The 134,688-nt window shown below is 38.8% G+C and overlaps 3 protein-coding genes across 9 annotated transcripts; 1 reads left to right on the top strand and 2 right to left on the bottom strand.

The window, feature by feature from the left end:
* The first annotated feature begins 15,751 nt into the window (after positions 1 to 15,751).
* Positions 15,752 to 64,634, top strand: ankrd53 (ankyrin repeat domain 53). 5 transcript variants are annotated; one of them, XM_051699666.1, is made up of 7 exons: positions 15,772 to 15,842; positions 37,151 to 37,208; positions 37,707 to 37,829; positions 59,897 to 60,099; positions 61,738 to 61,902; positions 62,117 to 62,237; positions 63,779 to 64,634. In XM_051699666.1, the coding sequence occupies exons 4-7, from the start codon at positions 59,945 to 59,947 to the stop codon at positions 64,340 to 64,342; spliced, it is 1,005 nt and encodes a 334-aa protein (XP_051555626.1). In that variant the 5' UTR covers positions 15,772 to 15,842; positions 37,151 to 37,208; positions 37,707 to 37,829; positions 59,897 to 59,944; the 3' UTR covers positions 64,343 to 64,634. The 5 variants fall into 5 exon arrangements, with proteins under 5 accessions (XP_051555645.1, XP_051555626.1, XP_051555636.1 ...); XM_051699676.1 differs by lacking the exon at positions 37,151 to 37,208 and having other exon boundaries at positions 15,831 to 15,842; XM_051699657.1 differs by lacking the exons at positions 15,772 to 15,842; positions 37,151 to 37,208 and adding an exon at positions 57,401 to 57,544 and having other exon boundaries at positions 37,804 to 37,829.
* Positions 64,635 to 70,231: 5,597 nt separating this feature from the next.
* On the bottom strand, positions 70,232 to 79,922 carry LOC127442214 (protein TEX261). Its single transcript, XM_051700080.1, has 6 exons — positions 79,745 to 79,922; positions 77,272 to 77,351; positions 75,393 to 75,546; positions 75,219 to 75,286; positions 74,853 to 74,955; positions 70,232 to 72,188 (listed from the first exon to the last, which is right to left on the bottom strand). Exons 1-6 carry the CDS (start codon positions 79,812 to 79,814, stop codon positions 72,073 to 72,075), a joined length of 591 nt encoding a protein of 196 aa, XP_051556040.1. The 5' UTR covers positions 79,815 to 79,922; the 3' UTR covers positions 70,232 to 72,072.
* Positions 79,923 to 91,865: 11,943 nt separating this feature from the next.
* shtn2 (shootin 2) lies at positions 91,866 to 111,644 on the bottom strand. 3 transcript variants are annotated; one of them, XM_051699317.1, is made up of 17 exons: positions 111,523 to 111,644; positions 111,126 to 111,258; positions 109,051 to 109,111; positions 108,676 to 108,770; positions 108,208 to 108,388; positions 107,995 to 108,092; positions 105,921 to 106,002; positions 105,735 to 105,829; positions 100,997 to 101,143; positions 100,519 to 100,672; positions 96,045 to 96,213; positions 95,856 to 95,914; positions 95,587 to 95,687; positions 94,221 to 94,250; positions 93,948 to 94,001; positions 92,759 to 92,912; positions 91,866 to 92,250 (listed from the first exon to the last, which is right to left on the bottom strand). In XM_051699317.1, the coding sequence occupies exons 2-17, from the start codon at positions 111,225 to 111,227 to the stop codon at positions 92,102 to 92,104; spliced, it is 1,731 nt and encodes a 576-aa protein (XP_051555277.1). In that variant the 5' UTR covers positions 111,228 to 111,258; positions 111,523 to 111,644; the 3' UTR covers positions 91,866 to 92,101. The 3 variants fall into 3 exon arrangements, with proteins under 3 accessions (XP_051555277.1, XP_051555286.1, XP_051555293.1); XM_051699326.1 differs by having other exon boundaries at positions 111,126 to 111,181; XM_051699333.1 differs by having other exon boundaries at positions 111,126 to 111,173; positions 111,524 to 111,634.
* Positions 111,645 to 134,688: the final 23,044 nt, after the last annotated feature.

Below are 134,688 nucleotides of genomic sequence, written 5' to 3'. Positions count from 1 at the left end.
CAGCATTTGGGCAAATACTGAAGAAAGTGCTGCTCGAATGAAAAGTTTAGAGAAAGACCTGACAACAAAAGAAGAGGAAATTGCCCAATTACGAAAAAGATACTTAGAGAAAGATAGAGAAATTGGCACACTGCAGCAAATGATTAACAAAAAACAGAAAGACATTGAAATGTTGGAATGCAGGATTCAGTCAAATATTGAAAAAGGTGCAGCTCAACTGATACATTTAAAGGAAGAATTCAATTTAAAAGAAGAGGAAATAGCCAAATTAAAACAAAAAGATCTGGACAAAGACAGAGAAATGGACAAACTGAGGGAGAATATTATTGTCAAAGAGATGGACGAAGAAAAGTTGAAAGACAGCATTCAGTCAAATACTGAAGACAGCGCTGCTCAACTGAAACATGTACAAGAAGAATTGAAAACAAAAGAAGAGGAAATAACCAAAATAAAAGAAAGAGATCTGGAGAAGGACAAAGAAATGTAAACACTAAGACAAAACATTAATGAAAACAATAGAGGCTTAGAAAAGTTAAGAGGAAGTATTCAGAGAATTACAGAAGAAAGTGCAGCACAACTGAAACATTTAGAGGAAGAGTTTGGAGTAAAGATGGAGAACTATAAAAGAAAGAATCAGATGATGAAACAGGAGATGGAAAGAATAAAGAATCAGCATGAGGAAAGAATCAAACACGTAGAAAAAGAAAACAGACTGGAAACAGAAGTGAAAGAGAACACCATAAATCAGTTACAGCATCAACTTGCAGACAATGAAAGCAGCATGGAAGAGCTAATACAGCAACACAAGAAAGGCATGAATGTAGAACTGGTGAAAAAAAATTGAAGAGCTGAAGTTTAAGTGTGAAGGTTATGAGAAAGTTCTGCAAGCTCACAGAGAAGCAGAGGAAAGAAGAGAGGCTGAAATTAAAGAGACGCTTGGCCGCTATGAGATGCAGGAAAAAATGAAAACGCTCTGACTCTAAAGCAAATTAAAAGGCTAGAACAAGAGATAGATCACCTTAAACAGGTGCAGGAGGAATTAAAAGAGAAGCAGAAAGAGAAGGAGAGGGAGACAAGAGATAAAGTTGCATTATGAGGAGAGACTGATCGAAAGAAAAGAACTGGAGATTCAAGAATCAGAGAGAGAACAGGAACTTCACAGAAGAGAGAGGGAGGTAGAAAACAGAGAATACAATTTAGCAGAAAGCGCTAGAACAAAAATTCAATTTGGTAACAAGAGAGGGTGAAATTAATAAATTAGAGCGAGGGATTAGGGACAAGCAAAGAAATCTGGAAATTGAGTGTGAAAACAACAAACGTTTGGCAGCAGATTTGAAGAGAATGAGAGAAGATATTGAGAAATGGCAGCAAGAACTTATGAATAGGGAGGAAAAGATAAAAGGAGCAACAGATGAAAAGCAAAAGGAAATGAGATATTGGACTGAAAACCAGGATAAAAACTGGGAAAACCTTAGACAACAGCTGGAGAGGAGAGAAGAGGAACTGCAGAAACCTGGAGAACGACATTCTTTGGAAGTGCTCAGAGAGAATCTGGAAAAGAGAGAAAACGAAGATGAGAACAGATATTGGAAGTAAAGATCCAAGAGCTATCAAACAGCTCACAGGAACTTGACAACAGCAAAAAGGATGTACAGAAATGGCAAGCTGAATTGAGTAATAAAGAACATGATCTTCTGCATAGAAAAGATGGATTGCAGAAAAAGGAGCAAGAACTTGTCCAGAGAGAGAAGGGCCTTGAACTCAAAGACAAAGTGCTGACAGAGCTAAATCAAGATATGGAAAAACGAGATCAAGAATTCATCAAGCTCGAAAGCATTAAAGAAGTGTTAGGAAAACAGGAGCATGAACTAGTAAAAAGTGAAGAGGCACTTTCTCAGAGAGAGCAGAAGCTGACGAGTGAAGAAATCTACTTGGAGAAAAGACAGCAAGTCATGCAAAATAGGGAAGAACAGTTGCAACGGGAGAAACAACAGAATGAAAACAGGTTACGCACCCTCAAGGAACAACAGGATGTTTTGAAAGACAGAGAACTTGCTTTAGATACCAGAGAAATAGTTGCGCCACCTAGAAACAGAGTTCATAATCCGAGATAATAACATGACAAATAAAGTGAAATTTCTGCAGATCCGAGAACTAGATCTAAAGAAAAATGAAACTGATTTTGAGAACAAAACACAAATGCTAGAAATCCTAAAAATAACGAGGTTAAAAAAAATAAATAAATAAATAAAAAAAAAAGAGCTCAAGGAATGTAAAAACCAACTGGAGGGCAGAACACAGGACTTAAATAACGAACAAGACAATCTGAAAAAAGCGACAAGAGCTTGAAAAATGGGAGAAATATCTGTATAACATCGAGCTCAAACTGATGAACAAAGAGCCTTTCTCCGGGTATCAACGATGGACAAGCAGTGCTGAATTTTATGGGAAACCAGCAGAAACAGAACACATCCATACAATGTACCAGGAAGTGAATGGTAGCATTTGTGGAAAAAAACCTAAAGGAATTGGAAAAGGGGAGGATGAACAGCAAGTGGAGTTGATTTCTTCCTCTGCAGATAACATATTTGTAAAGTCTTGCAATGGTAAAGGGACACTGGAGGCCAAGTATAAACAGGGAGATGCTGCAATCTGTGCAGAAAAAGAGCTGAGGGAAGCTTCTGATGTGGAAAGTGAGGAAGACTTCTTTGAATCTTCAAGCATTGGCTTTCAAACAACCCTAGGCATGGTCTGCTCAGACTCTGAGTTGAGACTGATGCTTCTGGCAGATACCTGGTCTTCACATTACTTAGCTAGACACACTTTACTGGGGCCTGATGCAGATGGAAGCAACCCTTGGAGGGGAGAGATATCTGACAGGCACCTTACTATCGTGGAGCCTCGTGGTTTGAAATGGGGATCGGCAACTGTTAGTAAAGACACGTTTAAAAAACATATCCCTCGTAGTGTGTCCCTATGCCAGCCAGGACCACATGCCTTCATCTTGTTAATACCTGCTTATGTATCTTTCACTGGGAAGTACAGGCGGGCAGTGGAACGTAACATGTCTTATGCTAGGAGAGGGGGCATGGAAGCATACTATTGTCCTGCTCACTTGGGGGGGGGATGCTTGGAGAAAGTGGCCAGCAACATGTCAAGAGAAACGGGGACCTGGAATGGCTGGTTAAAAGTGTGGGAAGAGATGTCATGTGCTTGACCACAGACATCAGGAATATCACATGACAATGTTGCGGGAGAGGAAATGGTGGAAGTAAACAATGGACATTACTACAAAATGGATTAATAAAGAGTTTAAAGAAGTTAAATGGAGACTTTCTGACTGTGAATATTTAAATATGGTTTGCCATTGTGGCTTTAAACCTTATGAATATGATTCCCTTGTCATGAAAATAAACTATTTTAAAGGGTATTCTCATGGCTGTAAACAATTTTCTTGTGCAGATTTTTTTTCTGAAATAGTTTAGTGTTCCCTCACAATAGTGTTACGTTGCCCTGCAATAGATTTACCATGGATTTACTAAAGTAACTATATTTTAACCATGATATCCACAGTGAAACCATAGAAATAATACATGAAAATAAACTATGGTAATTTTTTTTTTTATTTTTTTTTTTATTTTATTTTTTTTGTGGTTATGGATTTACTAGATAAACCTTAGTTTAACTATGGTTTATGTAGTAAAACCATGATTTTACTACAGTAACCATATTTTAACCATTGTATTTGTAGTAAAACAATATTAACTACAAGATTAACCATGGTTAATCTACAGTAAAACCATGGTTACTATATGGATACAGTAAACAATATTACTATAGCCGGCTAGGGCTTCGGGTCAACTGGGAAAAGAGCAAGCTCTCCCCGGTTCAGAGCATCTCTTTTCTTGGCATGGAGTTAGACTCAGTCTCGATGATAGCACGCCTCACGAGTGAGTGCACACAGTCGATGCTGAACTGCCTGAAGTCGTTCAAGGAGAGAACAGCGGTCCCACTGAAACACTTTCAGAGGCTCCTGGGGCATATGGCATCCTCGGCGCCGGTCACACCACTAGGGTTGATGCATATGAGACTGCTTCAGCACTGGCTTCAGACTCGAGTCCCAAGATGGGCATGGTGTCACGGCACACATCGCACCTGCAAGTGCTGCCCCAGGAGGAGGCAGACCCAGCTCTGTTGTTGCTGTGTCCAGTGCGTACTTTGCGCATCTACTTGGATCGCACGCAGAGCTTTAGGCGCTCTGAGCAGCTCTTTGTCTGCTTTGGTGGACAGCGGAAAGGGAATGCTGTCTCCAAACAGAGGCTTGACCACTGGATCGTGGATGCCATCGCTATGGCATACCAGGGCCAGGCCATGCCCGCCCCTTCGGGAATACGAGCACACTCCACAAGGAGTCTGGCATCCTCATGGGCACTGGCCTGTGGCACCTCTCTAGCAGACATCTGCAGGGCAGCGGGCTGGGTGACACCCAACACCTTCGTGAGATTTTACAATCTCCTGGTTGAGCCAGTTTCGTCCCGTGTTCTGTCAGGTATGAACAGGTAAGTTCGGGAATACGGACAGCTGGCTGGGTGTATCGCTTGCGTATAGTGCCTTTCCCCTCCAAAGAGGTGAAGATGTGTGCTTCTTTTCCAATGAGGATTTCACAGGCTGAACCAGTATGTGTGCTAATATGCCCTTACTGAGGTAGGTGCTCCACAGGTGCTGGTTACTCCGGTAACCCCCTGTGATGTATTTTCCACAGTATGGTCTCCCTGTTGGCAGACCTGCATCTCCCTTTGACAGAGCCCTCTCTGTCCCAGTCGCCGTGTTTGTAGAGCTCCTCCCCTTTCAGGCAGGACCTACCACTGCGCCTCTTCCATGTGTGGCTCTGAGCCCACATGACTTGCTTGCCCCATGTTACCTCCCCTCCGGGCAGGATGTGGTCTCTGCCACATCTCTGAAAGATTAGGATAGGAAAAGAACACCTTCCCCGGCGCATATATTGAGCATTTAAATGGCCCCGGCCGAATAACTGAATACTCTGTGGAGAGAAAGCGGCCTGCTTCCATACTAGATATGTCTCTTCCAGGGGTTTTCAAACTTTTTAATGCCAAGGACTCCCAAATACTGTATGATGATCCCTTTGCAAGCGACACTTTTCCTAAATTATAAAGGCAGCTTTATATTTTCATGTATGAAGAACCATTTCTACTGATTCATTAGGTCTATTTATTTGTTTTAAACCACAGGGTCACATATGTCTTCTTGTGAAATCTACTGTATATGATTTATAAGAACATATCATATCTCTATTGTCATTATAGTATTCTTTTGTCTCTGATAAACCGTGAAAAATGCAAGAAAGATACATTCAAATAGCAAAAAATAATGTGCTACTTAGATAACAATACTTTTGGTAAATGTGCCTTAGAAATCAGTGTTGAAAAGTAATGCACTACATGTAATCTGGATGATGTAATCAGACTGCAAAAATCAAGTACTTGTATTTAGATTATATAAAAAAATTTAAGGTGTGTAATCAGATATTTCATTTTTTAGGGATTACATGATTACATATCAATCCCATTACCTATCAGTCTTGCCTTTAACAGAACAGCTGAGGGGTGGTGGTTGAGGAGGGACTCAGGCAGGGGTGCGAGGCCTTATCGCCACTAGTACATGAGAATCAGTAGTTAGGGAGACAAAAGAATGAGAAATTCCAACTGAAGGTGAAGGAGTTAAACGAGAAGCTTCAACGGCAGGAAGGAGAACTAAAGAAAATGAAGGAGAGAGGGGTGAGGAGCATTAGGTGGTTTTTTTGAAAGACGAAAAAAGACAAAGTACAATCCCCTGGGAAGACCAAAAGGGAAGAGGCGCCATACAAGGACGAAGATGATAGGAAAAGCATGATGGGCGAATTGGAGGAGTGGATGGCATGGTTGACAGAAAACAGGGAGAGGGAGATACAAGAGTTGACCATTGAAATAAGCAAAGTCATTGCGGCTTTCAATCAGGGACTTAGAGAATAAGAGCAACTAGTAAAGCAATTAGAGGAAAGAGACAGAGAGGGGTAAGAAATTAAAGAAAAAGTGGATGAACTTCAAATAAAACTGCTGGAAGTGGAACGTATGGGTGTTTTAAAAGAGCAAGAATGAAAGGAGCGAGGGGAAGAATTGCAACGAGTGCACCAGGATGAGACAAATAAATTAAGAAACAAACTGGTGGATGCAGAAAATGAGAAAGATATGATAAAAAGAAAAGCTGAAGAAATGCAGAAAGAGGTGGATGCATCGCAACACAAGTATGAAGAACTGGCCGAACAGAAAAGAAAGACACAGAGAGCAAACTGAAAGATAAGGACAATAAAATAGAAAACATTCTAATAGAAATTCAGCAGGCTGAGAGCAGGGAAAGAGAACAATGTGAGAGATGGAAGGAAAGAGATGAAGAGAGAGAAAGAGATGGACAAACTGAGAGACATGATAGAGATGATGACAAAAGAGATGGAACAGCTACGGATATCATACCAAGAGCAAGCGAAAATAACAGAAGTGGAGAAAGAATTGCATGGAGTTGTTGTGGAGAAATACAACACACTCATAGATAAACTCATAGGGAAAGATAAAGAAATAGCTGCCATGAGGCAGGAGCACGAGCAAACAAAAACAGAGAAAGAAAAGGAGCTGCATCGAAATGTTGAAACACAAGAGAAACTACAGGAAAAGGAAGAAGAAATAGCCAAGTTAAGACAAAGAGACTTGGAGAAAGAAAGAGAAATGGACTCATTGAGAAAAAACACCGAAAATTTGAAAGGTAGTATTGAGGCAAATATTGAAGAAAGTGCAGCTTACTTGCAACATTCAGAGGAAGAATCGAAAAGAAGAGGAAATAGCCAAATTAAAACAAAGAGACCAGGAGAAAGAGAGAGAAATAGACACCCTGCAGCAAAACATTAGTGAAAAACAGAAAGACATAGAAACGTTGAAAGAGAGCATTCAGGCAATTATTGAGGAAAGTGCATCTCAAATGAAACAGTTACAGGATGAATTCAAGGTAAAAGAAGATGAAATAGGCAAATTAAGCCAAACAGATCTGGTGAAAGAGAAATAAATGAACACATTGAGCAAAATATTAGTGAAAAACAGACAGAAATAAAAATGTTCAGAGACAGCATTTGGGCAAATACTGAAGAAAGTGCTGCTCGAATGAAAAGTTTAGAGAAAGACCTGACAACAAAAGAAGAGGAAATTGCCCAATTACGAAAAAGATACTTAGAGAAAGATAGAGAAATTGGCACACTGCAGCAAATTATTAACAAAAAACAGAAAGACATTGAAATGTTGGAATGCAGGATTCAGTCAAATATTGAAAAAGGTGCAGCTCAACTGATACATTTAAAGGAAGAATTCAATTTAAAAGAAGAGGAAATAGCCAAATTAAAACAAAAAGATCTGGACAAAGACAGAGAAATGGACAAACTGAGGGAGAATATTATTGTCAAAGAGATGGATGAAGAAAAGTTGAAAGACAGCATTCAGTCAAATACTGAAGACAGCGCTGCTCAACTGAAACATGTACAAGAAGAATTGAAAACAAAAGAAGAGGAAATAACCAAAATAAAAGAAAGAGATCTGGAGAAGGACAAAGAAATGTAAACACTAAGACAAAACATTAATGAAAACAATAGAGGCTTAGAAAAGTTAAGAGGAAGTATTCAGAGAATTACAGAAGAAAGTGCAGCACAACTGAAACATTTAGAGGAAGAGTTTGGAGTAAAGATGGAGAACTATAAAAGAAAGAATCAGATGATGAAACAGGAGATGGAAAGAATAAAGAATCAGCATGAGGAAAGAATCAAACACGTAGAAAAAGAAAACAGACTGGAAACAGAAGTGAAAGAGAACACCATAAATCAGTTACAGCATCAACTTGCAGACAATGAAAGCAGCATGGAAGAGCTAATACAGCAACACAAGAAAGGCATGAATGTAGAACTGGTGAAAAAAAATTGAAGAGCTGAAGTTTAAGTGTGAAGGTTATGAGAAAGTTCTGCAAGCTCACAGAGAAGCAGAGGAAAGAAGAGAGGCTGAAATTAAAGAGACGCTTGGCCGCTATGAGATGCAGGAAAAAATGAAAACGCTCTGACTCTAAAGCAAATTAAAAGGCTAGAACAAGAGATAGATCACCTTAAACAGGTGCAGGAGGAATTAAAAGAGAAGCAGAAAGAGAAGGAGAGGGAGACAAAAGAGATAAAGTTGCATTATGAGGAGAGACTGATCGAAAGAAAAGAACTGGAGATTCAAGAATCAGAGAGAGAACAGGAACTTCACAGAAGAGAGAGGGAGGTAGAAAACAGAGAATACAATTTAGCAGAAAGAGCTAGAACAAAAATTCAATTTGGTAACAAGAGAGGGTGAAATTAATAAATTAGAGCGAGGGATTAGGGACAAGCAAAGAAATCTGGAAATTGAGTGTGAAAACAACAAACGTTTGGCAGCAGATTTGAAGAGAATGAGAGAAGATATTGAGAAATGGCAGCAAGAACTTATGAATAGGGAGGAAAAGATAAAAGGAGCAACAGATGAAAAGCAAAAGGAAATGAGATATTGGACTGAAAACCAGGATAAAAACTGGGAAAACCTTAGACAACAGCTGGAGAGGAGAGAAGAGGAACTGCAGAAACCTGGAGAACGACATTCTTTGGAAGTGCTCAGAGAGAATCTGGAAAAGAGAGAAAATGAAGATGAGAACAGATATTGGAAGTAAAGATCCAAGAGCTATCAAACAGCTCACAGGAACTTGACAACAGCAAAAAGGATGTACAGAAATGGCAAGCTGAATTGAGTAATAAAGAACATGATCTTCTGCATAGAAAAGATGGATTGCAGAAAAAGGAGCAAGAACTTGTCCAGAGAGAGAAGGGCCTTGAACTCAAAGGCAAAGTACTGACAGAGCTAAATCAAGATATGGAAAAACGAGATCAAGAATTCATCAAGCTCGAAAGCATTAAAGAAGTGTTAGGAAAACAGGAGCATGAACTAGTAAAAAGTGAAGAGGCACTTTCTCAGAGAGAGCAGAAGCTGACGAGTGAAGAAATCTACTTGGAGAAAAGACAGCAAGTCATGCAAAATAGGGAAGAACAGTTGCAACGGGAGAAACAACAGAATGAAAACAGGTTACGCACCCTCAAGGAACAACAGGATGTTTTGAAAGACAGAGAACTTGCTTTAGATACCAGAGAAATAGTTGCACCACCTAGAAACAGAGTTCATAATCCGAGATAATAACATGACAAATAAAGTGAAATTTCTGCAGATCCGAGAACTAGATCTAAAGAAAAATGAAACTGATTTTGAGAACAAAACACAAATGCTAGAAATCCTAAAAATAACGAGGTTAAAAAATAAAAAATAAATAAATAAAAAAAAAAAGAGCTCAAGGAATGTAAAAACCAACTGGAGGGCAGAACACAGGACTTAAATAACGAACAAGACAATCTGAAAAAAGCGACAAGAGCTTGAAAAATGGGAGAAATATCTGTATAACATCGAGCTCAAACTGATGAACAAAGAGCCTTTCTCCGGGTATCAATGATGGACAAGCAGTGCTGAATTTTATGGGAAACCAGCAGAAACAGAACACATCCATACAATGTACCAGGAAGTGAATGGTAGCATTTGTGGAAAAAAACCTAAAGGAATTGGAAAAGGGGAGGATGAACAGCAAGTGGAGTTGATTTCTTCCTCTGCAGATAACATATTTGTAAAGTCTTGCAATGGTAAAGGGACACTGGAGGCCAAGTATAAACAGGGAGATGCTGCAATCTGTGCAGAAAAAGAGCTGAGGGAAGCTTCTGATGTGGAAAGTGAGGAAGACTTCTTTGAATCTTCAAGCATTGGCTTTCAAACAACCCTAGGCATGGTCTGCTCAGACTCTGAGTTGAGACTGATGCTTCTGGCAGATACCTGGTCTTCACATTACTTAGCTAGACACACTTTACTGGGGCCTGATGCAGATGGAAGCAACCCTTGGAGGGGAGAGATATCTGACAGGCACCTTACTATCGTGGAGCCTCGTGGTTTGAAATGGGGATCGGCAACTGTTAGTAAAGACACGTTTAAAAAACATATCCCTCATAGTGTGTCCCTATGCCAGCCAGGACCACATGCCTTCATCTTGTTAATACCTGCTTATGTATCTTTCACTGGGAAGTACAGGCGGGCAGTGGAACGTAACATGTCTTATGCTAGGAGAGGGGGCATGGAAGCATACTATTGTCCTGCTCACTTGGGGGGGGGGGGATGCTAGGAGAAAGTGGCCAGCAACATGTCAAGAGAAACGGGGACCTGGAATGGCTGGTTAAAAGTGTGGGAAGAGATGTCATGTGCTTGACCAAAGACATCAGGAATATCACATGACAATGTTGTGGGAGAGGAAATGGTGGAAGTAAACAATGGACATTACTACAAAATGGATTAATAAAGAGTTTAAAGAAGTTAAATGGAGACTTTCTGACTGTGAATATTTAAATACGGTTTGCCATTGTGGCTTTAAACCTTATGAATATGATTCCCTTGTCATGAAAATAAACTATTTTAAAGGGTATTCTCTTGGCTGTAAACAATTTTCTTGTGCAGATTTTTTTTCTGAAATAGTTTAGTGTTCCCTCACAATAGTGTTACGTTGCCCTGCAATAGATTTACCATGGATTTACTAAAGTAACTATATTTTAACCATGATATCCACAGTGAAACCATAGAAATAATACATGAAAATAAACTATGGTAATTTTTTTTTTATTTTTTTTTATTTTTTTTTTTTGTGGTTATGGATTTACTAGATAAACCTTAGTTTAACTATGGTTTATGTAGTAAAACCATGATTTTACTACAGTAACCATATTTTAACCATTGTATTTGTAGTAAAACAATATTAACTACAAGATTAACCATGGTTAATCTACAGTAAAACCATGGTTACTATACGGATACAGTAAACAATATTACTATAGTAACATGGTTTCTGCCACAAAAAACAAAAACAAATAACATGGCCTTCTGCAGTTGTGGTTACTGCAAAATGACTATAGTAAAACTATGATTGCCACCAAAAACTATAATATTACTACAATATTACTACAGTAAAATGTCTAAATTACATATGTAACCTCGAATCCCTGAGACGAGGGGAACGAGACATTGCATCAGAAAGCTGACACTATGGGGAGTGTCCTTCTAAACAACCTAGTTGAAACCCTTCTACAATAATGGCAATTCTAAAACTGGCTATGGTGTTTAAGCCCCACCCTTTTAGGCGCGAAGCTGTCCGGTACAAAAATGGATGCGCAAACACCATTCCTCAGAACGTTCTGACTGAGGCACAAGAATGCATCGCTCGCACCTCAGAAAACTCTGAGTCTGTAGTGCAGCCAGCCTACACAATGTCTCTGTGGAGCAGGACGTGGTCATGTGTCTGTCACTGGGGAGAGAGGAAGCGGTAAGGGCCATCACCTGGTGATTGTTAACACTAAACACCTGTGTCTCCTTTCAGTGACGTCGGAGACGGGCTTTAAAAGGCCGGCAGAGTGACAGACAGACAGAGAGAGACCAGAGATGCTGTGTAGTGTTTAGTTGTGAAGTTGAAAAGCCAATACTTTGTTGTGAAGCTGAGAAACAATTGCATTAAAAGTTGACTTACGTGGACTGTGAAACCGGCTCCCGTGTCCTTCATACTCGAACACCTCTCGTCTCAGGGAACTGAGGTTACATACGTAACCAAGACGTTCCCTTATGACTCAGTACACTTGACATTGCATCAGGAAGCTGACGCTATGGCGAACAGTGTCTCATCACGCCACACTACACAACATAACCTTCCAGAAAGGAAACATGACACCGCAGTCCCGCGGGTTGATGTGCCATGCCCTCTTTGCAAATGTCCAGATGCTGAAAGCCAACCTATGTTGGAAGCGTCCATGGCCACCACTTTCCGCCTGAAAATCTGCCCCAGCATGACACCTTGCTGGTAGAAGGCAGGAGCTGTAAGGTGCTAAAGCAGCTTGACAGTGGCGAGATATAGTGATGCGCATGCACCTTTGGCCGCCATAAGCCCCAATGCTTTTTGAAACAGCTTCAGTGGAAGTGTTCTCCCCAGTTTGAACTGAGACAGACACTGGAGAATGGCCTGAATGTGCTCGCTCGTGAGATGCGCGTGCTCGCTCAGAGTCGAGACGAATTCCCAAAAAGGAAATTTGTTGGCTGGGGGAGAGCATGCTCAAAGCCCAGTTAACATTGAGGCCAAGGCTGTACAGATGTTTGAGCAATAAATCCCTGTGCTGGCATGATAGATCCTCTGATTGGGCCAGTAATAGCCAATCGTCAAGGTAGTTCAAAATGTGCATGCCACTCAGTTTCAGAGGGGTGAGTGCCACATCGATAAACTTTGTGAACGTGCGAGGAGCCAGGGACAATCCGAAGGTCAGGACTTTGAATTGATATGCAGTTCCCTTGAATGCGAATCTCAAAAACATCCTGTGGTGTTGTACATTTTGAACATAAAATGTGCGTCTTTCAGATCTATCGACACAAACCAATCACGTGGGTGGATGTGCAATAAGATCCGCTCCCGAGTAATCATTTTGAACGGGCACTTTCCAAGTGCACGATTGAAATGCCTCAGATCTAAAATTGGCCGAAACCCACCATCTGTCTTTGTGAAACGGGGTGGCTGACGTGCAAATTGGATTGTATAACCATGTTTGATCTTTTTTAGCACCCAGTCGAAACGCCCGTAAGGGCTCGCCATGAGTTCACCTAATGGGACAGAGGGCCACCTGGTTTGTTCATTGTATGACAAATTCACCACTCGCCATAGGGAAACGGTTGTGCATAATGTCTGGGCTTTAGTGAAGTGGCAGAGATCTCTTTATTGAAAGTGTAAATGTCTCGCGTATTCGCAATAAGCACTGTACTCTTTTTTGCATACTTTATTGCATGTGATTGAATGTGAGATACAGAAACAACATTTTGAACAACAATATTCCTTTCCTGACAAACAGCTGTGGGGAAGAGGGGAACTAATCGAGCCTTCTTCAGGACAGGTCCGGAAGGAATGGTGAGCTCTGCATTCCGCTTCATAGGGCTGTGCCCGTCAGAAGCGCTTTTGCTGCGCAGGAGGGCTTTTCCCTTCGATGCAGGGCTCGCGCTGAGGCGGCTGCCTTCGTTTGGGCCATGGCTTGCGTGGCTTTACTGGCGGCTCGGCTCCGACTTTTGGCGGCACTAAGACAGCAGGCGTGGGGTTTTTAGCCGGGCACTGGCTCAAGCCGGTTGTGTTGCAGTACTGCTCCGTTTTGGCATGAAGTATCTCATAGCTTGCGAGTGTTGCTGAGTTGTGACATAGTGCTCAGCAAACTTATCCACAGAGCTGCTGAAAAGGCTGGCTGGAGAAACCAGAACATCAAAGCGTCATGCATCTCCGTGTGGTTCAGCCAGATGTGATGATCCAAAACCACCAGGTTACCCATTGACTTGCCAATGGCCTGTACAGCAACTTTCGTGGCTTGCAGCGCTAAGTCTGTAGCGGTGCGAAACTCTTTGAACGTTTCCGGATCGTAGCCTTGCTTGTCCGTCTGTTTTAGGAGCTTGGCTTAAAACACTTGAAGTACAGCCATCGCGTGGAGTGCCAAACCAGCTTAGCCCGCCACTGAGTATGCTTTTCCAGCCAGTGCGGATGCAAGTCGACATGGTTTGGAAGGATGAACGGGCCGTGACTTCCACGCCCTGTTACTCACTGGGCAGAGATGTGCTGCTACCACCACTTCGACGGGGTAGTTGGGCATAACCTTTGATTTCCAAAAAAAAATAATGTTTCAGGCTGTGACGTGGAGGAGGGTGGGGCCGGCCCCCAATCAGGCTAATCAGCCGAGGAAAGGGATAAATGCAGCCGGATGCGGCAGTTCAGTAGAGTCACACGCAGCTGCCGTGTGTGTTAGTGTTTTGTGTCTTTTTGTTTAAGTTTACATTAAAATATTACTTTGATGTTTCGTCTGGTTGCCGCCTCCTCCTTGCCCATCCTTTATACTGTTACACAGGCAAAAAACGTAGAACTGTACAAAGTCATGGCTTTACTACAGTAATTATTGTTAACTATGTAAAGGTAAAGCAACCACAAAAGCAACTAGGTAAAAAATAAAAAAAATAAAACATTGTTAATTATGTTAATACAAATTATTTTTATTACTTTACTAAAACCATGGTAAATTTATTGCGAGGGCACGCAAAACAATTTCAATAAAATAAAATAAATAAATAAATAAATCCCGCCCTGCCCTCTAAAGGGCTCCTTACAAAGTGACATGTTCATCGCACAGACAATTCTAGAAGTGTGGTGTAATTCAGACACTTACTACATGGTGGAGCACTTGTATTGTTTCGTTAGGTCGTTCACATTGTTTTTTTGGTTTTGATCTTTAAAATTACCAGTAATATAAGGGGGAAAGTTCTGTTTTTTTCTTTCTTTTTTCATTATGTTCATATGAATCAATAGCAAAACTGCCTTGTTTAAACTTGAGCAGCTCTATTTTAGATGTAAAAGTAATTTTAGCCAGATTTCTTCCTTTTTCCCCCCTTATGTGTCTCAAAGTGTCCTCCTGCGGAGCTTCCGCTGCGATTCTGACAGGTAAATTATTATCTTTATACAAGGGAGTCCATTACGTTTGAAAAAGAACCCCTTATCATTGAGTGAAAAACAGCCATCTGAAATAAAATTCTCTTTTATGGCCCCGCTCACACAGAGAACACAAACGCTTATAATCTGAGGTAAATGCGGGATGGGATCTGATGTTCTTCCACCTCACCATTACGCAAATCGAGCAGTCAGATAAAATTTTGAAAAATAGTCCCTTAACAACAGTCTTTAGTTTTTGTGTCTGTCTGCAGGGGGCCTATTTCAAAGTATTAAAAAAATCCAGAGCATTTGGTAGATTTTAGGAAAACACTTCAGTTAGCCCCAAATTATATGCAATCTAACAGAAAGAGAGTCTGAGTGCATTAGCCTGCTCCTTTCATTTGTCCATTAATTATTATTTTGGGGTTTCTAGTCATTATCTGCACTAAGGCCTTTTATGGTAATGAACATACGCAGCTATGCTAACATCATTTCGCTAACATAAACTTTGTAAAATCTCTCCTGCTTAAAAGTGCAATTTCAGTCTACTCGTCTAGACATGATGAATTCATTATCATGCTTATTTTATGTGTAGTGAAACCTGCTATGTCTAATGGATGTACAAAACCTCTGGACAATTCTGATTAGCCTAATTTCACAGCAATTGACAACCAAATTTGCCCATCTATCTTTCTGTCTTGGTCAGATAAAGTGCTGTTGTGGAAATATGGGTGCAATAATATACTGTATGTTCTCACTCCATTCACATTGTAATTATGCAGGATGGTGTCTGAACCATTGTTCTAGTCTGAATGTACAAAACTTTTACAAATGAATGTTGTATAACTTTCCATTTTCATGAAAGGTGAGTCCCAAACCGCAGACTTCTGCACTATTCTACGCCATTTTGTAGTGCAAGTAGTGCTAGTAGTACGTTTACACTGAAAATGCAGCAAAAAGAAGTGTACTTTAAGTACCTGGATGATGCACTTTTTCAACCGTCAAAATGGAGTGTGGAATGTTGGACACTTCATGCACTCAGCGGATGCAGCTTGCGGTATATACCGGAAAGGGAAGTGGGAAGTTACCTAGCTGCGCTGCTGGTCTGACAAAACAATTGTAAATAATGAAGACTGTAGCAGCTGGCGAAGCTCCAGTGGATTCAGCACCTTATAAATGTGAGTTGAATGCTTTACCATCATGCCAAGCTGTGTGAATATGTATGTTGTTTAAGATACAAGTGTTGAACTGATGTTGGTTAACCTGCTAAAGGTGCGGCAACACATCATGTGCATTTGAAATGTCACTTTCGTCAGCTGTTAAACGGCGAATGCTTCCGTGTAGGAAAAAAACCCGTTAAGTGTTCCATTTGGGACGATACTACACTTTGAAAATTCATACACTACATGGCTGATTGCATATATATATATATATATATATATATATATACATATACATATATATATATACATATACACATATATATATATATATATATATATATATATAAAAAATATACTATTTTTTTTTATATATATATATATATTTATATATATTTTTTTTTCTCCCCTTTTTCTCCCAATTTGGAATGCCCCATTCTCAATGTGCTTTTTAAGTCCTCGTGGTCACAGTGATTCTCCTCAGACCGGGTGGCGGAGGACGAATCCCAGCTGCCTCTGCATCTGAGATAGTCAACCCGCGCATCTCATCACATAGCGCGTTATACCCATCAATCACTCTCACTCTCCAGATGCCGTTTAAAATGCCCCCCCCCCCCCCAAAGCTGATTAAGGAACTGGCATCCTAACTCAAACCTAACAGTGTTACAAGACTGACCTCAGATCAGTAAATTTGTGAGTTAAGGCCAACTTTACCCACATTTAAGTTTACATCTGGACCATGAAGCAAAAATAATTTGTGTGTGTGTGTGTTCATAGACATATACAGATAGACCCATGTTCTTACATACAACCGCCCTAAACATATAAGACCAGCAATAAACAAGGCCATTCAGACAATAACAGATCACTTTTGAAAGAGCAGACGAGACTGCAAGGCAAGACAGTAAGACAAACCTGACCTCAAAGCAGTTTAAAAAGCTCAATTCAACCAGCACCACCAGACAGATGCATACAGTACTGCCATTTTTAGAGGAAAGAGTTAGTTATTGCTGCTCTCTCCAGAGGACTTCTTTTTCAAGAGAGCACACATAATAGGCCGAAGCCAAATGGTGGAATCAAGCTAATTAGATATACTCTGCAGACTCGCATGAAAATAGGGATGTTAAAGGGATAGTTCACCCAAAAATGAAAATTCTCGCATCGGTTATTCACCCTCATGCCATCCCAGATGTGTATGACTTTCTTTCTTCTGCTGAACACAAATGAAGATTTTAGAAGAATATTTCAGCTCTGTTGGTCCTTACAATGCAAGTGAATGGTGACCAGAACTTAGAAGGTCCAAAAAGGACATAAAGGCACCATGAAAGTAATCCATATGACTCCAGAGGTTAAATCCATATATTCTGAAGTGATATGATAGGTGTGAGTGAGAAACAGATCAATATTTAAGTCCATTTTTAACTGTAAATCTACACTTTCACTTACACATTCAGACACCCAATGGTTGGGGCTGGTCAAAAGTGCAGACTGATACTAAACAAGAATTTAAATATTGATCTGTTTCTCACCCACACCTATCATATTGCTTCAGAAGATATGGATTCAACCACTGGAGTCGTCTGGATTACTTTGTCCTTTTTGGACTTTCTGAGTTCTGGTCACCATGCATTGCAACAGAGCTGAGATATTCTTCTTAAAATCTTAATTTGTGTTCTGCAGAAGAAAGAAAGTCATACACATCTGGGATGTTATGATTGTGAGTAAATGATGAGAGAATTTTCATTTTTGGCTGAACTATCACTTGAATTCCTTTGGTAGATTTGTAGACACACATTTTAATAAAGTATAATTAGATGTAAATGGCTCAGTGCTTCATCAATGGTTTAATGAGTCACTCACAACACATAAAAGACATTCATTTGTTGCCACCTACTGGCTAAAGTGTGATTTACAAAAATGGACACAATGAATCTGAACAAATCTTTTTGGTGAACAAATTCAAAAGACTCGAGTCACCAGTTAATGACAGAGAAACATCATGGAGAAAATTCACTCCAAATAAATGACATTTTTGAAGTAATAGGTTTTCGTGGTGTTTGACATAACTTTAGCTTTAACTTTAACTATAGAAGTTGCGAAATGTATGATTAATGTTCTAAAATATTTGTCAGTGGACAACAACAAAAAGGAATAATTAGGGCAGTGTTGCTAATAAATAGACAGTTGCAATAATAACTTTTTTTATTTGTCCATATTCTTCAAGCGATTTCAGTTATTTTTCTCAACTTTATAAATGTTTATTATAGAAAATAAAAATATTCTGAATTAATATTAGCTGGTTAGCTTGAATGATGTAAACATTTAAAAAAAAAAAAAAAAAAAAAAAAACAGCATCAATGCAACAGAGTGGAATACATTAAATGTGCAAATCGTAAAGTGCCATTGGGGGATGAGCCCCCTAAGATTGAATCCTAGAATCCTTAAATCTACATGGGGAGTGTCCACTCATGGGGGTTGCCATGTTATGATCACATGACCAGCCGAATACTACACGCTTAATTTCAGTACCTACCCTGATATTGGATATGTTCACGCCATTAATGGATTAAATTAACGGAGTGTCTATTTGCATCCTGTTGTAAATAGCATCTGCAACAGTGCAGCAATTTGCACCCCAATAGTCTGGTGGAACCACAGATATATATATGACAAACTAGACATTAGGTGTTGCTGCAGTGGCATGGGGTGTAAAGACTGTGTGTGAATGTGTGGTGTTGTCCAAGAGATCGTGGTTCAAATCCACCTTTGGTCCCCACTTTTTTCCCATCTGATTTCCTCTTTCCACTCTTAATATTTCTTTTAATACTACTTATAGATAAAAATGAATATAAATGTTGATTTCATCACAGTGATTTGGTCACGGTGAATATCTGGGAGTGCAGAGAAGGGTTTGATCCGGAGGCGGGGTCTGTCGATTGCACTCATTCTCGCGACTCGGCATCGCAGTATTACTAATAATGTAGTAACCATGTTTTTTTGGCAGAAACCATAGTTTTAATGCAATTAACGATAGTATTAGTACAGTAGTATAGTGGTAATATAGTAACCATGGTTAATTTTGTGGTTACTGAAAATATACAAAAAAAAAATACCATGATAAATCTATGGTTAATATAGTAAAACCTAGATTCTTTTTTCTAAGGTAAGGTTAAGGATAGGTGTAGGGGTTAATGTAGTGTGTCTGTGGGACTCTAAATAAACAAACACACTGCAGCGATGCCCATACTGTATATTAGTAATTAAATATGGGTGCAAATAGCAACTACCATTATTTGCAGCAGGGTTGGAGTGCAAATAATATCTGCCACTAATAACGCAATGTAAGCACTTACATAGGGTACATGTACATACATTCACTGATCAAACAGTGGTCTGATCTTTGCTCTCTGAAGTGATACTGGTGACATCATGGTGCACAACATCGCTTCGGTGTGGGTGACAGCGCCCCTGGGTGTCAGAGGAAAATGAGGAGGTTGTAGAAAGGGGTGAAAGGTGGGAAAGGTGGGAAGACATATGGACGGGCCACAATATATAGACCATTCTTCCTTTAAATTTAACATCTCCCTTCCCTCTGAATTCAATTTGTATAGCAATTGTGCTGTCACTTTGTCCCAACAACGTGATTGTCCCCACAAATCCCTGTTGAAAATGTATTGATTTAGGCCTAATAATTTGTTCATTTATTTATTTATCCATTTTATTCATTAATTTTAAATTATATCAAATACATTTTATGATTATACATATTTCTACAGTCTACGACTATGATTCGAAAATGATATACACTGGCGGCCAAAAGTTTGGAATAACGTACAGAATTTGCTCTTATGGAAAGAAATCGTCCTGGTTACTTGCGTAACCTCCGTTCCCTGATGGAGGGAACTAGACGTTGTGTCGATGTAGTGACACTAGGGGTCACTCTTGGGAGCCCGAGACACCTCTGGTCTTTGATAAAAGGCCAATGAAAATTGGCGAGTGGTATTTGCATGCCACTCCCCCAGACATACGTGTATAAAAGGAGCTGGCGTGCAACCACTCATTCAGGTTTTATGCTGAGGAGCCGAGACAAGGTCCGGCCATTTCAGCGGGTAGTTCAGCGTTGTGGCAGGAGGGACACATTAGGGAACGGAGGTTATGCAAGTAACCAGGACGTTCCCTATCTGTCACTCACACGACGTTGTGTTGATGTAGGGATACTAGGGATCCCTATACAAAACGCTGCAACTGGCTGAACTGTGTTATGTGAACTGGCGGTGTGTGACGGGCAGACCACTGTGTGACTCATAGCCAGCGCACCAGGCCGACATGTAACCTCCCCCAACACTGTTATGAGTGTCGAACGGCCCTTTGGGGACAAGTCGACTACCCAAAAGATAGAGAATGGCTAGCCGGTGCAGCGGCGCTGGTGCAGTCACCGCAGGGGGACGCCCTTGGCAACGAGCAGGCGGGATGTGGTATCTTGAGCCGCGCCTGGGCAGAATATGCCGGATAGCCTCCATCTGCTGCTTCACTGTCGAGAACTGCTGGGCAAAGTCCTCGATGGTGTCGCCGAATAGGCCAACCTGGGAGATAGGGGCAGCAAGGAACTGTGCCTTGTCGGCCTCACCCATCTCGACCAGGTTGAGCCAAAAGGTGGTGCTCCTGGACCACTAAGGTGGACATCGCCCACCCGAGAGACCGCACCGTGACCTTCGTCGCCCGGGGAGCGAGGTCAGTCACCGAGCGTAGTTCCTGCATCAAATCTGGGGCGGAACTACCCTCGTGCGGTTCTTTTAGCGCCTTGGCTTTGTGGACCTGCAGGAGACCCATGGCATGCAGGGCAGAGGCGGCTTGTCTAGCAGCACTATAGGCTCTGGCTGTCAGGGACGACGTGAACCTACAGGCCATGGACGGGAGCTTTGGGTGTCCACGCCAGGTGGCGGCGCTCTGCGGGCATAGGTGCACCGCGAGTGCCTTATCCACCAGGGGAAATCGCCGAATAGCTCCTGGCCGCCCCGCCATCGAGGGTAGTGAGGGCGGGGGAGCTGAAAGATCGGGACCGGGCAGTAAAAGCTGCCTTCCACAATTTTGTCAGCTCCTAGTGCACTTCCAGGAAGAAAGGTACTAGAGTGGGTTGTGGCTGCTTTGAGCGGCCCCTCGAGCCCAGGAACCAATCAACGAGCCGCGAGGGTTCAGGAGAGAGCAGAGGGTTCCACTCTAGCCCGATGCTAGCGGCCGCCCGGGAAAGCATGTCTGTCATTTCTGCATCAGCCTGTGACTGGGCGACCGTCCCCGAGGGGGGGAGTTCAGCTGAGGCTTCTGCATCCGACTGGACGAGCTTGCTCTCCGATGCTGCGCTCAAGAGCTCATCAGCTTCGCAGGCTCTGAACAAGCGGTCGAACTCACCGTGAGATGAGCCGACTGACTCATCCGGAATCCCGATCAGGGCAGATGAGTGTGCTGGGGAATGGGAGGTCCGTGGGGAAATACCCGACGGAGGTGGTCCCATTGGGGTCCCCAAATCGCCCCCAGTGCTAGCCGCGCTGGCCTCATACCCGTAGGTAGAAGGACCGAGGCGGGGAGCTGCTGGGGTGACCGCAACATTGCCATGGTCATGTTTTCACAGTGAGTACATGATCCATCCACAAACGCTGTCTCCACGTGGGTCGTGCCCAGTCACGAAATACAGCGATCGTGACCGTCTGAAGTTGAGAGGTAATGACCAAAACTAGGAATAACACACAAATGGAAAGGCAACTTTAAAAAGATGTGTCTTTAAAAAGACGTTCCGTGTGTGCCGCTCTTTTAGAAAAATATACTCTTTTTTTCTGCCGAAGCGCCCAGGGGCGTTCTCTGCAGTGCACCAGTGCAGAGGAGGGAGAAACCGCTGAAATGCTTAAATATAATAAATATAATAACTGCACATGCAAAGGTTATATTTTCAACGTTTAACACTACCATAAAGGGGTACTTCAATTAGGGTAGACTAAACAAAAAAGTTTGGAAACCCTTGCTCTAACACACTACATTGGTGTTTGACAGGCGTTTGGCATCTTTGTATGGAAAAGAGCTGCATGATCATTCTTAAATATCTGTTTTTTTTGTTTTGTTTTGTTTTTTGTTTTATGTGTTGATGTAACTTTTCCTTCAGCTGTTCCTTTTATGAACTTCAGTCCAGTGAAAGCTTGGTGGCACTGTTCTCTTGATTTATTTTTTCTCTTTTAGTTTCTCTTTCCTCATCACTGTTTTCTCTCAGCATTTGAGCCTTTAGCATCATCTGCTATGGGTTAAAAGGTCAGATGTATACACAGATGCAGGAGAGTGTGATGAATGTGAAGCCCACTGTTCTCAGGTGAGGTGCCCAAAACATCATCATCAATAAGGTCGTGTGTGTGTGTGTGTGTGGGCAGGTTTAAGTGGTTTACGAGGACTTTTTTTAGATTACAAACTGGTAATTACAAGGGTATTATGCTATAAATGTGGTTTGAGGAAATTTCTAGTGTTCCCATAATTCAAATCGCTTAAAAAAAAAATAAAAAAATACTAAACAATGTTTTATTGAAAATGTAAAAATGCAGAAAGTTTTTTGTGAAGGTTAGGTTTAGGTGTAGGGTTGGGGATAGAATCTGTAGTTTGTACAGTATAAAAATCATTATGTCTATGGAGAGTCCTCATAATGATAGCTGCACCAACATGTGTGTGCGTGTGTGCGTGCATGCGTGCGTGCGTGCGCGCGCACGCGTAAAGTTGCTGGCACGTGCCTCACGGGCCTATAAACATAGAAAAAGCAGTCAGGGTCCATGTTCAGGTCAGATAGAGGCATCCGGAGTTCATGATCAAAGAATCAAGTTCCTGTTCTGTCATCATTAGAATAAAACAGCCTTTTCTCTATTTGTCATGTTCATTTTTCACTACTTTTAATTTTCATCCTTCCTTTTTCAACTAACACACTTTAGTCCAGTAGTTCTCAACCTTTTTGACTCCAAGGCCCCTCAGTGTCTAAGACAATATTTGAAGGCCCCTTTTCTCAGAAACTAGGAGTGTTAATTAAATGATAAATCGTAAATGTTGTAACGCCATACATTTCTGGAAGTGTCAGTTTATATCTTGTAGGCCTACATTTTTAGCATTTTTTTTATTATTATTATTATTATTTAAAAAAAGATTTGCCCCTATTGGGCCCCGGCCCGCTGATTGAGAACCACTGCTTCAGTCCATAATACAGCTGCATTAGAGGATGGTGTCTGCAAGTGTCACGCCTCCATCAGAATCGCAGCCTCATTCCACTCTCTGCGAGTATTAATCACACAGACCTGTATACAATCAACTAGGCAATCACAGACTCCATATATACTAGCCGCAGTCCATGCATTTTAAGTCTAGGCCTTCAGTGTGATCATGCCAAGAAAACACAGTTTCACAATGAATAAGACACCACATGCCCATCATACATTACGTGGCAGTCAACTAATAATACCAATTGACATTTTAAAAACACATCCACGCATGAAAGCCAGAACCAGTGAGGTCTAATACCAAGAAAAATCTCTCTAATAATATTTGCGATTTAAATTTTGCTTGCAACACATTGTTTCATCAGGGTACACGGTTACTTTTCAAAACTTGATCCGACACTGAATGCTCAAGCAGCCTAATTTACACTTAGAAAACTCCTGATGTTGTTATAACAATGCAAAAAGCACTTACCAATTTGCTTGAAGTGAAAATCATTCCTCCTTTCCTGTTTAATTAATCAATCGCACGACATGCAGAACATCTTAGGTTTTTAAATCCATAAGGAACTCTTTCTCAATGGCAATATCAGCAGTGATGACAGCCGACACGTCAGCAAGATCTCGCGCTCTTCGCTTTCAAATTACGTACATAACTTAATGCGTGATTGCGTCACTCAAGGCCAGCTAGAAGGCCTGTACTGTGAAATATCCTAAAGACCATACCCACAAGAACAAATAAATCAATCTGACTGGCTGATGAATCTGACAGTCTGACTTTAGATGCCTATTCACTTACACTGTTGGGGGATTCTGTGGAAATTCTGAAGGCCTGACAGGGTGGAGCTCAGACTCGCAAGCTGCTTCGGTTAAGTAGCATGGCTTCGAGTATGCGATTTATGAAACAGTTGTCACACTTTGCTTGTAAGCATCGAGAAATAAATTCTAATTGGATAATTTTTTGTTTTTTGCTATTCGTTTGTAGATTAATTAGGAGTGGAAAGTGACTGAAAATACATAGGCAAAAAGGTCAATGAGAATATTTATTTATTAGGCATGTTAAGAAGGCTTTGCTGGCCCCGAGTAATCGCCACTGATATATACCCACCTCTTGCTTACCTTCAGTGTCTAGTCTCAACAAGGACTGTGCTGCTTTTCCACAGTGTACGTTCATCAGCAAAGATTATCAACTCTGAGTGTTTGTTCTTCCAATGCTCTAATCTGCTCAACCATTGTACTGCAGATCATCTATTACTGTTCATGCCTGATCTGTTCATCTGCTGTCTCCTGCAAGTGCACACAATAAACCAGCTGTTCAGACAACAGACCGATGGCTGATCGTAGACAACTGGGCAAAGCAAAGTGCAGGGGTCTCAAGACGTGTTTTTTTTAAAGTTTCAAACTACTTTTAACTTGAAGCAGCGTCATAAATGCAGCATTTATGGCTAGAGACATTGAAAACCAATGAAACGCAAGGGTAAACACAGTGAGACACACTTAAAAACCCTCGTCTGATGCTTGTGTAGAGAAGGAACACCACAATGTGTCAATCTCAGACTGACTGATTGCAAAAAAGACTGCTGTGGACTGCAGGCCAGTGGTAGGCTCACAGTGTGTTCAATGATATGAACATTCGTCAATATTAGTTAATGCATTAGATATCCTGAACAAAATACCCAATATATTTTTATCAGCATTTATTAATCTTTGTTAATTTAAATACAATTGTTCATGTTAGTTCAACTGTTAACAAATACAGCTTTTGATTTAAATGTTAGTACATGGTGAAATTAACATTAACCAAGATTAATAAATGCTGTAAAAGTATTGTTCATTTTAACAAATTTTATCAAATGGAGTATTGCAAAGTGTTACCAATATATATATATATATATATATATATATATACAGGAGAACGGTACTTGTCTGACTGCATTGTGCCAACTGTGAAGTTTGGTGGAGGAGGGATTATGGTGTGGGGTTGTTTTTCAGGAGCTGGGCTTGGCCCCTTAGTTCCAGTGAAAGGAACTCTGAATGCTTCAGCATACCAAGAGATTTTGGACAATTCCATGCTCCCAACTTTGTGGGAACAGTTTGGGGATGGCCCCTTCCTGTTCCAACATGACTGCACACCAGTGCACAAAGCAAGGTCCATAAAGACATGGATTAGCGAGTTTGGTGTGGAAGAACTTGACTGGCCTGCACAGAGTCATAACCTCAACCCGATAGAGCACCTTTGGGATGAATTAGAGCGAAGACTGCGAGCCAGGCCTTCTTGTCCAACATCAGTGTCTGACCTCACAAATGCGCTTCTGGAAGAATGGTCAAAAATTCCCATAAATACACTCCTAAACCTTGTGGAAAGCCTTCCCAGAAGAGTTGAAGCTGTTATAGCTGCAAAGGGTGGGCCGACGTCATATTAAACCCTATGGATTAAGAATGGGATGTCACTTAAATTCATATGCGTCTAAAGGCAGATGAGCGAATACTTCTGGCAATATAGTGTATCTCCTTTCCTCTGAAAGTGCCTGTATTTGGATTATTAGAACTATCACATCTATTTGAGCCATATTAAGACTACATAAGATTTAACCCTCGTGTTTTGTTAATGTTGGATTTTTTGATGTCTTTAAATTTGGGGTCCTAGAGACCCCAGTGCTGTATGTGTAAAAATATTAATTTTGAACGTAACCTATTCATTTACTCGCAGTTTATTTTTATATGCTGTTCTGAGCAAATCAAATATTATTGAAGCCATATGTCTATTGTTCTGCTACAGTGTTTTCACCAATCAGAAAATCTTATGTAAAAATTCACTGCAGATATCTGGGATTAGATTTCAGATTTTTCAATTGTTCAAATTTTTTTTTTTTATTATTATTTTTATTATTGGGTTTCAACTGAAAATGCAAAATTAAACACTTAAATTAAACCAACAAGGACAACATCTAAAATAAATAATGAATAAAAAACCTTAAAGGTTTCTACAGTACATTCCCTTTTAGTGAAGCAGTGATTCTCATTTTTAAAATCTCCTCACCACAAACAAATTGAAAGGGGTTTATTCCTCATCCAGTTAAAGGGATAGTTCACCCAAAAATGAAAATTCTCTCATTTACTCACCCTCATTCCATCCCAGATGTATGTCTTTCTTCTGCAGAACACACAATGATTTTTAGAAGAATATCTCCACTCTTTTGGTCCATACAATGCAAGTGAATTGGTGCCAAAATTTTGAAGCTCCAAAAAAAAAAAAAAAAAAATCACATACACTATATTGCCAAAAGTATTCGCTCACCCATCCAAATAATTGAATTCAGGTGTTCCAATCACTTCCATGGCCACAGGTGTATAAAATGTAGCACCTAGGCATGCAGACTGCTTCTACAAACATTTGTGAAAGAATGGGCCGCTCTCAGGAGCTCAGTGAATTCCAGCGTGGTACTGTGATAGGATGCCACCTGTGCAACAAGTCCAGTCGTGAAATTTCTTCGCTACTAAATATTCCACAGTCAGCTGTCAGTGGTATTATAACAAAGTGGAAGCGATTGGGAATGACAGCAACTCAGCCACAAAGTGGTAGGCCACGTAAAATGACAGAGCGGGGTCAGCGGATGCTGAGGTGCATAGTGCGCAGAGGTCGCCAACTTTCCTCAGAGTCAATCGCTACAGACCTCCAAAGTTCATGTGGCCTTCAGATTAGCTCAAGAACAGTGCGTAGAGAGCTTCATGGAATGGGTTTCCATGGCCGAGCAGCTGCATCCAAGCCATACATCACCAAGTGCAATGCAAAGCGTCGGATGTAGTGGTGTAAAGCACGCTGCCACTGGACTCTAGAGCAGTGGAGACGCGTTCTCTGGAGTGACGAATCACGCTTCTCCATCTGGCAATCTGATGGACGAGTCTGGGTTTGGCGGTTGCCAGGAGAACGGTACTTGTCTGACTGCATTGTGCTAACTGTGAAGTTTGGTGGAGGAGGGATTATGGTGTGGGGTTGTTTTTCAGGAGCTGGGCTTGGCCCCTTAGTTCCAGTGAAAGGAACTCTGAATGCTTCAGCATACCAAGAGATTTTGGACAATTCCATGCTCCCAACTTTGTGTTCGTCCAACATCAGTGTCTGACCTCACAAATGCGCTTCTGGAAGAATGGTCAAAAATTCCCATAAACACACTCCTAAACCTTGTGGAAAGCCTTCCCAGAATAGTTGAAGCTGTTATAGCTGCAAAGGGTGGGCCGATGTCATATTAAACCCTATGGATTAAGAATGGGATGTCACTGAAGTTCATATGCGTCTAAAGGCAGGTGAGCAAATACTTTTGGCAATATAGTGTAAGTCAGCAATAACTTCAGGAGGGATATGATAGGTGTGGGCGAGAAATGGATAAATATATAAGGACTGTTTTGCTTCAAATTCTTCTCCCTGCCCAGTAGGGGGTGATATGCATGAAGAATGTGAATCACCAGAAACACAAGAAGAATGTGAAAGTGAAAGTTGAGATTTATAGTAAAAATTGACTTAAATATTGATCTGTTTCTCACCCACACCTATCCTATCGCTTCTGAAGACATGGATTTAAACACTGGAGTCTTATGGACTGTCTCTCGTTTCGAAGGCTGCGTGCTAGGTACGACGCATCCTTTGAAGGCTGCAGTATACCGAGTGTCCTCCTTTAAACAAGCCTCGTTTAAACGAGACGGCCTTCGTAGGACAAACGGAAACGGAATGTAACATGGTTGCTATGACAGCACGCCACTCTTTAACAAGCGCGAGCGCTTTGAGTGAGAAGCGAACAAAGTCCCTCTGGTAGGGAATGCATGAGGTACATTTTAGGAGAGTTATAACGATGTAAAGAGAAAAGAAAATAGATTTTACAGGTGTACTTTCAGTCTAATACTTTATTTTAATTATATATTAATATCATTTTACATACATACTCTGCACCTATCTACTGAGGTACTTCAACTTTGGAAATAACATTCCTTGCATTTGAACATCATATTTACGGGCAAATTTGCGTAATTTTATTTTTAGACTTTCCGTTGGAGCAAAGAACTGTGGGTTGTGAGTGCCCACGAAGGATACACCTCATGCATTCTCCGAATTGAAGGTCACATTCGAAGGCTGCATTCGAAGTGTCCTACTCGCTTTTCTGAAACGAGACGTATGCGGCCGACAAATGCAACCTCCGGAGGATGCAGCCTTCCAAATGAGACACAGCCATGGATTACTTTTATGCTGATTTGTGATTTTTGGAGCTTCAAAGTTTTGGCACCCATTCACATTGTATGGACCAAAAGAGCTGAGATATTCTTCTAAAAATCTCAGCAGATTTTTACTTTGTTCAGCAGATGACAAAGTCTGGGATGGCATGAAGCTGAGTAAATCATTTTTGGGTGAACTATCCCTTTAAGGGATACATCAGGGCGATGCTGGGTGGTTGGGGTCAAATTATCCCTATACCCTTCCAAGGAAAAGTAAAGCAAAGGATCGATGTGTATCATCATGGCTCTAACCCTGACCCTTACACTGATCCTAACCCTGATGAAATGCGCTGGAACAGAAGACGCGCGCACAACCCCCATGTCGACAGAAGACACACTCACACCCCCAAGTAAGAAACAATTTTTTGAATGAAAAAAAGACATCAAGTGGACAGAATAAACCTTAAATGAGAGGGAAAATGATGGTTGTTGAGTCAGGAGAGTGACAAGCCAATGCAATGTGGATTAATAAAAATGCCTGAGGAGGTGGCGGCGAAGAAAAGACAGGAATCTCATTGGCTCCGTGTTGTCCTACGACAGTGCATCTCCAGAACGTCTGCTCGGATTGTTTTTGTTTTGATATATCAGTGGCAACATTTCATGGGTGCGCGCCTGGGCACAGGACCTTGGCCATGGTACAAAATGGCTCCTGGCAGTGCCCACTACACAGTAAATTTTCTGAATGAATTCACAACACATGCTCTCAGTGAAAATGGACTAATTACACAGAGAAAGAACAAGCTTGTGTGGGACAATACAGCACACTGCTTGTTGAAGAAGAAATGTTTTCTGTTGTTAAAGGACCAGGCATGCACATCACATTGTTACAAATACAATGAGCACATAAATGGCAGAGTTCAAAGAGGATATCCTCTGCAATTTCAACATAGATTTAGGCTATATTCGCAAGGAATACATCTTTTGTTTGCCGACAGTCTACATTGATATTAAGGTCACTGAAAAGGAACTATTGTGTCAGTGTGTCTGAATAAGACTGATCTTATGAAAACAGACACATAGCTTGCAGCAATAGCAGGCGCAAAGACACCGTATCCATTACTGCAATTTTCCGCTTAGGGTGAATAGTTCACATTGCATCACACGGACCTCAGCATCTGCCGCTGTTCCCATAGAAACCTGCTATCTTGACCCAGGTTAAAGCATCCTGACAGAGAGTTAAAGTGACGGCATCCAGGTGTTCTCTGCAACTTGTGTCAAATTTTATTGTAGTCTGTAAGAAGAGTGATGCTTGATGGCTACTGCTTTTAAACAACCTGATGTAGCAAAAGACAAGTACTATTTTCCATTGCCACATGAGTTGGCAATCATGATCAAAGGGTTAAAAAACAGATGCATAAAAAACGGGCCAATTTTTGTTAAAATACTCACTTTTTCAAAAGTATAGCTGCAAGCAAAAACAAAATGCATGTAAACACGGTTTTAATGTGAGAAAATCACTTACCTTTTCTGTGTAAAGTTATAGCCAGTTTTACAACTCCGTTGCCATGACTATGTAATGTCAACAAACCCTAAGACGACTGTAAAAATGACAATTTAAACAACATTACAGCTCAAGTAATACTATAATAAAGTTAATTTAATTCTAACAGATGAATTAATGTTAGTGCTTTTATTAAAATTATGAGCTTCACATTTCTGCCTTTAAACCCTCCAAAATTGGCCCCCCATTCACTTCCATTGTAAGTGCCTCACTGTAACCTCGATTTTTGCTTTTTTTTTTTTTTTTTTTTTTTTTAAGAAAAAGAGAGACGAGTTGAAATTAATTTGTGTGGTAATCAATATTATGCCACAAATGCTGTGGAATGAGCTTAACTTGTATTGAACCTGGAATATTCCTTTAAGAACAATGTTTTTATTTTATTTATTTATTTGTTTATTATTTTTTTTATTGTAACATTTAGATTAGTACATACCGAAGACTAATGATACATCATACAATATATTATCAAGGGAAAGAAACAGATATTTTTTAAATTTGTCATGAGAATGTGTAAAATAAGTATAAACATAAAATGTATAACAGAATGTATATGTAAAAGTCTGTATTGAAGGGTGCATAAAATAGCCTACATCTGATATCATTTTGCGTTTTTAGACATATAGATCAATTAACATCAAAACAGTTAAATAAATCTCACAAATGTTGATTTTCGGATAAAATGTCAGGATAAAGAGGAGCACAGCCATTTAATAAATGTGTGATGAGATTCTGTGCCATCTATGGCCAATAGAAAAAGTTTAGGTGGGGGTACCCCAGGGGGCAAATAAATAAAGTGTCAAAATAACACTGGAATACTTTATCAAATTTGTCAAATGCCTTTTTAAATGCAAATGTAGCCTACATAGCCTACTTAATATGCTAAATGAATTTAAACATTGCCAGGCATTGCTATAGTTTGTTAAAGTAGCCTATTTGTTGTAATCACACCACATTGGTTTATTTATTAAATAAAGTGTGTCTTTCATAAGCAAATCAAATTAGGCTTTTTGTTATTAAGCAGGTTAAGATTATTTTTCTGAAATAAAATGGGACACACTGTGGAGCCATTCCAATAATAATAATAATAATAATAATAATAATAATAATAATAATAATAATATAACAGTTCCATCATAATATTCGGGGCAGGTTTTCTAGATCCAAATATGGATGGCATTGAAAGCTCTAATAATTCATTTGTCCGTGCATTAATTATTCATGGGATCTCAGAAATGGAAAAAGAATAAAGAGATGATTCGATTTTACTGACAGCCTGAGACCCTTCATGGGTGAACTGACGTTTCTGAAATCACCCAGTCACTTTCACACAGAGAATCACCGGACACTGAAGCTGGAAGAAAAAGGGTAAGATTAATAATTTGGTAAAATTAGTTTTATTATTATTATTGTTGTTGTTATTATTATCACTTTTTAAACATGTATAAAACTGCAGAGAATATGGGATTCTGTTAATTTTGTTTGTTGATGTTCTCCGTGTTCAGTTATAGTCTATAATATACTTTTTATGGGGAATATTTGCTGTTGATAATATTCAATTAATTTATTTTACTTGATTTTGTATTGTTTGTAATAAATATACTTCACACATTTACAATTATATTTTAACTTTTTTTTTCCCTGATATCTGTGATGTGATAATAATGGTGTAAAATGTTCCCCTCTGAAATTCTCCTCAGTGAGAAACTGATCAGAGTTTAGGACCATGAGCGTCTGTGCATCATCTCCCTGTGTGCGGTGCATTCACAGTTCACTGGCGTCTCGACATTAATGCGATGAGACAAAAGGGACTTGGAGCAACAAACGGGAGTATAGTATCAGAGAAGGCTGACCGAGTTGTGAACCGCAGCCCTAACACGGAGCAAATTAACATCAACAAAAACAGAACTGCGTTTTCAGATCGCTTATGCATAGCAAATTCCCCCGCTTACCTGACCTGGTGGTCCAGAATCAGGATTTCAGACCTGGTTGACCCGGACGGATAGAACCAGAACTGGTTGATTGCATGTTCTTGTCTTAGAAAAATGCTGATATACAGTAAATGGATGTTGTTTTCAGTGGTACAGTACTGTGCAAACGTTTTAGGCACTTGTGAAAAATGTTGCATAGTGAGGATGTCTTCAAAAAATAATGACATAAATAGTTTTCATTTATCAATTAATGTCATACAAAGTCCAGTAAACAAAGCTAAATCAATATTTGGTGTGACCACCTTTCCCTTTAAAACAGCACTAATTCTCCTAGGTACACCTGGACACAGTTTTTCTTGGTTGTTGGCAGATAGGATGTTCCAAGCTTCTTGGAGAATTCGCCACAGTTCTTCTATTTAGGCTGTCTCAACTGCTTCTGTCTCTTTATGTAATCTCAGACTGACACAATGTGCAGTGGGGGGCTTTGTGGGGGCCATGACATCTGTTGCAGGGCTCCCTGTTCTTCTAATCTTTTCTATCTGCAAAAGTAATGTTTGGGAGTCTAACATTTATATTTCCTATTGGCACACTAAAGCTGAAGATATAAATAACCATCTTAAGACAAATGCTTTTGTGAAACACCTTATGTGCCTAAGACTTTTGCACAGTACTGTATGTGATTAAATCTGGTCTTTCAAAGGCAACATAGCTTATAATTTACTCTAAATCAAAGAACGCTAATTCAAAAATTCATTTACACCAGCATGTATTAAGTATGCTAACATCACTGTTACTAGCTAGTACATAGAGAAATAAACAAGATTAATCTCAGTTACTTTGACATGTCTAAATTTGTTGGGTTTACCCAATTCAGTTACGTTCCATCTAAAAAAAGTATTTGAGTTAAGATTACATAGTCATTTTAAGTTAAGAACACTCATTTAAAACACGTAGAACCACTGTCCACGGTTGAGTCAAGTTCAGCAAGTTACTTGAGTGGACCTTACATTTAGAATTGACTTGTGACAAACCTCACACAAACCCATTAAATAAATGTCACGTTTTGTTAATAAGATTTGTTGTTATTTAGTGTAAATTAACTCCAGATGCTATTAAAATTTTATGACTTACCTTTTTCATGGAAACAAAATAATATCACATCACATTTTTAACTTTATATTCTATATTTTTTTGTGAGTACCGATATTCTCAATAAAACATCAATATCAGAAGTATTAATACTTTAGATCCCTAGTAAATAGGTTGCAAATGGCGTTTCATGATAACAAAACTAAGCCACATTATCAAAATGGGAGTTTTGTGGCTTTTAGTTTGTTTGTTTTTTTTGTCAATTTGAGACAGTTTTGATGCAAGTGTACTCCTATAAGTTGACAAAACAAATTGTAGCAGATAAATATTTAAAATGTAAATGTCAAATAAATTTTTATCTTACAGGAAAATGGACCAAAAATAGTGATGACTGTATTCAGGCATATACAAATTTCTATACGTCCAGATATTTTATTTAATATATATATATATATATATATATATATATATATATATATATATATATATATATATATATATATATATATTATATATATATATATATATATTAGACGGAAATGGCATGATCTGGGACTGTATCATTGTAAAATTACTAATGGTCAACTTGAATCAAGTGTGCCTTGTAAGCCAATCATTTAAAGTCCCTGATGTTACTGAAACTGTTTCAAAGTTTTATGACAATCAGCCAAATTGACGATAGTCAAATGAATCCTACCTGTCACAATTTTCTTTATACAGTATACAGTTTATTATACAGTATAACAACTAATTTTTCAAAGCAAACTCAGAATATAGCTTACTCCAATATTAACATGTCATGTCAATACCCCATGGTGGAAAATCAAAGACATCATTGCATAAATATGTGGCATAAATAACCCAACAGGCAATAACTATTCACATGGCTGAATTCAACATTTTAAACAATTCAGCCAAGTTTTTTTTTCTTTTTCAAAAAACTTACTGACAGTCAGCATAAATGTCATCCATACGACTCCAGTTGTTAAATTAATGATCACTTTTGGTGCGAAAAAGATCAACATTTAAGTACTTTTTAACTCTAAACCATCACTTCCGGTAAGCTTCAGGAGAGAGTGGAGTTCAAGCAGTCTCCCATGTGACGTATTCGCGTTTCCATGATACAGACGTGATCTCACGTTCTCCACTCGGTTGAGACATCCAGGATAAGCACACAAACGCACCATTGTGTGTAAAGAAACAGATAAATACAGATCTAAACCAAAACCAATAAAGCTTCTGTAAAGCGTTCCTTCTCCTTGTAAACAGTGCTGCTCTTCCGGCTGTGACTCACAAGTGTCAGTTCTCGTGAGTTTCAAATACCAATGCGATTACGTCACACGCGCACACCGCTGCTGACCAGAAGCATGATTTAGAGTTTTAACACAAAAAAAAGTACTTCAATATTGATCTTTTTCACACCAAAAGCAATCGTTTCGCTTTAGAAGACATTAATTTAACCGCTGGTGTCATATGGATGACATTTTTTGACTGTCTGTGCTTTTTTTTTTTGGAGCTTCAAAAGAGAAATCTCCATTCACTTGCAACAAGAACCTACTGAGCTGAGATATTTTTTTCTAATTTTCTTCAAATGTGTTCTGGTGAAGAAAGAAAGTCATACACATCTGGGATATCATGAGGGTGAGTAAATAATGAGAGAATTTTCAGTTTTGGGTGAACTATCCCTTTAAGTGTAACTATGAATAGGGGAGTCTTATAATGTATTATAACTGTAGATATATTTATTTGAGACGTTATAACTTATTATAAGGTGTATTATGAGACATTATGAATGCAGTATAATGCATGTATAATGCCTTTACCATGCATTATAAATATGGGCTTTATAGAAAGTGTTCCCTTACTGAACTTTTTCTACCCTCCTTTCATCTCTGAAGCCTGGCATTTCACAGCAAATTTAATTTTTTTTTTTTTTTTTTTTTTTTTTAAACATTGCGACTCATTTTCTGTACATGAAGAAAGGCAGTTTCCTTTGTGTAAAAAAACTAATTGAGCCCATATTATGCACCACGTATTTGAGGACATTAATAAAGCCTTTAGGTATTATGTACAGTCATACAAGCGTATTCTGTCACCTGATTGTTACAGTTTGATTTTTAAAATGTTCAATAATTTTGCTTATTATCAGAACTACTCGGGGGACATTGTTACAGAGAGAGAGAGAGAGAGAGATACATATACATATAATGCTTAGGGACACACAGTAGGTGATTTATACATTCACGAAAGGAAAACTGTGATGTTTTTCAACCTCTAAGAGTCGAGGCATGATTTGAAGAGACAGAGACAAAAGATCACAAGCACACTGCTGTGAAGACGAACAGTGTGTAACGTTCCAGCTAAAGGGAGCCGTAAGCTGGTATTAAATGAGAGACAGCGACAGGGAGAGAGAGAGATGCTTTGAAGAAAAGCAGTCCATTAAGTTGAGGCAGAGCAGTGTGATGATGTGGTATGAGACATGGTAGAGGTGGATTGGGGAGGGTCTTAAAAACCTTTGCTGACGCTTTCAAGGTGAAACGTCAGTGTGTGTTTGAGCGGAGCATGTCTTGCCCTCCTGAACTCACGCAGGCCTCAGGTGTAATTTCTTTAGATTGATACCTGACCCCTCAATAGTTAGTTCACATATACAATACATTACCAGAAAACTTTGGTTAAGATGATAACTCCATTGTACAAACCAGGACACACATGGTGGCATAGGTGAAGTCTGATGAAAATAAGGGGACTACAACAGTTCATTAGTTCAAATGTTTTGGGTTTTGAGATGCATTTATTAGAGGTGCTTTCTATAAAGCAAGCATTACCATTACTATTGCTGATACTTAGGGTTGGGGATTTGAACAAACTCGCTGAGGAGAGAGGTGTGCTATTACTTTTCTCATATGGGATCTGAAAACACACACAAAAAAAAAAAAAAAAAACTGACCATTGGAAATGAATGGATTAAACTACAAAATACAGACATATTAAGTGTTCAGGAGCATCCCAATCCTTTAGACGAGCACATACTGAATGTGGACGCGTGTTTGCACACACAAAGTCCTCGGACATGTGCATACACACACACACACAATGTTGAGCGCCCTTTTGTGCATCGTCTTTCAATGTACACTTTTTGAAAAAATATTTCAAGATCTACTTGTGTTTTGTTTGAGCTCGTTTGAATCGGGATAGTCTGCTGTAAGTGACGATACAGTATGTCACTCTCTAAGTTACTTATGTTTCAGGAAGTAATAAGGAAAAATGTGACAAAAAGCCATTCCTGTTTATTATATTTATAATAAGTGTCAGTGAGAAATTCATTCACTAATACTCATTGCATTTTGGCCTCTGAAACAAATTTGCTCATTGTATTCTACTAATTGAGACCTTTCCAATGATATATAACACATGGCTCTCTCACCTTTTTTATGGTTTCACCAACTCTGAATATTATTGTTGTGATAACAAATTAGCAAATGATAATGAAACAGTTCTTATTTTCATCTAATTAAAAAGCATTAAGAATTGGTAGGATCATATATATGCATTGTAAAGTCCAGATTCTAAGCTTTAATATGACAACTATTTTGTTCAGATCAAGCAAGTGGCAATTAATTTATGTAACTATTTTATTTTTCCACAGGGAGTATATGTATATGAAAATATGTTTAAAAAAGGAATACAAACCTGTCATAATTACTAAAAAAAAGAAGTTGTTAAAAATATCTAATGCAATATCTTGTGATAATATATGCAATATGAGAGATTTTTAAACAATCAAGTGGGCCGGTCATTTTTGACCAGGAATACAAACTGTGTTAGCACAAAACGAACACAACACAAGGGTCAAAAATTATCCTGGAAACCAAATAAAATTATTCTGACCTTTTTTTGTGAATATTTGATATGGGTGTGTGTGTGTGTGTGTGTGTTCAATACTGTAAATTAACACCGCCATCAAAACAGATCCCAACTGAATTTAAATTTTAATGTCCACTACATTGTCTTTAGGTAACTTACAAAAAATATTGAAAACAGTATTCGATATTTCGAGATAGAGAATGAAATACTAAGTTTAAATGTGTGTGCACATAAAAAAAATAAATTAAAAAAAATAAAAATAAAAAATAAAAAAAACACAACATACATGCATGCAATATCAGTGATAATTAGTACTGTTAGTGTGCTTAAAGTTGCCAGGTACACTTATAATCTAATGTCTGTGTTAGACGTTCCTCTTTATCCTTTGATCCAATCATATTTCCCTACATCTGTTCTCCAATCCGATCAACCATTTTCACATCTGTGCAGAAACCCTGGGGGGGGGAATCATGGATGCAAGGCTGACAGCACCTAAACCTCAAATCAGGTCAGCTCAATTTTGTAAAGGAACAGGACACCGTTGGACACAGCATAAAACAAAAAAGAAAAGTGTATTCAAAAGATCTTAAACTCAAAGAGAAGTTATGATTAAAATATTATATGCTTTAAAACACTCATTTTACCAAAACTGTAAGAACATACAGTTTCTATTTTTTACGGTAACTCAGATAACCCCTCTGTACAATTGTAGTGAGCAGAATAGCATCTCAGAATGCACATGTCGAACCTTGAGGCGAAAGGGGTACAACACCAGACCATAATGTTCCTAATAAAGTGCTAAATTAGTGTAATCTGCTAAATAAATAAATGTAACTGTATATGCACAAGTTTCTACATCAAAAATCCATCAACGAAATTGGTTTAGTACCTATGCAGCAATCAATTGAAAATCACACTGAATGTGTCTGTCACTGTTGATTATACATTCACATTGACTGGGTCATGCCATCATGACCACAGCTATTTCCTGTTGTTTAACCCCCAGCTGACCTTACAATTCATGCTCTCTGACCTGAGTGACAGCATCAGCACTAACGCTCCATGGCCGTGGTGAAAGTGTTCACACTTCTGAACCTGGTGAAGGCTGGATGATAATCTGGACTGGCTGGTGAGTGTTTGGATGGGCAGAAGTGTGATTTGTTTGTTGTCACAGGTGTTGTTTTACTCTGCTTCAAGTCATGGCCGTTCACTGCCTTGGCAAATACGTTTTTTATTGGCTGTTAGGTTTTTGCACCAATTCTCTAACACACTGATTTTATAAAACAGCTGCACCACATTTGCACACAATATTTCAGCTTAATAACTTGCATCTTATCTGCTAACCACCCACAGCCGATTTTAAGCAATCTAAACCAAGCTAAATACACTAAATAATAATAATAAAGTATTTAAATAGTCATTGTCATGTTTTTAAAAGCAAACATACCTCCTTTTTATGTAAATCTGGATTATGGTTGCACCTAGCAATCAGAACTAGCTCACAAGATTGGGAACAGCACTGTGCAAATTGTGTTCATTGCTAAATGTTTGCACCATTACCTTATTTGCATAATTTTTCAATTGTGAGTGTTCTTTGCGATGCACATAATTGCTGTCTATGCAGTGTTCCAAATCGGTCACTTATGAGTTTCCATTTCAGTTGGGATGCTGTCTTAAAAGGCAGCTCACTAGGTTTTGGAACAGGGTCAGACACTCTTCCAACATCTTTGGCACACCCTAAAAATAAATCTCATGAGACAACCCCCCAATCCCCCCCGCCCTTGGCGACTTCATGCTCACCCTTTTGTTTTTTCTCAAATACATCTTGTCCAAAATGTTGTGACACATACCATGTACCAGCACATGTACAGATCAGACTGGATAAACCTGGGCACAAACAAACACATTAGGCTGCTTACATCAGACCCAAGCAAATACATTCGATTAACCGTTTGACGCAGCACTATTCGCATAACAAAATCACTATTCGGTTATTTTACACGTGCAATAACTGACGAGCTCGACGAGTTCCGACAAGCCATTATGTTTTTCAGCCAGTTTTGGGTTCGTTTTTCAAGATTAGGGCTAGTTGGGGGTGTTCAAACATGCTTTTGTGTGCATCTGTACTGTTTTTCTGTTATTGATCAGTGATACTGACACACGCTGGATGGACGTCTTTGACAGTTGCGCTGAATCTCACTTTTTTCTTTCAGTGTCTCTCACAGGATCAGCTCATTTTTAGACACAGAGTAAAGTTAAAGACTTTAATTTTTATAAACGCATCTTGAAACACCTGAGCTGTTTTTCATACGTTGTGCTACATTCTGAAGAGTAGCCTACTTTAAGTGACTGTTACACCATTAAACAGGATTCCAGTTTGTTTTTTTATCGAGCAGCGTTTCAGTATTTGATAAACGGTAAGAGAGCGTTTTCCTCACCTTTTTCTATGGTGTGAATATTTAGTACAATAAGTACACAAGTTCAATGTAATTTGATTTTAAACCATTTTAAAACAAAGCACCGCAAAGAGGCTATATTTAACCACAGCAGTGTGACTCCACGCACATGGTAATATTTTGTTGCCTCATGGATGTGTGAACCTGCCCAGAGAGAGTGCATATACAGGTAGAGACAGTCTGATTATTTTTGTTTGACTTTAATGTGAGATTTTATCATTTGAAGATGTATGTATCGTGCTATTTAGACTCATAGCTCACTGTGCACTTTATTTGCTGATTTTTTGAGTAGTGTTTGAGGAAATTCTATTACAATAAACATTATTTCCGTGTCCCGACTCCAAACGAAAAACTGATTAACCGTTCATGAAACCGAATGTTAAAAATGGTCAAATTCACATCCCTTCTAATATTCCTGTCACATATATGCCCATTGTTGTTTTGGTTTAGAAAAGAAATGTGGAGATTAGGGATTAATTTCACTTTAATGCGTTTACATTTTTAAAAAAAATTAACCAATTAATCATGCCCCCAGACTGTCAAAATGAATATTTTTACCATCAGAGCAATTCAAGTTTGAAAGACCAACTTAATGTTTTTACAAGTCCCAGTCAACAGGGGGCAGTAAGTGCATCTCCAAATGTACAGGCAACAAACCACATTTCCTGACAGCAGACAACACAAGATGAGGAGGCATTCTTGCAGTCAGACACAGCTGGACAGAGCACGACTCTGAAATTAGACATTTTCAAAGTTAAATCACTCCAAAAATGTCTGTCTGACCCATGTGTACATAGACGTATCCTTAGAAAAGCCCTTATAATAAGTCTACCTTGGACAGATCAACATTCAATTGCAAAATGATCTGCTGTGGACTGTAGGCACAATGATAGGTTTTATTATATGGAAATAAACACTATTTTGCCTTCTAAAGCCACTTTTTGTATTGTCTAATCAATGCTTTACTCATCTGTCACAGTAATGTATATTTAAAAAGGCAGTCAATTGATTCCAATTTTAAGATTAAAATGACCCATTTATTTAACCTAAAAATTCAAATTCTTTCATCATTTACTCATCCTCCTGGCATTCTAGGTGTGTATGACTTTCTTCAGCAAACACAAATTAGGATTTTTAGAAGAACATTTCAGCTCTGCACAGCAAAATCCCAGGTGTTAAATTAACACTCCTTGGTGTCTCCACGAGTCCACTCTACAGAAGTTTTAAAAACTAACACTGAACAGTGTTGAATCTACTCTGTGTTGTATTGAATGTTGAATTGGCCAAACAGTTAATGAGATAAAGTAGGTATACTCTGAGAGATTATTGGTCATTAGTGATGACACTTGCTTTTAACAAGCAGAGTCTACTGAATAAAAGGGGGACAACAAAACAGGAAAACAAGAGAACAAACCAGCAGACACCACAACAATTTAATCTCTTACGGAGATGTACATCAACTACAAATAAAATAGATTATTGGACAATCTCTAAATATATTGTGTGAGGATGTTTAATAAATGCGGGTTATTTTGTTTTTTTTATATCTTTACAAAAGTTATTTATTGAGAGGTTTGTCTCTATTTAATGTTGCTGATGTCATTTTATGGTTTCAGTTGAAGTCACCATTACGGTGATTATTGTTCTCTTTGGTTAGACAGTTGAATGTGTAATAGTAAAATGATTCTTTCTTCCAGCCAGTGCAATATTGTTCAAGAGAACAATTGTGAAGCAATATGGAGAGAATTCTGTAACGTTCTCACAGTGGGTTGGAATGAAGGAAGCAGGAGTCGGCGTCACAGTCCACGTAAACGTTCTCACACTACATCTTCTTAGTAGGAATTTTAGATCACACACATCAGCTTCAGGGGTAACAGTCAACAAACTTATCAGATACAACAAAATTAACAGCTTTCCAGCGTTCAGCACCAGACAGGTTGTGGGTGTGTGACCCGGACTTTTTGCAACTTGGCCTCCTCCGTGAGCTGGGACGGTGAGAGGTGGTCTCCACAAGGGACCGGGGTGAATTGATCGGCTTTAAACTTCACCTCTGGATTGAGCTCCGCCCTCTCCGGAACTACAGTCACAATCATTTTCCATAATTTGAGGTTGCTGTGGTAAATCTGACATGCCCCGCCTCTATCTGTTCGTTTTGCCTCATAATCGAGATCTCCAACTCGCCGCGTGACCTCAAGGGTTCCTTGCCACTTGGAGAGTAATTTAGAGCTCGAAGTGAGCAGTAATATAAGGACTTTGTCTCCCGGTGCAAATTCCTGTAGCTGGGCACCCCTATTATAGAGACGGCTTTGTCTCTCTTGAGCTTGGAGCAAATTCCCCTGTGACAGCTGACCCAGCGTGTGTAGCTTTGCTCAAAGATCGAGGACATACTGAATTTCATAATACAAACTGATATCTGCATGCTGACCACTCTAATGGGCCGACGAGGTCCATGACAATTCTTTCGAAGGGGGACTCCATTAATGGTAGCGGGCGCAATGGCGCTCTTGGGGTGGCCGGCTGACATTCACGGCATGCCACACACCATCTGCGAACATCCCCACGATTGCCCGGACAATAAAAGCGGGCCATTAACCGATGCAGTGTTCTTTCTTGAACAAAGTGGCCTGCCATAGGATTATGGTGAGCCGCCTGGAAAAGTGTTTCCCGACAGCTCTTCGGGACTAATAACTGGGTTGTATTTTCATGGGTTTGAGCATCCTGCATCACTCGATACAACCGGTCCCTGATGATCAAAAAATATGGATATGCAAGTGCGATGTTAGGCTAGAGCTGCTGGCCTTCGATCATTCTCACTTGGTCAAAGGCGTGCTTAATTATTTTGTCACGCGACTGCTCTAGAGGGAAATCCCCCTCCAGGAATTCCCTAAGGGTGGGAATGCCGGAGGATTCTTCCCTCCTGCGTCACTGATGCAGAGCAGCCGCAGATGGCCCCGGCTCCACCTCCCCAGCCATCGCGTCACACAGATATTTCGGTTTATAGGACCCATCCACACATGATGCATTTAATAAACATTTAAACCCCGGCCAATTGGTCCCCAAAACCAGTGGATGGGTGGGGTGGGAATTAACTGTGGCGTCCACTCTATGCTTTTCCCCCCGGAATTGAATAATGGTGGTCACTACCGGATACTCATGAACATCACCATGCACACACCTCACCATCACCTTGTGTTTTGCACCCAAAGTCCCATCATGAACCAAGCCATGGTGAATCAAGGTTTAATTATAGCCAGAATCCACCAGGGCTTGGTATGTACGCCCCTTAATTCTTACCGGTACACGGTACGTCCCTGCTCGATTGGGGGCAGTCTGTGGCGAGTCAGGAACCTGGATCTATGTCCCCACCTACATCACCAGACACCGGTCTTGGGTGTGTCCAGGCTCCCCGCAACTCCAGCAGACCGGCCCAGGCTTCCCGGCTGCACTCATGGTGGTGGAGACATCATCCTAGGAGTGGTTACGGAGAGGGGTGGGGGGGGACCGGCGGATAGTGCAGCCCGCGGAAGCGGGGTGCCGGTTTGGGTGGAAAAACTCCCCATTTCCGGGGAGTGGTAACAGGGCGAGAGGATGGAGAGGGAGGAGCAGCAAGAGGGAGAGAGTGAGAGAGGTGGACTCCTGCTTGCCGGCTTCCGGATAGGCCGCCATGTGGGCTTCGGCCAGCTGGATGGCGTCATCCACCGATGTGGATCAATTGGACCAATTCTGTGTTTCATTGGGGCAGACGATTGGCCAACTGTTCCAACACCATCAGATCAATAACTCCTTCCACGTCACTGCTTTCCTCGGATAGCACCCACTTCCGGCAGGCATCACGGAGCTACTGGGCAAATGTGAATGGGCAGCCGGCTTCGCTTAGGGTGAGGGAGCGGAACCGCTGACGATGTTTTTCCGGTGTGCGGCCGACTCGTTGCAGTACAGCCGACTTCAGTTTCGGGTAGTCCAGGCAGTCCTCGGCGGGTAATTGCTGCGCCGCAAGCTGGGCATCCCCAGAAAGCAATGGCAGCAGGTGGAGGGCCCGTTGAGTTCGTGGCCAGCTCGAACAGGCTCACGAACGCCTCCGGATCGTCCTGGGGCCCCATTTTCATGAGGACAAGGTGCAGTGTGTGTGTGTGTGTTTGTGAGATCCGGACTCTCTCTCCCGGTCTAGCAATCTGCCGGCCTTTTAAAGCCCGTCTCCCCCATCACTGATATGAGACACAGGTATTTAGAGTTAGTGGCTCACCAGGTGATGGCCCTTACCGCTTCCTCTCTCCCCACTGACACACACATGACCACATTCCCATCTCCACAAATACATTTTGATGAGTTAAAGTATCTCATTGAGACATCATTCAAAGGGTAAGGATTAGAAGTCAAAGCTTAATATAAAGTTTGCATTTACTGTGGAAATATAATTTGTAAATAAAAGATGGTGATACACACAGACATCAAGACTCAGATGACTCACAAACTCATTTTTTAATTCATGCTGCAATACATTGTGGGTGTCCGCATAGTACAGAAGTCAGCAATGGCACCCAGCAAGCATTGTGACATGAGCCTGAAAATGAGTTTGTTGATCGTCACTGTTGTTTGCATTTAAGTCTTGATGTCTGTGCGTCTTATTGACAGATCAAATAATTATATACTTTAAAGGCAGTGACTGCTGAACTTGTCACAACAGTATAGCACTGACCCATCATTATTACCATATTCAGTCTGAATTTTAAAATTATTTTTCTCAAATCATATTGAAACTAATTATAATTATATATTGTTTTAAGTCTTAAAGATACTTTAACTTAACCAAATATTTTCTATATCACAATGCATTATTGTTGTTCTCTTGAACAATTGCACTGGCTGGAAAGAATGTGTTGTATGATGAAACAAAGTTCAAGTGTCTAACCAAAGTGAACACTAATATATAAAGTATATATTATATAAAGGACAGATAAGACACTTAGGGCACTAATATGTACCTTTTGGGACAGTTAAGGTACAAATATCTTCCGATTAACATATAAAGGGTACAGTGGGTGTACTTTTGAGGGCACTGCCCCATTGAAAAGCTGCTGTACCCCTAAAGGTAAAATATTTACAAACATGTTTCGGACAGTGTTTTGGTGCACCTCTGTGCGCATTTCAGCCGAAAACTGGAGCTCACACGTGTACTTTCAAAAACACTTCCTGTTTAGGCCAGTGGGAACAGTGCTTCGAATTTTGGTAACCACAGTCCGAGTTTACCTCAAGAAATGTCAGCCCAATGTTTCAGAACTCACAATGAGTCCAGTCTGCATTGGGATTGAAACCCACAACTTTTGTAATAGTGTTTTTCCATTCTTTCCAAAGAAAGTTACTAAACTTTATGTGAAGGGACAATGCACATGGAGCCTCACCCAAGATAGAATCTACAAAGATCTAAATTTTGTCCAACATGGAATTGAACCTGTAGTCTTTGGCCACGTCCACATTAATACATTTGCATTTAAAAATGCATTGATTTTGCTACGTTTACGGCTCTCATCTGGCGGTTTCAAAATTATTATAAAAAAATTATTTGATTTCACTAATATTTGGCATGAATATTGGATTCGCACATATGAGTGGACCTGAAATGCCCCTTTCTTCTGATTGGTCAACCAGCACCTTTGTCCTAATAATTAGTCTAAGGCAGATATAGTTTGATTGCTTTAAATAAGCGTTTTAAATAGACATCAGTGTTTCGTGCATTTTTTAAATGAGAGATCATAGAGTATTGAAAGAATCAGTTTATTTTCATTTTTACATATTGCAGTGAAATGAACAAAGCAATATGCGGTTCAGGGAATATACAGACTTAACACAGGGTGCATCCAAGACCGATGAGCATTCATGGCATGCCAGTGAATTATAAAAGCTACAACAGTAAATAACAAATGATAATAATAATAATAACAAATAAATTGGAAGATATTATTACATTTAATATTTACAATAAGACAATAAGTATTTACATGGAAGCTCAGATTATTCCAACATCCATGTTTTTGAATGGGAATATGGGTGGCCTTTACCTACTGGGTCGTATACGTGGTAGTTTTGTGCCTTTTATTATCGGACAAATGTGAAGGCTATGTATACATTTTTATTTTAAATTCACTAGTCGAGCTTTTGAGAGACGAGCTTTCATGAACTTCCTTCAGCATAATTTCCATGATGAGCAAGTCCCTCACACCTAAGCTCCCAGAGTAGGGTAAAGTTAGTTTTTGGTTAAATTTTTTTTTTGGATATTCGGTTTCTCTCTGCCGGCGGCAAGTTTGCAAAGATTTTGCACACTTGGCTTGATGTTATGGTATATAAATGGTATATAACTCTAATATACAAACATAAAACACTGCACTCAGAACTGTCAGTTGGTGTGGCGGCTGCAGAATTATGACTGAAAATGCTCTGATGCGCTTTCATTGCTTTCAATTCCACTCACTATTAAACAGGCGGTGTCCAATCACTCATTCAGATGGCGTGCAAGTAAAACATAAAAAAGTACACTTTTACATTTCAAATGTTGTAGTAGGTTGCCAGTTAAAAGACTGAGCTGCTACAAGTTAGATTTTTACAGTAAGTCCTATAATATGAATACAGAATTAGATTATTTAAAGTAAATACATTCATATGTACAGCCATCACTCTGGCGATCTACTAAAACCTATGAAATGTTATATATATATATATATATATATATATATATATATATATATATATATATATATATATATATATATATATATATATATATATATATATATATAAATATATATATAAAAAAACAATGTTTTTTTTAGATAGAACATACAAGTCAGTAGTCAAATAAATGACTGCTCTGATGCCAGTGACGTTTTAGTTGTGGGTGGAGTGTTCAGAGGTCCCTTACACACCATAGGCAAATATCCAAAGAATATTGCACCTAAATCTAACTTTACCCCACAGTTAAATGGAAGCCTGTCTTTACAATGTAGGCATATGCTTCAAAAGTCTTATGAATGTCTTATGCTGTTTTAAAAGTGAACTTACCCGTGTTATAGGTAACTCTGGAGCATGGAGTGAATGGTCACATTCCATTTGTCAGCAAACAAAGGAAGAAGTGAGGGTTTTAGCTCCACCTTTATGCTGGGCCAGAGAAATTGGAGTGTGCTATTATGTTCAGAACTGGACGGGGGGGATTTATTTTTCTGTAGTTATTTCATTATCTATTTGTCTTAGTAATTTAGGAAGTTGATTTATTGTATTATGACAGTTGAAATTCTGTCTGTATGTTGATTAAAATGTGATGAATATGTTTGGGGTTATTTGAGTAAATTGATATTTTGATACTTACCTTTAATTTGTGTTTGGTAGAGTCCACGATGTGTATATATAGGTGTGATGAAAGCAAGACAAGAGAGTCATTTTGTCTGTTAGCTCAGTTCAGCACAGTTGTCTGTTAGTCCTTTACCATCATGGGCTACTGTCTTATTGGTTGATATTGTTTGATTTATTTTTCTCTGGTTGTTACTTTATTAACCAGGAATAGAGTTATAATCTGGAAGCCTGGCTTATTTGTGTTTCCATGATATTTTTTTCTGAAGACTGATGACTTGATTGCTGCTTTTGCTGAGGAGAAATACAATTCTTTGTGTCTTTGCCCTATTCCTTGTACTGCCTAATCACATAGATGGATAGTGCATAACAGGATTTCAAAGCAGGAATGTTAAGTCTCTCTCTCTCTCTCTTTCTTTCTTTCTTTCTTTCTTTTGGGATGTCATGGGATATGTGACACAGATGGGATGTTTGTCCTGTTGACTGAAAGGAATGCATCAAAGATGTACCCCAGAAACCCAAAGGAGAATGAGGAGTGCACTATCTCATTTTCCTTTTTCTGTAACATTCATAATTTACCTAAAGTAACACAGTTCAGTCTTGCTGCGGGAGAAGCATAATACTAATGACTACCGTCCAGAAGTCCTTTGCAAAATTGTTCCCTTAACTTGTAGTACCACAATAGAAGACTTTCTGCACAATCAAGTTTCTGTCAATCAACTCACCATCAAAATAAGATGTTACATTTTCTGATGTGAGTGGGCTTGACCGTGCAACATTTGCTGTTACTGTGCTAGGGTGTTCTAAATGGTTTTTAGTGCATTGTTATGTGGTTGCTCTGGTGCTGTGGTTGGTTGTCAGGGCATTGCAAGGAAGGTGTTCTGCTAGGTGGTTGCTTACTGGCCCAAGTAAAAAGAGAGCCCACCCTGAACTTTCTATGATATTCTGGTGTCTAGATATGGCTCGGACCCCTCCCTCAATAAGTGTAATGGATTTTTTCATCCCATTTTACCATATGTCTGGTGAAAATCATACACCACAACACTGGTGAAAATCATGTGTCTGATCACTTGGAAAAGCACATGCTCCTCAACAAGCCACATGATTTACAATCTCATTCATGCCACAAACAGTCTTACTATATAAAAAAAGTGCTTGCAAACACTACCAATACAGAAAACAATTATCGTCATATTTAATTCCTTTAAGGGCTGACTTTCTTTTTATGTCTTTACATAAAGTAGACTGCATGAAATAGCTTTATCGATCTGATCCTCATCTCTTTCTATCGTTTCATCCATTGGCGTGCATCTGGGTGGAGCTTGGTGTGTGGGGTCATGATACGGTCACTGCGCATAACCAGGCCATGCTGTCACACGGAGCTGCAGAATATGCCAGGGTGCATTAGTGTAGGGCTCAGCAGAGAGACAGAGGGAGGGAGGGAGGATGGGACGGGAAGATAAGTACAGTATAAAAGAAACAAGAAGTTGAGAACATTTAAAGGGACTATAAGAGAAATAAAGCAAGCAGGGGGACAGAGGGTACATAAGCACACTAAGCCAAGCACACTCTACAGACTTGCAGTTGGCGCCCTGCGACTCTAAATCTTTTGTTTTCAGTCGTGCTGGTGCGCACACTAAACGACTGGTCTCAGACTGGGTGTATCAACTACACGACCATTCATCCCCGACTGAGGTCCTGTTTACACCTGGTATTAAGATGCATCTCAGATTGATCCAATCACATATGGTCAGGCAAGAAACATTGCTGTTTTTCCCTGGTATAACCATGCATCTGACCACTTGTGTTCAGATTTTGAGGGGAGGGTCTCTGATTTCACAATGACTTACATCCATCACGATGTCTTTGTATTAATGCATGATAATAAACCGTGAACAAGTCAGAAATGACTAGAAAAGTGTGAACAAAACCAGCGTGCTGTTTCTCCTAGATGCAGCTGAAATATAATCTAGACACAAACGTAACATTTCGTTTAGTTGTTTTAGTGGAGTACCTGTGGTAGTTGAGCTTCAGATGTGTGTGCTTCTCATCTGTGTCACTGTATGTTGTTATCAGACAAGCTGAAGAAGATCCGTGAAGTTATCATGCTTGGATATACGTTCGCTTTTACAAATGTTCAGATCAGAGAGTTATTTCCATTTAAAGCAGCACGTACCTTGCAAAGTTTAAAACTCTTGATTTAGTGTATTGGTTTATTGACAGGTTAGAGGTGGTGCTTCGTTGCTGCCCAGGACACATCAGAATGGATAAGCGTTTACACTCAAATGTGATGTGGTCACATGTCCATATGTGGTTTTTGTGATCGGATCATTTTATACCCTGTTTATACCTGTATTTAGCAATGACCACTTGTGATCGGATCACCCAAAACACATCTTAATACTAGGTGTAAATGTCATTTATATTTAATTGGCTGTTGCTCATTACCGGTCTCTCGCTTGTCGGGACAGTGTGCACACCTGACAAATAGTTGGCCACATTTTAAACAGGTTTGAAATCCGTAGTAGCGTCTGCGACTTGTCCGGGGCGAGTCATAGGGGTGCGCTAACTACACAATGGTTTGTCGTGGGAACTGAGACATCTAGACATAGAATAGTTGCAGACACAAACATCAAAGGAGACGAGCTTGAGTTGAGTAGTGTGTGCTAGGCTTTACAGCTCAGTATGAGCTTTGCAAAATGTGATTAATCAAGTACTGTATGTTTCTTTTGGGCTCCATCATAAATTCTCATTTCCATTTCAACTCATTTCAACTAAAAATGGAAAAATGTTTATGCGTTTTGGCTGTTCGTTTGCATGACTACGGCATTTGGGGCCTGAAAACACAAACTTTTGAAAACGGGTTTCAAAGTGCACGTTTTTGAAAATGATGCAATTATTGTCTCCGTGTAAACATACAAAAACGCAAATTTGTAAAAACGATGACATCATGCGCAGGTGTATTACATGTTCAGTCTATAGGCAAGTGCGCGAGTACTTCAAAACATCGCACGAGACATTCAAAACTACAATGGCGGACTTACAGGACTGTGTTTGTGCTGCTCAAGATTTTGTCCAGACAAAATTGCTCGATGCTTTCGCCATCATTGTTAGTATGCACCGTTCTGTGGAAGAATGCTTACGTGCGCAGGCGTGTAGTGTTTCTTTACAAAGTGATATCGGCAACTACTGGCCTGGCATTACAGCATTTTTAGTCATTTTCGCGGATCAGTGTGAACGGGGATCGTTTTGACAACGTTGTCGTCTGTCCGCAAATCTTTTTAAAAACGCAAAGGAAAAACTTTTCTGTTTTTAGTACATCGTTGTTGTGTAAACGTACCCTAAGACAAAAATTCTATGAATCTTGCAAACTGTCAAATTTAGCAACTATTTTTTATTATAAGGACATATTAACAGCCTGCTATCTTCTAAACTAACTTAAAACACCAGATGAATCAATAATAGTCTATAAAACTGTCAATTGTACACAATGTGCATTGAACTATGGAAAGCCAAAAATGAAAATAAGTGTTTTTGAAGAACGTAGTGTTAAAAGCATGCAACTTCTGATCTTTGAGCATACAGCATCTGTGTCTTAGCCCAAAGTTAGGTGGACCTTTAAGTTTTAGCTTCAGTAATATTTAAAGATGAAGTATGTAATTTCTGCACCACTAGCGCCACCAAACAGAATTGCAAAAATAAACGTTGTTTTCAAAACAGCTTTCTGAATTTGCCCCCATCTGCCACTGGGCAAACAGAGAGATAGTCCTGCCCCTAACTCACGCCACTGGTTGAGTAACGTTGTTGGTATTTAAAAAATTAACCTGTAAATGGCTTACTTATAGTTGTCTCTGCATATTAAGCTGGGATAGGAGAAAGTATTTTAACACTGAAAAAGTTACATACTTCAGCTTTAAAGATTTACAATACAAATGACACCTCACAGACGTAACATTAAAAACTTTTTTATAAAGTGTATTATATTTCGATATTTCATCAAAGGATGGCCCCATACGTAACCACAGAAGTCTGGGCTAAGCCCCGGATATCCACTGACCCTAATAAGTAGTACTATGATGATAATTAGTAATAATGATGTTTGCCTTAGTAAACACCACTAATAATTCACAACACTGAGGCACATGTTTTACTACACCTGTAATAATGTCTCTGTGTTTTTGCAGTATTTATTTGTATGTGGGTTTGCAGAAGTAGAAAAAAAAATTGTGTTTTTATTGTAAAATAATAAATAATAATAATAATAATAATAATAAATAAATAAAAGATGAAATTGTAGTGTCAGTGGAATGGTAGGTTTGTGTCAGATTAGAGAGACTTAGCCCAGGCACATTTAATGATTACAATGTTTGTTTTCATTGGTGTTTGGACTGGTCTTTTATGCAATGGTGTCACCACCCACACCTGACTTTCTGCATCGCTACTGGTCCAGAGGCCAGCCAATGGTGATGCCCAACAGCTGGCAAGAGAAGTCCATGATTTCATTTCACAGAAGCTTTAAGCAGGTTTTATCAGCCAACATTTGTCTCATCTGTAATCTTTACTTCCTTGATCCCCCTTTTAATCTTACCATATTCTGCTGTTCTGTGACCAGAGGGTTACTCTCTTCAGTGTCCCTTTACAGCCTTCAGCCATTCAACATAACTGATCCCAGATCAGAGATAAACCACTCAGAGGTCCTGACCCTTAGCTGTGCCCTGAGCTTATATGCTCAGCTACATGACCTTATGACAGCAAATCGAGATGGTTTCTCTCTGAAAGACATGGCGTAGTTTGGGGGCAGTTAAAGATGGCAAACATTAGTTAGGATTAGTTACTATTGACATTTTTGTCAGAGTGACCCCTTCCTGTGCCTGTAGGCTTAAAGCGACCCAGAAATGTTGCAGTTCAGAAGTTCATTCAGTACATTAAGTGTAAATTATTTTCCTGTTATATAAAAATGAGTTTGTTGCATAACATCTAATTTATTGAGCATGAAAGAAGATTGGTGAGGTTGTACTTTGAAACTGGAAAAGTATGTCAAGACAAACTTTGAATGTAAGCACAATGGAACAGCATTAGTTAACACTTAGACAAGCTTATTATTGATATTTAAATGAGAGGAGTTGCAGACACCTGCCCTTCCTCTGATCATCATCAAGCATCAGATGCCTCTCAGCAGAAAGCATTGATCACTGAAGCCCTACAGAGAAACGAATAATATGAATTTTGATCCATTTCATCATGTCTTTTGCAGACCGAGAAAGATGCATTTGGTACGGTGAGGAAAATCAATAATAAAGATCAATCTTTGCATGCGGTCATAAGACAAAGGTTAAGTAGAGACAAATTAGAAATGTATTCCTGTACATTATCCACATATTGTCTTTTTTCTCATGCATGAATAAAGATATCACCACTAAATGAAGTCTATATGAATGCAACATACAATGTGTATTTCTTGAGTCATAATAGACAAGAGGGGACAGGTCAATAGCTCAATAGCTGATTATTATTTGGTGCCCAAAATACTTTAATATGTGTTGTCCTCCTGGCTTATTTCCAAGTATGAAATCACCAGTAACCAACAGTAAGCAACAATTTGCGAACGATTATGGTGCACGCACTGCCGTGCTAACCTGCCAAACATGCCATGAACAAGTTTGAACTACTTTTAATATTGAATGACCTTTATTTAATATTTAATTATATTTAATTCCTTTTAATTTATTATATTTATATTGAAATGGCTCTCCATCCCTCTGGCTCCACCATGGTTTCAAGCCTCCCTGACTTTGTCTAGTTCCTCTGCTCCCCTTGCCCCTTGTGCCCCCCCTGAACTACCTGCCCCCCCCCCTCCCCCCACACCCCATGGTCAATTTGTTTTTGTTTTGTTTTTTGGAGCATCTGGAATCTGCTCCTTAAAAGGGGGGCTCTGTTACATATTCCCTGTTTTGACTTAGGTTGAAATTCTGGTTTAGTTTCCTGTTAGATTTGTAGTCCTTTTGTAGTTTCTTTTCATTATTGGTTTTCCACTGATTGTTTCCCCAGGTGTTCCTCGTTCCCTTGTTTTCCCCTGGTTTTTTGTCAGTCTACATCTGTATTATGCTGTGCTTTGTTCCCTGTGTTTTGTTTCATTATGTTCTGAGTTACCTGGTTTACTTTTGTTTTATTAAAAAAGGCTGTGTTTAGATCCTCATTCCTCTCCTGTCTCGTCATACAATTGTTAATTGAACTGAATATTAAAAACACTAAAATCACTTTTTTAAAAACTCTAAGGGCACTTATGGGCTGTGCATTTATTATGGATCGTCCACCTTTAAAGCAGTGATGTGACAGACTACAATAGCCAATTTATTTATTTTTTTATTTAATAATTATCGTACTTGCGGTTTAGTGGCCTCGTATTAATAAAGAGATTGCATGGAATATTTTTACCTGTAATAATGCAAAAATAATCATCACGACAGGACTGTTAAGTCTACACACTCTCACAGTGAAATCTTAAGGATTCATATGACTTTTCTAAATTTGGCTAATTCGTATGATATCGTATGACTGCACTCGTATGAATTCGTATGACTTTCACTACAGCCAACGACACCGCTGGACATCGTTTCCATCTAATACGCAACAATTACTTCTGTAATGCACAACCGCTTTCTATCATGTTTACACACTCTACTGATCAGTTTAGGTAAGGGGTTTGGGTAAGGGCATAATATTAATAATGAACGCCTTGTCCGCGAAACTCTCGTTTACTTCCGACATCCGGGCATTTGCACGTAATGAAATTGTACAAATTTATAGGAACTTAGTATGAAAATAGTATGAAATCATATGAAATAGCCAACTCGTAAAATATGTATGAATTTTCATGAGACTGGGTTGTTATATATATAGAGAGAGAGAGAGAGAGTGAGAGAGAGAGAGAGAGAGAGAGAGAGAGAGAGAGAGAGAGGGTTGGGAGGGTTACTTTTGAAATGTATTCCACTATAGATTACGGAATACATGCTGTAAAATGTAATTTGTAATGTATTCCGTTAGATTACTCAAAGTCTGTAACATATTCTAAATACTAGGATTACTTCAACACTGGTAGATCTTTCACTTGTTTTGACAATAAAAACTCTGACTATAAAAATACATTCTCTGAGAAACCTAAATATCTTATGCAGTGTTGTTTCTAAAACAAGATAAATCTAACTGATCTTGTTTTAAGGATTTTTTTGATGTTTTTACAGGAAAACAATACAAAAATGATCAAGAATATGATTTTTGCCCTAATATCAAAGGTCTTACTAGAAAAAAAGAAATTATGATCCAATATTTAATTACCAATTATTTAAACAGTGGAATACAGTTACTTATATTTTGTATTTTAAATACGTAATCCCATTACAAGTATTTCGTTACTCCCCAACCCTATATATATATATATATATATATATATATATATATATATATATATATATATATATATATATATATATCAACCCAGTCTCATGAAAATAACTAAATTTTGACGTAAAAAAATCGCATGTTTGTCAAAAATTCTAAAGCAGATAATAAATAAATAATAAAATGTTGTAGGCTAAATCTGACGCCATCTCTACCTCTGACACAACAAAACCACTCCAATTCTAATCAATGAAGCTGTCTACACTAAAGCAGAGATTTTTCCAAGTACAGGTTTCTGCGGAAATTAATGAGCGTTTTCAAATCTGTGGGCGTTTTCAAAACGGGATGGGCGTTTCTAAAGTATCCAATGAAAGTAGGGAATCTCAATGGTTGAAAACGCCCACTGCCTGAGGTCTCGATTCTTCAAGCGTCCGTTGCGGGGCGGGGCCGGGCGCGAGTCGGGAGAATTACTATGGAAACAGCAGCAGAGCCATCAACAAACTTTAGCGTGTTTGCGGCCGCCATGAGGTGAGTTTAACCGGGATTTAACACATCAGCAACACGATCAATGCTTTAAACTTGTAAACATGTGACAGTAATGTAAGTTTTACTTCTTCTGAAGTACAACAAAAAAATATCAGTAGTCTGCCTAAAACAAAACTTTAATAAATTAATGGAAGGATGTTTTAATGATACTTTTAATGCGCCGTTCCTGGGATTCGGTAATATTTCAGTGCCCCAGACTTTTTAAAGTGGTGGTTCACTAAAATAAAATGTTGAAAGCTTTTTACAAGATGTTGATATGTCCATTATAATGAATTAAAATAATTATTGTCGTGTCCCTGAGGCAATTCACTGAATTTATACCTAGAAAATAATTAATGAAATGTGCACACTGTCTATAATTTTTGTCATTAATGTAAACATCCTTTTCTAAGAAGGATATTTTACCAAAAAAAAAGCAATGTATATATATATATATATATATATATATATATATATATATATATATATATATATATATATAAACCAGAAACAATAATATAATAATTTGATCATTTGTATGTATTCATATTTTTATGTGAATTATAGTCAGATGGGTGTCAGGCTCAACAACTCAGCCCCGTCACATGAAATTAAGATATTTAATCGGTACTTTTCGATATTTTAATCCATAAATATCTTCACTGTCCACCTGTGATGGGGTTCAGATGAGAGTGACAATATTGGATCATTAAAACAGAACACAATTAAAGATCACTGTATTGTTTGCTGAGCACAGTCTGACATGTTAAGGGCTAGCACAAAAAGTTGGGTTTTTAGTTAAAAAGGGGTTAAAAACAAAAGGTGTCCAAAAAAAAAAAAAAAAAGGATATATTTAAAGGGCTTTGATGCCTGAGGTGGGAAAATACGATTTGTTAGAGGTTTAATGTGCCTAATATTGTGGAGCAGCGGCATAGCCAAGAGTGGGCCCAGGCCCACCCAAATTAGACCCAGACCCACCCAGAATATTAGAGATTATTATTTGACTTCAAATATATATTTATAAAACAGTTTAAAAAATGCATGAATTCTAATTTCTGAGAGTGTGAAAGAACTATTTGAATGTGCCGCTTTCTCTGTTAAGGAAAATTTGGTAAAAAAAAAAAAAAAAATTGTCTAAAAGTAATTTCCTTGCTATGCCCTTGTTGTGGAGTATTCAGACGAATAATCAAATGTAGTAGAAAAAAAATTAAAAGTTGAACTACTACAGAATACCGGGAATGACCCAAATAAGAATATATATATATACACACACACAGTTGTGCTCAAAATTTTGCATACCCTTGGAGAATTGGTAATATATGTACCATTTTTAAAGAAAACATGAGTGTGCAGGCAAAACACATTTCTTTTATTTCTTATGGGATTCATATTCAACTGTAGATTATAACAGAATGGCACAATCATAAAACAAAACATGGCAGCAATAAAAAAATGAAATGACCCCTGTTCAAAAGTCTGCATACCCTTAGTTCTTAATACTGTGTATTGCCCCTTTTAGCATCAATGACAGCGTGCAGTCTTTTGTAATAGTTGTCTATGAGGCCCCAAATTCTTGCAGGTTGTATAGCTGCCCATTCGTCTTGGCAAAATGCCTCCAGGTCATGCAAAGTCTTGGGTCGTCTTGCATGAACCACACGTTTGAGATCTCCCCAGAGTGGCTCGATGATATTAAGGTCAGGAGACTGTGATGGCCACTCCAGAACCTTCACCTTTTTCTGCTGTAACCACTGGAGGGTCAACTTGGCCTTGTGCTTAGGGTCATTGTCGTGCTGGAAAGTCCAAGAGCATCCCATGCGCAGCTTTCGTGCAGAAGAATGCAAATTGTCTGCCAGTATTTTCTGATAACATGCTGCATTCATCTTGCCATCAATTTTCACAAGATTCCCGTGCCTTTAGAGCTCACACACCCCCAAAACATCAGTGAGCCACCAACATGCTTCACAGTGGGGATGGTATTCTTTTCACTATAGGCCTTGTTGACCCCTCTCCAAACATGGTTGTGACCATAAAGCTCTATTTTGGTCTCGTCACTCCAAATTACAGTGTGCCAGAAGCTGTGAGGCATGTCAAGGTGTTGTCGGGCATATTGTAACCGGGCTTTTTTGTGGCATTGGTGCAGTAAAAGCTTCTTTCTGGCAACTCGACCATGCAGCTCATTTTTGTTCAAGTATCGTCATATTGTGCTCCTTGAAACAACCACACCATTTTTTTCCAGAGCAGCCTGTATTTCTCCTGAGGTTACCAGTGGGTTTTTCTTTGTATCCCGAACAATTCTTCTGGCAGTTGTGGCTGAAATCTTTCTTGGTCTTCCTGACCTTGGCTTGGTATCAAGAGATCCCTCAATTTTCCACTTCTTAATACATGATTGAACAGTACTGACTGGCATTTTCAAGGCTTTGGATATCTTTTTATATCCTTTTCCATCTTTATGAAGTTCCATTACCTTGTTACGCAGGTCTTTTGACAGTTCTTTTCTGCTCCCCATGGCTCAGTATATAGCCTGCTCAGTGCATCCATGTGAGAGCTAACAAACTCATTGACTGTTTATACACAGACACTAATTGCAATTTAAAAAGCCACAGGTGTGGGAAATTAACCTTTAATTGCCATTTAAACCTGTGTGTGTCACCTTGTGTGTCTGTAACAAGGCCAAACATTCAAGGGTATGTAAACTTTTGATCAGGGCCATTTGGGTGATTTCTGTTATCATTATGATTTAAAAAGGAGCCAAAAAACTATGTGATAATAAATGGTTTATATGATCACTATCCTTAAATAAAAGACAGTTTTTTTGCATGATCAGTCATATTTTCAAAATCAATTGCAAAATTTCACAATTTATGCCAGGGTATGCAAACTTTTGAGCAAACCTGTATATACACACACAGTATGTTGTAGAATTTAAACATTAAGTTGAAAATAAATCCATTAAATCTTATTGTTAACATGTAGTCTTCCTCAGCCTGATAAATTCAGAACAGTAGTCCGGCGGGTTCGTGAAGTTCCGCCGGAGAAGGACATGTTTCACGCTGCCATGTGTGGGGACCGTGAATGGTTGATTTTGAGTCTGAAGAGAGCACGGGAACCACTTCAGACTGACAAACAGGTGTGTGCAGTCGTTCACACTTAAATTCTTCTTCTTCCTCCTCTTCCACATTTCTGCAATCAATTCAGCTAGTTGCTTAAGGCCTACACGTTGGTGTGTTCATGTTGACTGATCTTAACTGACTGAATGGGAGTTAGCTGTTGGCCTCAAAGCTCCAAGTCACACCTAATGATGACATGGACCAATGGCAGTAAGAGGGTGTTTAGCAGCCGGTACAATGTTTTTCTGAAAATTCGCTCTGGTAAGCTGTTATGAACCACTGAAACAAACCCCAAAACTTTTTTTTTCTTCTAAATTACATCACACCCGTTCGTTCTTCAATTTAGAGGAAGTATGCAGGGGCCCTTGAGTGTGCGGGTGCCTTTAACATAGCCTTAACTGACTTCATTCGAACTTTATTTTGCAAAATAATGTCAGCCTTAGGTGTGCCATCTTTATTTAAAGTAAGGCAGAGGCTATTTGCACTAAGTGCAAATAGCGATAGATACCATTTATACTAAGTGTAAATTGCAACCAAAAACATCTTCTTGGCACTAAGTGCAAATAGTGTTAGATACTATTTGCACCCCTAATTAAATACTAACATAGACAGCCCTTTTCCACTGAATGGCGATGGTTTGTGTGCCGAGCCTGTGAAAGGCTGGTTCACGGCCGGGGCAATCTAGAACCTCTCGCAAATGGGCCGCGCTTTTCCACTGACCTGAGATCTGCTTGAGAACCGAACAGAGACGTAATGGGCCATGTGGCTACGTGGTAGTTTTATGTGACTACCTCACCTGCCCAAAACAAACATGGCACGTTGTAATGTTTGTGTGCAACTTACTACTGTTTTTAGGGACATATGTAAATATACAGAGAAATGCAATCCAACGTTTTTACACTACTTAACAAGATTGCCGGAGACGACATCTATGCTCAAGACTCCAGATAACATTATTACATTACTTTGTATGAACTTTTTAATGCCGCTTAACTTGCTAAGTAGTATAAACTGTCACAGTGGAATTATTATTATTGGGGTTTTGCCATTGCATATAATATTATGTTCACGTCTTGATTAAGAATACTACCAGTTTACCTTATTAGATAGCCGCGATCTCCCTAAATAAGTGGGTAGTCCCCAACTGAACAAAACAATGCACAAAATAAGATGAGAAGCATGAAAGGAAAGCTAACAAAGTTGGCAAATGTAATAAGATCAGCTACATAGGACCGATTAAATCATCTGATTAAAGTCGATGTGCATAATTTCTTGACGTATCTCCTCATAGACTCTTTTTTTCCCTTTGATCTCTCTTATATTGTATCTCATCTTAAAACCAAATCGCTACAAGAGTGCTTGTTTCGTCCGCGTTTTCTCAACGCTTTTGATGTCTGACATTTTTGTGCTGGGTTTTTATTGTTGTTATAGAGTGACAAAGTACTCCTTGCTGCAGATGGTAGCTTCTGTTGTTGTTGTTTGAGAAAACAATTGGGGCTGGGGCAGAAAAGCTGGTTCCGCACCGGCCCCAAAATCTTGCTGGTCTCAGACGCAGGAACCGATTATGTCAGGGTGTGGAGGGCGGTATAATGTTTCGTCATGAGGAAATGTTTTCCCTGCATTTTCTGCAGTGGAAACGTGCGGACCAGTTCAAGAATTCTCACTGGCCCAGGAACCTGCCCCCGAACCATGTCGGTGGAAAAGGGCTAATAGTGTAGGGGCATCAATGCAGTGTATTTGTGTTCAACGGATACCCTACACCTACCCCTATCCCTAAACCTAACCTTCCCTTACAAAAAAAGATGTTTTGCAGTAAAATCATAGTAACCACTAAATGAAAACATGGTTACTATATTAACACCGTATAACTGTAGTAACACCATGGTTATTTGCATTAAAACTATGGCTTCCGCCAAAAAATGATTACTACAATATTATTATAGTAAAACCATGGTTAATTTTACAACCTTTGCAGTGACCAAATCATTGCAAGGAAATCAACCTTTACATTAATTATTATTATTTATTATATGTATGTTGTATTAAAGGAAATATTCAGAGTGGAAACAGGATGGGAAAAACTGGGGCAAAAGGGGGAAATGAACCCAGGCCGTCCGTACAAGAAATACACATCCACAGCATCTTTACACACTACGCCATTGAAACGACACATGGGGTTGCATCTTTAATTTCAGTGTTTCCACCAGACACCATTTCCACCATTGGAGTGCAAATAGCCACGCTGTGTGGCAGGTGCTATTTGCACCTACTGCTCTTGCTTATTATTTAATGCAGTGACAAATTTTAAAGTGTGACTTAAGTATTGAAATACTTTTTGGAGTCAGTGTAGAGATAATTGTGTGTATGTGCAGGGTCTCACTGTGCTCCATATAGCAGCTCTTCATGGACACCTGGACTGTATGGAGGTGCTTCTGGAGGCTAGAGATTACATGGACGTGAATGCTAGTTGTCCTCATGGACGCAGACCTCTACACATGGTGCTGGCTGATCAGAGTAAACCCAACTCGCACACCTGCCTCAATTACCTGCTTGAACATGGAGCCCAGCCCAATGTGTATGAACCAAATCTATTTTTACCAGTTACAACATGTAATTCAAATGTATTTTTTTAGGCCACCTTGGCACCCCATTAATTTTATTTACCTTTTTGTAAAACACAAATATGAGTACTTATTAAAATTCAGCTGTTTAAGTTACTGTTAAGTTAATGTAAGGATTAATATTACCAAATGAGTAAAAAAAAATGTCCCCTTTTTTCACCCAATTTGGAATTCCCAATGCGTGTTTAAGTCCTCATGGTTGTGTAGTGATTCGCCTCAAGGATGAATCCCAGTTGCCTCTGTGTCTGAGACCGTCAACCCGTGCATCTTATCACGTGGCTTGTTGAGTGCGTTGCTGCAGAGACATAGTGCATGTGGAGGCTTCTTGCCATCCACTATGGCATCACCATGCGCCCCACTGAGAACGAACCACATTATAGCAACCATGAGGAGGTTACCCCATGTGACTCTACCCTCCCTAGCAACCGGGCCGATTTGGTTGCTTAGGAGACCTGGCTGGAGTCACTCAGCACACCCTGGGATTCGAACTAGCGAACTAGCAAACTCCAGGGGTGGTAGCCAGCATCTTTTACCACTAAGCTACCCAGGCCCCCTACCAAATGAGTACAATTAAAGGAATAGTTCATCCAGAAATGAAAATTATCCCATCATTAACTCACCCTCATGCCTCATGATAGGCGTGTGTGAGAAACAGATCAATATTTAAGTCCTTTTTTACAAAATAATTCTCCTCCCTGCCCAGTAGGTGGCAATATGCATGAATAATGTGAATACGAATCGTTAAAAACAAAAGAAGAAGAACTCTTAGGAAAGAAGAGTGCTCAGGGGGGATGTTTAAAAGTGCAGATATATAGTAAAAAAGGACTTTAATATCGATCGGTTTCTCACCCACACCTATCAAATCGCTTCTGAAGACATGGATTAAGCCACTGGAGTCATATGGATTACTTTTATGCTGCCTTTAAGTGCGTTTTGAGCTTCCAAGCTTTTGACCCTGTTGACTTGCTTTGCATGGACCTACAGAGCTGAGATTTTCTTCTAAAAATCTTAATTTGTGTTCTGCAGAAGAAAGAAGGTCATACACATTTGGGATAGCATGAGGGTGAGTAAATGATGGGATAATTTTCATTTTTAGGAGAACTACAGTATTCCTTTAAAGACTGTATACAAAAATGGTTCATTCAGACTCACATTTTCAAATTTTTCTCTCCAGGGATGCCCTGTACAATATCTTTCCTCAGCCACAAGGCCTTTTATGCCCCATATATCATTTAAATGTAAAAATACATTTACACTGTTGAATAACTTGCGCTCAAACTCAAATACAGGACTGCTCTTTCAGCTTCAAAACAGTTGATCTTCTTTTAATTTTTATATTTAGGATTTATTGTTTCTTTCTTTTATTGCTGCCAACATGGAAATTTACAACAAGTAAGAAATTCCAGAAAATGCACATTGCTTATATCCTTTTGTAGCTGTACAAGCCATATTGGCTACTGAAATCATGTAAGTTATGATTGTACGGACCTTTGCTGCTATGTAAATATATAGACCGGACCTCTTGGAAGTCTGTCAAAATGAAGTCATTGCCAAATTAATAAATGTAAATTCGTTGTTCAATGTATCCACAGCACAACAGACAAAGGCTTAACCCCACTGCATTTGGCTGCAACAGAAGGCCTGAGAGATTGTACGGAGACACTAGTAAGAATTGGAGCAGACACAACTGCTCGAGACATAAGAGGTCACACGCCCCTTGACCTTGCTCGTATATGGGGCCACAGGGCGATTGCCAGGTACCAGTGTGTGAAGGTTTTTGATCCTCAAAGCATAGTTATTGAAACCTAGAGATGAGATTTCTTAAAATAATTTATGATATATGGGCACAAGGCAATAGCATGAAGTTTTATATGCAAATGAGTAGTCTGTGATAGAGAAAACATCCATCAGGATACATTAATGTATGCATCAGTGTGTGTGTGTGTGTGTGTGTGTCTATCTATGCAACAGGTTTCTAAGAGATGCCATGTGGCAAAAAGACAAACAGCAGGAAATGGAGAAACGCAAACAGCTACATAATCTCAGGCAGGACCTGGTCATGATGCACACAATGGCAAAAATAAGAGAAAAGGTCTCATCTGAATTTGCTGTATTATAACATATTTTTTAAATCATTAAGTTTAATTCATTGTTAGAAAATACCAGTTGTTGCCTGAATAAGAGGCCCAGAATGGATTTAAACATGTAAAACAGAGCTGAGAGAATTACAGCTATGCTGAAGGCATAATCCAGGCTGATGTCATGAAAAATTACATACCATGGCAACATTTTTGCCAAACGAAATTACGTGCTTCATTACACATTTGGTTGCAGTTTCCCAGTGAAATGTCCAGCGGGGGGCACCACAAGCGAGTGAAATGGTATCGTAATCAGACAAGGTTTTAAAGGTGAATGTTAGATAGAGGTTTTAATGAGTAAAACATACCTCCTTAGCCTTAAACTAACCTAAACCTAACCAATAGTGTTCTAAAAGCAAATGAGGTGAACAAAACAGACATCCTTACCCTAAACCAACACCTAAACCTAACCGATAGTGCTCTAAAACTAAATGAGAAATGAAAAGCACATTTTCTGAAGCAACCACGTCATTTAGTGGCACTTCTATGACACTTTTGTCTCACATGTCAGCATGTGTGTTTGGCTGGGCTCAAACCACAGTCTTCCGAGTCCAGAGTCCAACTGTGAGCAACTGTGCAAGCTAATCACATTGGAATAAGTGTGAAAAATGTAGGGGGGTCTGTAAAACAAGCATTAAAATGCGTTTTTTTTTTTTTTTCAAATGATGCGTTAGAGTACGTGTTTCGATGTCATAACATAGCAGTGTGTTAGTAATAGAGCGTAAAGTGTTCATAAAGTCACAATCAGCCATTGTTTTCATGATTTGCATTAAAGTGAATAAAACGCACAGTTGTTGTAGTGCCTCTAGTGTTCATTTCACCAGGAAACTGCGGCAAAACACAGAATGTGGCACATAATAGTCAGTTCGCAAAAATGTAGTTAGAGTAATGTTCATTCTATAAGACTAGGTTGCATAATCAGATTACCCATGCAGGTTTTCATATTCACAAATGTTTGGCATTGGGAAGTACAGTTCCTGAAATCAGAAGCTGTATTATGTACGACAGTGTACTGTGTCAAGATGTTCCCATAGAGAGTAATTATGCTGTCATGACATAATTTATTAAGTGTAAGTCCTAGAACTTTTAAGCTACACCCATCATATTTAGCACAGACCTTCAGAAAGATCTGACTCGGGTTGCTGTCTTTTCTAACTGATCAACGTTTTTTTCCGTAACGGACAATGTAATCCCCAAAATCCCAGAGACTTAAATTGACGGAATGTTCAAACCAAATGTTCAATCTAGTGACACACTAACAACTAGCTAGAACACCATAGAAATGCTTAGCAACCACCCATAACACCCAAGTAACCACTTATTAATGCATCGTCTGTCTTACTTTCGATCTGCCTGCAATAAGGCCTATAACCTTTAAACTAATAAATTTTAACACTATTTTAAACATGGCTTTGACAAGCTGACATTAAAGTTTGTCTTGACAAATTTTACCTATCTAGTGTTCATATGTTCCACATCTCCTTGGTGATTTCAGATGGCCAGCATCACTGTTAATAAACAAAGGCTTTCAGAATGGGCAAAGAGGAAGGGCTGTACTCTTGAATGGGCTCCCATGAACGTCAAGCAAAGATCCAGACATCTCCACTGTCTGTCACAGACAGGGAAGCCAAAGAATCTCAAAAAATGCCACCCTGGCACCCCAAAAGAAAAGTGGAACATCTCACCCATTCCCTCCAAACCTCCTCCTGGTAGCATTAGTCAATCTCAGGGTGTGCGAATGGGAACTCTTCCTGATGAACTGCCACCTGAACCAGACTTGCGTAATAGTGTGATGCTTGGCTGCTGGAGGGATGGTTGCCCTTACTACACAGCATCATGGGATGGCACTCCACAGCCAGTGCCTGACCTGCCACTGGATATTCTCCTAAGAGGTTTATTCCCATTGGCATTCCCATCACGGCTTGATTCTCCTCATCACTTCAAGAGTTCCAGTGTGCTGGATCTGCCACGTCTAGGCCGCTCCTCAAGACTGAAGTCCTCTCCCTGGACCGAGGTGGCAATGCATCTGGCGGAGGAGTTGCAGCCAGGACACTATTAGAAATTACAGATCTGAGCCCGCTATTGGCTGGATAGATCGAAGTAAGATTTTCAATAAGTGGCTGAAGATTAAAATATAAATAAGGCTGGATTGGTGTTATTGACTTTTACTTCTCTGTACTTTTGACGTTGTGCTAAATAGAGATGCCTCTGGGTATGTTCAGTATGGAATATTGCATACTGTGGAGTATAGTTTACTGCCTACTGCATGCATTTAAAAAAGTATCACCCTAATATGTTGCATTCAGTGATTGGTGTTCAGTGATCATCTCAGAAATAAATTGGTTATTTTGCGTTGTTTTATTTTATTATTTTATTACAGATAGCACTAGGCTGGGTAAAAATATTGATTTTACGATGCATTGCGATCCGCATTTGAAAGATCTTGATATCGATTCATGAATCCCTTTTACTGTATGCAGCAACCCTCTACAATGTCTACCCTCTACAATTACCAAAAATCACTGGCTGGTAAATTTTCAGATTTCACTCACCAGTGATTGAGTAGTGTAGTGGCAAACGTTTCACAGAAAGATTGTTTTACTGCATATTGAGAGTAAAAGTTTCGACTCATTCCGTGTAATGTGTGTCCAAAGATGAGATCCACGCAATCCATTTGGCATTAGTCTCTTTTAATACCCTTTCTGTTCTTTACAGTCAGTTATTGATCAAAAACCACAAAAAAAGAAACATTTAATTCTAATCAAGCATAGCACGAATGCGGTAAAGAAGCCATTCGACTCTATTCCCATTAATATTTGCTTAACCAAAACACTTCGTTGTTCTTAAAGAAACACTACCATTTTAGCACGTTCTGCAAATTAATGTAATGTAAATGCATGTAAACGATAAAAGTAACTATATATATATATATATATATATATATATATATATATATATATATATATATATATATATATGTACACTCACCAAGCACTATGGTCACTATGGTCCTTATAAAGTGCCCAACATGGTCTTCTGCTGTTGTAGGCCATCCACCTCAAGGTTTGACATGTTGTGCATTCTGAGATGATATTCTTCTCACCACAATTGTGCAGATCAGTTATATGAGTTACCGTTATCTGAGTTACCTTTCTGTCATCTCGAACCAGTCTGGCCATTCTCCATTGACCTCTCTCATCAACAAGACATTTCTGTCCGCAGAACTGACGCTCACTGGATGTTTATTGTTTTTGACAACATTCTGAGTAAATTCTAGAGACTGTTGTGTGAGAAAATCCCAGGAGATCAGCAATTACAGAAATCAGGGATGCAAACACATGTATGGTGAAAAAAGAGAGATGTACCCAAAGTCGGGAAAACAAAAAAACGACAGCATAATATAACCATGTGACGAAGGCTTGTGCTATATGCTTAAATAAATAGGAAATTCTATTTAATATAGTCAGATCATAAGAGACAGACAGATGTTAAGTAGTAAATTACGTTTTTTTAAGAACTACAAAATAACTAATAAATTAAAAAAATGTCAAACACTTACTGGTTTTAGATGCTGAAATTTAAAGATTTGCTGATTTTTTCATATGCAAAGGTAAATTAAATATATTTGAGTTTTACACTGATGCACAGACCAAACAAGAAAAAATAAAGACTTTTGAAAACTTGAGGAAACTGAATTCAGCACTTTTTAAGACCTGCAGAATACAGGCCTGTTTTGGAACCAAAATGTCAATGGAAAGAAATGTAAGGTGTTAGGAGAGCTACATCCCATATACTGAATAATGTGCTGCTGTAATGTCAGCTACAATGTCAGCAACTTTTTTGAAAAAGTCATTCAGTGGGATTGTTTGCCCTACTAATTTCACCTCAGTTGTGGTATCAAGCTTTAGCTATGACCACTTCCAACTGCATGTGCAACCTGCATCCAACTGTTGCACAAGAAGTGCATCACTTTCTTCAAGTTCTCTCATTCTGAAAATAAATGCAGTGTTGAAATCGTATAGCATAACAGCATGATGACTAAGTTAACTTATCTAACGTTAAAAGATTTCATTGTAACGCTACATGTCCACTTGCTCAATGAGCATTGTTTTGCCGACTGTGCCTCCAGACTATTGTGGAATTTTTAGAACTGCTAACGTTAGATCACGAGAGCTAGCATAGCTCATCCAAAGATGTTGGTGTGAAAATAGATAGTAGCTATGTTAGTAGAAAGTTAAATCATCTTCAACTTTTCTCGCCGTACGGCTAACTAAATGAATGGGATTTGCTGAGTTTATTTTACAAGTGGAAATTAATCTAGCGTAAGAGAAGCTGCTCTGACATGGAGTAAAATTAATGTTAGATAAAAATACATAATATACATAACCTACAGAGCTAATGATGTTAAAAGTCAAAACCATACAATAGTCAGCCAACAGAAAAAAGCTAATATCTATACCTCAGGTGATGTCGCCACTCTCCGCTCAAAATGATGGACCAAACAGTGCAGGGAGAGAGCGATGTGTTCAAAGGCAAACTTCCTAGCATTTGCTGCCGTGTCAGGTCCAGTAAAACTGGAGTAAACAACCACGTGATGTAATGTTTTGACAGTTGAGTAGAATTTTTCAGAATGAGTTCACTCATATGAGCGTGACAGAAATACACCGTAGGAATCGTTAAAGAGACTCGACATTCTTCTCACCAAAATTGTACTGAGTGTTTATCTGAGTTACTGTATACTTTGTCAGTTTGAAACAGTCTAGCCATTCTCTGTTGACCTCTCTCATCAACAAGTCATTTCCGTCCACAGAATTGCCGCTTACTGGATGTTTTTTTGTTTTTGGCACCATTCGGAGTAAATTCTAGAGACTGTTGTGTGTGAAAATCCCAGGAGATCAGCAGTTACAGAAATACTCAAACCAGCCCAGCTGGACCAACAAGTCCGATCCATGGAGGCCCCACCTCGCAACTTACAGGACTTAAAGGATCTGCTGCTAACGTCTTGGTGCCAGATACCACAGGACACCTTCAGAGGTCTTGTGGAGTCCATGCCTCAATGGGTCAGAGCTGTTTTGGTGGCACGAGGGGGACCTACACAATATTAGGCAGGTGGTTTTAATGCTGTGGCTGATCGGTGTGTGTATCAGAATCAGAATGAGCTTTATTGCCAAGCATGCTTACACATACAAGGAATTTGTCTTGGTGACAGGAGCTTCCAGTGTACAACAATACAAAAACAGCAGCAAGACATAGATAATAATAAAAAATAAAAAATAATTATACACATACGTACAGACACACACATACATACATACACACATACACATGGGTAGTGCACATATATATACATATATATATACACACACACACACACTGGCAGCCAAAAGTTTGGAATAATGTACAGATTTTACTCTTTCGGAAGGAAATTGGTACTTTAACCAAAGTGGCATTCAACTGATCCAAAATATAGTCAGGACATTACTGATGTGAAAAACAGCACCATCACTAGTCAATTTTGATCAAATCTAGACAGGCCCCATTTCCAGCAGCCATCACTCCAACACCTTATCCTTGAGTAATCATGCTAAATTGCTAATTTGGTACTAGAAAATCTGTTGCCATTATATAAAACACAGCTGAAAGCTATTTTGTTCATTAAATGAAGCTTAACATTGTCTTTGTTTTTATTTTTGAGTTGCCACAGTATGCAACAGACTGGCATGTCTTAAGGTCAATATTAGGTCAAAAATGGCGAAAAAGAAACAGCTTTCTCTAGTAACTCGTCAGTCAATCATTGTTTTGAGGAATGAAGGCTATACAATGCTTGAAATTGCCAAAAAAAAACTGAAGATTTCATACAAAGGTGTACACTACAGTCTTCAAAGACAAAGGAAAACTGGCTCTAACAAGGACAGAAAGAGATGTGGAAGGCCCAGATGTGCAACTAAACAAAACTGTTCAACACCAGTTTCATGTACAACAGTAAAGAGAAGACTCAGGGGTGCAGGCCTTATGGGAAGAATTGCAACGAAAAAGCCACTTTTGAAACAGAAAAATAAAAATAAAAGGTTAGAGTGGGCAAAGAAACACATTGGATTGTCCAACATTGGACAACAGATAATTGGAAAAGAGTGTTATGGATCTTAACCCCATTGAGCTTTTGTGGGATCACCTAGACTGTAAGGTGCATGAGAAGTGCCCGACAAGACAGTCACATCTATGGCAAGTGCTACAGGAAGTGTGGGGTGAAATGTCACCTGAGTATCTAGACAAACTGACAGCTGGAATGCCAAGGATCTGCAAAGCTGTCATTGCTGCACGTGGAGGAGTTTTTGATGAAAAATCTCTGAAGTAGTTTAAGACGTTCTGAACATTTTTTTCAAATTGTAATAGTAATTTTTCACGTTATTAATGTCCTGACTATACATTGTGATCAGTTGAATGCCACTTTGGTGAATAAAAGTACCAATTTCTTTCCATAAGAGCAAAATCTGTACATTATTCCAAACTTTTGGCTGCCAGTGTATACTTTTACAGCATTTGTTAATGTTAATTTCAGTGATTACAAATTAACCAAAGATATAACTTGATACTGCCACATGTGAGTCTGTTGAGTAAAAGTACATGGGTGAATGAATCTTCTAAAAAACATGTATGGATCATATAAATTAGCATATATTAAAGCACATTAAAGCATATTACTCGGCATGCAAATAATATCACAATGCAAAAAAGTTCATGCTCCTAAAAATAGGCTTCATTTCTTTAAGCAAAATACTATTATTATTACTATGACTATAATTATATCTTTTGAATTTGGGTAGGAATTTGACCGGGGACATGTTTTTGACAGGTTTTGTGAGCTTCACCCAAGCAGTGGCACACTTGGCCAAAATCCAAACATACTGGAGTAGCAAACAACTGCAAGATGCCACTTAGAACACACCCAAGCCAATGTAGTTCATCGAAGAGGTGTGAAAAAAAAGAAAGAAAAAAAAAGATTTTTTCTATACACAAAAGTTTGGGATCACTTGCCTAAAATGTTTCTCATGATCTTAAAAATCTTTTGATCTGAAGACGTATGCTTAAATGTTTGGAATTAGTTTTGTAGACAAAAATATAATTGTGCCAACATATTAATTTATTACAAATTTGTTTTTAAAAATAAATAGTTTTTGAAATGGTTGACTTGGACCGAATAATAAAGAAAAGCAGCCACTAAGTGCCCAGCATATAGATGAGAACTACTTCAATACTGTTTAAAAAGCATCCCAGGGTGATACCTCAAGAAGTTGGTTGAGAAAATGTCAAGAGTACATGTCTGCAAAATCTAGGCACAGTGTGGCCACTTTGAAAATGCTAAAATATAACACAGTTTTGATTTATTTTGGATTTTTTTAGTCACAACTTAATTCCCATATTTCCATTTCTATTATTCCATAGTTGTGATGACTTTACTATTATTCTAAAATTTGAAATAAAATATATATATATATAGGTGTGGAAGTCAAACTTGAAATCTGAATGAATGCGTTTTGGGGGCAGGAGGTGTTAGGGTCAAAACCACAGTGACCCAGGTCACCAGGCAGAAAACAGCTTTGCTGTCGTCATTGGACATCCCAGAGGATGCTTGGCTTCAGTTTTGACACATACGAAAAAAGATGCCCTTGTACACTGACCTAGAACCAGTTTCTTTTATGTTGACTTTAACCACTATGAAGCAAGCTACAAAACAGTCTGATAACACCAGCAAATGGCAACTTCCACCAGCACTCCGTCTCGTACCCTCTAAGTGATCCATTCCCCTGTTGCTGAGAGCTTCCTGAAGGGAAGGTGATATGTTACGTGCTGACCTTTCATCAACCTCACACTCCAAGCACAAGCTCATGTCTAGCAAATAAAAAGGAGTAAAAATGTGTCCGTACAGAGCAAGAGCCAGTACAGACAGTTTTCACATCATGGCAGCCCCTCCACATCATTTATTGACATTTTATTACAAATTATTCACATTTACTTTTTGAAATACTTTTTTTCCTAAAGAAAAAAATAAAATAAAATTAGCTCAAACACAAAAACCCTACTTTGAGGCCTATTAAGATTTTTTTCAATTGTGACATTGTTTTTATGAAAATTAAGGACAATTCCATCCTCAATAGAGCTGTTCAGCTGTGATGGCAATTTGTAGGCGAACCCGGAAGGCTAATTCGCCATGTGTTCCCTCAGGATTTTCCTATGGGTTTTTATGATGGCAGTTTTGAATTTGTGAGCAAATAATGTCTGTGGTAAACGTCACTTGAAAATAAGTGGACGTTTTGCTCTACAACATAAAGTACACACAGTCATATGTCAAGCATACATTTTTAAGCCATACTGAAGCAACATCCTTAAAAAAAAAAACACAAAAAAAACCCGGCAGCTTCAAAATCTAAGTTTGATGTATGAAAGTGTGTCATTTATGTTGTAGGACAAAACGTCCAAGTACCTTAAGGTAATGTTTAACACAGGCCTTATTTTACTCATAATCCAAAACTTCCATTATAAAAACCCACTGGAAAATCCAGAGGGATCCCATGGTGAATTAGCCTTCTGTGTTTGTGGACTACAAGCTGATGTCCATTTTAATTACCATAATGCAAAACATTTCTCATTACTGTAATATCCTACAGTAAAAATTACATACTTTGTAAAGTAGACTTCATGGTCATATTTATTGTGCTGCCTTTATGCGTATTTCAATTTTTTTGCACAATTTTAACTATAATACTGTACACATTCATGTATTACAGTAATGGAAATTTTATGAGAATCACCATTTAGAATGAAAAATAGGAAAAAATGTGAAGTAAAATTTCATGATGCATTGCAGGAATTGAAGGTAAAAAAAAGTTCTTAAATGTCATGAAAATAATGTCACTAACTTTTGTGAGATTCACCCACTTATAGCTGATTCTTATGTGTACATGACTGTTCACCTTTCTAAAAACTCATACAACTGAATTTTATTATATTGTTTAGCACACAAAATTGAGCATGGCCAACACTATGGTGCTCATTATTTTATTCAAAGCAATATTTTACCCACCAATCTATTTTTTTAATTTTTTTGTACTTGTCAAACCACCAGTTGATATAAAATGGATTTATAAAAGAGAATGGACATAAACCACAAATTTTCAGCAAATACTTTACATAGTTAATTCAAAAAATTACTTGGTCTGCTCTCAAAGCAAATATGTTTAGTGTATTATGTACCTAAATTGGAGAAAAAAAAAAAAAAGAGGTGCATTGGATTTGGGGTAAAATATTGCTTTTAAAAAAAACTGGAGGAAAAAAAATCCAGACACCTTTATTCATTGATGGACAGACACAAACATTGGCTTCTGAAGTGACACAATTAGAAGAAAATCATCAGGAGCCTCGATTGACAGTACTGCTATCTCATCTCTAGCAGTCAAAGCCCCCTTCCACCATCATCCACATACAGACACCATCAAAACCATGAAGCCTTTAAAAAATGTAAGATTTGTGAAGTCCGTTCATGACTTGGGACGCCTAAAAAGAATTAGCTGGCGACTCTCTTATGAATTAACAGACAGACTGTTCATTCCAGGAGTTTGTATGTGCGTTTGTTCAGATGTGGTCCTCTCCCTCAGATACACATTCGATCTCTTCATCATTCCAAATGAAACCTTCCCACAAAAAAAGATGCTGTCCATTTTAAAGGGATGGTGGTCTGAGCATCCCCATGCCAGCACTCCATCAATTCTGTGTTCAACTTTAACTGCTTCTTCAGTACATCTTTTGTCGGCTTGGCAAAACAGCCTCTTTCAAGAAAGAGAAAACGAGCAGGATGCCAGAGCGCTTGCCCCGCTTGCCTTTAGTGAAGTAGTTTGACACCACGTCATCTGAGAAAAAGCAGAAAAACAGGAAATAATGGAGAAGAATTATGAGTTACTATATATAGTGGCTAAAGGTGAAGTGTGTGATTTCTGCTTCACTAGTGGCATTAAACTATGCCGCTGGGGGAGGTATTTAAATATGAGGATGCACAAGTCTACATGCAAAACATGAATGTGACATTAAAATCTGTTATCAGTAACTACAAGCCTTAATCTATGAGTAGAATTGACACAAAATCAGAAAAAGCTGTTTTAACCACTCCATGATCATTTAAAGTAATATATATGCAGTAGATAATGTGTAATTTGTCATGTTTACATTCTGCATTCATGGCGCTAATTGCACTAACACACTACATGCGGCAATAATATGCACCAGTTACCCTCTGTTATTGTATTTTATGATGAAGAATGGTGATTAGAGGCATATCTCACTTTGGGCAGAAGTGTGAATGGATATCAGCTGCAGAATTAAGTAGTAAAGGTCGACCAATAGTACATTTTGCAGATACCGATAACCAAGGTGGTGGAAAAAGTCCGATAACCGATTAATCGGCTGATAGTTTTTAAAATTGATTTATAGAATTTATAGAATGTTAAAAAAATTTGAAGTCTTTCCTAACTATGATGGGCACATACATTTAAGGCTACAAGAGTAAAAAATAAAAAAAATACCAGCAAATTATTGTGCAACCAAAATCCCAATAATAACCAGAAAAAAATAAAGATTTGGTGCATAACACAAGGAAATCCTCTATATTTAAGTATTCACCAAATTAAGCTTTTTATAGCCTACCTTAGGTTTTTGCCGATAACCAATAATTCCAAAAGCCAACTACAGTATCGGTAAAACCAATATATCGGTCTACCTCTATAAAGTAGCATATCTAACAACAACATGAATGGGCACTTAACCCTGTAAAGCCTAAAAGAATGGTCAGAAAATAAAAAAATAAAAAAATATTTATGTTTTTACATTAAACTGTTTTTAGTACCATTAGACAAACTATAAAAAGAAATCGTAATTTAAAAAAAAAAAAAAAACAATTGCACGTTTTTCTTTTTATGCATCATAAATGATACATTAGGCTTTGAAGATCATTATCCTCCTGAGGCCTAGCTATTCATTTTTGTGTAGGACATTTGTTATCAGAGGTATTATCAGAGGACTCCCTGGGCTTTTCAGAGATACCAAATTTTTGAGAGTTCGGCCATGACAACGTCCTTTCCTTGGTCTATAGATATGGATTAATATGCATCACAGTTCAATTCAGCACATCAAATAAAATATGAATAAAATGTTCTTTTTTCAATAAACATTTTTTATCACATGTACAGTATTTTATGCACCAAACACTATATTGACATTTAAAAAAAGGGAAACTGTAAAACTTTTTTCACTGAGTCTCAGGAACTTATGGTAAGATGACATCATAATAGCTTGTAATGTAAAATAATAAGATCTTTATAATGACAAAGCAGGCTGCACATGTAAAAATACACAGATATATTAGTTCACACTTTTAATAAAACTTATAAAAAGTATGTCAGAATTTTAAAAGTGCTGTAATTTTATTTATTTATTTTTGTTTTTTTGTGGTGGGTATGAATGGACTGTAATGGTGATTGAGATATACTAAAAAAGCCTATTGTATCATATTTGATACATATGGATTTAAACATGCCTTTTCAATAAAATAATATAAAACATTTTAACCAAGCATAAGTTCCTTATATTCAGCAAATACTCATTTTAAAATATCAGTAACAATATAATCATTACTGTCACTATTACTTTATTAAACTAAGCTGTCATTTATCCCAACATAAGAGTCATGTTTTTCGCGCAAGTAGGTAAGATGTAGGTAAGTTTGGCTTCTTGGCAACTCTGTGTTTCAGTGTATTCAAACTGACTGATCTCAGAACTGAAGAAATTAACTGGAAATGTTTTTGGGCATCACAGTAGGTGAAGCACCAGTTCACACCCACCAATGATGTGGACTAATGGCAGTAAGAAGGCATTTCACAGCCAGCACAAAGTTTTCCTTAAAGTCTGCACTGGCAAGCTGTTTTAAACTACCAAAAACGAACTCAAAAACGCCTTTTTTTGGCCAGATTTTGTTTTAAATTACGTCATAACCGTTCGTTCTTTGATTTCAATAAAAATATATTGACGCCTTTAAAGAGAACTTTTACACTGCTTAAACACCACATTTACAAATAGTTTTCAAGCAAGGATTTGTGCATAGAAAATTGCACACTGTGCAGCACATAAAGTGAATATGTGCCATCAACAAGACTTTTAATTAAAAGCAATGCATTCCTATGGACCTATTCAGACCAGGGACAAAATTTGACACAGAAAGGATTATTTTTATTTTTTTGTCCTGTAGTGTCTTCATTCTGTAAAATGAGCATTTGGGTCATGTGACATGAGCCATAATGGTAACAAAGAAAACAAAGAAATGGGAGCATGTTTCATGTGTATGTACACTATACTTATCTTGCACACTTTTGTTGTTACTAACAGTATGCCTCTATTATGCATACACTGTATATCACCTATATCATGCTACAACGTTAAAGCCTGTGAATGGCCGGAGTGCAACTGGTGTGAACAAGCCTTAAGGCCTCATATAAAACTATATGAAAACAAACTGTGTCACTCACCTCCCTGCTGCACAGTGGAGGGAAGGACATTCTCGCCAGCAGAAAGAGAAACGAAGAAAGAGAACGGAATCACCCACAGGCATAATGTGAAGTATGCTAGAACCTGGGAACATAGAAACATTACTTTTAAATTAAACCTCTAGTATCCGGTCATTTCCAGTGATTGCTCCTTAGCAAACACATAAAAGTCCATAGCTTCTGCAATAGGCCAAGGTGCTGAATGAAGTGTCTTCACACAGCAATGGTGCTCCCAAAAGGTCTGATCTATACATCTAAACCCCTGTGGTTGAGGTCATGTTGTTTCGGGACTTCTAGGCTGTACCTTTACAGTCTAAATGAAATAATGTCCGTAGACTAAGAGCATACCTCAGAGAAAGGATAATACTCCTCTGCAAAATACTGGAAGGCCATATAGTGGTTTAACACAACCAGTACTGGAAAAAGGGAGAGAGTAAGAATAAAGATGAGATAAAGGCATAAGATCATTTAAACATGTATGTCAATAAATAAATGTATCCTTATCTGCTTGGCATCACACACCACATGAGAGGATAAAGTTTGGAGAGCTGAGCATAATGTAGGGAAATGTCTGCAGCAGACCAAAGTAAACCAGGTTAGTGAAGAGACCCACTCCAATCATGAGTGTGGGGAAGCCCTCAAACAGGTAGAGCCCCACCAGCACAGCTGTGGAAAACTGGGAGACGAGGGTACGAGTTAGTGCTCTGGAAACATATGTCTAAAGTGATGTTCACACTGCCAGCCACAAAGCGACTGGAGCAACACAAGCGACAGTGACCGTAGGCGACGTGACAAAGTTGAGGCTGTCAATCGGAGTGAAGTGGACATTGTGTGACCTGATACTGGAGTCAAATGCAGACAAGATGGAGGACAAGTTAATGTTACTGAGTACAATTTCACTTTTCTATATGACCCCGTTTAGACCTGGTATTAAGATGTCTCGGTGATCCAGCAACATGTGGACAGGCAAAACGCATCGCTGTTTACACCTGGTCGTTAAAATGCATCTTCTGCGACCACTTGTGTCTGGATTTGTGTTACGGACCACGTTTATGCGCACTTAAGGAAATTATTTATTTCAGGATTTTTGCAGACAGAGGTGTTCATAACTTCATGTGAACAAGAACGGCATTTTACTTTAAGGGATTAAGAGAAAGCGGTTTAATACACCAGGGTTTCTACAGGAGAACGCAGCTTAAGTGGCCGTGTAAATGCATAAGTGGCATTCTTACAGGTTTTTGAGGACTGCGCATGTGCGTGAACAGACCGGATAACATCATAGTCTTATCCTTCACATTTGCGTATATGCGCTCAAGTACACTGGGGGAATCCTGGAGTTTGACATAAGAGGAAAACCCCACTATTGCAGTGTGATTCCGCTGCAGGTCATGATACAAACACAGTAACAATCCTGGAATATCTGGAAATAAAGCAAAGCAAAAGAGAATAAAATAAAATCTTCCTCGGATGCCATGTTTGTTATTAACACAAGCATCGTGAGGAAATTACGTTGCTGTGGAGAAAGCTACTTACTAACCAAGCCATAAGGGAGTTAAGAGTACGCCGCTTATTCAGTGCATGTAAATGGGAACGCCACTTTCTCGCAATAAGCTGCTTTCTGGTGTCCGTGTAAACTTAATCACTGTGTTACTACATGATATCAAAGTGCAACAAAGTCAGAAAAGACAAAGAAAGCATGGGGAAAAAAACGTCAGAAATATGTAGGTTTATGATGTGTTTATCTCACAATTTGGTTCTATATACGATATGAAGTCCACGATTCAATATAATCTCGATTCGATATAATAACACTTAAATGACAAAATATTAGAGAAAGTTGTTTATTTTCTGAAGAAATGAATTTTTCACAAATAAATCTAAATAAATGCATCAAAATAAAGTTCTTTAATACACAATATAAATGCTCAAATTTTAAATAATAACAGTTTCTCATACACCTTTCTCAATAAGAAAATATCAAACAAATAAGCTTTCAAAAATAGTGGGCTACATTTAGGCTGATCAGGTGCAGAACAAGCAATAGAACAAAACCTATCCTGAAAAAAGTATTTTTTAATAATTTGTTTCTCATCATTATAATGAAAATGTAACTTTGTAAAAATAAACAAATTCTATATTATATTAATATTATATCATGAAGATGTATATATAATAATGATATGAGCTATCGCTGTTTGAAATAATGTGTACAATTTACAAGTATATAATATTAATTTACGTATATACATGCTTTCCCCAGCAGAATGTTAATTTTAAGGAGCAAGAAAACTAAAAAAAAAAAAAAAAAAAAACAGACATGGCACAAATGTGGCAAAATGTTAATGTATATGTAAAATATGTAGACCCAAAACTAAATCTTATCACAGAGGCGATTACTCACCATTATCATATATTTTATAATGCGACTGGTGGCAACGGTGTACTCCTCTATCAACTCCGCCAAGTAATACAGGCCCGCAGCTGTGAAGACAAATAACTTCCTAAGAAACACACATGGAGCTATCATAACATAAGGTTGGTTGGTTGGTTTGTTTGTGATTTAACGCCATATCTTAGATTCAGTGTCTATTTTCATGGCGGGTGAACAAAAGAGGTTTAAATACAATAAAAGGTATAATTATAAAAAACCTACATAAGGGTTTTAAAATCTATTTTCACTAAAAAAGTCTAAAACTCATTATATATAAGGTGAACAAATGCAGTGTCAATGACTCCCAAGCAAAACTGCAAACAAAACAGATGTCAAAACATGTATGTGATTTTCATTAACAGATATAGCAACATTTAAGGTTCCACTGGAAATTAGAGCTAAATTTTCTAACAACTGTCAACCTCTACCCACTTCATTCTTTCTGTCTGTCTGTCTGTCTATCTATCTATCTATCTACAGTTGAAGTCAGAACTTTACATACACCTTAGCCAAATACATTTAAAAGGTTTTTCACAATTCCTGACATTTAATCATAGAAAACATTCCCTGTCTTATGTCAGTTGGGATCACTACTTTATTTTAAGAATGTGAAATGTCAGAATAATAGTACAGAGAATGATTTATTTCAGCTTTTATTTCTTTCATCACATTCCCAGTGGGTCAGAAGTTTACATACACTTTGTTAGTATTTGGAAGCATTGCCTTTAAATTGTTTAACTTGGGTCAAACATTTTGGGTGGCCTTCCACAAGATTCTCACAATAAGCTGCTGGAATTTTGGCCCATTCCTCCCGACAGAACTGGTGTAACTGAGTCAGGTTTGTAGGCCTCCTTGCTCACACATGCTTTTTCAGTTCTGCCCACACATTTTCTATTGGATTGAGGTCAGGGCTTTGTGATGGCCACTCCAATACCTTGACTTTGTTGTCCTTAAGCCATTTTGCCACAACTTTGTAGTTAAGCTTGGGGTCATTGTCTATTTGGAAGACCCATTTGCAACTGAGCTTTAACTTCATGTCTGATGTCTTGAGATGTTGCTTCAACATATCCACATAATTTTCCTTCCTCATGATGCCATCTATTTTGTGAAGTGCACCAATACCTCCTGCAGAAAAGCACCCCCACAACATGATGCTGCCACCCCCATGCTTTACGGTTGGGATGGTGTTCTTCGGCTTGCAAGCCTCACCCTTTTTCCTCCAAACATAACGATGGCCTTTATGGCCAAACAGTCACATTGTTGTTATATCAGACCAGAGAACATTTCTCCAAAAAGTAAGATCTTTGTCCCCATGTGAACTTGCAAACTGTAATCTGGCTTTTTTTGGCGGTTTTGGAGCAGTGGCTTCTTCCTTGCTGAGCAGCCTTTCAGGTTATGTCAATATAGGACTCGTTTTACTGTGGATATAGATACTTGTCTACCTGTTTTCTCCAGCATCTTCACAAGGTCCATTGCTGTTGTTCTGGGATTGATCTGCACTCTTCACACCAAACTACGTTCATCTCCAGGAGACAGAATGCGTCTCTTTCCTGAGCGGTATGATGGCTGCGTGGTCCCATGGTGCACTTGCGTATTGTTTGTACAGATGAACGTGGTTTGTACAGATGAATTTGGAAATTGCTCCCAAGGATGAACCAGACTTGTGGACGTCCACAATATTTTTTTTTCTGAGGTCTTAGCTGATTTCTTTTGATTTTCCCATGATGTCAAGCAAAGAGGCACTGAGTCTGAAGGTAGGCCTTAAAATGCACCCACAGGTACACCTCCAATTCAGTATACCTCCTATCAGAAGCTAATTGCCTAAAGGCTTGACGTCATTTTCTGGAATTTTCCAAGCTGCTTAAAGGAAACTTCTGACCCACTTGAACTGTGATATAGTCAATTAAAAGTGAAACAATCTGTCTGTAAACAATTATTGGAAAAATTACTTGTGTCATGCACTAAGCTGATGTCCTAAACGACCTGCCAAAACTATAGTTTACCAATATTAAATCTGTGGATTGGTTAAAAATGAATTTTAATGACTTCAACCTAAGTGTATGTAAACTTCTGACTTCAACTCTATCTATATATTTATCTTATCAACAGTAGATAGAGATTCTTGAACTCCCACAGATGACTGCTGATTTATATATAAAACAATGCAAGCTTTAAACAAAATCAGATTATTAATTACTTAAAAATCGGGTTATTAATAATGTCAAATGATTTAATCAAAGACAGGATTTTCTCTTTAGCTTAGCCTGCTACAGTATCTCTCTGTATAGCAAGTATTTCCATCCATAATCGGGAATGAAGTGGTATTAATTACAATTATGTGGTTTAAACGTGTGTTTTATAGACCATAAAGCGCAGGGACTGTAGTGTTTATTTGCTCGCACAGCAAAAGCAGTTCAGCTAACAGAAGCAACAGAAAACTCACCGATAGCGAGAGTAATAAAACATATCTGCACCACCAGCGACAACCAGCTGAGTAAATAAATAAACCACATCTCTTTAAAAAGGCTAGTCGAATAAATGCGGAGTAAGAAAACAATAAATAGAGACGTAAGTCTCCGCTGCTAAGCTAACAACTGAAGTGATCAAAGTCTCCTCAGCCGTAGCGCGACAAGCGAAGAAAAGCGCATGTGGGAATCGGATCCTTCAGAGGAATCAGCGCCCGATCTGGTTTGAAACGGTATTACTGTGTGTGACTCTCTGAGGAGAACAAGTGCCTGTCCTTTTGTACCAGTCAACGTTTGAAACATACCTACTCATTCTTTAAAGTATATAAAGGGATAGTTCAACCAAAAATGAAAATTTTCTCATCATCTACTCACCCTCATGCCATCCCAGACGAGTAAGACTTTCTTTCGTCTACTGAACACAAACGCTGATTTTTAGAAGAATTTATCAGCTCATAAGGTCCAAATAATGCAAATCAACAGGGTCAAAAACTTGGAAGCTCAAAACACTTTTCAGCTCCAAAAAGTACATAAAGGCAGCATAAAAGTAATCCATAAGACTCCAGTGGTTTAACCCATGTCTTCAGAAAGATATGACAGGTGTGGGTGAGAAACAAATCAATATTTAAGTCATTTTTTACTATAAATCTCCATTTTCACTATTACTTCCACAATCTTCTTCTTTTGTTTTTGGTGATTTGCATTCTTCATACATATTGCCACCTACTGCTCGGCAGAGTTGGGAGGGTTACTTTTGAAATATATTCCACTACAGATTACAGAATACATGCTGTAAAATATAATTTGTAACGTATTCCGTTAGATTACTCAAGCTCAGTAACATTTTCCAAATACTTTGGATTACTTCTTCAGCACTGGTAGATTTTTTTCACTTGTTTTGACTATAAAAACTCTGACAGTACAGTTAGACAAAATACACATGTTAAAAATACATTCTCTGAAAAACCTAAATATCTTATGCAGTGTTGTTTCTAAAACAAGATAAATCAAACTGATCTTGTTTTAAGGATTTTTAGATATTTTCACAGGAAAACAATACAAAAATTATTTTTGCCCTAATATCAAAGGTCTTACTAGAAAAAAAGAAATTATGATCAAACGTGAATTTTCTTGATAAAAAAATATGATCGTGCCTGGTAACCTGTGCATGTAAATTGGTTAGAAATAGCATTTTAGCTTAGCGTAAAGCTGACAATTTACATAAGGTTTATTTCATCTGCTCCAAACTTACTTCAGACTTACTTCTCTGTCTGCTCGTGTGAATGTAACACATCATAAGAAAGTGTTTCACCACTGTTCAAATGCACATTGGATCGCAACATTTATATGTATAAATGTTTTCCATCTGAAAGGACTAAATATTAAATGAAACAAATGACAATAAAATGCAAAGTAATCTCTTCAGTAATCAAAATACTTTTTGAATATAACTGTATTCTAATCACCAATGATTTAAACTGTAACTGTAGTGGAATAGAGTTACTTATATTTTGTATTTTAAATACGTAATCCCGTTACATGTATTCCATTACTCCCAACCCTGCGGGTCGGGCTGGTCAAAGGTGGAAATCTATAAAGTAAAAGGACCAAACATTGTCCAAACATTTGACTTTAGATATTTGAATGGCTGGACTTTCTGTTCATTGGTTTATTTTTATATTTCATTGCATGCTCTTAAAAATAAACTCAATTTCCAAGGCAATTCCAAAGACCTCACACATTTTCTGGAATTTTCACCTGCTCTTCGCTTGTTTTGGTCATGCATATTACATCCACATCAACCCATCTCTTCACCTTCTGCCTTTTTCACACACTCACACATACTGTATACACGCACATGTACACAAACCTAAATCAGACACCTTTCGGTTCCTGGGGAAAAACATGAATTCTTTATAATGTTTGTGAGATGAAAAGCTCGTCTGAGTGAGAGGAATCCTACAGAATCAAATGGTTTTAAAAGGGAAGAGACAAAAGTGAGCGATAATAATTGTATAGTCCATTTAAAATGCTTTTACCAAAGAACAGGAGAGTGGAGGTGTTAGGAGAAAAAGCTTATCTTTTCATCCTAGGTGTTTCCAGATGGACGAATAAATTAACCTAAAGGCTTTGACACTGCTGGCATAGACAGTGTCTTTGAAATATGCTCTGATCAGACTGTTTTTACAGCTTTACAGTTAGAAATTTAACTGGATTAAAAATCACGTTATTTAAAATTTAAATTTAGTTCTCTAAAATAAATTTATCGTTGACATTCTGTTAAAAATATTTTTAATAAACTGAAATATGCTGTTTGCATAATTTTTTGGATGAAACTCTGTTTGATTTGATGATCAGGAAAACAATGCTCTGATGCTACTTTATCAGTAGAAAATGGGCATCTTGATAGTATAGGATCCACTCTGCCTGCAAAATACAGGAAAATACTGCAAGTTAACATGTTTTATTCTACTAACAACAGAGAGAAATATAGCAACTGAGTGAAAAACGTTCAATCTTTTAGCAATGATCCCAAATACCATTGGCATGGGTCAATAATGGCAAGATAAATTTGACAACATGATATCCCTTTAACGTTCCAGTCACAGCCCTGATGTCACTTAATTGGAAATCTCTGGTATTATTTTAGAATCATTTGAGTGATTTGACCACTCAGAACAACACACTCAAAAAAATATTTAGCCTATTTTTAAGATTTACATATTTTAATTTTGTAACAAAATTACATCAAATTAAATTGTGTAATATTTAATAAAATGTATTTAATAAAAATTCAAATATTTAGTTTTTATTTTATTTTATTAAAGATTACTCAGTTCAATATAATGGAATTTTGATATGAAATAGAAATAAGTAAATGTGAAACTTTCACTCAAAAAAATATTTTTACTCATTTTTAAGATTTACACACACTGTTAAAAAAAAGAAAGAAAGAAAAAAAAAGTGTAAAACAAATTGGTAATTTTCTGACAGCAGGGGTGCCGGAAAATGTCTGTTGAAAAACAGAAAAGTACTGTCGGATTAAAAACATAAATAAAGTGTAAAAAAAACCAAAAAAAAAACAAAAGAGAATTACTATTGTTATTACAGAAAATACTGTAAATCTAAGACCATTTTTATATAAAACACACAAAAAAACATGTAATTTTACTTTGCAAATGCCCAGGTTTAAATAAACTGTCAGAAGTGTTGCAAAAAAAATCTGTCAATTTATTTTTAACATTTTATTCAAATATATTAAAAACTGTCCAAATAAATGCATTTTCTTTCTCTAAATGTAGGTTAACTGTGCTTTTGCATTGTGCATTCTTCATTTAAAAAATATAAACTGCAAAAAACGAATTATATTACTGAAACAGGATAAGATTTGGCAGCATAGTATTTTAAAATAACTGAAATAGTGAAATTTTTGCAGCAGTTGCTAAAAAAACAAGAACAAAAACTTACATAAAGGTTATGCTATATGCCTGTAGTAACATTTTGGAAAATAGTTCACAATACTAATTAAAAAATACACCACCACTCATTGATTCTTTATTTTATTATTATTTATTATTATTCGCAAAAACAACACACAAAACAAAATACAAATTATTTTGTTCAGCATATTACAAGAACTCATTAGCAACAGTTTTAAATGCTTAAGCATATTTCTCACACTTAACACTTTTGTTGCGTTTTTCACTGGTTCATCATTTTTTAAAGCTGACAAACCAACCTCTGAAATGTTTTTGCTCTGGGAACAACAGGTTTTGTTTTCTGCCCCTGAAAATTAAAGACTATGGCCCTTTTGCCTTAACATAATATGAATTAAAACACACACACACAAACATGCACACATTCATACACATATATTTAAAATAATAATAAAAGCAGAATGAACCTGCAATGGAACATTTAAACATTACAAATTACACTTGGCTGAACATGATTCAGTCGTGGACAGTGTTCCTTGTGATTGAAACAAGTTCTCTTAACAAAACAGAATCAAATTAAACCCAATATATCAGACCATGTAAAAATAACTTGAATGAATGGTGTTAGTTTAATATGAATGAATGGTGTCCCTTAAACTTGAATGAATGGTGTCCCTTAAACTTGAATGAATGGTGCTCGTTTAACATGAATGAATGGTGTTTGTTTAATTTGAATGAATGGTGTTAGTTTAACTTGAATGAATGGTGTTTGTTTAACATGAATGAATGGTGTTTAACTTGAATGAATGATGTTCGTTTAACTTGAATGAATGGTGTTAGTTTATCATGAATGAATTGTGTTCGTTTAACTTGAATGAATGGTGTTCATTTAACTTGAATGAATGGTGTTTGTTTAACATGAATGTTGTTCGTTTAACTTGAATGAATGGTGTTAGTTTAACATTAATGTATGGTGTTCGTTTAACTTGAATGAATGGTGTTCCTTTAAATTGAATGACTTGTGTTTAACTTGAATGGTGTTCATTTAACTTGAATGAATGGTGTTTGTTTAACTTGAATGAATGGTGTTTGTTTAATATGAATGATTTTAGTTTAACTTGAATAATTTATGTTCTCCTACATTTAAGCCTTCTTGACTGGTTTAGCCTACATGTTTATATCACGTTAGATGAAGTCGATTAGGTCAAGTGTAAAAGATGAGGCGAGAAGCAGTTTTCCTTCTTAAGGTGAAGCTTTATTTTTCCTCTTCACCACACCACTTTCCAGTTTTCCTTTTAAGCACTAAGCTAAATCCTATCACACACTGATTTCACAAATAAACTTTCACTAACAATCCTTGCTCTGGCTCGGCTCTGTCGTGTCCAGTCTCTCTCTCTCGTCTGAGTGCTGCGTGGCCCTATTTATGCTGCTCTCCCCGTGCTCACTGAAATTAGAGACAGGTGTTAGACATAATTTAGCTCAGGTGTAAGCACCCTTACCGCTTTCTCTCTCTCCGGAGAGATGCGGAGAGAAGTCAGGTGAATGTAAAAGCGGCCCCCTGCAAAGTGCAGCTTTAACTTGCGTGAACGCCCGTTGACACTGCTCCGTCCACTGGACCGGATCTGGAGCTCCCTTTTAGTGAGATCAGTCAGCGGGCTGGTGACATCCGAATAATTAGGTACGAACCTTCTATAATAGCCAGCCAGCCCCAGGAACTGTCTCAACCCCTTTTTGGTCTTGGGTCTCTGGCAGGTCGCAATCGCCGCTGTCTTGTCAATTTGGGGACGCACCTGCTCGTGGCCCAAGTGGAACCCCAGATACCGTACCTCCACCCGTCCAATCGCGCACTTCTTCGGATTCGCTGTGAGTCCCGCTCAGCGCAGCGATCTCAGAACCGCCCTCAGAACCGCCCTCAGATGTTGCATGTGCCGCTGCCAATCATTGCTATAAATAATGATGTCATCTAAATAGGCGTAAGTTGAATGCTGTCTGAGGATTCGGTCCATGAGACGCTGAAACGTAGCCGGGGCTCCAAACAAACCGAACGGAAGAGTCACAAATTGGTGTAATCCAAACGGTGTGGAGAAGGCGGTTTTCTCACGGGAAATTGGTGTCAAGGGGATCTGCCAATAACCCTTCGTCAAATCCAATGTCGAATAAAAACGAGCAGTGCCTAACCGATCGAGCAACTCATCAACGCGAGGCATTGGATATGCATCAAATTTAGACACCGCGTTGACTTTTCTATAATCCACACAGAATCGCACAGACCCGTCGCTCTTAGGCACTAGAACAACTGGGGTGGACCAATCACTGTGGGATTCTTCTATTACCCCCATATCAAGCATCACATCCAATTCTTCCCGAATGATTTTCTTCTTGTGTTCGGGTAATCGATAGGGGCGGCTACGTACCACGACCCCCGGCTCGGTCTCGATGTGGTGATGGATGAGGTTTGTACGTCCCGGTAGAGGGGAGAACACATCTGCGAACTCCTGTTGCAACCTAGCAACCTCCGCGAGTTGGCTCGGTGAAAGGTGGTCTCCGCAAATGACCGGGGTGAACTGATTATGTTTTGAACTCACCTCCTGTCCGAGCTCCACCTTCTCGGGAACTACCGTAGCCAACGTCACGGGAACAGCCTCCCTCCACAATTTCAGGAGATTGAGGTGGTATATTTGACGTGCGTCCCCTCTATCGGTTCGTTTAACCTCATAATCGAGATCTCCCACTTGTCGTGTGACCTCAAAGGGTCCTTGCCACTTGCCGAGTAATTTAGAGCTCGATGTGGGAAGCAATACAAGCACTTTATCTCCCGGTGCAAATTCCCTTAGCTGAGTTCCCCTGTCATACAGTCGCGCTGTCGTTCTTGAGCTTGGAGCAAATTCTCCTGTGTTAGTTGCCCCAAGGTGTGGAGTTTTGCCCTAAGATCAAGAACGTACTGAATTTCATTTTTACTGTTTGAAGGTCCTTCCTCCCAGGTCTCTCGCAATACATCAAGCACGCCGCATGGGCATCGCCCATATAGCAGCTCGAATGGGGAGAAGCCAGTGGAGGCTTGCGGGACCTCTCGTACTGCAAATAACGGGGGGTCGAGCCATTTATCCCAAATTCTAGAATCATCGTGCACAAACTTACGAATCATGTTTTTGAGGGTTTTATTAAATCGTTCCACCAGGCCATCTGTTTGAGGATGGTATACACTGGTGCGAATCGATTTAATATTTAACAACTCGTACAGTTCGCGTAGTGTTCGTGACATAAATGTTGTGCCCTGATCGGTGAGGATTTCTTTCGGAATCCCCACCCGGGAGATTATTTTGAAGAGTGCCTCCGCAACACTGCATGCTGAGATGTTGCGAAGAGGCACTGCTTCCGGATATCGCGTTGCATAGTCCACTAGGACCAATACAAAGCGATGTATTGTGCTGACCGTTCTAAAGCGTGCTGACCGTTCTAATGGCCCGACAAGGTCCATTCCAATTCTCTCAAAGGGGACCTCGATCAGAGGGAGAGGGCGCAATGGCGCTTTTGGGGTGGCCAGTGGGTTAACCAGCTGGCATTCGCGGCATGCCACACACCACCTGCGGACATCGCCGCCAATGCCCGGCCAATAGAAACGGGCTATTAGACGGTTCAGTGTTTTCCTTTTTTCTAGGTGACCCGCCATGGGATTAGAATGAGCCGCCTGGAATACCATTTCCCGACGGCTCCTTGGAATCAAAAGTTGGGTTGTATCCTCTTTGGTCCGAGTGTCCTGTGTCACTCGATACAACCGCTCATTTATAATTGCAAAATAGGGGTATGAAAGTGCGATGTCAGGCTGGAGTCGTTGACCATCGATGACTCTCACTTGGTCAAAGGCGTGTTTGAGGGTTTCGTCTCGCGACTGCTCCAAAGGGAAATCCCCGTCAGGGGCTGCAGCCTCTCCCCCTCTCTCGTCATCATGACGTGGAGCTGTCGAGGATGGCCCCGACTCCGCCTCCCCTGCCAGAGCATCGCACATCACACATCTCCCTATTTTCATACAGGACCCATCCGCGCAAATTCCCTTTAATAAAACTCTAAAATCAGGCCAATCAGTCCCCAAAATCAGCGGATGGGTGAGGCGGGAACTAACCGCAGCCTCCACTCTATGCTTTTTCCCCCGAAATTTAATTGTCAGGGTCACCAGTGGATACTTGTGAATATCCCCGTGTACACATTTCACCTTCACTGTTTTAGTTGTGACCAATGCCTCGGGTTGAACCAGGCGTTGGTGGATAGTGGTTTGATTACAACTGGTATCCACCAACGCTTGGTGAGTACCCCCCTTGACACTTACCGGTATCCGGTATGCTCCAGCCCGGTCAGGGGCAGCCTGTGGGAGGTCAGAGACCCGCACCACCGTCCCCAGCTCCATCAGAGGACACTGATCTCGGAAGTGGCTCGGGTCTCCGCACCTCCAGCAGGCCAGCCCAGGCGCTACGCCCGCACTTGCATCAGCGGGCGCCCCCCCTGAGAGGGAGAGCGGCGGGGCATTGGAGTAGGGGAAGGTGGTGTCGCCTCCCACACCCGGGGAACTGGTCTCAGGGGCTGAGGTCCTCCTCGTCTGCGTGGGGCAGGAACGGGACCTGGAGAGAGAGCAGAACGAGAGGAGAGAGGGGAGGGGGAAGAAACAGAGGGAGGAGAGAAAATGTAGGAGGGCTCTTCCGCCCTCGGGATCGCCACCATGTGGTCCTCCGCAAGTCGGATAGCTTCCTCCAACGACACCGGGCGGTGGCACTGGGCCCACTCTGCCGTCCCTTTTGGCAATCGATCTGTGAACTGCTCCAGTACCACCTGGTCGATAATTCCCTGGACGTCGCGATCCCCCGCTAGCAGCCAATGAGAAATGCAAGCTCGATTACACTTCCTATAGTGCCATCTAGTGCTGTACAAATGCATTAAGCACCAGGAAGTTTAATCGAGCTTGAAATCATGATTGTGCTTAGAGATTGCAATGGCAAGATGTACAGTGAAAAGGTTTTTTTTATTTTGGTCTGTTCTCAACCAAAACCAACTGGATCACCTCAGAAGACATCGATTAATCCACTCGAGTCGAATGGATTACTTTTCTCAACTATCATTCACTTTAATTGAATGGACCATCAGAGCTGAAATATTCTTTTAAAAATCTTAATTTGTGTTCTGCAGCAGAAAGAAAGTCATACACATCTGGGATGGCATGAGGGTGAATAAATGAATGAATTTTCATTTTTCGGTGAACTAATCTATACGACCCCAGTGGTTAAATATATATCTTCTGAAGCAATAGTTAAAAAAAGGACTTATATTGATCTGTTTCTCACCCACACCTTTCATATCGCTTCTGAAGACATAGATTAAACCACTGGAGTCTTATGGATTACTTTTATGCTGCCTTTATGTGCTTTTTGGATCTTTAACGTTCTGGCCACCATTCACTTGCATTGTGAGGACCAACAGAGCTGAGATATTTTTCTAAAAATTGTGTGACCAGGAGAAGAAAGTCATACACATCTGGGATGGCATGAGGGTCAGTAAATGAGAGAGGTTTTATTTTTGAGTAAATTATCCCTTTAAGTTTGGGACAGGTTCAAATTATTCTGTGTACAATCAAGGTCTGTTGTAACACAGAACAATATTAAACAACTAAGACCATAATACATTTAAGTAACAAATCAAGAGAATCTCTGCAAGTTCACCAGAAGTCTTTTCCGATTCCAGTGCCTTCTGACGAGATATAAAGTCATCAGCGAAGACTGTACCGATCAAGTTCTGCATATGTGTGTTTGGTCAATTCTGATTTGTAAAGCACTACTCAGCAAATACCTGAAACAGAGAGATAAGTAAGGCTAGTTACATTCACAATGGATTGAAAGACATCCCTACAAATGATCAAACTTGTGCATTTACACAACAGTTTATGTTGCCCATTTAGATCAAATAAAGAAATATGGCTATTTTACAGTAAACACACACACACACACACACACACACACACACACACACTTGTTACTTCAGAAATTTGTACCATGCGAACAACAAAATACATCCACCTTGTTCAAACTAGGGCGGAAAACTAGTCCAAACAAGTCCTTTAAACTCTCAATATTCTTTAGAATGGGGAGAAAAACGAATAGCATATAGGCCTAAGTCTATCAGTTAAATTACACAACAGTAACCTTAAAGACAAAAACGTAATTTTATCTAAAGAATCACAGGCTAACTCCACTAAACAAAAACTCCTCAATGTTAAAATGCTTGTAAGGAGCTGCTTAAGTTAAGCACACGCTGCATCATTTAAAACACTATCCTGTAGACGGAACAAAACAACGCTCTTTAGATGACTGTTGCTGTTCGTGTTGTATTCTACATACCCTAAAATATCTTCATTAAACTGAAGTTAAACTAAGAGGTTACTTCCAGGGCCGTAGCAAGGTATTCTGGGCCCCCTGACTGTATATTGCTCTGGGCCACTTTCCTATTAAAAAATACAGTTTAGAATTTGTTGTGGGCCCCTTTGGACCCCTAGAATCATTATCACCTTTCACCCCACTAGCTACGGCCCTGGTTACTTCAGTTACCTAAACTAGCAACTTGCTGTATGTCTCCTTCCAACATTAAGTACTGTTATGGATATTTATGTAAATATATCTCAATTTAATATTTGTGTAGTTCCCGTATTACAACAATATTAACAGAAGTTATGATTGAACTTGAAATTACTTACTTTTGAATCCACTCAGACAGCATCGAACATCTTGATGGAGGAAAAGCAGAGACAGCATGTGTTTGAACAGAAGTATATTCCTTCTCCAAAATAAAACTCCTCTAATTAGAAGCTTCATGCATGTAAACCTTAAATACATGCAAACTGATTTTTTCGCGTATGGTTCAATAAATAAATAGATATTATGTCCACATTAATATGCACGACAATATAGGTGTCTGTTCCAGCTCAATATTTTAATGTTTTTAATGTACTTGCTTTGCACATCACATAAAATGATTCTTTCAATACACAGTAAGTTCATTTTGTTCATTCAGGCCAAATCCTTTTTAATTGGCCTTATACATTGTATTTTGGAATGATGGTGCTAGGGGAATGTAGTGATGGGTAATTTATGATGGATTTACATGTCATATAAATGTAAGGAAGCGTAAAACAGTTATTAACTTTTTTAATTTAACTCTATGGTTTTACACAGGTTTTTATAACATGAAATGCACTTGTTTAACAATAAAATCTTTTATTTAATGATCTTTAAAGTGAAGGTCAAAATCTGATAAAATTTAGTTTTTAACTGTCTCATAGGATAGTCAATACCTGTGTTTTTTTCAGTTTATGTATGTAAAGTAGTGGTTAAGTTATGCAAAATGACAAAATATTTCTTTCTTTAGTCATATATTTTCTTGCAATTATACATTTTTAAATGTATTATTAACAGTATTTTTATGTATTTGACAGTGATATATCACCATAACAAAAGCAATTTTTTGTAAAATTCGAGAAAACGATGCTACTTTTGTCAATAAAGAATACTTTATTTTTATGGTTAGTTTTGTTAAAATTGTCATTTAAAAGCTGTTAAAAAATAGATATTTAATGTATTCCATTTATACAGAATTTTTTTGTTAAATCAAGTGACACAATTCGAATCAATTCAACAGTTTATTCTTGTAATTTTAATAAAAATTTCCTGTCAATTTTTAAATACAGGGAAAAAATGTAAAATTTTAAAATAAAATAAAATAAAAATTTGCAGTGCATTTTCATTTCATAACAAAATTACATCAAATTAAATTTTGTAATGTTTAATAAAATTAATTTAATAAAAATTCAAATATTTAGTTTTTATATATTTTTTTGAAAGATTACTCAATTCGATTTAATGAAATTTTGTTATGAAATTTATATGAACAAATCTTAAAATTATTTTCACTCCAAAAAATATACTTTAGCCGATTTTTAAGAATTACACACACACACACACACACACACACAAAAAGAATTTCATCAAATTAAATTTGTGTAATGTTTAACAAATAACTTTAATGAAATTTAAAATATTTCGTTTTTCTTTATTATTATTATTATTATTATTATTATTATATGAAATTTAAATATGTAAATCTTAAAATTGTTTTCACAATTTTTTTTGCTTAATTTTAAGATTTACACAATTCAATTTCATAGCAAAATTCCATCATATTCTATTGAGTAATCTTTAATCAAATAAAAAAAACTAATATTTTAAGTTTAATTAAATCAATTTTGTTAAATATTACACAATTTGATTTGATGAAATTTTGCTATGAAATTGAAATGTGGTAAATCTTAAAAATAGGCTAAAATATTTGTTATTTTTTTTACTCTAACTGCACTTAAGGCCACAAGAGCAGGATGCAAAGCTGGTGTTAAGAATATTTTCTAACTTAAAGTAACATGAAAATGAAAATAATTTCAGCGCTTTGAAAATATCAATGTAGAATTTATAATTCAGCAAAATGAGAGAATTGGTTAAGGGTCTGAATCCTTCTGCAAGTCACGCATTCATACTACAAGTCTTTTAATGGAAAAATGTATACCTTAAAGCACGAATCTCCAACACAACAGCAAGACACACAGACTGAGTGCAAAGAAGAGACATACTAAGTATCCATAGAAAGAATGTCTTTTATTTCTTTCATAATGCATTTGTGAATGCCTGGGTCCTTGGTTTTTTATCAGTTTTGAACAGCTACAAGTTAACAGAGTTAAAGTTTTATTCAGCCTTGTGACATTTAACTCTAAACAGATTCCAAGAGGCATCGGGGAGAACGAAATTGGTGTCTAAGTCGTACTTACATGTAGTTCAACATCACAAAAGGTCACACTGAAATAACCCTGAAACATCACTTGTCTTCCCATATAATGGACTCGGAAGCTTTTATGCGAGAGATTCTCTTCTCACGGTTCTGCTGAAGTCTCCGGAGGACAGGGGTGCTTCCACTCTCCCCCACCCAGGGTGAAGAGTTTGTGGCTGACACTGCGACAGGTGAATCTGTAAGTGGGTGAGGAAAGATTCACTCAAAATTTACATTTAATTGGATGTGTTATGCGTTATAGCTCGCACAGTCATTCATGACTAATCAATAAATGAGGAGGCAGCTTTTCAGTACCTCTGAGAAGGATGTATTTCTTCTAAACTACTTGACTAATATATCTGATCCTGATAAATACTGCAAAGGTTATTTTTCCCGCAAACTACTAGCTGATATCACTTCCAAAATCCAATTCTTAATCAGTATCTTTGCCTTGTTTTACTGGAAAAGTAATCTTTGAAACAAGATAAACTAAATTGAGAAATTAAATTGCAATTGATATTAAGACATGATGTGAGTGTTTCTTAAATATGTCTGTCTTGTTTCATTAGCATATTTTTTCACTCTTTTTTTAAGCAATAAACCTCACTATTTTTTTTAAATTTCCTAAATAAATGTTATTTAGTTGGTATTTGCTTGGTTATTTTGTTTACAATTTTGAAAAATCATCTGCAAATAAATGGTAACCTTTGGGTTTTGATGGAACAGGTGGCATCCCATTGTCATCGCCCATGGCTCGCCTTCTTCTCTGGAGCACCATCTGAAGCTCTGCCTCTCCAACATTACGGCTGAACCGTTTTTTTGATTCCACCCTCCGAGGGCCAGGCCTCCTAACGGACTCCTGAAGTGAACCAACCAATAAGGTTTAGTTCACCCAAAAATATCTATCTCATCATTTACTCACCTTCATGCCATCCCAGATGTGTATGACTTTCTTTTATCTGCTGAAGACAAATTAAGATTTTTAGAAGAATATCTCAGCTCTGTAGGTCCATACAATGCAAGTGAATGGGTGCCAAAATTTTGAAGCTCCAAAACCCACATAAGGGCAACATAAAAGTAATCCATAAGACTCCAGTGGTTTAATCCATGTCTTCTGAAGCAATATGATAGGTGTGGGTGAGAAACAGATCAATATTTATGTCCTTCAGTTTCATTTTCTCCTTCTGTTTTTAGTGATTCACATTCGTTGTGCACATCGTCCCCTACTGGGCAGGGAGAATTTATGATAAAAACATACTTAAATATTGATCTGTTTCTCACCCACACCTATCATATTCTGTCTGAAAACATGGATTTAACCACTGGAGTCATATGGATTACTTTTATGCTCCCTTTATGTGGATTTTGGAGCTTCAAAATTTTGGCACCCATTCACTTGCATTGTGAGGACCTACAGATCTGAAATATTCTCCTAAAAATCTTAATTTGTGATCAGCAGATGAAAAAAAGTCATACACATCTGGAATGCCAGGAGAGTGAGTAAATGATGAGAGAATTTTCATTTTTTTGGGTGAACTATCCCTTTAAATTAAAGTAATAAGCCACAAGAGGCCACTTTCTGGCCTCAGAAAAGATTATTAGCCTAACTGAAGGTTGTCTACAGTTGCCAAGAAATGTGGCAACTTGGTGTGTTAATATGAATTTAATTGATGTGTGTACTGTATATCACCTACATAGTAAATTGTCATAAGGTGGAAATAAACTTTCACCCTATATCCACTATATCCGATTTAAAACATATGAATTATAACCATAGAAGTACTTTATGGGGTTGACTTTCTTAAAAGTTATAGTCTGAAAAACAGACTGTTATTGGCTATATGTTGGATGGGAAGTAATCTAGCCATGTTTAGTGTAAGAGATCTTGTTTTACCAGCATCCCCTGCAATTCCAACACAGCTGATTTCCTGTTCTCAGATCTCTTCTCCTGTTATAAAGTATGTAGAAAGAGTGCTCAATGCCTGAGTACTGATAGTGTTAAAAAAAGTCAATTATTTTTGAGCTGTTACTCTATGAACATATCATACACATCTTCAAGCAATGTATATACACAGTATGGGGAAATGTCCTGGAGCACCTGTCAGTTGCAAGAAAACCTAATGTGTAATTGTGAAGAGACTACACAAAATGATGTAGTACTACTAACCTTCCATGCATTTTCATCCTCTGATCTGGCCTGAAATAAAACCAAATGTCAAATAGTTTCTAGTCATATCAGAGTTAGAAGTTCACATTGCCACTGGCACATTCACATCCCTAATATTTAAAGGTGTGCTCAGTAAAATTTGTGTTCATGTTCGCTGACAGCTAGGGGTGTAGATGCCGCGTCAGGCAAAAACAGAAGTTCTCAGTTGCAGATCTCATTGTAAAAAATTTCCAGTCAGTCATAATTCATTTATTCCACCATGATTAATTTTATTCAGTGAGTGAAAGCATCCAGTTACAATGGATTATTGAGATTATGCAAGTAATATTCAGCTGGTCATATGATCTCAACATTGTGGCACTCACAGATGTCCGTCCAACACGTGAATTTCCGAAACGTTGATGGATGGGGAAGAGCCATTCTTATCCATGAGGAAAGTGATACCTGATTGGGTTATTCAGTCAAATTCATCAGAAAAGTGCTACCTGATAGATCAGAGAAACTATAACCCAACCCTTTCGCTAAATTTAAACCTTACAAAACAGGTAGCACTATACTCATAAAAATGAATGGGTATTCCCCTGCCATCCTACATTTTGGAAATCTGTGCCCAGCAACATTTGTAGATAAAGCAGCTTTTTTTTTCTAAAACTGATATAATTAGAGTCTTGATTTCGTGTGAGTGAACATAATTTTAAACATACTGTATCTTTCAAAAACACTATTCTACTATTATTATTGCTTTAAAAGTTTAGCAGTTAGCAAAAAAATGCAGAGTGCACCTTTCAAAGTCATATCTAGGCTTTAGATTATCCTACTGTGGGGATGTGGGCGTGGCCGAGCGATGTCTGTGGAGAGCGAGTAAGAATTGACACCTGGGGATTATCACTAACAGCTATTTTGTATTATAGTGAAGAGCTGGAGAGAGATAAAGAGCAGCCAGAGCCGCAGTTGGGGAGAGAGGGACCGAGGTGTCACAACGACGCTGCCATAGTTTACGTTGAAGAAAATTCTTTGATGTTAAAGATTAATGAGCAACTGAGTTTGAGTACGTTGGTGTGTGCGCTAAAAAGCCGCAATAAAAAAATTTGCAAGTGTGTAAGTTGGTTCCCGCTTCCTCATTACCCGAGAATGACCTGAGATGTGTCACACCTACCAAATGTGTATTGCTTTGGAAATATCTCAGAAATGAAGGTCCCTGCTTTGTCAGTAGCCTAGTATGTGGTTTGCAGATTCTACTTTATGTCCTTTGCACATTGCAATTATTGTCACTCAGATAATGAAAGAGGTCATAGGACGGAGCCTTGATGCACCCCAGTCCTCTGCAACAGCAGGTAAACAGAAGTAATTAAAGTTAGAGATGCACCTGTGGTGGTTTGAGAATAGGTTTAAGAATAATGCCTTTCTTGATTCTCTCCATCATTTCATCCACAGCTCTGGCCTTCATATCTTGTGAAATTTTGGGTTCTGTGAGCAACATCAAGACAGCATTCTTTAAAGAAGCGCAGCACATACATTCTTCGATTTAACTTCAACTTTCGAAAATTACAATTTGAGTAAAATTATGCTATAATTACCCTGTGATGCTATCTTGATGTTTTATTTTTTTATCAAGGTGGACATAAGGTCTCTTACCCGCAGTTTCAGTGGAGTTGTCGCCACCTTTCTTTCTGTTCCTCAAGGCCTTCAATGGGCTAAATACACAAACAAATGTGTTTGCTCTTAGTAATGTTTTTAAAATGCACTTTGATACTGTATGCAATGTTTTTGTGTGTTTGAACATCTTAACATTGAAAGGTGTTAAAAAATATGTTGTATTCTCACTCAGTGTCAGTTGATGGTGGTGGTGGAGGAGGAGGAGGAGGAGGAGGAGGAGGAGGTGGCGGTGGCAGTGACGGTGCAGCAGCTGAATTTTCACTCTCGTCTTTTGGTTGGTCAGATTTGAGAGAAGGACATTCCTCCATCTCTCTCAGTCTGTCCTGAAACTGCTTGACTTGTTGTCAAACAAACATGTAAATTAAAATAAAATAAATAAAATATTTCCTTTAGGGCTGCCAGTTGATCAAAATTGTAATCAATCTAGTCAAATTAATTACATGACATGCCGATTAATTAATCAAATTAATCACCTATTTCATTATTTGTTGAATAAGACCCCCAAATGAAGACAATTCAACATAAATAATACATAATTATTAAAGAACTATACTGTAAATTTAATATGTAGGGCCCATAATAAACATAATAATTCAGATAGTCAAATTGAAATATAGTATATTTCATTATTGTGGCAGATGAGTAAAGCATTGACTAGACACTACACAAAGTGGCTTTAGAGGTCTATATATATATATATATATATATATATATATATATATATATATATATATATATATATATATATATATATATATATATTATTATTATTATTATTTTTTTTTTTTTTTCACATATCATTGAATAAGCGAACATTTGACAGCAATCCATTTTGCAGTTCATCAATCTATCCTGCTCTCACAAGACGAGTTCTTGCATTCTGTCTGTGTTATTTTCAATTGTTGTTTGGTACATGTGTGTCAGACAGACGGTTTTGGAGAATCTCTATGGTTTCAGTGTCATAAACGCAGTGTTTTTAGGACACTGTGTCAAGTTAAAAAGTAGTTGAGACTTTGGAAATCACGGCTCAAGTTGCATTTTATTATGATTTGTCCAGCTGTCAAGAATGAATCCAATGTGACTGGCTTTCAGTCTGTGCCTGCACTGCTTGTGCGGTTTGTTGAGGCGTGCTGACTGCCCCCTGCCGACGAGCCTCGCAAAGACACAAACTAAAAAGTTGCATGTACTTCACAAACTACATACTTTAATTACGGAATTAATGTAAAGGTCAAGAGGCATGATTAATTGCGTTAATATTTTAAAGCATTTTGTTTTCTTTTTTGTTTTTGCTTTGTTATTAATTTTAATAACTTAATTATTTCTAATTTAACTTGATAATTAATTGCTCTAAATTAATGTGTTAAATCGACAACACAAATATATTATATATAAATATATAAATATACACTCACCGGCCACTTTAATAGGTATACCTGTACATCTACTTATTCATGCGATTATCTAATCAGCCAATCATGTGGCAGCAGTGTAATATATAAAATCATTCAGATATGGGTCAGGAGCTTCAGTTAATGTTCATATCAACCATCAGAATGGGGAACAAATGTGATCTCTGTGGCATGATTGTTGGTGCCAGACGGGCTGCTTTGAGTATTTATGTAACTGCTGATCTCCTGGGATTTTCATACACAACAGTCCATAGAGTTTAGTCAGAATGGTCCCAAAAACAAAAAAACATCCAGTAAGCGTCTGTTCTGTGGATGAAAATGCCTTGATGATGAGAGAGGCCAACGGAGAATGGCCAGACTGGTTCGAGCTGACAGAAAGTTTACAGTAACTCAGATAACCGCTCTGTACAATTGTAGTGAGCAGAATAGCATCTCAGAATGCACAACATGTCGAACCTTGAGGCGGATGGGCTACAACAGCAGAAGACCACATCGGGTTACAATTCTGTCAGCCAAGAACAGAAAACTGAGGCTGCAGTGGGCCTATCATTTGTGTACCTCAGCAGAAATCCAGATTTGTTGGACCAGGCGATGTTTTTCCAGTCATCTACTGTCCAGTTTTGGTGAGCCTGTGCCCACTGCAGCCTCTTTATTCTTTTCTAAGCTGACAGTAGTGGTACCCGGGGGTCTTCTGCTGCTGTAGCCCATCCGCCTCAATGTTTGACGTGCTGTATGTTCAGAAATGCTTTTCTGCATAGAACTGTTGTAACGTGTGGTTATTTGGATTACTGTCACCTTCCTGTCAGCTTGGACCAGTCTGGCCATTCTCCTCTGACCTCTGTCATTAACAAGGCGCTTTCGCCCACAGAACTGTGGCTTGTTGGATGTTTTTTTTGTTTTTGGCACCAATTTTTTTTCTTTCATTTTTACACTCTAGAAACTGGTGTGTGTGAAAATCCCAGGAGATCAGCAGTTAGAGAATACTTAAACCAGCCCGTCTGGCACCAACAATCATGCCACGGTCCAAATCACTGAGATCACATTTTTTACCCATTCTGATGGTTGATGTGAACACTAACTGAAGCTCCTGACCCATATCTGAATGATTTTATACATTACACTGCTGCCACATGATTGGCTGATTAGATAATCGAATGAAGTAGATGTACAGGTGTACCTATTAAAGTGGTCGGTGAGTGTGTATATATACAGTATATATAAAAATGTATTGCTTGGAGGTTGCTATTCCATAGCTAGAGACTTAATAAAGTTTTCAAGTTCATATTAAAATTTCCTACTTTTGCTTGATGACAGTTTTAGACATGTTGAGATATCTACTGAAATTCAAGAGGAGACATAAGTGAGATTACTTTTTCTCAAGAGTAAAATCTAAGAAACAGAAGCTGTAAGTCTCCATTTGCTGTCATTGATAATTTAGAGAAACAATTGATTTTTCTTTCTGGTAGGCCATGTCATGATATATTAGGTCATTATTTAGATTTAACATCCTTAATAATTAGCCTAAATAATTAATGTGACACTGTACATTAATATTCCCTTAGTTAAGGGGTAATAAATGGGTTCCTTAATGACTAATAAGTTCATTTATAAATGTATTATAAATCATTAATATGCAGTTATAACAACATGCATAAAAAGGGTGACTTTCATGCATTACCTGCCAAAATGTAAGCCATGTGACCTCACATGTTATAAATGCTTAATAATACTTAATATTACTTACCTGTGCAAATGTAATTTTAAAGGGATAGTTCACCCAAAACTGAAAATTCTCTCATCATTTACTTACCCTCATGATATCCCAGGTGTGTATGAGTTTCTTTTTTCACTAGAACACATTTGAAGAAAAATAGAACAATGTCTCAGCTCAGTGGGTCCTTAAAATGCAAGTGGATGGTGATCCGAATTTTGAAGCTCCAAAAATCACAGACAGTCAGCATAAACTTCATCCATATGACTCCAGTCGTTAAATTAACGTCTTCTAAAGTGATACAATTGCTTCTGGTGCGAGAAAGTTCCAAATTTAAGTACTTTATAACTATAATCCAAAGCTTCCAGTAAGTTTCAGGAGAGGGTGTAGTTCACGCGGTCTTTCATGTGACATATTGGTGTTGCCATGTTATGTACGTAATCTCACGTTCTCCACTCGGTTGAGACATCCAGGATAAGCACACAAACACACCATTGTGCGTAAAGAAACAGATAAAATACAGATTTAAACCAAAACCAAATGAAGCTTCTGTTCAGCGTTCCTCCTACTCACTTGTAAACAGTGCTGCTCTTCCATGCATGTCTCACGTGCCAACGCAATTACGTCACACACACATGCCATTGCTGCCCAGAAGCAATGATTTAGAGTTAAAAAAGTACTTAAATATTGATTCTTTCTGCACCAAAAGCAATTGTGTCCCGTTAGAAGACATTAATTTAAATGCTGGAGTCGTATGGATGACGTTTATGCTGACTATCTGTTCTTTTTGGAGCTTCAAAAGTCTGATCACCATCCACTTGCATTTTAAGGACCTACTTAGCTAAGATATTTTTCACATTTTATTCAAATGTGTTCTGCTGAAGAAAGAAAGTCATACACACCTGGAATATCATGTTTGGGTGTACTATCCCTTTAAGTGGACACATTTGGAGCATTTAATAAGGAGTGGCCATGTTAGAAACCTTTGGTTTAATGCTCATCAGTCTTTATGATACAATATATGCTGTGACTGAGCAATAAGACAAAAAATCTTTTTGCAGAGGACTTTTTGGTAACTAGGTCTAGGTAAGTGGGACAGCACTCGGAGTTTCATCATTCTTTTGACATCATTTTGACAAGAAATGTAACAACACAAGCAAGTCAAGGTATTAGTGTTAATATTATAAACACAAAGCGGACTGTAGCAAAATGATATAATCCCTTCTTTCAATACTCTTTTGCGACATTGTAATATAAATCATGGAATTTTATGTTTTTGATTAATATGTATAAAACAAGTGTATTTATTAAGCATTTCTTAATTTTTTATTATTAAATGTCAATTAAATTGCTCTCTATTTGGCAAGTACAGATTTGTATGAAAGTAACCCTTTTTATTCAAGATGTTATAACTGAATATCAATGATTTATAATGCATTACTGAACCTCTTTTTGAACCCTGAACTAAGGGAGCCTATATGTGAAAATTTACCATAATTTACGATACATTTAATAAACTTACTTTCCTCCTGAAGTGCAGTAACAGATTGTTGCGAGTCTCTCAGCTGAGTCTCTATGTTGCTCTTCTCTTTCTCACTGATCTCCAGCTTTGTTCTTACTGACTCCAGCTCTGACAAAGCGTTAAGCTCCTCAGTCACTGTCTGTGACTGCTTCATCTACATTGTGCAATATTGGAAGAAAGATTAAATTAAACTACTTCAAATGTCAATGCTTTACAAGTCCTCAAAAATCCAGCCTCACGAAAGTTATTTTTTGCTTTTTTTCAGCTTTCTGTTGAAAGTTTTATAATGACAGCTTAAATGTTTTTTTTTAGGAACAGTAAAAAAAGAAGAAAAAAAAAAAGAAAGAAAAATACAAGAAATTATGGAAAGAAGAGAGGGAACTGGACTGGGAAATATAATGAGTTGAATTTACTTGCTGGCCACACTTGCATCAGCTTAAGTTGATGTTATCTTGGATGGACACACAGACATGCTCACCTGGTTTTGGTAACAGAGTCTTATCTCTTCCAGAGATTTGCTGATGTCCGTCACCTGATTCAGAGCTTGTTGTAGTTGTTTCTCAGTCTCTGCATTCTGTATCATGGCCATACTCTGTCTCTGGGTTTCCCTCTGTTTCACTAGTATCTATAGGATTCAATCAAGTCACAACATTTGAGACCTCATTCATCAATGTGTCAAACAAATCTATTTTTGCACCTCTCTATGTAACACTTTATATACTATAATTACAAGTGCTGAGTTAGAGTGAAGCAAAAATTGCATGAATTCTGATTTGACTGTTCACACTGCAAAAGTCACTTTGCAAAAAAAATGCAATATGTATCCAATTTGTTTCCATGTATAAAATTAAACTGTATCGGGATTAAAAATATCAGATTCGACGTGATTTTTGCTATTCATACTGTCATCCAAAAAACTGAGATCTAGGTCACTGAAAAATAAGGTTGTCCGCTAGACTGTAAGGTGCGTGAGAAGTGCCCGACTAGACAGCCACATCTATGGCAAGTGCAACAGGAAGCGTGGGGTGAAATGTCACCTGAGTATCGGGACAAACTGACAGCTAGAATGCCAAGGATCTGCAAAGCTGTCATAGCTGCACATGGAGGATTTTTTGATAAGAACTCTTTGAAGTGCAGTTGTGCTCAAAAGTTTGCATACCCTGACAGAAATTGTGAAATTTTGGCATTGATTTTGAAAATATGACTGATTATGCAAAACTGTCTTTTATTTAAGGATGGTGATCATATGAAGCCACTTATTATCACATAGTTATTTGGCTCCTTTTTAAATCATAATGATAACAGAAATCACCCAAATGGCCCTGATCAAAAGTTTACATACCCTGGAATGTTTGGCCTTGTTACAGACACACAAGGTGACACACACAGGTTTAAATGGCAATTAAAGGTTAATTTCCCACACCTGTGGCTTTTTAAATTGCAATTAGTGTCTGTGTATAAATAGTTAATGAGTTTGTTAGCTCTCACGTGGATGCACTGAGCAGGCTAGATACTGAGCCATGGGGAGCAGAAAAGAACTGTCAAAAGACCTGCATAACAAGGTAATGGAACTTTATGAAGATGGAAAAGGATATAAAAAGACATCCAAAGCCTTGAAAATGCCAGTCAGTACTGTTCAATTACTTATTAAGAAGTGGAAAATTCGGGGATCTCTTGATACCAAGCCAAGGTCAGGTAGACCAAGAAAGATTTCAGCCACAACTGCCAGAAGAATTGTTCGGGATACAGAGAAAAACCCACAGGTAACCTCAGGAGAAATACAGGCTGCTCTGGAAAAAGACGGTGTGGTTGTTTCAACCGTAACTTTTTGAAGTTAGTTTTTCGTTTCAGTTGATTGTAGGTATATATTAACTTAATCCAGTGCTGTTTGTTCTCTCTGTCCTTAAATATCATGATACTGTTTTAATGAGTGAGAAACTGCTCCAAAGTATTCCATTAGAGAGCAGTCCGAATGAACTAACTGGATGAATCATGAATTGATTCAGACTGTTTTGCAAGCCTGTTCAGCCAATTCACTGAAAAGAACCGACTCAAAAGAATGATTCATTCGCAAATCGGGCATCGCTGGTTCTTTTAAACAGCCAACATCAGTACTGGACACACATAATTTTTGCTGAAATTTTTATTCAGGTCAGTCAGAGCTCTCAAGGTACGCACAGTGCGTACGGCCATACAGCTGCAGGTGCACTGCTGAGGTGTATTCATGTATAGTAATTATTTTTGTGAACTGCATTTTTTATGTGTTTTTAATAGATTAATAGATCTAAAAAAAAAAAAAAAAGAGTGTCACGACATTGACCCATCAGTTAAATGTGAAGGAAAAAAGCAGATTTGTAGCACATTTATTTGCTGTATGAATGTAGCCAATGTTACTTTGATTTGGGAAAATCATACAAACAATCCATTATGTCCCTGAAATTTCAGATAACGAGAAGCTCACTCATTAAAATGGAGAAACAGTGAACAGGAAAGGGAAGTGAAAGTTCGTCATGTGTTGGTCTGCTTGGACTTTCACTTCTCACCTCCATTCACTGCACTTTCATTTGATCCTGAGAGCCGCGGCCCTAAGCCACCAACCCAGACCCCCACGGCGGTGCAATTACAGGGAAAAGCGCATGTGCTTGACAAGTAAACGGGAGCATCTCTTTGTATGATGACGGCCGGTATTTTCTCCCTTTCAAATTAGTCCATCATTAGACCCTCTGTGACCAGAAAAAACACTGAATAAGAAAAGATGAATGTTTTCAAAACAGAGGGAAAACAGACAAATAGAAAGGGTGGCAATAAAGAATGTCATTCAAGCTGTGTGATGTGTGGCCGCGCATTCAGAATGAGACTAAGTGGTGTGAATCATCGGGGGTCCCTTTCAGGTGAAGGCCCCCTGTAGGGACCTCTATTATGTCTGTGTCTGCAAATTGGGGACAATATGCACAAAGGCAACAACAGAGATGGCATATAGGAAGTGTCCAAAAAAGAACAGGGGTTTAAAGTGCCACGGAGTTTCAAACTGCCACCTTGATGGGTGCTAATTACTGCAGGAAGAGATGTGGGATGCAAAGAGGGATGCCGCTTTTTATGCTCATATGTTCATTTAGAGTGAATGAATGCTAAACCTACTGGGGTTAACAGGGTCAGCTGGCATGGTCAACGTGTCTTTGTTTCAAATTTGTTTCACCAATGCAGGTTCACAGTCATAAGTGTGAATTGATCGGCTCACGACTAGGTCTCTCATAGTTATTAAACATATTTGACCAAAATGGAACATACTCCACTTCCTCAAATTTACTGTCTATTTATTGATTCAGACAGAGTCTTGTTATCTGACAGTTTTTTTAAGCTAGATTCAAACCTGCATCGCCTGCATTATTAGTATAGCTCGATGTTTGTGCATAAACTAAGGATTTGGATTCTTTTGATTGCTTGTGTAACCAAAAGATAAATCAGATGTGTGCTTTAGTACTCAGGGTGGGTAGGATGGGTGTTGATGGGGCATCTCTTTTAATTGTTGGTATATGCGTTTGTGTGTTAGCTGGATATATAAAGGTCATACAATAGATGTGTTAGAAAAAGACCAAAATGTAAGTTATTCACTTAAAATCTTCCAAGTCGCTGCTCTACTGAATTACTTTTATGATAAAAGTGTTTTTTGTCCTTTTTCCATAGCTTGAAGCTATGAACAACTGTTGCATTATAAAAAGAGCAATGAAAAATTCTTCAAAAGTTCTCCTTTTGTCTTAATATACAGTATATGTATATGTATATATATTAAACACATGTTTTCATCATTGATTATTGCTGTCACTTCCCAGTACTTAATTGCTCATGTTAAAGGCCCCATTTCCACCTGGTATTAAAGGAATAATAAACCCAAAAATGAAAATTCTCTCATCATTAACTCACCCTCATGCCATCCCAGATGTTTATGACTTTCTTTCTTCTGCTGAACACAATGAGACATTTTTAGAGGAATTTCTCAGCTCTGTAGGTCCATTCAATGCAAGTGAATGGTGGCCAGAATTTTGAAGGTCCAAAAAAACACAGTCACCATAAACGTAATTCATATGAGTCCAGTGGTTAAATCAATATCTTTTGATATGATAAGTGTGGGTGAAAAAAAAAAAAAAAAAACAGATCAATATTTAAGTCCTTTTTTTAACTATAAATTCTCCTTCGTGCCCAGTAGATGGCGATATGCACGAAGAATGTAAACCACCAAAAAAAAAAAAAAAAAAAGAAGAAGAACGTGAAAATGAAAGTGGAGATTTACAGTAAAAATTATGGACCTACAGAGCTGAAATATTCTTCTAAAAATCTTAATTTGTGTTCAGCAGAAGAAAGTCATACACATCTGGGATGGCATGAGGGTGAGTAAATGGTGAGATAATTTTTTTGGGTGAACTATCCCTTTAAGATGTGTTTTTGGTGATCTGTTCACAAGTGGTCAGTGCTAAATACAGGTGGAAAAACTTTTTGTGATCGGATCACTGAAACCACAAATGGAGGGAGTCAAAAACCCATTTGACGCAATTGTATTTTAGGTGTGAAATGCTATCCATCCTGATGTGTCCCAGACAGCAGTGAAGTACCACTCCTCACCTGTCAATCAACTGCAGCGCTAAACAAGAGTTTAAACATTGCCGGTTACGAGAGGCTTTAAAATGAAACAACTGTCCAATCTGAACATTTGAAAAAGTGAATTTACTGTATATACAAGCACGAGAACTTCACAGATCTTCTTCAGTGTGTCTGATATCAACATGCAAGGACACAGATGACAAGCACACACATCTGAAGCTCAGGTCAGAACAAAAATAACTGAGAATTCTGCTCGAAATGTTGCATTTGTGCTCTGGTCTTTTTCAGCTGCATCTGGGAGAAACAGCATGCCATTATTTAGCGCTTTCTTTGTCTTTTTTATGATTTTGTTGCGCTTTAATATCATGCAGTAACACTCTGACATAATTATTGGTATTGGTCAAAGACCCTCCCCTTTATCAAAAGTGGTCAACAGAGACACATCTGAGATGCATGGTATTACCAGGAGAAAACAGCAATGCGTCTCGGCGGACCACATGTGATCGGATCACCAAAAATGCATTTTAATACCAGGTGGAAACAGGGCCCTAGTGCTAGGCCAAGGCCCTGACCCATCTCTCCACCCTTCTAGAATCTTTCATCCCTGATTCAAAGAGTACCTGGTGTGCAAACACTTCAGCATGTTCTCTGAGTCCTTGCTCCATTTCAAGCTTTTGAGACATCTCTACAAACTCCTCTGTAACAAGTTGGGACACTACAAACACACACACACACACACAAAAACACTGTGATTCTGTTATGTATGTGAGCTCATCAGTACAGTAAGACATCTGATCATCTCTCACCTCTCTTCATTTTATTCACAGTTCTGCTCTGCTTACTGAGCATCCTAAGAAGGTCCTCCTTCTCCCCAACCTCCAGCACCAGCTTAACAAAGTAACAGTTTAACATTTACTTATAGTATGAAATTTACTAAAACAGTAAATTTTAATATGAAATTTAATTTTCATATGCTTTAAATAGAAAAAAAAATCAACCCATATATAATGACATGACAAAGACTCATTATTGACCAACATTTTTGTTTTGTGCATGTAAAATAAGGAACTAGCGCTTTGTCAGAATGCAGCATTATCCGTCAGTGTAAAATATTTTAGTCATAATTTGGAATCAACATACATAAACATATAGGGTCAAATAGCGTAATCTGGGACATAAGGTTATGCAGGACTCCTAAAATCTACTGTGTACATCTTGTGCAATCCCAAGCCATGTAAACATCACCTTATTAAAAAGCTTTCAGCATTGCTTGGTTCTGATTGGCCATTTGCGTCATTGTGTTGTCAAATATTTTTGTCTAAATGACCACAAAACTGTATAACTGACTGTTGTCCCAGGCAAGCGATTTCCAACATAGCTGTGCTAGTTTCATATCTCTCATATATCATTCCGTGCTCTATTTATAATTCTACATATTTTACACACACACACATTACATAATAAAATAATTTCAAATTAATATTTCATATCCATTGTTTTTTTGTTTAATTTTTTGTGAAATATAAAGTGGTTTATAAATGTCTAATAATTCATTTACAAATGCATTATAAATTATTAACATGTGGTAATAACAACAACCTTAACAGCAAGGGTGACTTTCATGCAGTTCTTGCCAAATAGTGAGACATTTTACCTCACATGTTATAAATGCTTAATAACACTTATTGAACATTAGAAACTTATGTCTTGGTAGGTCTTGGTAAGTTAGGACACCACTCAGAGTAGCACCATTCTTTTGACATCAACGTGACAAGAAAAGTGACAACACAATGGGTCAAGACTTTACAGTAATTAATATAGTATAAACACAAAGTGGACTGCAGCAAATTACATAATCCCTTGTTGGAATCTCACTAAAATAGTCTATTTTTGCTGCATTGTGACATAAATCATTAATTATGGTATTTTTGTTTTGTTTTGATTAATACAGTATAAGTACGAATAAGTATATTTATTAAGCATTTATAACAGGAACATTAAAATGCTCACTATTTGGTAATTAAAGTCACAATGAAACTGCATATCAATGATTTATGCATCTGTAAAATACTTATTAATCATCAACAAACCCCTTTATAAACACTTAAAAAAAGCTTACATTTATGTAAAGTGTTTCTGATTTATTTATTTTGTCAATAGCTATGTAATAAATGTTCTGCATCAGGGTGCAAATCTCCCTGCCTGGCTTTATGTAAGGGATAATGTACAGTCTGCCAGTTGTATAAACCCCTTCATACTGATACAAGTCCCCTCCGCTTCACATTTATTTTGTGATAACAACTGGCTGACTGTACATTATCCTGCTTATTACACTGCTACTAACCAAAAAATAAATAAATACATGGACATAAAATATTGATTTGTATTGGATTTATGTAATCATGTGAGAATAATTACAGTATGTGTCCGAGTTCTGTTGGTGTTTATTTTGAAATTAAGTCTGACTGCTCATTATGCATTTTATTACAAGACTACTTGCCAAAAAAATAAATGCATATGAAAAATGTATTTGAGTTGAAATTATTTTATAAGCTTACTTGTAGAGAAGCAGGAACGATGGCTCACAATACCCGGATGAGCAGTCTGATATGTGGATGTGCGGTTGTTACGGAGCAATATCAGACCACTAGATGGCGTCATTGACCAATCAGAATTGGGTTTTCCAGAGAGCCGTGTTAAAATTTGTGATTACGACTAGCTGACTGTGCATTACCCCTCACATATTCTAGCTTGGTTGTCATGCGATTTGTTCGTCTGATATATTTGGGTCACACTAAATTCGAAAATGCAAATAATGTCCCAGGTTACCCTTAACCTGCCTAAAAAAGGTTAAGTCCTGAGTGCATTATGCCACTATACCTTTTCCTTCAGATCTTCTTTCTCTTTCTTAAGGAGATCGACCTGTTCACAGAGTTGAATTTTCTCCCCAAGTAATCGGTCAACAGATGACTGTAGCTCTGCAATTACAACAGATTGGAGAAAGAAAATGAGCCAAATATTATTGTCCACACCAGGTCTATTCTTGGATAGGCTTATGGGAATGTTCATCTTTAATTGCTTATAAAGTCTCACCTCTAATTTGATTTTGACTCATCAAAAGCGGATCTTCACTGCTATCTTCCATAGGGCTCAACTCAGGTCCAGCGTGAGCTTCAGCATCCAGGTTCAGGAAAGAGAGGTTTTCCGGAATGTCAGGAATCAGAGGAAGTATGGCTTGGCTTTTCCTCTTTAATGCCTTGAAATCTTTTGTTACCTGTGGGTTTAAAGGTCACAAAGGTTGATGTAATGTAAATGAGGTGGCATGAGGACACTCTTTAAATAATTCATTGTTTTCTTCACATTATTAAAAAAATACGAACAACAACAAGGTGTAAAAGGTAAAGCTGTAATTTCTGTTCCACTAGAGGCACCAAAGAGAAAACAAAATTTTTACATCTGAAACATCATACAGCCTACTGTATAACTGACATGGGGATGTGAAATAATCAAGAGAACAAATGTAAGGCTGTTTCACGTGTGAGAAAAGGGAAGTGTTCATACTTTCAGTGCAAAGGCCTCTGCGGTCTCCCTGCAGGAACGTTCGATCTGAAACTGCATCTCCAACACATCCAGTTCCTTGAGCAGTTGAGAAGAGGCTATATAACAAGTTATATAAAGGTACATTGAGTCTACAAAGGAACATTATGTTTAACAACAGTTCACATCTGAACAAAATTGAACATGTTCCCTGACATTTCAAATGTTTTATGCTGCACAGAGTTATGCCAATGTTTCTACCTTAAACATTTTTCAATAAGATATATTCAATGAAAGTTGAGGTCTCAGAAGACTAGATTTTTTTAGAATGTCTTTTATGTTGAGACTTATGTAATACTTCGCATATTCAAGAATTTTGCAGTGCCAATGATGACTCACCCTTCTCCATCCTTGACAGCTTTTCATTTGCATCATCTCTCTCTTTCTCCAGTATCTCACACTGTATAGCAGATTATACAATGATAATGTTTTTTATATATAAATTCAGATAAAAAGGACACAGATCGGTAGCACCTTACATTAATGTTCCCTTTGTTAAGGGTTTATAAAGGGCTTCATTAATGACTAATATGTCATTAATAAGCCGTTACAAAATGCATCATACTCACTGATATGCAGTTATAACAACATGAAAAAGGGCAACATTCATGCATACTTGCCAAATAGAGAGCATTGTAAAATAGAAGACGACTTTATTTTTCGTCACACATTATACATATGCACATATACAGTGAAATTCTTTTTTTTTCTCGCATATCCCAGCTAAGGGACAGGATAGGCCATGATATGGCGCCTCTGGAGCAGATAGGGTCAAGGGCCTTGCTCAAGGGCCCAACAGTGGCATCTTGGCGGTGCTGGTGCTTGAACCCCAGCATAGGCTACATAAGCTCAAGCTCTTTTTCAATGTGCCTGAAATCAACATAAAGTGTCACAGAGTGCGTTTACATGCACACCAATACGCTGGTAACTCCCAAAAATCAGCTTAATTAAAACATCCAACAAAGCAAGAAAACCGTGTTTATATGAGATTTGAAATAATCTTGTCATTCTCTGCATTTGACATCAAAACCTAAACAGGCATGTGCACACATTGCCACGTGAAATCGGGGTAATGGGCAAAAACCTAGGTGTGTTGACTGGTTTATTTTTAAGCCCGTACACACATGCTGCGACTTCTAGCGACAAAGCGACACGATCCCATTCAATGACAGATGGCGACTTCAGGCGACACAAGTGACAGCGACCTCTGGCGACTAGATGTGGGCATGGCTAGAGACACAACAAATTTTTATTTTTAGGCCATTTGCCCCTGGTAATATGCGTATCTTTGAACCAGTTGTGTTCAGATTTCAAGGAGAGGGTCTCTGTTTTCATGATACATCAATCATTACGTAAATCATATTTAACCCCTGGTACAATGTAGCAAAAATATACTATTATAGTGAAATTCAAAGGAGGGATTATGACATTTTGCTACAGTCTGCTTTGTGTTTATATATTTATTACTGTAATGTCTTGTTTCACTTGCGTTGTCACTTTCCTTGTTACGTTTATGTCAAAAGAATGGTGCTACTCCAAGTGTTGTCTTAACTTACCTAGTCATAGCTGCATTGTAAGTCTTCTGCAAAAACACTTTTCAGGTCTTTATGCTCATTCACAGCGTGCATCATGTGCAAAGCCTGATGACCATTAAGCCAAATTGCACTTTATGAACACTGGTTTCTAAAGTTGGCAACTCATTAATAAATTCTGTTGTTAAAACCACATATCAGTGAATTATGATGCATTTGTAAAGGGCTTATTAGTCAATAATGATCCCCTTTATAAACCCTTAACAAAGGGAACATTGATGTAAAGTGTTACCCAAAGATCCATTACTGAAATATGGATGAGCATGTTAATGTCCAGAGAATCGTTAGCTTTTGTTCGAAACAGAATGCTTCCATATTTCTGCAGTATGTACAGTATACTATGTGCAATATGCAAATTATCTGAAATACCCAGATGACCTGCAACATTTACCAAAAAGAGCAGTAAACAACAGATCTGGGTGTACAGTACTGAGCAATGTGATGCACTCAACATTACTCATTTTATGGGTAATGAATGAACCGGAAGAAATATCAGCTGCAATTTATAAAATCTCCTTATTGACTCATTATTTGATCGGACTGCCAAGAGTTCATACTTTTGTTTTTTTTTTTTACACAAAATGGTATTAAAATGCAGAATAACCATATTTATTTCTGAGACGATAATTGGACACCACTCACTGGTATAAGAAAGCAACATATTGAGGTACATCAATGTGGCATAAATATTTATTTTTCACATACTACTTTTGAAAAAAATAGTAAGCTGTATACAATGTATGCTGCACAGTTTTGAGCAGTACACTAGTACTGATCACAGCATTCTCAGATTTATTTTAGCAGAGACGTTCAATTACGTACCTGAAAGTCTCTTTCATCTTCTGAGGATAAGGTGTTCTCCTCCTCCTCCTCCTCCTCTGTTTCAACAAAAGTTAAAGTTTTTGGATTGTTTATCTGTGTCATAAACTAGGTTTACATTATTACTAATTGGCAGCTGGAAAAAAAAAGGAAAACAAAATATTCAGAACTACACTCCTAAGGAAAAGTTTGCACACATAATTCCCATACTTCCATTTGTGTTAATTCACTATTGTGTTATTTTTGTACTTTAATATTAAGTAACGGTAAAGAATGAGTAGGTGTGTCCAAACTTTTGCCCATAGTAGTGTAAGTGCATGTAACTTCACAATGCACAAAGTTAGCAGTTTAGGAAATCAAGGCAATTTTTACAGAAAAAAACAAAGTTATTGGATCCTACCTGAAATTCTGGTATCTGATCCAAGATTCCACATTATTTTCAGACTCAGTGAAAACCAAGAAACTTTGTGCTCATGTCCTCTCTGTCTCTGTGTCTGTAACTATCTCTGTGACAATGCACACTGTATGGAGAACTGAAAGTGCATTTATCTTACAGCCCTGGTTCAAATGCTTCCCACTTTGTCATGAACATTGAAATCCATTTTGATTTGGCCTTTGTGACTAACTAAACCAACAATAGCTATTTAGAAACAAAATGGGTAACTCTTTACAATAAGGTTCCATTTGATAACATTAGTTGATGCATTAGCTATCATGAACAAACAATTAACTATATATTTTTACAGCATTTATTAATATTTGTTAATGCTAGTTAATAAAAATACCACGGTTCATTGTTAGTTCGTGTTAACTACAGTACTGTGCAAAAGTTTTAGGCACTTGTGAAAAATGCTGCATAGCGAGTCTTCAAAAATAATGCCATAAATAATTTTCATTTATCAATTAACGTCATACAAAGTCCAGTAAACATAAAAAGCTAAATCAATATTTGGTGTGGCCACCTTTGCCTTTAAAACAGGCCCAATTCTCCTAGGTACACCTGGACACACTTTTTCTTGGTTGAATTGGCAGATAGGATGTTCCAAGCTTCTTGGGTAATTCACCACAGTTCTTCTATCTATTTCGGCTGTCTCAATTGCTTCTGTCTCTTCATGTAATCCCAGACTGACTCAATATTCAGTGGAGGGCTCTGTGGGGACCATGCCATCTGTTGCAGGGCTCCCTGTTCTTCTATTCTATTCTATTTGCAAAAGTAATGTTTGGGAGTCTAAAATGTATATTTCCTATTGACACACTAAAGCTGAAACTATAAATAACCATCTTAAGACAAATGTTTTTGTGAAGCATCTTATGACTTTTGCACAGTACTGTATGTTGTTAACTAATGTTAACAAATGGAACCTAATTGTAAAATGTTACCATGCAAATGGACATGTAGGCCTCTGCACAGCATTAAAAAGTCTATTGATGCATATGGTACCAATGATCCTGAATACTGTTCATATTATTGTCTATATGACAAATGTGTGGGATGGGTTCCGACCTGAAGTTTAATACTTAGTTTTAGGGGTTTGTTCACAACCATCACCCTGAGATGAGTAATAGTAATAATGATGCCTGAGCAAGCACCAATTATAACATAATTTGAATGAAAGTGATAATTTGTCAGAAGAGATAGACCTTTTTGAAAGCAACAGTCCTGGTTCAGTGACTATCGAGCTCCACAGATTGTGTGAATGAATGCAGTTGTTTCTTTACCCAAAGAACTCTCAAATGATGAACAAAACCAGGAGCTCTCTTGTAGAACATTTGTTTTCACGTCTCCAACACGAGAGTGTGCCAGAAAATCGGTGTCACAAAATTCTGGTGTCGCAAATCTCCGGTTCTGAAAGGGGCCACGTTGAATTTATGACTAGAGTTTAATTACATTAAATTTCTCCACTTGGATAACTTCTTCCCTGCTAACAGTTATTGTCCCAGATGACTTAATACATATTTTTCACTTCTCTAACAGCTTCTCTAAAGAACACACTACCCAGGTTTGTGCTATTACGGTATTTCACCTCAAAATCAAAGACAGCTAATCCCTGAGTGATCCCTCTTTGCTCAATTGCACCGAGCTTGGTTGTTTTTAGATGGCACAGAGTGTTGTTACCTGTGATGACCACAAACTTGGAACCCAGAACATAACCAGAGAATTTTTCAGAGATAGCCCACTTTAGGGCAAGTAGCTCAAGCTTCATGCTACTGAAATTTCTGTCATTCCTTTCTGCTTTACGAAGTCTCCTATTGGCATAAGCTATGACTCTACTAAACTCACCCTGCTGCCGATATAAGACAGCACCCAGGACTTCACTGCTCGCATCAGTCTCCAATGTGAAAGGAAGATTGAAATCTGCATACTAGTGTTGGGTTTGAGTCCACCTTAATCGAGTCCAAGTCAAGTCCGATTCTTTAAACAATTGAGAAGCATTTCCATAAGTCCATAAGGGGCCGAGTCGGACTCAAGACCGAGTCCATAACAGGCCAAATCTGAGTCGAGTCCAAATGAATCTGTTCATGAATCTGAAAATTTTAATCTGAATTTTAAATTGTAACTGTAAACTCAACATCAATATTTTAAGCTTATTTTAAACTTCACAACCAACAAAAACAGTTTGTCAATATAAATGTAACAAAAACACCTCTGTTGCCTTTCATATATATATTTTATGATTAGTATGCTGCTGAACAAACTTCAAATTGGTTTCAGAATGAAAGCATATTCTATAGGTGTATGAAGACAAAACTGTCCTTCAAAACAATTCTTATTGCGTTCTGTTGAAAGTTCAATTATTTGTTGCTTTTCCCCCTCCATTCAAACATAGACTAAAGAAAGTGAAAGCTGCGTTAGTCATTACAACCAAGGTTATTATGTTTCGAATTTTAATTTCGTTTTTATTTCTACTTCATTTTCAATTTGTCAATTCAGTTTTATTTAAAATGATCCATATCTAAAGAAATAATAGTATATACTGAGATTTCTTTCTGAATCTTTTTTCACTATCTGCTGACTGATTTGGGAAAATACAGTACATACAAATGAGTCAACACAGTAGTAATTAGTACTCACTGAGTAGTTACGTCTCACGATTTGACTGCAAATGATACATCCAAAAACACTGGAAAAGCCCACTGATAATATTAAGGCTGTGTCATCATGGACCTGATTTTCTAGTTAATTTGTGGGAAACCACACAATGCAGGGCAGTTCTGTGTGCTACTCGTGTACCTAAATCCCTGATGCGTCCATGTGCGTCTCGCAGCAGCTGCCGCAGAAAAAAATTATAAAATAAAACAATAATTGATATTTGCTTGAGCGGCAGCCACGATGGTCTGCAATCAGTCTGAAATCTTTAAATACCAAACAAAGAAAATTTCACTGAGCTCTTCTTTAACTGCAAAAACATGGAGAATAATAATTTTGAGTCATAAATTTAACAGAATTGTCCTTCAAAGGTGTCAGGGATGTAGGCTAAAAAAAGACATGCATAAGTTATCTGGTGGTTTACAATAAAAATAAATAAACTTTTAAAATAAAAACATCATAACCAATTAAATTAATCTCGTAACATGAAGTTTAGCTTAATACACAAACATTTATTTTATAGTTTGTAATTAAATTATAAACAAAACATTTCACTGCCCAAAATATCCTCATATTTTATTGTGCATGGCTGAATATTGTGAATGGTGGAAAAATGCTGTAAAAGAATGTACACTATTTTGCCAAAAGTATTCGCTCATCTGCCTTTAGACGCATATGAACTTAAGTGACATCCCATTCTTAATCCATAGGGTTTAAAATAACGTTTGCCCACCCTTTGCAGCTATAACAGCTTCAACTCTTCTGGGAAGGCTTTCCACAAGGTTTAGGAGTGTGTTTATGGGAATTTTTGACCATTCTTCCAGAAGCGCATTTGTGAGGTCAGACACTGATGTTGGACGAGAAGGCCTGGCTCGCAGTCTTCGCTCTAATTCATCCCAAAGGTGCTCTATTGGGTTGAGGTCAGGACTCTGTGCAGGCCAGTCAAGTTCTTTCACACCAAACTCACTCATCCATGTCTTTATGGACCTTGCTTTGTGCACTGGTGTGCAGTCATGTTGGAACAGGAAGGGGCCATCCCCAAACTGTTCCCACAAAGTTGGGAGCATGGAATTGTCCAAAATCTCTTGGTATGCTGAAGCATTCAGAGTTCCTTTCACTGGAACTAAGGGGCCAAGCCCAGCTCCTGAAAAACAACCCCACACCATAATCCCCCCTCCACCAAACTTCACAGTTGGCACAATGCAGTCAGACAAGTACCGTTCTCCTGGCAACCGCCAAACCCAGACTCGTCCATCAGATTGCCAGATGGAGAAGCGTGATTCGTCACTCCAGAGAATGCGTCTCCACTGCTCTAGAGTCCAGTGGCGGCGTGCTTTACACCTCTGCATCCGACGCTTTGCATTGCACTTGGTGATGTATGGCTTGGATGCAGCTGCTCGGCCATGGAAACCCATTCCATGAAGCTCTCTACACACTGTTCTTGAGCTAATCTGAAGGCCACATGAACTTTGGAGGTCTGTAGCGATTGACTCTGCAGAAAGTTGGTGACCTCTGCGCACTATGCGCGTCAGCATCCGCTGACCCCGCTCTGTCATTTTACGTGGCCTACCACTTCGTGGCTGAGTTGCTGTCATTCCCAATCGCTTCCACTTTGTTATAATACAACTGACTGTTGACTGTGGAATATTTAGTAGTGAGGAAATTTCACGACTGGATTTGCACAGGTGGCATCCTATCACAGTACCACGCTGGAATTCACTGAGCTCCTGAGAGCGGCCCATTCTTTCACAAATATTTGTAGAAGCAGTCTGCATGCCTAGGTGCTTCATTTTATACACCTGTGGCCATGGAAGTGATTGGAACACCTGAATTCAATTATTTGGATGGGTGAGCGAATACTTTTGGCAATATAGTGTATTTTAAGCAGTGTGTCAATACTTTGAAAATAGTCAATCAATAATAAATAGGTGCTGTTTATCTGTTTAGAGTTGCTGTCTGCTTTAGCAATAACGCTTTTTACCCCAACTATTTAAAAAGTTACACAGTTAATTCATCAAGCTGTTATGGACCAGTTCAAGCTGACAACACTGCGTGGACTGCAAGAGACTACAAATGCCTACATGTGTAGATACATTACGCCTAAAAAACTTAATATCCAATATTAATACTATTTTTATGTATTTTTATTTCGATATGCTGTTTTTAGTAAACTGTGAGAGACATGATGTGGATGACTTGATTCAATGATGTTCTTGATTTTAAGTTTTTAACCACGATGAATCCACAGTGCGAGCACCATCTTGGCTGCACAAACGCCACACACAATTTTACCAGCTGTCAGGTCCCGTGTCATGTGGAACTGGCTTGTTTAGTTACTATTACATTGGATAGATACCCGTCTTTGTTCTCGTCGTGCCAGCTACATCGGTAGTCAATGTTATACAGTAGTCTCTGTAGTAACATTCAAGCATATTGGCTGACTGATGACTGTGCCTGTGCACATGCGCATGTGTGTGTGCGTGTGTTTGCTTAAACAGTGAAACAACTCTGGCTACATCTATGACTTCAGGGGCTAATACAGCTGCATGCAGACAGAGATGTGTTCATTAATTTGTTTTTTGTTATTTCTATATTAATTTTTTCATTGTATCACAAATTTCATGGACTCGGCTGTACTCTGAGTCCCAAAGGCTCAAGTCCAAGTCAAGCCTGAGTAAAAATGCATCCGAGTCCATGAAAAGTCCAAGTCCATTAAAATTGGACTCATGACTTGGACTCGAATCAGAGTCCAAACTCAAGTGCCCCAACTCTACTGCATACCCTAACACAGGAGCAGAAGTAAGCTTCTCCTTCAGCAGCTTAAACATTGATTGGCACTCTGATGACCACAAAGCACTAAACTCTCTCTTTGTGTCACCAAACTGCTTGATACACAGGTTCACTAAATCATGGAGGGAACCAGAAATTCAAGAAAAACCCTCAGTTAACTTTCTGTAGTAACTACAGAACCCAAAGAATGAGCGTAATTCCTTAATTGTACTGGGAATTTTCCACTGCTTGACCGCTTCAACTTTAGCTGGATCAGTACCAATACCTCGAGCTGAGATCTGATGACATAAGAAAGTTACTTCTTGCTGCAAGAAATGACACTTGTCAGGCTTAACTATGAGACCTGTTTCTTTTAGTCTGTTTAAGACTACTTCCAGTCTCTGCAAATGCTTAGGGAATGTGGGCGAGTACACTAGTATGTCATCAAGGTACACTAGCATGATCTAAATAATTAGATCCCACATGGAAAACCTGTATAAGATGTTGAAACATGGAAGGTCCATTGCAAACTCCAATGGGCATCCGAGAATACTCAAAGATCCCAAATGGAGTCGTAATGCAGTCTTATGACTGTCTCGCTTCTGGACAGTAACCTGATTTTATATCCACTTGTTAAATCAATGGAAGAAAAGAACTTTGCTCCTTGCAGTGCACCAAAGCTTTTATCTATCCAAGGCAGAAGAAACTCTTGGTCTTTGAGTTCAGCTGCCTGTAATCGACACAAAGCCTGAGACTGCCATCAGTTTTCCTAACTAGTATGACAGGTGAAGCATAAGCACAAGTGCTTTCTTGGATCACTCCTTTCTTTAGGAGCTTGGTGATATGTTCTCTGACTTCCCTATACTGAGTGGGTGGGATATGCCTGTAAGGCTGGGCCACCGGTATAACATCCACCATGGCTGGGACGATTCATCGACGTAATCGACGTCATCGATTACAGAAATACGTCAATTTGCATAATATGCGTCGGACCTTAAAAAAGCGTCTGGCCGGGATTTCTAAATTTGCAAAAATGTCCGGGATTCGGCTTTAGTTGCATTATGATGTGCATCTGGTCTAATACTTCATTGTGTGTGCGTGCATATTTGCATTGCTTTAACCACTCTTTGTAAGTCCCACCTTCTCGCACACCAATTGGTCAATTATAAGAGGCTTGCAGCAACTATTGGCCGAATTCCTACCTGTCAATCTCTCCGCGAACGTGCGAAATGCTGTTGTGTTCGGCATCAAACAGTTGCTTGACAGTAGCAGCAAATGACAGCTGAGTGGATACAATGACCAAACGAAAGTGCAAATTTACAGAAGATTTGCGCAAAAAAATTCCCATGCTTTCGTCCAGGTTGAGATCCGTGGGAAGCAGAATGTATGACATGTAAGCTGGCACTTATGTGTCAGTTGCTAATAAAGGTGCAAGTGATTTAGAAGCACACATTAGCTCTGCGAAGCATAAAGGGTCAGCAAAATGTGAAAGTTCATCAGGTAAATTAACGGACTACTTTTTTGCGACCAGGTAGAATTGTTATCACATTGCTTCATTTTCCATGGCCATTAAAAATAATACTAATAGTTAATGAAGGTACACTCATGGCATCAAATATTTTATTTCTGTACATGGACATTCAAAAGAATGTTGGAAATTTGTATGTATTTATATATATTTATGTTATGCTAATAGAGTGTCTTTTTCACTGTATTAAAGCATTCATAGTAACACTGTTTTTTGTTGCAGAATAATGCCCTGCAGTGCACACTTTCTTTCTTGTACATTTGTTTGTGTTTAAGAGAAGATGATTTAATAAAATATTGAAATATTAATGAGACAAGTTTTTTATATTTATTTTGGGTTAATTAATTGTTGTATTAATCAAGTAATAATTATAAAAAAAATCTTTAGAATAATCGGCAAATTATTTGTTCGATTAATCGACTAATCGGAAAAAGAATCGTTAGATTAATCGATAAAAAAATAATCATTAGGTGCAGCCCTAAATCTCATGTTGCACTTTGTTGGTAAAACAGAGGTCTTCATCTTTGAGAGCAGAAACATCAGAGTACTTCACCAACAAATCACTCAGCTCTGCCTGCTGTTCAGGAGTACCACCAATGTGTAGCTTGTTGAGAAACTCTTTGGAGCTGTCCTCCAATAATCGACTGTCTTTTGTGTTTACATTGATCACTTCGATATCAGCAGAAATTCTCTGAAATCTGATCATTGGACTTCACACTCTTAACATGAGACAGAGTACCAAGTCAGGTTCTGAACTGTAACCAGATATCTTCTGGGAGAGATTCACAACCTGTACAGGAAACAGTTTCTCTAAAAACACAAGAGAGGGAACAACAATCAGACTGCCACGTAAGGGTGTGTTCACTGGTTCTAACAGGAAGTCCATGAACCATCATTCAACATACTCTTTGCTCCCTTGACCATTACAGTTGTAATTGATAAAACAGGTATGTGTACCATGTTTTTTTTCCAGCTACTTGGACTACACTTCACTTCTCTAGACTGCTAGCACTCTGCATCTGCTGAAATGCCTCCCTCCAATCAGACTGCAATTCTCCACCTAGAGTAGTATCAAACTCTGCATGAACCAGTGGTCTACATCTGCTAATGATGTTCAAGCCAATGAGGGCTGGTACAGCAGAAGAGTTTGAGTCTCTGACTACTAGAAAACCACATTCTGTTAGGGTAATACCCATGGTTTCAACCTCCAACTAAAGATCATCTGTAAACTTTGGCTGTATCTTGGGTTTACCATGAGCCATAGGTTCTGACTTAGTGCACTGCAAAGTGAGTTTCCCAACAGCTTGTGCTAGCTCTCCTATAGATTTTCCTTGTTCTGCTACACTTTAAAACTTCAAGAGAAGCAGGGTTTTTCTCAGGTATACCAACAGCAGCGCACTGAGCTTCTGCTGTCTCAGACATAACACTTATGTGCTACTGATTTTGTGACACAAGATTTAGGATCTTCTACAGACCACATGAGAGCTTCATCTCACACTTCAATAAGTGTTGCCTGTGGCTTGTCTCTCACAAGCTTACGAAGTTCTCTTCTAAGGCCTGTGTCCATAATCCCCTCAATGAATTGATCTCAGATTGCCAAATTCACATTTGATATAGTATTTTATGGTTGCTTCAGGATAGAACTCAGAATTAGGAACAAAGCATGAGAGTAAACACGAACATCCTTGCCACCTTCCATTTGTTTACGGCTAGAGAATGTTTGTAATAACTGAGACGCACTGCTCTTTTCTCGAAAGGCTTCTCTCAGGTACACACAGAGGTCACATCATGCATACTACTACCTGCACCATGTTCAGTGTTTTGTAATACTGGACTTTCATCATATTGTGACATTTTGAAATGTTCAAAATATCTCAGTTCAACTCGGTAAAAAACAGTGTCAGTTAACTTGTGGGTAAAAAGTCTCTTAATCAGTCTGTAATCTTTTTCTTTCTTTTTCTGGAGCAAAAGTGTAATGTTACAGAGCAGGCATGGACAGGCTGAACAAAGGAATAGACGAGGACGATGCGGGAACCCAAGTGTAGTTTTATTTACAAGGTGAAATCCAAACATGAAATCCTAGTGTGAAATCAACAAAACAAAGTGACAAACATGGACTTGACTTATAGCATGAAGACTAGAACGATGTTACACCAACAATACTCGACAAAAGACAATGGCAAACATGAGGGCTTAAATACATGGACATGGGTAACCACATGATAGACAACCAATGACAAGACTAAACTAATGAACATAATAACAAGATTACTAAAACAAGAACCAATGACACAACTGATAACAAGACAATAAACCAGTGAAAACAAGACACATGAACATGGAGGGAAACAGGATATCACATGACCAGAAAGAGGAAACAGGAACTAAACTTTCAAAATACATGAACACAAAACTTGAACGAAAACACATTTAAACGTGACATCTCCCCCCCCCCCAAGGGGTGGCTCCCGACACCCAAACATAAACAAAACTAACAAGAGTTTAATAGGGAGCTGGGGGGTGGGGGTCCTTGAGGCACAGTCTGGTGAGACAAGGCGTGGAGCATGGCATGGCAAGACAGGGTTTGGAGCAAGAGACAAGAGTGGAGCCAGTGGCCAGAGAAGTGGCTCCAGGAAGGGAACGGGGTCTGGTGGTTTGGGTGGCGGCTCCAGGAAGGTAGCAGGGTCCAGCGATTTGGGGGGGGTGGGTTGATTACAGGGCAGGGACAGGGTCCTGGGCTGCAGACGCTGGACAGGGTTCAGGAGGGAGCGGCTCAGAGGGTGGAGCAGTGGAAGTCTCAGGGATTGGCCGTGACAAGGGTACAGTCTTAGTGGCTGTGACCACAAACAGTGGCAGGGTAACAGTCTCCATGGTCCTGAGTACAGACAGTGACGAGGGAACGATGGGCACTGGCATTGATGGGGGAATGACCTCCGTGGTATTGGACACAGGCAGTGAGAGGGGAACGGCCTCCATAGCCATGAACACTGGCAGTGACAAGGGAACGACCTCTGTGGCCGTGAACACTGCTGTGGAAGGCACTGAGGGTGGAGCTGTGGCAGGTTCAGGAGTCATGGCAACTTGGCATGATGGGATAGGTGTGCTGACTTGACAAGGCGGGGCTGACATGGAGACATGGCAAGGCGGGGCCACTTTACTAGGTGTGGTAACATGGCATGACGTGGAAGACATGGCATGAGGCAGACGTGGTGCCGAGGCTTCAGGCACTGGGGAGGATGATTCTTCAAGACCTGGCTCATCGACTGTGGCAGGTGTGGGGGCTGGCTCGTCGACTGTGGACACTGGTTCGTGGACCGTGGCAGACAACACAGATGTGGCAGCCTTTGTGAGAGTGCTGAGTCCCTCATCAGCCACTCCCACAGAGAAAGACGAACCACTCAGCACTAGGGCATAGTCCATGAACTGAGCCAGAGTCCATTGAATTTAGCCTCCAGGCATCATGGAGTAGACTGGCTCATTTAAGCCGAAACAAAAAAGGCCTTTGAGGGTAATATCATTAAAATCCACCAAGTGACAGTCCACAAAACTCAGTCACGTAGTCCTCGAGGGGACAATTCTCCTGGTGTAACCACAGAAGTTTAACTGCTGGGTTCATAATAGGTTGAGTATTCTGTAACATTACAGAGCAGGCGTGGACAGGTTGGACACAGGAATGGACGAGGACGATGATGATGATGCAAGAACCCAAGTGCAGTTTTATTTACAAGGTGAAATGCAAACATGAAATCCCAGCATGAAATTATCAAAGTGACATAAACATGGACTTGACTAATAGCACGAAAACTAGCACGAAGTTACACCAACAATACTCGACAAAAGACAGTGGCAAACATGAGGGCTTAAATACATTCACATGGGTAACAACATGACCAATGACGAGACTAAACTAATGAACAAGATAACAAGATTACTAAAACATTATCCAATGACACAACAAGACTGATAACAAGTTAACAAGACAATAAACCAATGAAAACATGACACATGAACATGGAGGGAAACAGGATATCACATGACCAAAAAGAGGAAACAGGAACAAGCAACTAAACTTTCAAAATAAAAGACATGAACACAAAACATGAACAAAAACACATTTAAATGTGACAAAAAGGATGTTGTTTAAAAATGAAATATGGTTCAATGAAATATGGTAGAGGCTAACGTCAAAGGAAAATACAAATAGGGCATTAGTCTACCCATATGCTTCAGCATACAACACCTTAATACATGCTTATATCATTCACAGCATTTTATACATTTAAGTACTTTCTCAAACCAATCAAAGCATCTTATGCACTCAACACCTGCTTAAATAACTGAAAGCATTTTATGTATTGTCAACCAGGCTTTATGGACATGTACAACAGTTTAAACAATACAATTTTCATTACACATATTTTCACATATAACACATATTACACTTATTTACTAAACTGGAAAACACTCTGGGCTATAAATCATTAAATAAGATATGACTAATTCTAAATTTACATACCCAGTACTTGCACAGTGCACCAAACATAGTCAACCTCCACACATGCAATCCAGATACATCCTTCAAAAATTATCCATTTAAACACTTAATTTTTATCATACAACTCTTCTGAACACATATTTAATATAATTTATAAGCATTTTGTGTAAAAATGTATATTTACCCAAAGAACTCTTAAACGATGAACAAAACTGGGAGCTCTCTTGCACAACGTTTGTTTTCATGTCTCCAACAGGAGAGTATGCTGGAAAGTGGTGTCACTCTGTTTCTTAAAGTGGTCACGTCCAATTTATGACTAGAGTAAAATTACATGAAATTTCTCCATTTGTCTACACTCATTTAATGCCAATAGTTACAACTGTGACCTAAACTTATTTTGATATTTGAAGGGTCTAAAAAATTTAGTTTTTTGCACAGATTTGTTAATTATAAATGAAAGTGCAGTCTGTCTTTATTTTCATTAGAAATGTTGCATACATACTCGAAAATGGGTAGTTGTGCCCCTGTATATAATAAGTTACAATTGTGACTATATAAATGAAACAAAGTTCAATTAAAAACAAATATGCAGTTATTCTTGTTTTATTAATCCCTTTTATTCCACAATTGCTTGATGGTAAAAATATACAATTATGTTAATTCTTTGTCTGCAATTTTATATTGGGTCCTATTGAGCTACTGAGCAAAATTTAACACTTTAATTTACCACCATTTACAGTTGTGATAAAGAATAAATCTCATACTTTAAAAAAAAAAAAAAAAAAAACACTTTAGAAAAGGCATACAATTTCTTTCATTGGGCTATCCAAGGAGTAAAATATGTGTGCCCACTTATTTAGGGAAAATTCGGAATTAAATGAGTTCACTTATTGTAAAGGTCTCAAAATAATGCAGGTTTGCATGATCACTGCATGTTTTATTTCATTATGCAATTGGATAAATCCAAAAAATTGCATAACAGTACATGTAAACAAGAACTATATTAAAACAACCCTACTGAAATATGTTCTTAATAAGCATAACTGTCTTGTTTTCCAGTAAAAATATCTCAGTTTTAGTAAGCCTTATACGTGGAAGATATTTGATGTTTAATATAGATGTTCAGTGGTTTACAGCAAATGGCAGTTTACATTGGAGGCCTGAACTGTCTCTGCCAATGGGGTCTGCGGTGGCTATGGAGTGACAGTGGCAGGTGGAGCAGATGGGGCCTGGTGGCACTGCATGATCTGAACATCAGCAATTGTAGATTTCTGAAATGGCTCTAAGTTGTCCTGGCTGGCTGGTCTCCTTTGAAGACAAGCCTGGCCACACTAAAGGTCTGCATGGGCCTTAAAATGAAACCCCAAACCGTACCCGAGACAGTGTGGGCCGACCCTACCCAGCCCGAACGATACCGTCAGATTTCAAGCCTGAACCCGACCCGAACCCAAAATCGCTCACTATCTTTATAATTTTTTCTCCTAGCAAGTACTGTTGCAATAGGCTGTATTTTATGAAAGCATATAGGCAACATTTGTTGCAGTTTTGAAACAGTAAATATACACAGTTATAACAAGGCACAGCAGCCCCTCAGTAAACTAGGACAGAAGGGAAAAAAACATTGCCTTACCATTTATGAGCTTAAAACTTTGCTTGGTGCAGAACAATCTGGAATATTGTTAAATAATGCAACAGTCCACTCTATGCAGCCTGAACTTGTTTAAAACGTTGAATCTTTGAACACCTGCGCTAAAAGCAATCTAGATGCAGCACAATGAATGAAACAAAGCGCAGACATGCGTTTTTGAAAATTAAGTTCTTTTTAATTTGACACATTGTTTAAAATGTGCCGGTCCTGCGTGAGACCCTGAATAAACAGCAGGACATGGTGCAACAGTCAAAGGATTTCGTCCAGTGTGTGTTTACATAGGAAAACAATGGGAAAACAAAACAGATGCGCGCAAAAACAAATTTTGTGTGAACATCCCCTAATTCTGTGAGTGAGAGCATGTTCGCAAAACAAGTTGGGTAGGCCGGTTTATTTTTTTCATTAATTACAAACCTGAACCTGACTCTAACCCGAAGTCCTACTTGAAAAAATGACCCAAACCCGGCCTTAAACCCGTCGGGTTCTCGGGTCCCATTGGACCCAGGTCGAGTTGCAGACCTCTAGGCCACACCCTTTATTTGCCGGCCCTTCTGCAAAAGGATGATGTTCGCATCAAGATGGAGATAAGTCCCTAATTCATCCACATGTGCCTCACAGCATGTCAGTAAATTCAGTCCCATTATGTAGACATCCTTAATGTTGGCCAGCCAGAGCTCGTCGCCAATATTGACAGTACCACTGTCCTCCTCCCTCTGTTGGCTGCCTTTTCTCTGTCAACATCCTGATATGCATCATTATGGCTGACCAGCCAGCCAGAAGCAAACCCATGGTACCAGACAATATAGCAGAATGAACAAGAAAAATGGTGGATCCCATGTTAATCAGGGTTTGGCGGGGTGGCTGTCAAGGGCACAGAAGGTGTAAAATCCCTGGTAGTTGCACACACCCAAAGAGCACTTACCGAGGTGGCAGGCCCTACTCTCTGCCACTCTCCCTTAGTATCCTTGCAGCAATGGAAGGCTGTGATGGGGCGCAGGTGCTAGGCAGTCCTGAGCCACATGCCCCATCTCTCCACAGCAGAAGCATAGATCCCACCTGGTGGATCCCCTCAACCTCCACACCAGAAGTCCCCATTGCTTAGCACATTGTATAACCGTGTTGCCCTGGCACATCATCTCAATGTTGTCAGCATCTTCACTGCCACTGTCAACACAATCGGCCTGCCATACTGGTACCAGGATAATGCGAAAAGCTGATGATGGTTGCCTCTGCTTGTGAAAAGCACAGCCTCTGCTCTCTCTGCCTCAACCAGCACTTCCAGCAGGGATCTCGGAGAGGCAAGGCAGACATCCTGCCACAGTTTCACAAGAGTTAGTACCTGCAGGAATGCATGGAAGGCCAATTGCTCCTGCGACACTGTGTCAAATTGGGAATATTCGCATCAAGAACAGAACTGCACAAAAGCTGTCAAGGACCCCCAGCTCTTAGCATCCTTCTGCTTTCAGTTGGTCATCTGATCTTGTCACTGTTCCGCAATGCTCTGTCCTCATTAACCACTGACATGAGTGAATACAGCAATTGTCCAACTGCCAGTATGGCGAGCTAGATCAAGATAAGAATGCTGCAGTTCATAGTTAGGCAGAGTTAGCAGGGAAGATGGGGGGTTAGGGAGATCCCCAAACAGAGTCGACAGCACTTCCGCACACTGAAGCTGGTCAACACGGCCGCACATTCGTCTTCGCACAGCAGCTCCGGGACGCCTGCCGGAATTGGTTGCTGGTGGGGGAATCCCGTGGTGCCCAGGATATCGTGGACAAGGTGGTATTGGAGCAGTTTGTCGCCCAGCTGCCCCGTGGGATGGCCGAGTGGGTCCAGTGCCACCGTCCGGCATTGCTGGAGGAAGTGATCCAGCTTGCCGAGGACTACATGGCAGCGTTTCCGGGAAACAGTGATCCGGAGGCTCTCTCTCTCTGTCTTCTCGCTCTCTCTCTCTCCCACCCCCAAACCCCACTTCCACCCCTCCTCTTTCCGACCCATTCCTGCCCCCAGGAGTCTTGGCGGTCCGATGACCAGGTTTCCTCCCCTGCTAACTCTGCCTCTCTCCTCTATCCCTCCCAGGTTGGCGAGTCCGTGCCCACGGGTGTAGGAGGGGGCCTTGGCCAGTCTGTTGGAGCTGTGGGGATCCAGGGCATTTCCAGGACCATTTCCCCGTAATGGAGGTGGGTACGCTGGTCCGGATGCTCCACAGGCCGCACCCGATGGAGCTGGGCATATCGGATACCGGTGAGTACCCAGGGGGAACATATCAAGCTTTGGTGGATTCTGGCTGTTCTCAAACCCCCATCCACCAATATCTGGTGCAAGATGGGGCATTAGGCACAAATAATCGGGTGAAGGTGCGGTGTGTGCATGGGGATACTCCCACGTATCCGGTGGTTACCAATGAGATACTATTCACAGACAGAAAACATAGAGTGGAGGCCATAATTAATTCCCATCTCACTGTGAAATAATGTCTCGGTATGTGATGTGTAATGCTATGGCTGGGGAGGTGGTGCCAGGGCCGTCTACATCGGCTCTGCGTCAAAATGACGCAAGGGAGGAGATCCCTGACCTCAAACACACATTTGACCAAGTGAGAGTAATCAATGGTCAACAGCTCCAGCCTATCGTCACACTCACATACCAGTATTTTTCAATTATAAAAGATAGGTTGTATCGAGTGACACAGGACACTCAAACAAAAGAAAATACAACCCAGTTATTAGTCTCGAAGAGCTGTCGGGAAGCGCTTTTCCAGGCAGCTCACCATAACCCAATGGCTGGCCATTTAGGACAGGAAATAACACTGAATAATGGCCCGTTATTTTTGGCCGGGCATTCACGGGGACGTTCGCAGGTGGTGTGCGGCGTGCCATGAATGTCAGTTGGTGAATCCACCAGCCACCCCAAAAGCGCCATTGCGCCCTCTGCCGTTAATCGAGGTACCCTTTGAAAGAATTGGTATGGACATCTGCATTAGTTCTGGTGGACTATGCAATGTGATATCCAGAAGCAGTGCCTCTGCGCAACATCTCAGCACGTAGTGTTGCGGAGGCATTCTTCAGAATAATCTCCCATGTGGGGATTCCGAAAGAAAACCTTCCTGACCAGGGCACTGCACTATGCGAACTGTATGAATTATTAGGTATTAAATCGATTCGCACCAGTGTTTACCACCCACAAACTGATGGGTTGGTGGAACGATTTAATAAAACCCTGAAAAACATGATCTGTAAGTTCGTACACAAGGATGCTAGAAATTGGGATAAGTGGCTCGAGCCCCTATTATTTGCAATGCGAGAGGTCCCACAAGCCTCCACAAGGTTTTCCCCATTCGAGCTGCTGTATGGGTGTCGTCTGCGTAGCATGCTTGACTTCATACAGGAAGCTTGGGAGGAGGGACCTTCAAACAGTAAAAATTAAATTCAATACATTCTTGATCTTGATTTATAAAGCACATTTAAATTCAGCTCACACTGACCAAAGTGCTGTACAAAAACAATTATAAAATACAATAAAAAAATAAAATAAAATAAAAGATAACAATTACTTATCAATAAGTTAATAGCCAGGGAAGGCCAAAGAGTATAAATGTGACTTAAGTCTAGATTTAAAGATAGAGAATGAAGGAGCACACTTAATGTCAGGTGGCACTTGATTCCATAAGTGTTGAGCAGCAACTGCAAAGGCTCTATCACCATTTAATTTAAGACGTGACCATGGGACATAATGGAGAGCTTTATTGGCAGACCTGAGAGACTTAGGAGATGAATGCAAATAAATAAGGTCAGAAATATAAGATGGGGCTTGTCGATTAAGAGCTTTAAAAACAAACAGCAAAATCTTGAATTGAATTCTAAAAAAGACAGGAAGCCAATGAAGAGAAGCTAGAATTGGAGTGATATGATCACATTATTTTGCACTCGTTAACAGTCCAGCCGCTGCGTTCTATACAATCTGTAGATGTGCCAATGAAGATTGGGGAAGACCAAGGTATAGAGAATTACAATAGTCCAGGTGTGATGTGATAAATGCATGAATGACCTTTTCCAGATCTTGAAAGGAAAGTGACGATTTAAGTCTGGAGATGACTCTCAACTGGTAATAGCTGTTTTTAACAACTGAACTAATTTGTTTTTCAAGACAAAGCTCAGAGTCAAAGATAACACCTACATTTTGCATGTGACTTAACATATAGAGTGAGATTGTCTAAGTAACTAACTATAGAGCTTCTAGTTTTAGAGGGACCAAAGATAATCACCTCAGTTTTATCACTGTTGAGCTGGAGAAAGTTATTTGCCATTCAGTATTTAATATCCTCAAGACAGTCCATGAGAGGCTGCAAAGAGTCTCTAGATTTTAATGGGAGGTACAGCTGAGAATCATCTGCATAGAAATGGAAAGAGATGTTATATTTCCTAATGATGTTACCAAGTGGAAGCATGTACAGATTGAAGAGTAGTGGCCCCAAAATAGACCCCTGAGGAACCACACAGGAGACAAAGACAGATGATGAAAAGAACTGGCCAATAGCCACTGAGAATGTCCTGAATTTAAGATATGAATCAAACCAGAGTAGTGCTGTATCCTTAATGCCCACCCACTGTTCAAGGCATGACAGAAGGATGTTATGATCTACCATGTCAAAAGCGGTGCTAAGATCCAGTAAAATCAAAACTTCATTATCACCAGAATCAACTGCAAGTAACAGATCATTCATCACTTTTAACCCTTACCTGCCAGAGCGTTCAAATTTGGGAACAATTATTCCCATGGTTCCTGTCTCAGTATCTTCGCCGTCTAATCACCGATTTTATTTCTGAAAACTGCCAGATTTTCATGACAATATAAGCTAAAAGCACATATGATTGGTTAAGCGGCTACTAGGCGTGAATAATAAATGTATCGTCATCATCGTCATCCTTCATTTGCCTGGGCTGAGCCAGAGAGGATATCCCGGGAGATTACCTCCAGTGTTGGACTTACTGCTTCAAATTGAAAATTGAGGTGACCTTTTGAGGTAAGACAAGTTATTTAACATGTGTTGTCAATATTGTCTATTGAAAGACAAAATGTTTTAGTTATGAAGCATTTATTTGTAGGAGTAACACTAGTTATTTCTGGAAAAATTGACATGACCGTCGGTGTTCATAGGACAGGCAGCTAGCCTCTATTTTTAAGCATATTTCTGTGAAACTTGCTAAATAAACATTAGCTGGCAATACTATGTACATTTTTAGCTAAAATCAATAACTTTTTTGGCCAATTTTGTCACTTGTGGAAGATAGTCAAACCTTTTTTATTAATGAAGCATTTATTTGTAGTAGTAGTGCTAGCTAGTTTTTTCTGGAAAAATTGACATGACCGTCATCAGTTAGCCTCTTCTTTTTATATCAACCTTTTTTTTTTTTTTTGGCAGTTTATGTGAAACTTGCTAAATAAGCATTAGCTAGCAATACTATGTACATTTTTAACTAAATATCAGTAACATTTTTTGCCAATTTTGTCGCTTGTGAAACATCCGCCTGAAGTAATGTGAGGCAGAGAGTAGACGCTGTTCAGACCTGCCTGGAAACTGGCCTGCTAGTTAGATAAGTTATCTAGCTTGTTGATTTTCCCATGTAATAAATTGTTTTTTAGATATCTTTCTATAATTTAGCAGATAGACTTCCATCACACAGACATTATTTTAGGTTGTGTGTAGCTTCCTGTTCACAAGGAAAGTGTGATAGGGCTGTCTGCAGTTGGACATTCTGGTTAGTCTGCAAGCCTTTGGTGACTATTCAGTGTACAGATTTGTGAAGAACACATTGCTGATATGAATATGAATGTAATATAAATATGGATATGAATATCATATTCTGGCACAGAATGGAATTTTGGGCTCAGGCTTTAAAGGGTTAACAAAGCTGTTTCTGTACTGTGATGAGTCGTAAAACCTGATTGAAATGCTTTAAGTACCTGAGTCGAGTTCAGAAAAGGAAGTAACTGTGACAAAACAACTTTTTCCATAACTTTTGAAACAAATAGCAATTTTGAAATGGGACGATAATTATTCAAACACTTTGCATCAAGATTGGGGCTTTTTGAGCAACAGCTGGACAACTGCATGCTTTATGCATGCAGGGACAATGCCGGAAACTAAGCAAGAATTAATAATTACTTGGATACTAGGCCCAATTGTATCAAAAGCAACTTTAATGATGTCAGAGAGAACAAAATCATAAGGCGAAGTTGTAGATTTCATCTGCATCACTAAGTCCTTCAACTCAGAAAAAGACACCGGCTGAAAGCTGTTCAAGGTAGCTGTAGTAACTGAACAGTCGAGCAAAGTATTAGAGTAAAAAGGAGTGAGGGAGAATCGAATGCCATCAATCTTTTCAATAAAGAACCTCAAAAATCTCTCACAAATATCAGTAGATGGTTCCAGTTCATAAGAGTTACGAGGATTAATTATTGAATTTATAGTGTTAAACAGGATTTTAGGGGTATGACAATATTTACTGATAATATCAGAGAAGTATTTAGCTCTAGCTTTTTTGGCTGCTTTTTGAAAATTCACCAGGCAGATTCTAAAGGTATCAAATGAAACAGTAATGTGATCTATTTTCCATCTCCACTCTGCTTTCCGACAAGTCTGTCTAAGCGAACGAGTAGAGTCATCCAACCATAGTTGTGATTTAAATTTAGGGCATTTGTATTTAAAAGGTGCTATAAAGTCCAAGATATACACTATATTGCCAAAAGTATTCGCTCATCTGCCTTTAGAGGCATTGAACTTAAGTGACATCCCATTCTTAATCCATAGGGTTTAATATGACGTCGGCCCACCCTTTGCAGCTATAACAGCTTCAACTCTTATGGGAAGGCTTTCCACAAGGTTTAGGAGTGTGTTTATGGGAATTTTTGACCATTCTTCCAGAAGCGCATTTGTGAGGTTAGACACTGATGTTGGACGAGAAGGCCTGGCTCGCAGTCTTCGCTCTAATTCATCCCAAAGGTGCTCTATCGGGTTGAGGTCAGGACTCTGTGCAGGCCAGTCAAGTTCTTCCACACCAAACTCGCTCATCCATGTCTTTATGGACCTTGCTTTGTGCACTGGTGCGCAGTCATGTTGGAACAGGAAGGGGCCATCCCCAAACTGTTCCCACAAAGTTGGGAGCATGAAATTGTCCAAAATCTCTTGGTATGCTGAAGCATTCAGAGTTCCTTTCACTGGAACTAAGGGGCCAAGCCCAGCTCCTGAAAAACAACCCCACACCATAATCCCCCTCCACCAAACTTCACAGTTGGCACAATGCAGTCAGACAAGTACCGTTCTCCTGGCAACCGCCAAACCCAGACTCGTCCATCAGATTGCCAGATGGAGAAGCGTGATTCGTCACTCCAGAGAACGCGTCTCCACTGCTCTAGAGTCCAGTGGCGGCGTGCTTTACACCACTGCATCCGACGCTTTGCATTGCACTTGGTGATGTATGGCTTGGATGCAGCTGCTCGGCCATGGAAACCCATTCCATGAAGCTCTCTACACACTGTTCTTGAGCTAATCTGAAGGCCACATGAACTTTGGAGGTCTGTAGCAATTGACTCTGCAGAAAGTTGGTGACCTCTGCGCACTATGCGCGTCAGCATCCGCTGACCCCGCTCTGTCATTTTACGTGGCCTACCACTTTGTGGCTGAGTTGCTGTCATTCCCAATCGCTTCCACTTTGTTATAATACAACTGACTGTTGACTGTGGAATATTTAGTAGTGAGGAAATTTCACGACTGGATTTGCACAGGTGGCATCCTATCACAGTACCACGCTGGAATTCACTGAGCTCCTGAGAGCGGCCCATTCTTTCACAAATATTTGTAGAAGCAGTCTGCATGCCTAGGTGCTTCATTTTATACACCTGTGGCCATGGAAGTGATTGGAACACCTGAATTCAATTATTTGGATGGGTGAGCGAATACTTTTGGCAATATAGTGTATGTGCAAGAAGATTTAAAGAGAGAAATTATATCATCCGGGCTTGAAAAATGCTCAGCAGCAAATTAAATCGATGATGAGACATCAGTACTTTGATACTTGTCGGAAAACTGATTTACAGTGAGAGAATTGATAGTGAGAGAACGTAGAGTAACAGCGATCATGCATGATGGGACAGTCTCTAGGTTGAGTCTCCAATGAACTTCTGATGTGCAATAATATTTGATGATCATAAATTATGATAGCATCGACACAGTGAGTAAACAGCAGCAGAAAAAACACAAATAAACAGAACTCTGGTCGGATATTTAGAATATTTAGAAGCTGACGGGACAGACAGCAGGCCGAGAAACACACTGGCACCATCTTAGAGCAAACCTCCACACTTTGGGTCAGTTAACACAGGGGAATTTGCTCCAAGCTCCTGCACTTGCCCTGGCCTGAGTCGGGTGGTGGGGGTATGTGGTGAAGGGGGCATGATCATGTGTCTGTCTGCGGCAGAGAGGGAGTGGTGTGGCTCGTCAAGCTGGTTGACATTATTTTTAACAGCTGTTTCTCATTACATTGATAGTGGAGAGACACCTTAAAACCGCTGAACATGCCAGAGAAGGTAGAGACAGAACGACACTAGAGTGCAGTGACTGGCATGCCTTATTTTGTGTTTTATTATTATCAATATTGTGAAGCTGAAGTGTTCGAGAAGTTATTAAGAATTTTGTTGCATTGAACTAACAAATAAGAAAGACCTGAGAAGGCTGAACTCAAAAGAACTGAAGGTAGAGAATAAAAGCCTACCTGAAATGTGTCACTGCTCCCCGTCTCCTATTTTTCCATACCCGAACCTGAAGATCCATTACAATTACGCATTTTTTTTAAATAACGATTGAATACTTTATAAACACTGATGTTGAAAGGAACCACCATCATCTGCAAGACCCTCCTACTGTATTTCCATTGTCCACCCATTGTCTGGTCATCATCCTCATCTAAATCATGGTGGCTGATCATTCAGCTGGAAGCAGACCTGTGGTACCAGGTAGGACCTAAGGACAGACAAGGGAGATCCCATGTTGACCAGGGCTCAGCACGTACAGCCCCTGGGTGTGGCCTATGCATCCCAACCATCAGCACTTTCCATGGAGGGGTGTAGATTGTGTGGGGAGCAGTAGTCCCTCCTCTGTGCCGCTCTCCCTTAGTTTCCCAACAGTGAAGGAAGATTGTGCTGGGGGCGCAGGCGCAGGGCAGTCCCGAGCCACATGCCTCACTGCTCCACAGTGATGACATGGATCCCTCTGCTGTTTTGGCAGAAGTCCCCTTTACTCAGCCCTTGGTGTAACCGTGTCAGCTTGATACACACCCTCAATGTTGTCACTATCTTTACTGCCACCATCAGCACACTTGACCTGCCAAACACATACCTGGGGACTGCTGAATGGCGAACACAGACTCTGTTCTTTCTGCCTCCATCAGAACTTTCGCCAGGGACCTCAACACAGCAAGACGGACATACCTCCACAGTTTCTCGAGAGTTAGGGACTTCAGGAATGGAGGGCTTGTTCCTCCTGCACCACTGCATCAGTCTGGAAGCATCTTGTCGCTGTTCTGCTGTATGCCATTCCAATGCTACAGAGAAGTGGTGAGAGTTAGGTAATCCAGCTGCTCCACCAAAGTAAGGTCGAGCAGGACCTTTAATACTGGACCTTCGAGTGACATTTCAAAGCTCGCCATGCTTGCAGTCAGATCTGCGCAAAGTACAGCTCTGATGGCATTGATCTGTCGTATCAAGTCAGCTTCACATGAACCCTAATATTATCGCAACGATCACCACATTGGCTCATGTTGGTGGGGAGGATGGAGCATTGGCCACCGCACCACCATAACCCATTGGTAGTTGACCATGCTTCCACACAGCTCTAAAACCATTACATTCACCCTCATTTGGCCCCTTAAAGTCTACCACTCGTGCAGGTTTTCACCAATTCAAGTCTTGTACCCTCACCGTAAAAAGGCAGTCAAGCCAGTGCATGGACAGTTGCATGACTCAGGAGGCAGGCACTCCTTG

The sequence above is a fragment of the Myxocyprinus asiaticus genome, chromosome 1, assembly GCF_019703515.2.
Source record: "Myxocyprinus asiaticus isolate MX2 ecotype Aquarium Trade chromosome 1, UBuf_Myxa_2, whole genome shotgun sequence".
NCBI lineage: Eukaryota > Metazoa > Chordata > Actinopteri > Cypriniformes > Catostomidae > Myxocyprinus > Myxocyprinus asiaticus.
Note: the sequence above shows the minus strand (reverse complement) of the source record. Positions and strands in the feature narration are given on the sequence as shown.

What these genes read in the sequence shown, in the direction of transcription:
- LOC127442214 (XM_051700080.1), bottom strand. Translation starts at nt 79,814, where the DNA reads ATGTGGTTTATTTATTTACTCAGCTGGTTGTCGCTGGTGGTGCAGATA. An exon ending in AAACTTTATCCTCTCATGTG is followed by an intron (nt 75,287 to 75,392) that starts GTGTGTGATGCC and finishes CCCTTTTTCCAG; the next exon opens with TACTGGTTGTGTTAAACCAC. An exon ending in CTCCACTGTGCAGCAGGGAG is followed by an intron (nt 72,189 to 74,852) that starts GTGAGTGACACA and finishes GCTTTTTCTCAG; the next exon opens with ATGACGTGGTGTCAAACTAC.
- shtn2 (XM_051699317.1), bottom strand. Translation starts at nt 111,227, where the DNA reads ATGACACAGATAAACAATCCAAAAACTTTAACTTTTGTTGAAACAGAG. An exon ending in GAGTCAAAATCAAATTAGAG is followed by an intron (nt 108,093 to 108,207) that starts GTGAGACTTTAT and finishes TTGTAATTGCAG; the next exon opens with AGCTACAGTCATCTGTTGAC. An exon ending in TGTTCCATCAAAACCCAAAG is followed by an intron (nt 92,251 to 92,758) that starts GTTACCATTTAT and finishes ACCCACTTACAG; the next exon opens with ATTCACCTGTCGCAGTGTCA.
- ankrd53 (XM_051699657.1), top strand. Translation starts at nt 57,458, where the DNA reads ATGTTTCACGCTGCCATGTGTGGGGACCGTGAATGGTTGATTTTGAGT. An exon ending in CATGGAGCCCAGCCCAATGT is followed by an intron (nt 60,100 to 61,737) that starts GTATGAACCAAA and finishes ATGTATCCACAG; the next exon opens with CACAACAGACAAAGGCTTAA. An exon ending in TGGCAAAAATAAGAGAAAAG is followed by an intron (nt 62,238 to 63,778) that starts GTCTCATCTGAA and finishes TGGTGATTTCAG; the next exon opens with ATGGCCAGCATCACTGTTAA.